This window comes from Schistocerca nitens, chromosome 5 (assembly GCF_023898315.1).
Source record: "Schistocerca nitens isolate TAMUIC-IGC-003100 chromosome 5, iqSchNite1.1, whole genome shotgun sequence".
In the NCBI taxonomy this organism is placed as follows: domain Eukaryota; kingdom Metazoa; phylum Arthropoda; class Insecta; order Orthoptera; family Acrididae; genus Schistocerca; species Schistocerca nitens.
The window spans coordinates 97,724,322-97,868,500 of NC_064618.1; the positions used below are offsets into that span (position 1 = coordinate 97,724,322).

General features: G+C 41.0%; 2 protein-coding genes across 2 annotated transcripts; one reads left to right on the plus strand and one right to left on the minus strand.

The window, feature by feature from the left end:
- The first annotated feature begins 19,845 nt into the window (after positions 1 to 19,845).
- On the plus strand, positions 19,846 to 67,596 carry LOC126259771 (probable 28S ribosomal protein S16, mitochondrial). Its single transcript, XM_049956774.1, has 3 exons — positions 19,846 to 20,038; positions 56,994 to 57,153; positions 67,391 to 67,596. Exons 1-3 carry the CDS (start codon positions 19,925 to 19,927, stop codon positions 67,498 to 67,500), a joined length of 384 nt encoding a protein of 127 aa, XP_049812731.1. The 5' UTR covers positions 19,846 to 19,924; the 3' UTR covers positions 67,501 to 67,596.
- LOC126259772 (39S ribosomal protein L54, mitochondrial) lies at positions 67,321 to 103,150 on the minus strand. The gene is made up of 4 exons (XM_049956775.1): positions 102,651 to 103,150; positions 79,448 to 79,648; positions 67,559 to 67,755; positions 67,321 to 67,459 (listed from the first exon to the last, which is right to left on the minus strand). The coding sequence occupies exons 1-3, from the start codon at positions 102,730 to 102,732 to the stop codon at positions 67,643 to 67,645; spliced, it is 396 nt and encodes a 131-aa protein (XP_049812732.1). The 5' UTR covers positions 102,733 to 103,150; the 3' UTR covers positions 67,321 to 67,459; positions 67,559 to 67,642.
- Between the last annotated feature and the right edge of the window lie 41,029 nt (positions 103,151 to 144,179).

Genomic DNA, 144,179 nt, shown 5'->3' on the forward strand with positions numbered 1-144,179 from the left:
CACATATTTGTTGCACTTGAAGCATACACTTGATGTTTTATTTCCCTTTGTTGTTTGCAGAAGACCTGAATTTGACAAGACCTTCTACTTCCATATTGACCAGTGTTTGCATCGAGTGCCTGAATGGGGAGACTGACTTCTCTCTGCGGTTTGTAAGAGGCAGCTAGCTAATCTGCGACTCTGAGTATAAGGTCCTTAAGTTGACATCGCCTTTTCGATATTGGCCAGCGTCGGTATCGGGTGCGTGCTAGGGGGGACTGGCTCCTGTCTGCAGTTTGTAGAGCAAGCTCATCTGCTATTCTGAGGATAAAGTCCCGACGCGAAATCTTCTTAGAGGTAAGTAACTTAAAAATTGTGTGAGCATTGATCATGGCAAGGTCAAGAATATTGTAAAAGACACGCACAGGCTAACGGTGGGTGCCAGCTCGGACACTGTAGTTTCTAGCCATTTGGTCAGCTATGTAGACTCCATCCTTAGTTCGTTTCTTCTCAGTAGTCTCATTCATATCACATGCAGCCAGATACTGATATTTTTATTCTTTTTCCCTTGGTACGCCGTGAGAAGATTGTCGCCTGACTAGCAAGTGTGTTGCAAACAATGTGTCGTCTCCACTTCGCGCTGCAAGAAGGACTTCCGTCAGTTATCTCCGAAGAGCGCCAACTAAACTTGTTCCTTTTTGTTTCAGCTCATCTGCCAGTTTCATGTAGGAGAAGAAGTTGTCAGTCGTGGAGTTCCGTAAGGGCGACGCGCCCGACATCAGTTGTCGTGTAAGAGAACCTTTAGCTGTGTCTCAGACAACAGTGTAGAAAGGGACGCGGGGATTCCCGCTTTATATAATACGTTATTCTGTAGCTTCCCAGTGTCACTCCGTAGGTCTGCATATCGCCACTCCCTACAAAACGGAAAGCTGCGCTGATATAAAGAATCATCCGACCTTCGAATACTTCGTATTTCACGTTCGTTTTGTCCTAAGATATCTTAATATACTTTTAACATCTCGTAACTAATGTCGACGCACGAACGGAAACTATGTAGAGTATGAAAACCGGTGTTACTGGTATCAAATTGCTTTAAAATGCGTGTGGGTCAAAAATGACTCACATGGCACTATTGGTATAGCAGGTAAATTTTTCATATTTCTAGGTGGGTTATGGGAATCAAATTTTAGTGAGTTGTACAACCCCATAAATGATGAAAAGTCACTGGAGCGTTTGGTCCTGCCATCGTTATGAAGGGGGCTACGGCCCTCGAAAAACCATCGTGGCTCAGAAATGACCCACATGGTACTTCTAGTGTTAATTTCACTACGTGTGTGTAATCTTTTGCCCCTAGAAAATTGATCTGTCTCTCTTATTTGGTTAGCAAAAGGCCCTATCTCCTATGAGCATTATGCATACAAGGATGTGATGATCCAAGAGGCCCGTTCAAGCGTAATTTCAGCTGTGGCTACATGATCTGAACAAGGTTGTGTTATGTGACTGTGTAATTTATGTTCGCTATCACAATTGCAGTCTTGGCATTTTGGGTCCCGATAATTGTTATGAGACGTTAGGGAAGGCCTTAAAGTCTCCCGCCACATATATATGGCTCTTGAGTAAGAAACTGAAACAAAAATGACCTTGTCGCTCGCTGATCAGAAGCCAGTCACGGCTAATAAAAGTTGTACAACTCTCAATAGAAAGTGCAAACAAGGTGTCATTTGTTTATTTAGCCACAACTATGAAATAAGTAATTGATGCCGAATTTGGTTCCACTGTATATTCAGTTCAGTTCTAGTTTAAAATTCTTCCTATTTAATTATTGTGGGATATTTAAAAAACTGAGGACAAAAAATAACAATCTGTGGAGATTTGTCGTCTTTAATCAGTTTTAAAGAAATTGAGGAGAAAGCGTGACAATTGAGAACTGTCCCCAGGAGAGGACTTCTGGTCACCTTAGTTTAGTGATTGAAAGCATATTAGGAGATTTTCATTGTTGTGCCATTGTATGTTGATGGTGGAGGAGAGAGGATTTTGGGGGGGGGGAGGTGTAGGGATATAGGGGAGTAATAAAGAAGAGGGGGGTGTCATTTGTCAGTTTTCGCCTAGGGTGCCAAAATACCTAGCATCGGTAGGTTGCTTGGCTGATTTAGGGGAGAGGACCAAACAGCGAGGTCATCGGTCCCATTGGATTAGGGAATGATAGGGAAGGAAGTCGGCCATGCCTTCTCAAAAGAACCATCCCGGAATTTGTCTGTAACGGCCCTGTGTGCATGCGTAGCTGGAGATACGTGTATTACAGTGCTTAATTTCTAAACTTTTAGGTGCTGGAACACGCCCCTTTCTACCACTACCGCCCCCGCCCCCCTCCCTCCCGACACAGAAAGAGACTTGTAATAAGACTTACAATGAGAAATCACTTTTTAGAAAATATTCAGGTTTTTAAACCATAATATCTCATAATCAAAAACATAACACTACAAGATTCCAATATAAGCAACAGCTGCCACCGCTTGCCACCGTACCAGTGTCACTTTGCTCCATAGTTCTGCTTCATACGTATTGGCACAAGTTGGTAGTCTTCGTGACTATGTCATCATGTTTTCAAATGCTGCCAGTCGCAACGTTCGAACAGTTGCTTTTTAGCTTCTCTATGAACGTGTGTTCGATATTAATCAACAAGGGGTATTTAGCGGCTTGATGATGAAGATATTCCTGTTCCACCTGTGTCTCGTACAATTCCGATTTCCCACGTCTTCACGAATAGTTAATTCTGTGTACATTTTGTACCATAGCAGCTGATCGTTGTGTCGCGCCTGAGTTGATAACAATGCAAGATAAAGATAAAACATTGCCCCCTCCTCCCTCCTCACCCTGAGGCTGCCGTGATCTTCCTCATCTCCTCTCCTCTCCTCCCCACATCATGTTACACTGCCATGGGGGAAGGCTGTATGTAAAGTTCTTCAGTTAGTTTTTGTGAAGAGGAAATCACAATTTTTATTTATACAGGTAATAAATAAATTCACTTCTAAATGTAAAATGTAACTAACAGAATAAAAAATATCTATGACTTACTTTTACACTCTTAAAATAATAAGTAGTTTCTATGTTACTAGCCAAAGAGAAAGGTCTTTACCATTTAATTAACATGAGACGCTACGTGTAAAAATTGAACTGAAAAACCACTATTGTTGTTTGTAATTTTTGGTGGCCTAGACACAACTCTACTCCATGGCGCCGATGACAGGGCCAAGCAGCGGGTCGCCGCATATGAACAATCGGCACATAACTTCAGCATAGTAGCAACAATGGCGGCAGCATCAAAGCTGGTCGCAGCAGCATTAAAACCGCTCACAGGAACAGCAGCACACATTGCCAGTGGTGGCATGCTGATCCATACCTTTTGAATGCTCGGGCGCACAGAGAACCTCTTCTCGGTGGCGTCGTGTGGAGAGGAGTTCCATCTCGTTCTTTCTGCATCTACTGATTATTTCTCTGTAATCAAACTAAAACATGAAGCGCACTTGAAAATGGGAGTGAAACTTGTTAAGCATTGTAATTTGGAAAGTAATTCTGAATCTATATCGAATGTAGGCCTAACTTCTGTTGTGACGCTGTGCGATGCCAAAACATTGTATCCAACTATTGTCAGCACTGTCTACAAAATCGCTCAATAAACATTACCTTTTGTTCTGCTCGCGCTATTGAATATACATTATTGTAAACACAGAACACTGGCTATTATGACCCCACAGAAATTAGTTTAAATAAAATTACTTCTATAACAAAACTGTAATGCAGTTAAGTTAGAATATGCCTGACCATAAAACACGCACCAACGGGTATTGTTCCTAAACGAAAACAATAGTTGTGGAAAGTGCCATGTAATTTAAATATTTCAATATCTTGCTTCCCGCAGTGAGCATAGCCAAAGAAATGCTTTCTCTGTCTATAGCACAGATTCACCCAAAAATAATTTACTCAAATATATACAGAAATTAATTGTTGGAAAACAATTATGAAAATTCAAGGATCATGGGATTTTGTTGTTAGCAACAGCAATTAAAAAGAGATCTGATAAAAAATTGACCAATTTTATTCAGAACTAACCATTAAACTGGGAAATTCTGTGATGCTTTACATTACGTTATAACAATCAGAAAATGGTAAACTCATCATGGAGATGACAGTTCTTTGCTATAAGCCCATACTGTCTTTTAAATGAGGAAAACATATTTCATGAGTAGCCACTGCAAACTGAATATTTATTTACTAAACCACAAACAATCAAAAGGGACCTGTTATCATAAATGTTAACACATTTGCTGCAATCTGGCCGAAAAACGTTTTACACGTAGAATACATCTTGTAGGAAACACAATCAACGGATTTGGCATTGGGAGAGAATTATTACAAAAATAAACATGCACTTAAATTAAAATCAGCTTCACAGCGAAGTAGACCATTTCAATCAAGGTCGCACTTATAACAATCATCCATCTTTGGCGAATATTTTACAAAAATATCAAAGCTTCTTGAGTTTCATTATAGCTCCATTAAAATTACTTTTTCATTTCCAATAACTACTGTGTATATAAAAAATTGGTTTGTACATTAAACCATTATTTAAACAATTTTACTTCAGTGGGTTGCATGAAGATGTTACACTGTTTCAAGCACCAGTTCAGAACTTTAAGTATCCTGCATCTCAGTAGATTTTTGGCTCGATTTGCCGTTCAACCATTAAAACTCTAATGACCAATAAACTGAATCTGTCGGATTGAGTATCGACCTGTTAACTCATTTATGATAAAATTACAAATGATTCAAAATCAAGAATATCACATTAATAATAAATCGTATTCACCTCTAATTTTGAGTTTACAATTTTGTAGTTTGAAATATAAATGTAATTTCCCTTCACTCATAAAATAAGAATTCCTATCAATATGCAGTTTATATCTTTGACCTAAGGGTATACAACTTTGTTTAAATACTTCCCTTTAAATTTTATTACACTTTCAACATAGCATATTAACTTAAGATGACAAACAACTATTATTCTGACAAAAGACAGCGACATATGACCAGTCAATTTATACAGAATATACGTTGTATATTTATTGTTAAAAAGTACCTTTTTAGGATGTATTGAATTTTAATTGAGCTCATAGTTTTAACTAAGTTCATACTCAGTGACTCAAACAAAGGAAGAAAAAGTAAGCATTGCGAAATTATTTCAAACACAATCAATCACAAACAGTTTGAGATGGATTAAGAAAAACATTTCCATAATACAATATTGTCTTCATTATACACTATAACACTTCGTGCTTTTGACTGTGTAGCAAGTGCAGAATGATATCCCTTCACAACCAGCCAAAGTGTCCGAGCAGTTCTAGGCGCTACAGTCTGGAACCGCGCGACCGCTGTGGTCGCAGGTTCGAATCCTGCCTCGGGCATGGGTGTGTGTGATGTCCTTAGGTTAGTTAGGTTTAAGTAGTTGTAAGTCCTAGGGGACTGATGACCTCATAAGTTAAGTCCCATAGTGCTTAGAGCCATTTGAACCATATCCCTTCGCCAGCCAAGACTTTACATGATGCTCAGGTTCATATCTAGCTACAGGTGGCCCCAGAAGTGTGATGCATAATAAACTACAAACAGTGCTGATGTAGAGTGAAGATCTCAGTGGCGTCATAATTAAGTTCATTGCAGAAAAGCCACATTCACACTCCGCACTTGACACTGCAATCCTGTTTATTACTCTTGAAGAATGGCAAGTAGCTTCTTCTGTTGTTCCTTAGTGAGATCTGCTGATAGTCGAGCTAGAATCTTGTCTTGTAGTGGTAGCGCTAGTTTCACCCACAGACTCAGTAGGGGAGGTTTCTATGACTCGCAGCTGTTCTACAATTAACAGCTCAGCGTTTGATACACACATGCGTCTTCGAAGGATCTGCGGTTCTTGGCGACAGTTAACTATCCACACTTCACCGAATCCGTTCTTAAACGAGACGACAGAGGCTGGGATGACCAAGCTATTCTTCAATGGTATGCTTCTCTTACATTCCACTACAAGATCCATGGGTTGATGCATGGCATGACACATGACAGTTACCTTTCTAGTGCTGGCTGCCGGAATGATCACTTCATCCAGCACACATAGTCTCTACACACTCGGATGTGCTTCTTCCTGTCCACAGTATCTCATCCCATCTAGCATAATCTTCGAGAGACCACAATCCATAATTGCCTGAGAAGCATTCAAAAAGTCCCATCCAGGAGTGACGTCATGACTACACTTTTGTAAGACAATGAATTCCAAGGAATGTGTATAGCCACTTATACCCACATGAATGGTACATCTTCAGTAGGTTTTACATATTTCCCATTAGGCACCTTCAGCAGAGATGTTTTGCTGTCGACAAATGCGGTTTTTCTGCAACTAGCGATGATACTTATCTGAAATGACCGAATATGATGCTCCAGAGTCCACAAGAGCTTGGACTGGTCGGCCATCCATGAGGATATCGACGTAGTTTCCTATCATTTTTGTAGTGATCGACGGCGGAGGATTTTTCTCTTCAGCGGTCTCGCCTCCAATGAAGGTCGCACCCTTTAGTTTTCCAGGTTGTGGCAGCTAGGTGATCGGCTGGAGCGCCAAAAAGGCAATGGAGAACTTGATCGGCGTGTTGGGGAGCGTCCTCTTCAGCGGCTAGCTTGCGGCGATGGTGACCTATGTCGTCCTGCGCCCACATCTTGTTGTTCATCTTCGTCGTCCCAGAGTTGGCGTCAGCTAAGATTGGTCTTCTGTCTTCTGACGCGGGCGTCATCAAATATCGGCCGCCTTTCTCGACAATAGCGCACCACATGTCCCGGTCGTTTTCAGTGGAAAAATAGTGGTTGGTTATACTGGGTCCTCCAGACATCGGTCTTCCTTGGTGCCCAAACAAGTTCCTTATGTGGCATTGTAGGAACGTAACCCCGCCTGGGTCTCGACTTTTTTACCCTTTTAAAGGGAAATGAAGGACGAGAGATTGGGTTCAATGTCTATTCCACTTCCTCCTTTATGGCATCTTGAAGCGTCTCGGTTTTTTGCTCACCGTGCAATCCAAGTGCCTTCTGAACTTCCTCTCTCACTATCTGACGTAGAACACTCGTGAAATCAGTTTCTTCCTCCATCACAGACATCGATACGACGTTTGGAAGCCGTTCAAACTTCTTGCGTTTGATTCTTTTTTGATGCATTGTCTCGTTATACTGGCACCATTTTATGTAGTCGTCTGCTGTCGAAACCTCCTTCAGAAGTACGGCTTCATACATGTCCTCAGCAACACCCTTCATGAGATGTGCAATCTTAGCTTCCTCCTTCAGTCGAGTTTCCACAATTTTACACAGCTCCAAGACGTCTTGATTGTAGGATGCTGTCGTTTCTCCTGGACGCTGTGTCCTGCACTTTAATTTATCTTCGGCCTTGCACTTCTGTCATTGTGTGTCACCGAAATACACTCCTGGAAATTGAAATAAGAACACCGTGAATTCATTGTCCCAGGAAGGGGAAACTTTATTGACACATTCCTGGGGTCAGATACATCACATGATCACACTGACAGAACCACAGGCACATAGACACAGGCAACAGAGCATGCACAATGTCGGCACTAGTACAGTGTATATCCACCTTTCGCAGCAATACAGGCTGCTATTCTCCCATGGAGACGATCGTAGAGATGCTGGATGTAGTCCTGTGGAACGGCTTGCCATGCCATTTCCACCTGGCGCCTCAGTTGGACCAGCGTTCGTGCTGGACGTGCAGACCGCGTGAGACGACGCTTCATCCAGTCCCAAACATGCTCAATGGGGGACAGATCCGGAGATCTTGCTGGCCAGGGTAGTTGACTTACACCTTCTAGAGCACGTTGGGTGGCACGGGATACATGCGGACGTGCATTGTCCTGTTGGAACAGCAAGTTCCCTTGCTGGTCTAGGAATGGTAGAACGATGGTTTCGATGACGGTTTGGATGTACCGTGCACTATTCAGTGTCCCCTCGACGATCAGCAGTGGTGTACGGCCAGTGTAGGAGATCGCTCCCCACACCATGATGCCGGGTGTTGGCCCTGTGTGCCTCGGTCGTATGCATTCCTGATTGTGGCGCTCACCTGCACGGCGTCAAACACGCATACGACCATCATTGGCACCAAGGCAGAAGCGACTCTCATCGCTGAAGACGACACGTCTCCATTCGTCCCTCCATTCACGCCTGTCGCGACACCACTGGAGGCGGGCTGCACGATGTTGGGGCGTGAGCGGAAGACGGCCTAACGGTGTGCGGGATCGTAGCCCAGCTTCATGGAGACGGTTGCGAATGGTCCTCGCCGATACCCCAGGAGCAACGGTGTCCCTAATTTGCTGGGAAGTGGCGGTGCGGTCCCCTACGGCACTGCGTAGGATCCTACGGTCTTGGCGTGCATCCGTGCGTCGCTGCGGTCCGGTCCCAGGTCGACGGGCACGTGCACCTTCCGCCGACCACTGGCGACAACATCGATGTACTGTGGAGACCTCACGCCCCACGTGTTGAGCAATTCGGCGGTACGTCCACCCGGCCTCCCGCATGCCCACTATACGCCCTCGCTCAAAGTCCGTCAACTGCACATACGGTTCACGTCCACGCTGTCGCGGTATGCTACCAGTGTTAAAGACTGCGATGGAGCTCCGTATGCCACGGCAAACTGGCTGACACTGACGGCGGCGGTGCACAAATGCTGCGCAGCTAGCGCCATTCGACGGCCAACACCGCGGTTCCTGGTGTGTCCGCTGTGCCGTGCGTGTGATCATTGCTTGTACAGCCCTCTCGCAGTGTCCGGAGCAAGTATGGTGGGTCTGACACACCGGTGTCAATGTGTTCTTTTTTCCATTTCCAGGAGTGTATTTGCGCAGTTCCGCCTGGAATACTTCTCAGCTTGTGAACTTCTCGGATGTCTCATGTGGTGGCACACAGTTGCTGTCATTGTGACGTCATCTTCTTCTTCTGTCTCCGATAGTTTGCGATCTGTTGAATATGGCTCGAACTTGGGTCTCTTGCCATGTAAACGGTGGCTCTGTCGTGGCCTGATGGGAGCCGCTGTGTCGTCGGTAATGTGCAGTATCACAAGTCCCAATAATCGGCGCCTACACCAGAATATAATGTCACGTAGATGAAGGTGTAAGTAACACTAACTTCACTTAATAAAGGTTTATTCAGTACTTGCACATACAAGAGCGCAGAGTGAACTGCCTCCAGCCAGAACACGTGCGGTATATATACAGCTACAGAAAATTCCAGTACAATGATTCTTGTCATTTGTGGATACTTCTAGAATATACTCGAACCGAATATAGAAATTAAAATTACACAGTCCAGGCGAGTTTTGAAATCACGATCCCTCAATGCAACAGTTTAGTATCATATCCACTATACCACAGTGCTACTCAGCTTCTTTTGTGACAATATATGATTTCTGTAGTGGAAGAAACAAAGCAAACAATTAAAAATTCCTATGAACACTAGAAATACCATGTGGGTTTTTGACCCATGAGGGTTTTTTGAGGGCCCTACCTACCTCCATAATCATTGAAGGACCAAACACTCCCTTGACTTTTCATCGTGTGTGGGGTTTTACAACTCACCAGAATTTCATCCCCCTAACCGACGTAGAAATATGAAACATTTACCTGTTATACCTATAGTACCATGAAGATCTTTATCGACCCACCCGCATTTTAACTCAGTTTGATATCAGTAACACCGATTTTCAGACAATAAATAGTTAGCCGCCGTGCCTCGGCGTTATTCACGATGCTGGAGAGTATTACGATACTTTGGGCCGAAAAGAACGTGCAATACAAAGTATTCGCAGGTGGAGCGATACTTTATATCAGCGCAACTTTCCATTTTCTACGGATTGGCGACATGCAGACCAATGGAGTGGCACTGGGAAGCCACAGAGAAACGTATTATACAGTGGCGAACCTCCCCTCACCCTCCCACAGCACTGTCTAGGGCGTTGCTAACAGTTCACTTACACGATAGCAGATGTCAGGCGCGACGCCTTTTGTCTGTGATCAAACCGAGTGGGTTGAGGTAGTTCTGACGCCAGCGACGTGAGCTTGTAGTTTAATTTGGCGAGGTTGCCTCATTGAAGCTGCGATGATAAGACAGCATGGCCTTACAGAGGCCGAGATTCTTTACGATCTGGAGAACATTTCACTGACGCAAACGAGTGATGAATCCGGTAGTGAGACGAATTTGGAGGAGGACAAAGATTTCGTTCCAATGGAAACTGCTGATTCAAGTGACTGAGGTGCATCAAATGAAATGAGCAAGGAGAATCTGATCCATCTGACGATGACCTACCTCTTGCAGCACTCAAACAAGAAGCATTGTCAGCCAGATCGTTGGTCGATCATCAGCGATCGCCTTTTATCTTTGGCAGGTCCACGGGCATGAGGATCTTTGCGTTTTCAAAAATGGTTCAAATGGCTCTGAGCACTATGCGACTTAACTTCTGAGGTCATCAGTCGCCTAGAACTTAGAACTAATTAAACCTAACTAACCTAAGGACATCACATACATCCATGCCCAAGGCAGGATTCGAACCTGCGACCGTAGCGGTCGCTCGGTTCCAGACTGTAGCGCCTAGAACCGAACGGCCACTCCAGCCGGCCCTTTGCGTTTTCGGCTGAGGCGCGCAGGACGGCGAGAGGCAGTTTGTTTGGGGTGGCCGGTGAGACTGGTGGAGTTGTGGCTTGGGCGTAAGCACATGTGTGATGTCTGTTACGCTGGGGCTGTTTGCTAGTCATGAAACTCCTGCAGCAGTTACTGGTTGCCTGTAAGGCATTTCATATAAACTGTGCCAAGCCTCGCAGTGAGAAGGGAGTCCGGAGTTGGTGTTGGCCTAGATGTTTGTACAAATTGAGGTGCCTGTGTGAAAAGCATGGCGTGGGCCTGTTGTTGCGTCGTCCTTCTGGCAGTCACCACAAGCGGATGTTCGGCCGGAGTGTCTACAGTTTGTGGTGAGCATAGTGTGAACAAGTTCTCATAGGATGTGCTCCCAGCCTGACTCGTAGCCTGTGTTATTTGTGGGTGCCGACCCCTTATCTGTTACTGCTTCCGGGTGTCCTGTAAGATTTTGCAGCAAAACTGTGTTTTTGTGGCATTCTGTGTTTCTGGCTCAGCCTCCACCTAGAAAGGGGAAGGATTTGTGCCTCAACTGAAAGGGGGGGGGGGGTTCGATTGGACACCTTTTGGAATTCCTTAATGCTGTAATTTAAACATATAAAAAAATTGTTATTTCAGTATAAGCGCCTGTTTCTTTGGGACACTGCAGTTCAAACAGGAGTGGCATCATGTTAATGAGTATTTAATGTCTTGCAGTTTTATGGGGCACGCAGCTGTGTTATTGAACTTATTTTGAAGTGTTCTGTCGGGTGAATGACTGCTCCCCACTTCAGTGTATTCTTTTCAGTAGTATTGTAAGGTTTTATGTATATTTGTCAGTGGGGCTGTATTGATTCAATTTTGTTTTTCTCTTTCTTTTGAATTATGGAGAATTGTTTAGTTTATCTGGTTATTGGCTTAACTCACACTTCATGCACTAAATCAGTTGATATTGAAAATGTTTTTTTAATTCCTGTTTAATGTCAGACATATTGAAATGTAACTACATTTATGTTATTTGAAATAAATGTATTGGATTGACCTTAATGAATTATGTGCAATCGAAGTAAGAGACCCAGTCCTTCATTAGTGCTTATCAGTGGCGTGTGGTTCAGGTTGTGCGCCCCGAACTGGACCAGTTCTGGTAGCAGGGTGTGGTTGCTCTGTGGTTACTGCTATTGCACATGGTTCGTGTTTCAATCAATGGATATTGCCTTTCAGTTGTAAATTTGTTGTTCTGCTGTGTTCTGTTTGTGTGCGTATTTTACAGAATTGTCATGTCGGCACGTGCGGTCATGGGGATTGGGTGCCTGAAGAGGGACCAATTGCAATACGAGTTACGGATTCGAGGGCAGCCTGACGACGGTGGCGTGAGTGAGCTGTCTGCGGTGCTGCGAGACACGGTGGCACTCCTGGTCCAGGTATCCGCGGAGCGTGTCGGTCAGGTGGGTGACGCCTTGTTGTCTTGTGCCGCCTCCCTGGATCAGATTCAGTCAAACTTAGATTTCTTAATGGGTAGTTCTCATTCCCGCTCGCAAGTATACCGTCTGCAGGTACAAATCACTCACTTCATTAACCGACTTTGTGATCTTGTTGAGGTGGCTGTCGGCCCGCGTTTCAATGATAAGGCAAACGAGTTGCGGGAGCAGGTTTTGAAATTGCAAGTTCAGTTTAGTGCTTTGGAATGGGAAAGCGCTGCGGTGGAGGGTGAACAGGGAGGTGACGCTTCGTTGAATTTGCCAATTTCCATATCCTGAGATCAGACTAGTGGGAATAATTATTTTGCTAAACTTCCAAACCCCTTGGTGTCCATATTTCAGGGAGTTGAGTCCTTGTCGATTAAATCCATGCAGCATTTAGTTCAACTTTTGTGGTTTTTAGTTAAGCTGGAGAGGATTGTTGATGTGTTAAGGGCGCCAGCAAGGGTGGTGTGTCAGTTGCTCTATTCTTTGTCTAGTGGTTCCTTGACTCAATTAGTAGCATCCATTCTTGAGAGTGATGGTAGCTTGATTGGGTTGTGAATAAAAATCGTGCAGGAAAGGTTAACTGCTTGGGGCAAAAGCCACCTAGTCAATAAATATGTATTCAGAGTACAGAGGGAGCAGAAGTCCCTGAGTGACTACATAACCGATGTACGAACAGTGGTGCTGGCCTTTCACTCTCGCCTCCCGGGGCATGAAGTCGTTTCAAGTATAGTGCGGGGGTTGAAACCGGAAGATCAGAGTCGTGTATTGTTCGGTGAAAGGCCGACATCTTATGCAGACTTGGAACGGCTAGTTCATGAAATTGAGGGGTTTCGCGAGCAGATGACATGCGAGAGTGCGAAGGAATTTCCGGTAGCAGTGGGTATAAGGAAAAGGGAAGGAATTACTAGCCTGCAAGTAGCCTTCCCGCTAAGGTCGTGTGCTACCGTTGTAACCAACCGGGACATTTCGCACGTGAGTGCAAGGTCAAGGGGGGAGCAATGTCGAACACCTGACGCCAGCTGGCACGCAGATGGGGTCGCCATGGTCCCATGCCTAGGACCTGCAATAGAGTCCGGGCGGTGTTGAACACTAGATTACCATTCGCTTGCGTAAGTTTGAACAGTGAGCCGGTGAGTGCTCTGATTGATTCTGGCAGTAATATATCTCTTCTCAACTATCGGTGGTATCAAAGATATAAGTCCATTTGTAAGTGCCCAGTGCTGCGGAGTGTTTCGGTAATCTGTTGGGGTGTGAATGGCCAGCGTTTGGATGTGGTTGGCGAAATGAAGGTAGGGTGTAGTTCGGGTTGTGAACCCCGAACTGGACCACATTGTACATAAGGTTTTGAACCAATGAGCGCACAGTCCACTGTGCGGTTTTCTTTCTTTTATATTTTAGGTGTCGGATTTATGGAGTCTACCTAAGGGCATGGACTTCACACCCAACGATGAGCCAAATGAGTGTGCAGCGCAAGACGTGGCCTTCGACAAGGGCGAGGATGGTGGGGTGGAGGAGGTATCGGTCATCTACCTGATGGAGTCAGTAAGTCACTGATTAATAAGTCATTATGCAAAACTCAAACATTGTATCTCTGATCATCTAATATAAATGCATAATTTAATTTGCTTCATGGCTGGTCTTTTGCCATCATTTCCTATCTGTCACCAGTTACAAAGAATTTTGCATACGATTCGATTTGCAGCTGACAATGGCGATGATCAGGTGTTGTGACGACACACAAGACGGCGATGGCTGGTGCAGTTGATGGCGAGGCGAGAGGTGGACTTGATCGTGGTACATTGGGTACCAGACATGGTGTAGCAGCTCTTTGTGGACGAGGAAGAGGAAGCGCCGTACGGCATACATTCCCTGGCGAAGAAGTGTAGAGTTCCAATGGCATAAAGTGGACAAAGATTGAGACAGCTGACACAGCATGTAGACGCAGTGCCCAGATTGTATTATGGAAGATACACAGGCCAACAGGATACACCAAAAGACATGTTGTAGACGACTCGCCACTCTCTACTTTGGACTGTAAATCAGCGACCCAATCCTGAAACTGATAAAAAACTACACTGAAGAAAAGGCTCACAACACAGTTGGTAATAATGAATGGTCCCTAAGCTTGGAAGAACTAGATGCTTTCATTGGATTACTCTACCCTCTTGGAGCATATGGCACTCAGGGTATTTCATACAATAAGTGGGGACCTCCTTTCTTACAAAGCACCATGTCAAGATACAGATTTGGAGGAATATGCAGTCATCTCACTTTTTATTCTATTTCATCAAGAAGATAACGTAAGGAAACTGATAAATATTGCCTTGCTTCAGAAATTTGGAATCTATTTGCTGATAACTGCATTGTCTACTATAAGCCAGCTGGAAACATGACTGATGATGAGCAACTGTATCCTCGCCACTACAGGTGCCCATTCATACAGTACTTGCCGAGTAAACGTGCTAAGTATAGGATAAAATACTGGCTTTTGTGTCATGCTGACAAGCGCTTTATCCTGAACGGATTCCCTTGCCATGGCAAACATGAAACTCGTGATACAAGCAAGGGTCTTGGTCACCACATCGTTATGAAGCTGACATAGCCATTCTTTAGATGTGGTCATGTAAACCACAACTGACAACTTCTTCATCTTCATGAAACTGACGGATGAGCTGAAACAAAAAGGAACAAGTTTAGTTGGCACTTTTCAGATGTCACTCAAAGAGGTTCCTCCTGCGGTGCAAAGTGGAGAGGACAAATGATATGCAACGAAATTTTATAAGTCAGTCAACAATCTTCTCACAGTATACAAAGGGAAAAGAGTCCTTATTCTGAGTAACATGCATGATGGATGTCAGGTCAATGAGAATACTGAGAAGAAACTTCCAGAAACTTTGCAGGATTATAAAGAAACTGTGGGTGCAGTCGATATGGCTGACCAAATGCCTAGAAACTACAGTATCTTAGCTGGCACCACTGATGGGCTGTGCATGTCCTTTACACTATTCTTGACATTGCCATTATCACTGCCCACACAGTATTTAATTTACTTACCTCTAAGAAGATTTCACACCCAGAGCTTGCTGCCCCCTACAAACTGTAGAGAGGAGCCAATATACCCTTGCAGGCACTCAATACCAGCACTGGTCAATACAGAAATAGAAGGCGTTGTCAAATTCAGGTTTCCTGCAAATATCGAAATGGGAATAAAACATCAAATATATGCTTCAAGACCAACAAGTAAGTGTGCAAAAGCTGTCAAACAAAAGCTCTTGTCAAATGTCAGAACTGTGAGCCCATCTCAGTTAAGACAATTCTGTCAACTCTTTGAAGTTGTTTGTTCTTATGTTTTAATTCCTTGATGGCAAAAAGCAACCAAACAAACAGAGAATTTCTAATCACCTATCATGTTTTAGAATCCTTCACAAATATTTGGTACTTACCTCATTTGCCTGTAAAAGTAGAAATACTATTAGTACTCACATAAAAAGTACGTTTTGACGCTGTTTCAGCATTTTTATAAGAATAAATAAAAGCACAAAATCCATTATTATTACTATAGGGAGTGTGTCGAGAATAGATCAACTTACAATGTTAGAAGATGGCACCACTCTCCCTCTCAACATCAACACTCTCTCCCTGAGAAAGCTTTACTTTTATGTCCTGTTCCTTTTTGTAATGTACAGTGTGAACTAACCGTAAGTACGTATTTCCCTACAGTACTGACCATCCAACTCGAGTTGTAATGCTATTTAGTAACATATAATCGTGGAACTGATTATTTTATTAGCTTTATACTAGGTGTGGTAATTCATACGCTTTATAAAAAGATATTATGTCACGAAATGTAACTTTTGCCGATAAAATGGCGAGTCTTACTATTATTTGTGATCAGAGATTGGAAATATAGATACTCTTCATCTGTGGTCGGAGATATACCATATTGGCCTGACAATAAGTTGCCACTGCATATAAACTGCACCCCAAAATTTCGAGGAAGTAATTTAAAAAAAAGTATATTTTGCATGAACATGAGCTGCACACTCAGAGGAGCAAAATTACCAGAAATTTGCTTGTACTTACATGTACGAACTCATATTCACTCTCATTACTGTCTGTACAGGTATTAACTTCATCACTCTAAGTCCCTTAATTTTCTTCATTCTCCTCTTACAGTATGTCATCCTCGCTGCCCCCCAGCACATTCGATATGCAGCATTTTTTGGACCTCTTGATGATGAACTCTGATGATATGGAAGACCATGAACCAAGAATCCACTCACACAGAAGGGTGACGGATAACTTCTAAATCTTACCATATGGCATAAAGACTTGGTATTCTTCCGGGAGCCAATTGGAAAACGTTTTTGAGAGATTATCGTTGAATGGCTTATTTATGGCTTCATCTAGCACCTGTAGTTTTGAAGTGATTCTTCCGAATATTAGGATAAAGTCTATCTCTTGTGGCGCAAGTTCATATTGTACTTCAGTAGTTAGATGTCCCTTAAAAGCGTCCAAAACAAGCATTGCTCTCTTAGCAAGCAGTGCACCAGGCCTGCGTTTCCAAACAGAAGACAGACAGTCAACAATCAGTTGCACTGTCACCCAGTCCTTTTCTTAGCAGCGAATCACTAAGCCCTTAAGAAAATTTTCTTTGGGCATAGTGTTTCTGTTCAGAATGACGTAAGGGAGTAACTTCCCCCCTTCCCTCCCTCCCCATGGGCTGCAACAGCTAACATCAACAGTTATTTTATGTTTTTGTTTCATTCCAGGCTTCTCTTAATGGGATATTTTTTGCCCTTTCACGTCTACTGTCATATTGCTAAGTATGTCAGAAAATACAGGCGTTTCGTCAGTATTGCCAGTTAGACGTAAAGGGTATGAATGACATTTTCGCAACTGGATGACGTACCACTGGAAGTTTACAAGTTTCTCCTCCTCGAAATCTGCTGGAATTCTCTGTGCTAATGTAGCACTTCGCCAGAGAGCAAGATTATTTCTCTACATAAACAGACGACACCAACCTATACTCTCAGGAAATTTTCCTTTTGGCGTATTTAAGACTCTTGTGACTTCCAGGGCCTTCAGTTGGATTATTTCTGATGAAATTGGCATTCTGTCTTTCCTCTTATCTTGCACATAGCTGAGAACCTCAGCTTCAAGTTCTGGATATTTTCAAATTTCGATTCCCTGGATAATTTTCTCGTTTTTCTTTCTAAGCAATGGAACATCGCACATTACATTTGTAAACTGCATACCTTCTTCTGGCCTCTCTGTTGGTTGTGGTTTTGGCATAATGCACAATTCTAAGTTTGAAGCATTACATCGTAACTGCGCCGAATTCCTTGGCCATTTATATTGGCATAAAGCAGGTTTCCTCACCAATATCCAACTGAAACTTAATTACAAGCTAGCAAAACAATATTTGTAGACCTGCTCAAATGCTCACATCAAAAAAACCCATGAAAAGTTTTCACTGTTGCGTAATAAAATGTTTGCCACCTGTATCAGTGAAAGGCACTATCTGTGCTGTGAAAATTAGTACAATTTTTCTTTTACAGCAGGTATGTATTAAGATAAGGTAGCAGATATAAGCCACATACTAACTTTTTGAAGATGGAATTTAGAATAATATTGCAGCTTATTTTCACACCAATATGATACTTAATTTTTATGTTTATTTTCTTTGTCACTTGCTAAATAACAATTTTGTAATAGTACCATACAGCCACTCATATTACATGTTTAATACATTGCAAATATTAATGACAAAATAATATATATTTTTTAATATTCCTTTCTTGAATGTTGAAATATCGCAGATTTAACCTTGCTGTAATTTGAGCTGAAATTTATACGTTGTCATTTATACATACATAGAGTGTTCATTTCAACTAAAGACATTGAAATATCTCGAAAACTACACATCATACAAAAAAATTATAATTCCAATTTGTTTGTCTTGGAGGGCAACATCCAATGATACTACACTCTACCCACCACTTCATTCCATGTGTGGGTGGTAGGGGAGCTACTTTGAAATCTTCAATGAGAATACTCCCCATTTTTATTGCAGATTACAATTCTATAGCAAGTCTACATACCTATTGTCTGAAGTATTTTCGTCGTTTCGCCATAGATGGCGCTGTAATTGGAAGCATAGAAATGTGTACATAATACTAATTTACAACATGCTGCTCAATGGCCCCTGATTGTCCAGTGGCACCCCCACCTCTTTGCTGCAAGTGTAGGACAGGCCAGTATTTCATAATGTCTAAGTGGAAATTCCATTCGCAATGTTACATTGCTGTATCGAAGAGGGGGCTACTTGTTACCGCACCTTCGCTGTGTAGCAATCTACGACGTATCATGAAAGGCAGTACACTGTGACCAGAGCTCACATACCATGCAGACATAGAACAGATAGCAGGTCTAAACACTACAATACTTGCACAGTGTTTGTTGCCTGCACATCTACCTATCATTTGGAAAACAGTTGTGTAGGTGGACGATGAATGTTGTAACTACAGAACAAAAAAAATGGAAATGAATCTATCTTACAGAGAACATAGAGAAATGTTGAGACTGTTGCTGCCTTGTATGCTTTCCAGACAAAGCTCACTCTCGTTTGTTCTTTTACAAGATTGTGAACGCCTTTATGCCTGATGGCAGCGTACGAACCAGCAAAAGGAAACGAAGCAAACGTGTTACAGGAGAAGCTAATGAAATAGCTGTACTAGCAGCAGTGCAGCACACTCACGAGATAAGTGCCTGGCAATTACACTGCTTTTCCAGTATGTCTGTACGTAGTACTATCACAATACTGCATCATCATAAGTATCATCCATACCATGCGCCACTGCATCAAGAACTTCATGACGCCAATTCGCATAACTAGCTAGTGCTTTGTGAATGGGAACATCAACAAAAGTAAACAACCACAACATACTTTACCGAGGTACTATTTTCCGACGAGTCTACATTCACAAATGGTAGGTCCTGAGTTCGAGTCCCAGTCCAGCACACAATTTTAATATTCCAGGAAGTTTAATATCATGCACACTCCGATGCAGAGTGAAGATCCCATTCTGGAAACTGTATTTTTCTCCCTCGTTGCAGATGACAGTTTTACTGTAGAAAAAGCTTTTTAAGTCAAAATTGCTTGGTCAATTTATGTTCATATTTACACACAGTGTAAGATTTTTCTTTGTCCTGCACTGCAAAACCTAAATCAGTTTTAGATTTTAGATAATGGTCTCTGTTGTGGAAAAACTATAGGTAACATATCGAAGTCCTCACGAAACTGTCTAAAAGTGTAACGAAACAAAAGAAACAATAAAAATACTGGTTAATAGTAGATTAACTTCCGATGTTAGAAGACGACGCCACTCTCCCTCTCATCATCAACACTTAGTTGCCAAGAAACATTGAACTCTGCTTTCCCCTGCTGTGCTGACCATCCAACTCGACATGTAATGCTATTTAACAACGTATATTGGTAAAACTGATTACTTTATTAACTTTATACCTCGTGTGGTAATTCATGCACTTAATATAAAAGATATTATGTCACAAAATGTAACTTTTGCTTGTAAACTGACGAATATTTGCCAGAGGCCAAATCTTCGTAGGGCCAAACAAAATAATAATAATAATAACTATGATCAGAGATTAGAAATATATATACTATTTATCTGTGGTCACAGATATACTTAGTAGAATGTTTACTACTTAAAAGAAACTTTTGTTGATCAACAAACCCGGTTATTGATTAGATATACAGAATGGTGTTTCCGGCTAGCGGTGGTGCTAAGTTTTTAGCTGACAGCGCTAAAGTAATAAGATTTGCCCGCCAAGGCTGTACAAACAGGCCTTTTTTCCATATTGTAGTGATGGAGGTAAGCATTAATTATGATTATAGGGAGATATCCTTCCAAAAACGTCTGTAATGTGCTTGTCATCAAGGAATTACTCTTCCCAGTTTCTCACTTTTTGCGCCCAGTCACTTTTGTCCGCTAGTGATTAACAACGAATGAAGAAACTAATTTTATAGACTTTTGCATAAACTAGTAACGCGTCCACGTAGAATTCCTGCATCTATTAGCCCTTCTTCGAGCAGAAGTATTCATATCCATCATCAGTTTCACGGAAGACGAAAACAAGTTACTGATGATATCTAACGAAATATTGTGTGTCTTGGGATCGTGGTGTGTCTTCTTTTACTATTATATTTACCTTGTCCCCATCTTGCAAAAGATATACATGTTATGTACTGTGAGAATTTGGTCTTGGTTGGTCTTTGTAGGCTGGCTTTACTTACTTCACGTTTTGTTTACGTCCTACTGCGTCACATGCATTTTTACCATGGCAAGATGCAAAAAGGTGCCATTCAGCCTCCAACCCAACGTCTACTTTGTGGCTGCACACATTTGAAAAATTATTTTTGTTCTTATACTGACTACCACTTCCATCTGAAAAGCATATCAGCTTCTAACCTTGGGAAAATTTCCTTATATGTAATTTATTACATACTTTTGAAACACATGTACAGCCAAAGTGTTGTGCTCCAAGTAGCCGCTTAGAATGCAAATTGAAGAACTGCAAACTTCATCTTTTTCATTTTTAAAGTAGACAATATATGGATGCACTGTTCCCTGGTCATTGACCCAGTAGTACCGTTGTATTGCACCCTGAATCACAAATGAAAAATTTTCAGCAAAATCAGCTAGCACTATGCATTCAGTTTCATGAAGTTGCGCTTTTCTATCCTTCAAAAACTTACTTTGGATTGTAGAAACATAGTGGTGACTTTTGAGTTTTTGTAAGTTATCAGTTAAAGATTCCAAGTACTCTTCCTCAGATCTAACCACTGTTATCACTTCTGCCCTGTCAGTTGTGACCCACTGTTTATAGGTAATACCGTCTGGCATTTCTGGCCCTTACCAGGGCATTTATAACACAAACTCATCATGCAGTCATAACTGTTAGTGTCACAGACCATTAAATCTAGTAACTATTTGTAGTTATGATCACTGGTTTTTGCACCAGCAATCATCAGTTTGACATTTTGATGATATAAGCAAACACATACGGAGTGTGTCCCCGAGGATCCAGCCAAAATACACCACTTAGGGGAGAGGTCACAAAATTTTTACATTCCAATTTTGCATTCAGGATGAGAATTTTTGAAAGCTACATAAAGTTCATTTAAATTTGACAGTACTAGTTGTTCCTGCTTTGTTACTTTAACTCCATTTATAACAACTCTTGTGCTATCTTTGCAACCTGGGCACATTCTACTGTCTTTATCATCTTCAAAAAACTGCTGGCTCTATTTAATTGTTTCTTTACTTATACCTACACCTTTCTTCTTTCTTAAAACTGTAAAAATGCCGTGCTCTTTCACTATTTTTTGGGTTAGTTTAACCAAACAATGAGAAATGTTGAATTCATGAACTATTTTTTCTCTTGACCGTGAGTAAGAGAGCAAACTTAAAATTTTAACTTTTTTCTCATTAGATGTCACTGAACATTTAATCTCTTTGTTAAGCTCAAATATTCAGTGTCAGATCATGCTGGTGGTAGGTTTTCTTCTTCTTTAGACATAATGTTGGTATCTGTATTATTGAAGCATGATTCCAAGTCTTTTTCTAATTTCGTCTGAAATTTGTTGTACCTTATTTTCAATAGCTGCTTTTCTTTTTCTGCTACTTAATTTTATTATTTTCGAAGCAGGAGATACATCTAACTAAGAATAAACAACAGATATGCTAACAGCTTCGTTATTAGGATTATAAATGTCATTAACAAGGTTTCATGATTCTGGCTCTGGATTCACAACAAATATTTTTGAGTAACAGTTTGGGCACAAGGAATTTTCAGGAATCACATTACGTTTCACTTGGGAAGCTGTTTCACTCTCACATGACAAGGACAAATGTTCAAGTTTTATTTCCCTCGAACATTTAGTAGGCCTAATAGGCTTTTTATGAACTTTAAGTGGATCACAGCACTATCTTCCAAAAATGTGGTTGTACTTCAGAACATATTTCTTCTCATGATACTCACACACTGATGTTACAGAAGAAATTACTCGAAATTTAAACAAAGTTTGTCTATCAAAGTCATTGCCATCTGTCCAACAGAACACTCTTTATCCATGTTATTGCATTCCAATTAATCTCTCAAAATTAATTACAAATTACACAGAGCACAAAGCACATAACACATTTTACACTCTCGATGAAGTATTTACATCCACTCTAATAGAGGTTTCAGAACAGACTGACTCCAACAGTGCCACACCCAGCAATAATGTACTTCTACAGTGCCACATCCAGTAATAATGTACTTCTTTATTGGCAGTAAACCGAAACGTAAATGGGCATTTTTATGACCATAGAACAAAAGCGAATGCTCCTATTGTTTAATATTGCATTATTAAAAATAAATAAACTAAATGAATATTGGTTGATAGTGTTAACTAAATATATGTCACAATTAAATTTTATTACAATGAAACAATAAATCATTTAAATAGCAACAGCCATAAGATCAGTTATAGAGTAATGTGAATTATTTCAGACTCATTTTCAAAAATTCATATTTTTATTCACAGTCAAATATCAATGTTGAAATTTTTGCAGTACGTTGCTGTCATATAGGTATACAAAGTGTGCAAAAATCATGTTTTTATATTCAGTCCCACCTGAGATAACTAACCCCAAACTTAACAAAAAATGAAAATTTTAAAATTTCAAAAATTCATAAAAAAATGTATGAGGCTAGTAGTGTATGATATCTAACTGTAGGAAAAAAATAGACCCTCATAAATCACTCCTTGTTTATTATTTTGGGCCTAAAAAGTAGGCCAGCCGCTGTGGCCCAGCAGTTCTAGGCACTTCAGTCCGGAACCGTGCTGCTGCTACAGTTGCAGGTTCGAATCCTGCCTCGGGCATGGATGTGTATGATGTCCTTAGGTTAGTTAGGTTTAAGTAGATCTAAGTCTAGGGTACTGATGACCTCAGCTGTTCAAGTTCCTTAGTGCTTAGAGCCATTTGAACCTAACAAGGGGATTTTTGAAAATTTGGGTACCAAACTTTGGAGGTCATTTTGACTAGTTATTTTTGGATTTAAGGTATTTTGTGTAATATACAATGTTGCAGAGGACACTTTTCTAAAAGCAATCATGTCAATTGCAATGTTGTAACTTAACCAAGTGCAGAGATATTCAAATTTTCGCTAATGTCTTCAGACTGAAAAATCGTCGTGCGTGTACAAATAAAAATGGTCGCCATCCAGTAAAGGTGCAAGATAAATTATTAAAAAAAACTGTTTTGAACTTCTCTAATATGGAGCAATCACATATAAAAAAAATTAAAATATTTAAAAATGGTCAAGCAACCGTCACTGGACCACTTCATATGGATTGACCCAAATCCTTGTTACTATGTGTATAATTTACATCTGCTGATCAGCAGTAAGAAGCACATGCACTGAAGTGCAAGGGAGGAAACATTCCTCTTTTCTTATTCCCACTCCCAGTAGAACATCGTAGCCATCAACTGACCTACCGTCTGCAAACTGTGTCTCTCTGAGATGTTTGAAGATTTTGTCTGGGTCAGCAATTTAAATGATGACATGCCTACATCAGCTTATTTAGTCATTTGTTGATAGCACATGTAATAGCTTCATCCTCAACAATACGTGAAACAGTTTTAAATGATGGAAAGAAAAATCACTTCATTCAGTATATAATTAAATGAACATTTTAACTTTGGTTTACCCCCAGAGATATGTCTTCACTTACCCATGGGGGAGGGGTACTCTTCGCCGGTATAATGTAGCATTACTTTAGTTTAACTGATGAAAGTACTGCAGGTTGTTTTCACTCTGAAGAATGAATGGATAGCTCAGTCAGATAAAACATTAAAGAGAGGTTTCAGTTGAAAGAAAAATTACAAACTGTTTTCACTTGAGAAGAAAAACCCTTAGACTGCTTATGTGAATGTAGGCTTTCCCAGAGTATACTGCTGATGAAATCTTCTTGGGCTTCCATATGGGTAGCTGTGTCAAAAATCCGCAACATTTCGATGAGTGTCATTCTCATCATCTACACCAGAAGATGATGAGAATGACACTCATTGAAATGTCGCAGATTTTTGACGCACCTACCCGGATGGAAGCCCGAGAAGATTTCATCACCACAGACTGCTTTCACTCAAAAAAAATTAATGAATATTAATCCAGCAACTGACTGTCCGGATTCGAATCTGAGATATCCTGCTTACTAGGCAGGTGGCAGGTGTGGTAACCACTGCACCATCTGGGACGCAGCATTATCGCAACTGCGTGGACTGTTTAGTAAGTTGGAGATCCCAAGTTCGAATCCCGGTCTGGTACACATTTTCGGTCGTCACTGCTGATTCTGCTTAATGTCGCACTGCAGCTGGCAGATTCCTCTTCTATTTACATACAGTGTTTCACAGCTGTGGGATCTGCATGGTATCTGTTCTTTCAAAGGAACAGACACCATGCAGTCATAAAATTGATAAGCCTGGCTGGGCTATGGATTCGCTTTCTTCAATGTGAATGCACCAAAAAGCCTGACCTCCTATGGGAATCTCTGAGTACCGAACAGGAGTAGGCTATAATAGACAGGGACAGTAGATGGGTGGTGCTCAGTGGGAGTACGGATTGGCTGTGAGGCATACTGAGATGGCCCACGCAGTTGCAATAATGCTGGATAAGGCAGTGATTACAGCATCTGCCTAGTAAGGAGGAGAACCCAGTCTGGTACACATTTTTGTTCGTTGCTGCTGATTCCGACTAATGACCCGCTGCAGCTGACAGCAGTGCCCTCCTTCCACTTACATACTGTTTTCATTCTGTTGCTGCCACAGACTGCTTTCACTTGGGGGTGGGGCGGAGAGAGGGAGGAAACAAACGAATAGCAATCCAACCGACATGTAAAACTTCAACCGACTGACTCAGTTGTTTTCATTCTGTTACTCATTCAAAAGAGTGAATGAGTAGTCCAATGAACTGAATCGATTGTTTTTATTCGGTCGCTTCCCCACACTATTTCCAGTCAAAAGAATGAATGAATAATTCAACCAATAAGTAACACAACAACTGAATAAGTTGATTGTTTTACAACAACCAAATGAATCAATCTTTTTCATTCAATTGTTCCTATCACTACATGTTGATGCTTATATGTCCGCATTGGAGTCATGCTGTATTGCATATATGCGTCATCAACATTCTCAAATGGAAACATTTTCATTGCCTCTTATATGACAATATAATTGGGGAATATAAGTACTAGGACAATGAGGTTGTCTCCGAAGTCTTCAGTTACACCAGGGGCAGAGTCTGGAAGTTGATATAAGATCCAATTACTAGTTCATTCTTGATATGAAACTTGTCCAAACAATGTTGCCTGCAGCTTTACTGTCGCGGTGGATTTGAATACCTTGTCTGCTGCTACAAACACCATCTTCATTTTCTATTAGCCTAGCCTTTTGCAATACATTTAGATTTATCTGAAAATTGCACTGCTATTGATCTTTGGGTTCCAGCGAGCTTTCTGTACCTAGTATTATGTGTGTGCGCTACTGTGTTTTGTGAACATTTCAAGCTGTGGCACTTTTGTTGCAAATCCTTCGGCATTTGATCAGAAAGATTTTAATGGTGTAACTTGTGTGAAGTATTTCTTTGGATCCTACACTAATATTTTGGGGTCCCCTAGATTGGATGGAGACTTGGCTAATCTGTAAAACCCAAGAGTGTACCCCACGGTAGTAGTCTAGTGCACATCTTTCCCATTTAGGGGGCTGTACTGTTCTGAAACCTATAGGACAAGTCTAGGTAGCTGCAGCCCACCTTGTCACTGTCTCTGGCTCAAGCCTCCCACTTGATTTAGAATGAGGAGGTGACAGTCAGTTCCGTGGATAATGCTGCAGATTGTGAATCTCGTTGAAATTCCAAGTGAGGCTGGTCTTCTCTAACTTCTCTCTGAGTCTGTGGAATGATTAAAGCATAACTTCAGAGCTTAGACTACAAGCATAGTATTCTACACTTGGCTATACACTTTTCCATCAGAAGCTGTTGGAAAAACCCCTTCAGCACATTGACTGAGGTCTCCAGGCATAAATGCCGCATACACAAGGTGATACTTTCCATCTCTCACTGCCATTTCCCAGAGGAGTACCTTTATTTTCCTCATATTTGAACTTCTGATGTCTAATGGGCTGCTACCCTTTTCTGTTTGGCTCCACCTGAAATGAGCAAAAGCTGTCTTCCCAACAGATGAGTTGTGCGTTGCTGACTGTTTCAATTTCAGTGGAAGAAAGCATCTTGAATTTGGACTTAGGAAGATGGATGTAATACCCTGAGTTCTCCCTGCTCTCCGTTTCCCTTGTTCAGTACCTCTAGACCTACCACTGACACACTATTCACAGGTAAGTGGACGACTAGTGATAGGTACTGTGCTTTCTGTAGAGGAGACAATATACACAAGAGAGGGTAGTAGTTGGAGTACCTTTGAAATCCCTGCCATAAGTCTTGTACACAGGAGAGGATAGTAACTGGAGTACCTTTTTATCTGTGGCACATCTCTTATACACAGCAGAGATTAGTACTTGAAGTACCTTTGGTATCTTTGGCCCATGCTCTTGGAAGCCCTCGTAACACACCCATTTGTAGCAGCTTCCAATCGCCTGCAAGTAGTCAAGACATTTTACAGCTACTTATGCACGGAACTTAAATCATTCTGTGCCCAAGAACAGCATTTGCAATGGAGCTGCACTGTGGCTGGTGCAGTGTTTTACAGAACAGCAAACAAATGGCTTTAAATTTGTTATATTACAACAATTACCAGTTCCCTTTGGGAACTGAAGTGATTATCATCCATCCAACTTGTTTCTGTTGTGACAAGAGAAGAATCTGGAATAAAATTTAATGAGTCCTTGAGACTATTTGAAACTTTAAATCTCATACTTTTTTCCTCTTTTACTCATTTGCTAATGGAGAAACCAGGCATTGCCCAGGTACTTATTTATAGCTGTGTGTCCATGCCTGTAACATATAGCATCTGGCCTTGTGCTTAATGTTTATGATGTCATACCTCCTGAACTACATATCATACAGTGATATAATTTTGTAGGTACATTCAGCAGCATATGTGGATACTGTCTACAAAATTTGTTGCAAATGGAGGTAGTAGCAATGAAGAAATAAATTTAAACGTCTTGCGTGATGCAGTAATTTTTTTAACACATCTAATTGTTTATAACATCATATCTCCTGAACTATATGTCTTACAGATATATAATTTTGTAATTACACTCAGTGGTATATGTGCATATTGTCTGTTAAATATGCCACGGATACATTTGGTAGTAAAGAAGTAATGAATTATAATGTCATGCCTCATGTGGTAGTTTTAGAGCATGAACAGCGAAAAAGTAGTAAGCAATAAACATTTTTCCTTTCTTCATTTCGTAGGGTTTGTCAGTGAGGGGAAAAATGTTAAAGCTTTGCAATTATGTGTAAAGTTCGTCGCAAGTCGCTAACTGCTCTCATTTGCAAATTCTGGGTGAATAAAGCCTGGGAATTCAGCATCACAGGCCACACTTCATTTTCATCCCCACCTGTTTGGTAGATAAGCGGTTCTTACCCCCACGGCGATTGTTGATTGATGTATACCAAGTTTGGTGGAAATATGTCCAGTAGCATAAGAGGAGCTGTGGAACAGATACATATGCAAACATATGGAAAATCCAGGATGGAATGTACCAATATTACGAGAAGGAAAGTTGCTACACACCATACAGCGGAGATGCTGAGTCGCAGATAGGGGGATGGGGAAACAACAACACCTCTCACAATTAAAGCTTTCGGCCATTAAGGCCTTCGTCAGCAGTAGACACACACATATGTGCGCGTACACGCACACACACAACTCACACGGACACAGTCGTGTGTGGGAGTTGCATGCGCATGTGTGTGTATGTGTGTCTGTTGTTGACGAAGGCCTTAATGGCAGAAATCTTTAATTGTGAGTGTCTTTTTGTTGTGCCTACAGTGACTCAGCATCTCCACTATTTGGTGAGTAGCAACTGCTCTTCTCATAATATTGTTAAGTGCAAACATATATTTTTATACTATGTATGGATATTTATTTATTGTTTTGTTTCACTCCCCTGGACTCTTTAGCTATAGAATTTTTGAACAAGCAGGGCAAGAGCTTATATTTAGTCAACAATTTTGCTATTTCAGAACAACAGTGGGTGGAAATCTTAAAATGAGCTGAAATTGGGCAGCTAAAGTCTTGCACGGAGTTTAGGTTACACACAACAACTGAATCCATGTTGGATCATGTGTTAAAAATTTGCGACCTCACTAATGTGAGTAAGATAGTTCTATTAAATGAACTGAATCCATGAAGTAAAACTTTTTGAGTTGTAGGCAGTTAGAACTAAATAGATGTTAGATAAATGGAGACTCTTGCTGTCATTTTTCTGGGTTCCCATTTCATTAGACAGCACATTTTTAGCTATAATACTTGATAATTTTTCATGGCTCGGATTTGGAATGAATGTATACAAAGAAAGGCAGCATAAGCGGTGCTAGGTTTTATTTGACAAGTGGGAGAAAGACAGAAATGTTAAATAAAACCTGAACTGGCAGAAACTTGTAGATAGTTAGCGAAGAGTTCTTGTAGATAGTTGCCACCTATCCCACATCAGCCCACTAGTTCCTATATTCCCCTCATTGATCTCTGTGTTGCCGTCTGTCAGGAGGTGGTGTCACTTTGACATTGCCATTGGTCCTCCTTTCATGGGAATAAGCTACGGATTATTAACCCGCACCCAGCGGCTTGGACGACCTCCTCTCGCCCCTCCCACCAGGAGGAGGTCATTTTAACTAGGCTGCATATTGAGCACTGCCTTCTACCCATCGACATTTGTTAAGTGGCACTCCCCCACCACTTTGTACACATTGTCCCCAAGTTTCAGCAGTCTACCACTTCCTGACGGAATACCCATTTTTTAACCGTTTATGTCCCCACTTGGGTTTGCTGTCTGGGATATCAGCCATTTTATCAAATGATGCGTGGGGCTGTCAACTGCGTTTTACTTTTTATCCGTTGTAGCAATAAGGCAAAGCAATTTAATTTTTAGTTCTGGACCTCCATTTCTGTATGGTGTCTTTTGTAGCCCTTTCTCCATGTCCCTGTTTTTAGCTGTCTTCTCTTACATCAATTGGGATTGATGTGTAATCGTTTTTTAATTCCTCTCTGTCTTCGTGTTCTATAGTTTTGACTTGGGCACATATGACTCTCATTGTTTTTGTGGCCTAAAAAAAACAAAACCTATCCCGCAAAAGCCTACTTAACAAAGTTTCATAAGTTGTCATGGATTTCACAGTAGTTTGAAGAATGTGGATATAAATGTAGATACATTGGAGGATGTTTGTTAATTTTGTGCGTAGTTGCTTGACATTTCATATTGTACCATGTCTGATCCTGTGGCTGTGTCATGGTCAGCAGGTGGCATAAATTGCAGCACTTGTGTAGTGAAAGGACAGCTATGTGCCTTTCAGTTATTACAGGAAAAGTCTAGACTGTTCTTCTCCATGAATTCGTGGTGGCGGTGGAATGTCTAATCCTGTCTCCTTCTACAGCTGTACTCTACAAACCACTGTGAAATGGATGGCAGAGGATACTTCCCATTGTACCAATTATTGTGGCTTTTCCCTGTTCCATTATTCATGTATTTTCCTTCCTGCTGTCTGTCCTATTGAAAGAGAAGGGGGATGTTGTAGGTGATCGTTTATCAGGACAGCAGTTATGAGACAAACTCCTGTTCCTTAAAATCCACTTAGCTGTTCTTTGCTTATGGTATAGAATACTTGACATTTGTTAGGAAATTTTCCTGGTCTATCACTACCTTAGGTTTGGCTTTATTCCTTTCTTCTGTTTAGTTCTTTTGGTTTTGTTTAAATCTTTTCAGTTCTGCCTTCCGTCTGATAGCAACACAAAATTATTTGCTCCACCAAAGGATAGACTTTCTTCTAGCAATGTTAGATGACTTTGACATTAGTACATCATCAATCAGAGTGGTACATCACATTTTTGGTGTAATTAGTTTGGTCCTTCTCACTGTTGTAATGTTGAAAAACAGTAACTTAACTGCAACTGCAGTTCATTCATTACTTATCTAAGCAGATTTCTTTTGGGTGTAGTTCTCTCTGCCAGACAGGAAAGATAATTGACAGATAGCTGGAGGGATGGCGAAATAGATAGATATACTTTTTGTTCCATAGAACCATGTGACGAGGTCCTCAAATATGTAAAGCATATTATAAAAGCAGAAATACAAAATGCAAATTTGATAATGGTGAATCCTAGGTGAATATAAACAATGGCAGAAATGAAGGCAACAGTTCACTGTATCTCGAGAATGTCATTGTGACTTAAGCTGACATTGGCTGCAATGTATTTATTTTTAAACTACAGGACTGATATCTGGCCTCATGCCCAGCTTCAGTGGGACAGTACAGAAGGTAGTTCAGAGTGTTAAAGTGTATATAGTTATGTACCTAAGTGAGCAGTTTTGTACAATATCTTGATATGGATATTTATATGACGAAAGGTTATATTTGTAGTCAGGGAGTCCAAGGAAGAATGGACAGTATTTGAAGCTATGACAGCAACAGTCATTAGAAGCAAAAAAGTGTAGCAAACATGTACTCTTAACATGCATATCTTAAGAGCTATGAGCCCTTGTTTATCTTCGATACTGTGTAACACCTCACGTCTCTTCTACTTAACTCGTAACTCCTAAGTGCCAAAACATTTTATATGCAGGGCATCAGCTGCTGCAGGTCATGATGAATGAAAATACTGCTCACAGCTGGTAAAACTTAGTTTTCATTGGCCACACTACTGGTTTTACGGCTTACAGCCACGTATTCAGGTTCACAGATTGAACACATTTACTGGCCATTCAATGCATGTGAAGTATCTATAAGAAAAGGAAATAGTGCTGAACACTAAAACCAATTTCGAAGATACGGCTAAAATATATTTAATGTTGGAAATAATCCAAGATGCTAGGTACAAATTAAAATGAACTTGGCAGGCCACTTTCTTACCATCACAAACTAGACACAGAAGGTGCAGCTTGCAAGAGTAGGCCCTACCAACCAGCCATGAGGAAGCACTGATTTCCCAGGTAAATACCACCATGTGGACACTGTGTTACAGTATAAATGTGACTAAGAGCACTGAGTTGTTCCCTTATGGTACAGTTAACAGTACAAGTTACAAAAGTTTGCCAAAATATTATGAGTCCAACTGAGTATTCAGTGTGTCCTGTATGTTACCTTTTTTGTATCTAAAAATTTCCACTTCCTCCAACACATTCAAAACCTGACCTTTTTTCTTTTCTTTGAAGGATTACAAGAGTTTCAGCAAGACTTGCTATGCTATGCCCCTCTTCCCGTAAGTGTGACATTAATGCAGATTTGGAATTTTTGAAATTAAGATATTTCTTGGAAACTTTTACTACAGGCTTTTTTGGAGGGGGGGTGGGGGGTGGAGGGGAGCCTATTCTTGAAAGCTGTGCCTTCCATGTCTGGTTTGTGACGCTAAGAAAGCAGCATACCTAGTTTATTCTAATTTGCAGTTACAGTTTTGCACTATTTCCAACTGTGTTTGAGCCATATCTTTGAAACTGGTTTTAGCATTCAGCACTGTTTCTTTTTCTTATAGGTACTTGCACATGCAATGAATGGCCAGTATATCAATTAGATTTACCTGGCAACGTTCGTCTGTTTAGTTTTTTTAAATACTTGCAGTATTTTCTGAATGGCAATACCTTGAATAAGAATGTTGTTTTCACCTTTGCTGGATTAATGGAATAATTTTTGTGAGTATAAGACTTTAAATAATCTGTACATAACAGCACAAATTTGGAATACGGTTTATAATTATATTTAAATTATTTAATGTTCAGGCTGCTCCTGAAGATGTGGCTGTAAGACAAAAAACTGATATTGCAGTCAATTAAAACCAAGTTTTACAAGCTGTCAGCAGTGTTTTCATTCATCATGACATAGTTATTAAGGTTTGCATTTTAGAGCCAGTGTTTATTAGACGTGTTTGTTTCAACTGATCATTCCTGTCATATCCATGAATATTGACCATTTCTTCTGGGACACACTGTATATACAGCACCCATTGGAACATTTTGGCATTATAGGCAGAATGCTTCAAGTCTTATATCTGATGCAAAATACACAATGTATGGCCACTGTTCACATGAAAGCAGACTTAGTATGTCTCCTTATAGATGCGTGTACACCTGCAGAAATCCCAGGCATGTTCTGAATGCACTGACAATTATCCAAAATGCACCCCCAGAGTTGACACTATCACCAGGGACAGAAAACACAGAAACTTTTAAGTATCTGAGGTCAACAAAAATAAAACAGATTGAGGGTGGTGGATGTGGGAGGCAATAGTATTGACGAGCCACAACCGGCACAGTTGTTGTCAAAGATTCATGCTACGTGTCCCCGACCAGAACACCCAAATGCACATCTGCGTCCTTTCACCATAATGAACATAATCCGAAATTTAGACTTAGGCATGAACAGCGTTGTAACATTGGCATGACTGAACCTGTGCATGCATTGCATCAGGGAAACCATAGGTTTCCAGACACATATTTACCAGGATTATTTGCTTGTTTCATTGTCCTCTACTGTCCCCTTTTGGCGCGCACACACACACACACACACACACACACACACACACACACACACACACACACACACACTGATGACATTGTGTGTACAATATACAGTGTAGGAGGAGGACATCATCTGAAAGTGTAGTACACTTTGCAGCCTTCATGTGGCTATCAGCTGCCCAGTGCCTCTACATTTACAAAAGAACAGGTGTACTGAGTTTGTAACATAAATCTCAAATGAAATGTTTCTCAAGAATAAATCTCAAATGAAATGTTTCTCAAGAATAAAGAATAAGTAACAAATCTAAAACATATTTTCATTTAAACATGAACACAAAATTGTCACAACCACATAATTGTTTGTACTCTGTAATGCATAAGATAATTCTTCGGCTATTGTAGCCACACCTTATTAAACAGGAAACAGTTTATAACACTTACTTGTACAGATCACATTATCACAGTAAAAATGCGCAGAAGTCAGATTTTATGTAACACAATTATTTGATATTATTAACACGAGGGGCATTCAGTAAATAATGCAGCACATATTTTTCCTTGTGTATTTCAGCTCAAAAATTGCAGAATTTGTGTGGGACATCATGGAATATTCCCACTTAAGCTCCTATAGTCTCGTGAAGTTCTGACAGATGGCAGCTCTATATGTACTCTACAAAATGGCATCTGTGACGAAGGTGTATTCCGAGCAGGGAGCTATCAATGAGTTTCTTTTGGTGGTGGTGGTGCGGGGGGGGGGGGGGGGGGGGGGACAGTGTGTCACAGATATTCATAGGTGCTTGCAGGATGTCTACAGGAACCTGGCAGTGAACAAAAGCATGGTGAATCATTGGGCAAGGTGTCTGTCATCATTGCAACAGGATTGTGCAAACCTATTTGATTTCCCATGTATCAGCCAGCCACAAACTGTGGTGAAGTTGAAGAAACAACTTCAGCATGTTCTTTACCACAAAAATGTGAGTGAACTTCCCCTTCTCCATGACAGTGAAAGGCCTCACACAAATCTGCACACCAGAGAGAAGCTCACAAGACTTCACTGGACTGTTCTTCCTCATCCACCATACAGTCCTGATCTCGCCCCTTCCGACTTCCATCTCTTTGATGCCAAAAGGATGCACTCCGTGGGAAGCAGTACGTAGATGACGGAGAGGGTATTGATGCAGCAACTTCTTGGCTCTGATGTCGACAATTCGAGTTGTACCATGCACTCCTACAGGCCCTCAAAGTAAGATGGTGTTATGCTGACACAGTGAATGGAGATTATGTTGAAAAATAGGGTTTTGTAGCCAAAAGTGTGGGTAATAATATGGTCTATTGGAATCCTGAATAAAACCAACCTCCTTTGAGAAGGAAAAGAAAGTGCTGCATGAGTTAGTGAATGCCCCTCGTATATACACCAATCAGTTCTACAGAGAAATTCATCAGTGGAATAGGAATTGGTCACCAATAAATCCTTTAGGCTCTGCATATGTTGTGCTTTATTAATAGCTAAACTTTTACGATTGCTGACAAACTATTGTAAATGTGTTCATGAACAAACTTTCCTGGACTAATATAACACACTTTCAACATTTATGTACATTATTCATATATCTAGTATTGATTCCAGGAATTGAATTGCTGTTTTCTAAAACATATGTCATTTATGAACAATTTCATTAAAAAATAAATAAGGTAGAAAGCAGTAGTCAGTATCTCTAGTTCCCTGAACAGGTCTCTGCTGGAAATTCTACAATTCACACCACAAAAATGCCATATTACTCCTTATTGCACTTGGAAAACTTTATCTTGGCTTAATGAGTTTGCCCATAATATGTTGCCATCTGACATTGTGGGATGACAATAATATGCCCACTATTGTATTTTTATATTATCTTTGTCTGATAATATCCCCATTGCAAATAAAAATGTAATTGTTACTTATCATAATGATGACACGTTAAGTTGCAGGCAGGCACAATGAAAAGATGCTTTTGTCCAAAGCCATCTTCAGCAGAAAATGGGGGAAAAACACACACACACACACACACACACACACACACACACACACACACACACACACACACACACACACACACACACCCCTCATGCACACAACCAGCATCTCAGGCAGCTCAGACCGGAATTCAACTGTCACGTACAATGAAAGCAGCAATCAGGCGGAGGCAGGATAGCAGGGTATGAGTGGCGGGAGAGGACAGAGCTGTCTGGCAGAGCTTGTAGGGACTAGATTGCCAACAGGCACAGTGTCGGGAGGTGGTGTGGCAGGGAGATGGGGAATTGGGGAGAGGGGACTGGAAGTGAAAAAGGAGAGGAGAATGGAAGGGGGAAATGGGTGGGTTCGTTGGCAGAGGATGGCACCCAAGAAGGGTGTCGGACAAGAATAGGGGGGAGTGAATGGGACAGAGAGTGTGGAAACTGTTCGGTAGAGGGTGTGGGGACTGTAGGTTACCATAGGTTAAGGCTGGGATAGTTCCAGGAACGAAGAATGTGTTGTAAGGATAACTGCCATCTGTGAAGTTCAGAAAAGCTGTTCGTGGAAGGGAGGCTTGGGTAGTGAAGCAGCCATTGAAATCAAGCATATTATGTTCAGCTATCTGTTGTGCCACAGAGTGGTCTACTTTGCTCTTGGCCACAGTTTGGAAGTGGCTGTTCAGCCTGGTGAACAGCTGATTAGCTGTCTTCCAAATATAAAAATCTGTGTAATGACTGCAACAGAGCTGGTATACTTCGTGGCTACTTTCATAGGTGGGCTGGCCTCTGATGGGGTAGGTACAGGCTGTGCCAGGACTGGAAAAGGAAGTGCTGGCAGGGTGAATTGGACAGGTCTTGCACGTGGGTCTTCCACAGGTAGAGAAAGATCTTGAGTAAGATGTCCCTCATTTCAGTGTATGATGATAGGCAATCAAATCCCTGTCAAAGGATGTGGTTCAGTTGATCCAGTCTGGGGTGTTACTGGGTGATGAAGGGAGCACTCCTTTGTAGCTGGTTCTTTAGGATGGTGAGAGGATTTGGGGTTGTGAAGAAATGGCACTGGAGGGTCTGTTGGTGGACTAAGTCTGAGGGATAGTGCCTGTCTGTGAAAACCTGGGTGAGACCCTTAGAATACTCATTGCAGGTGTATCGTCTCCTGGTGGCCATGCTGTATGGGAGGGATTTCTTGGTGTGGAAGGGATGACATCTGTTGAAATTCAGGTATTGTTGGTGGATTTAATGTGAACAGAAATGTGGATGGAGCCATCAGAGAGGAGGTCATCAGTGTCCAGGAATGTGGCACACTGGATCTGAGGACTAGGTGAAGTGAGTGGGAGAGAATCTGTTGAGGCTGTGAAGGACTGAAGATAGGGTGTCTTGACCTTGATACCAGATCATGAAGATATTGCCTAGATGAACCTAAATCAGACTAGGAGTTTGGCATTTTGGGAGGGTAGAAAGGTCTCCTCTAAGAGGTCTGTAAAAAGGTTGACACAGGAGTGTGCTATGCGAGTGCCCATAGCTATGTCGCAAATTAGTTTGTATACCTTCCCTTCAGAGATGAAATAGATAAGGCGTATGAGAAATGAGGTAGTGGATTTGGAATCTGAAAGAATTGGGGAAGGGAGTGTTCTTTAGTGATAAGACTGTGGGCATGAGTGATGGTGTGCAGGTAGATGTCGTCATCAGTGGCTAGTAGGGATCCAGGAGGTAAAGGGGTGGGGATGGTGGAAAGTCGGTGAAGGAAGGAGTTGGTATCTTTGGCTAGATTAAAGGCAATTGGTTGGAGATGTTGATCAGTGAGGGCCAAAATTATTTTAGTAGGGGCACAATAACCCATCCTCAGAATACCATTTCGGCAGAAGGAAGGACAGCCATATACAACCTCAAAACAAACCCTGACCTAATCAGCCTACCTGCAGACAAAGGTTCCACTACTGTTGTTATGAATCATACTGACTACTGCCAGAGGGCCTCTGCAAGTCATCAGCGAAGCAACTCAAATCGCTTGATACGGGCAAGTCTTCAGGTCCAGATTGTATACCGATTAGGTTCCTTTCAGATTACGCTGATACAATAGCTCCCTACTTAGCAATCATATACAACTGCTCGCTCACCGATAGATCTGTACCTACAGATTAGAAAATTGCGCACGTCGCACCAGTGTTTAAGAAGGGTAGTAGGAGTAATCCATCGAACTACAGAGCTATATCATTGACGTCGGTTTGCAGTAGGGTCTTGGAGCATATACTGTATTCAAACATTATAAATCACCTCGAAGGGAATGATCTATTGATACCTAATCAGCATGGTTTCAGAAAACATCGTTCTTGTGCAACGCAGCTAGCTCTTTATTCGCATGAAGTAATGGCCGCTATCGACAGGGGATCTTAAGTTGATTCCGTATTTTTAGAGTTCCGGAAAGCTTTTGACACCGTTCCTCACAAGCGACTTCTAATCAAGCTGCGGGCCTATGGAGTATCGTCTCAGTGATTTCCTGTCAGGAAGGTCGCAGTTCGTAGTAATAGACGGCAAATCATTGAGTAAAACTGAAGTGATATCAGGTGTTCCCCAGGGAAGCGTCCTGGGACCTCTGCTGTTCCTGATCTATATAAATGACCTGGGTGACAATCTGAGCAGTTCTCTTAGGTTGTTCGCAGATGATGCTGTAATTTACCATCTAGTAAGGTGATCCGAAGACCAGTATCAGTTGCAAAGTGATTTAGAAAAGATTGCTGTATGGTGTGGCAGGTGGCAGTTGATGCTAGATAACGAAAAGTGTGAGGTGATCCACATGAGTTCCAAAAGGAATCCGTTGGAATTTGATTACTCGATAAATAGTACAATTCTCAAGGCTGTCAATTCAGCTAAGTACCTGGGTGTTAAAATTATGCACAACTTCAGTTGGAAAGACCACATAGATAATATTGTGGGGAAGGCGAGCCAAAGGTTGCGTTACATTGGCAGGGCACTTAGAAGATGCAACAAGTCCACTAAAGAGACAGCTTACACTACACTCTCCTCTGTTAGAATATTGCTGCGCGGTGTGGGATCCTTACCAGGTGGGATTGATGGAGGACATCGAAAGGGTGCAAAAAAGGGCAGCTCGTTTTGTATTATCACGTAATAGGGGAGAGAGTGTGGCAGATATGATACGTGAGTTGGGATGGAAGTCATAAAAGCAAAGACTTTTTCGTCATGGCGAGATCTACACTCCTGGAAATGGAAAAAAGAACACATTGACACCGGTGTGTCAGACCCACCATACTTGCTCCGGACACTGCGAGAGGGCTGTACAAGCAATGATCACACGCACGGCACAGCGGACACACCAGGAACCGCGGTGTTGGCCGTCGAATGGCGCTAGCTGCGCAGCATTTGTGCACCGCCGCCGTCAGTGTCAGCCAGTTTGCCGTGGCATACGGAGCTCCATCGCAGTCTTTAACACTGGTAGCATGCCGCGACAGCGTGGACGTGAACCGTATGTGCAGTTGACGGACTTTGAGCGAGGGCGTATAGTGGGCATGCGGGAGGCCGGGTGGACGTACCGCCGAATTGCTCAACACGTGGGGCGTGAGGTCTCCACAGTACATCGATGTTGTCGCGAGTGGTCGGCGGAAGGTGTACGTGCCCGTCGACCTGGGACCGGACCGCAGCGACGCACGGATGCACGCCAAGACCGTAGGATCCTACGCAGTGCCGTAGGGGACCGCACCGCCACTTCCCAGCAAATTAGGGACACTGTTGCTCCTGGGGTATCGGCGAGGACCATTCGCAACCGTCTCCATGAAGCTGGGCTACGGTCCCGCACACCGTTAGGCCGTCTTCCGCTCACGCCCCAACATCGTGCAGCCCGCCTCCAGTGGTGTCGCGACAGGCGTGAATGGAGGGACGAATGGAGACGTGTCGTCTTCAGCGATGAGAGTCGCTTCTGCCTTGGTGCCAATGATGGTCGTATGTGTGTTTGGCGCCGTGCAGGTGAGCGCCACAATCAGGACTGCATACGACCGAGGTACACAGGGCCAACACCCGGCATCATGGTGTGGGGACCGATCTCCTACACTGGCCGTACACCACTGGTGATCGTCGAGGGGACACTGAATAGTGCACGGTACATCCAAACCGTCATCGAACCCATCGTTCTACCATTCCTAGACCGGCAAGGGAACTTGCTGTTCCAACAGGACAATGCACGTCCGCATGTATCCCGTGCCACCCAACGTGCTCTAGAAGGTGTAAGTCAACTACCCTGGCCAGCAAGATCTCCGGATCTGTCCCCCATTGAGCATGTTTGGGACTGGATGAAGCGTCGTCTCACGCGGTCTGCACGTCCAGCACGAACGCTGGTCCAACTGAGGCGCCAGGTGGAAATGGCATGGCAAGCCGTTCCACAGGACTACATCCAGCATCTCTACGATCGTCTCCATGGGAGAATAGCAGCCTGCATTGCTGCGAAAGGTGGATATACACTGTACTAGTGCCGACATTGTGCATGCTCTGTTGCCTGTGTCTATGTGCCTGTGGTTCTGTCAGTGTGATCATGTGATGTATCTGACCCCAGGAATGTGTCAATAAAGTTTCCCCTTCCTGGGACAATGAATTCACGGTGTTCTTATTTCAGTTTCCAGGAGTGTATTTACGAAATTTCAGTCACCAACTTTCTCTTCCGAATGCAAAAATATTTTGTTGAGCCCAACCTACATAGGTAGGAATGATCATCAAAATAAAATAAGAGAAATCGGAGCTTGAACAGAAAGGTTTAAGTGTTCGTTTTTCCCGCGCGCTGTTTGGGAGTGGAATGGTAGAGAGATAGTATGATTGTGGTTCGATGAACTCTCTGCCAAGCACTTAAATGTGAATTGCAGAGTAATCATGTAGATGTAGATGAGTATCTTCTGACTATGAACTGTGCAGTCTGGTCCCATCCCGGAAGTCCAACATAACATACAATCCCTGCTTAAAGCCTTAGGCCCTTCCAGAACCTCCCCCCTAAGTCCATTTCCCTCCTCACTCTTATGATACCGTGCACACCCACAATCTACATGCTCCCCAAAATCCAAAAACCCAACAATCCTGGATGCCCAATTGTAGATTGTTATCGTGCCTCAAGTGAAAGAATTTTGGCCCATATCGACCAATACCTCCAACCAGCAGCCCATAATCTAGCCTCTCGCATCCAGGATACCAACCACTTCCTTCACTGACTCTCCGCCATCCCCCCCCATTACCTCCTGGATCCCTGCAGGGCACTCTTGATGCCACCTCCCCATATAGCAACATTTCTCATGCCTATGATCTTCCTGCTACTGAACACTATATTTGCCAAATCCTTCAGATACCAAATCCACTACCTCATTCATCATACATCTGCCCAACTTTATCCTAACTCACAGCTGCATCCCCTTTGAGGGGAAGATATACAAACAAATGGGCATCCGCATGGCGCCCTCCTATGCCAAACCATTTATGGCCCATCGAGAGGAGACCTTCCTAGCCTCTCGAAACACTGAACCACAAGTCTGATTCAAGTTCATTGATGATATCTTCATCATCTGGTCTCGGGGTTAAGACACTCTATCTTTACTCCTTCACAACCTCAACACCTTCTCACCCATCCACTTCACATGTTCCTTCTCAACCCAGTGTGCGACCTTACTGTACATTGACCTCCTCTTCTCTGATGGCTCCATCCTCACTTCTGTCTACATCAAATCCACCAATCACCAACAATACCTGAATTTCAACAGTTGTCATCCTTTTCACACCAAAAAAATCCCTTCCATTCAGCCTGATTGCCTGGAAAAGGTGTTTCTGCAGTGACAAGAACTCCCTTGCTCAGTATGCTAAGGGTCTCGCTAAGGCTTTCACAGACAGGCACTATTCCCAAGATCCAGTCCACAAAAAGATCCCCTCACACCCACAATCCTCTCACCACCCCCAAGAACCATTCATAGTACCACCGTGGACTGGGTCAACTTAACCATATTCTTTGTCAGAGCTTTGATTGCCTATCATCATGCACTGAAATGAGGGACATCCTACCCAAAATATTTCCCACCCCTCCTAAAGAGGTGTTCTGTCACCTGACCAACCTCCCTCACATCCTAGTCCACCCCTATGCCCCCTCCCAATCCTAATCCCTTCCCACAGGGAAGACCCAGGTACAAGACGTGCCCAATCCACCCAGTCAGCACTTCCTTTTCCTGTCCTGTCACAGGCTTTTCCTATCCATCAGAGGCCAACCCACCTGTGAAAACAGCCAAGTCATATAGTAGCTCTTTTGCAATCAGTGCACAGCTTTTTATATTAATATGACTACCAACCAGCTGTCTACCAGGCTGAAGAGCAACGTAGACCACCCTGTGGTACAACATGCAGCTTAACATAACATGCTTTGCTCTAGAGCACTTGCCTGCAAAAGGCAAAGGCCCTGAGTTGGAGTAACGGTCCGGCACACAGTTTTAATTTGCCAGGAAGTTTCATAATAGTGCACACTCTGCTGCAGAGAGAAAATTTCACTGTCATATATTATTAAACTAAAAAACTATTGGTTAACTTTGCTGATATTTTACCACATTTGTTGTTTTTTTTTTTTAATTTCAAAGATTTTGTGGTGAACGTTAGTACTTATGACGTAGTGAGCAGTTCATATTTATGTTACTATTGTTATTTATGATTGCCAGTTTCAGATATTACTTGGCAAAATTTACTGAGCCCCAATAACCACCATCTTTTCTGTAACGGATATAAAATTCATGAAAATAGGGTTTCCAGCTGTGTGGCAATGTTAAGTTCCACAGTGTTTTGAACAGCACCATACTCATAATCTTCTGGTGAATTGGTGAGTTATTATGGATATCACGATATCTGTACTAGCAGTACACCTCCCAACCTGGCTGTGAGTGGCAGGGTACTGTCCAGGCAGTGGGTGGGGAAGGTGTGAGGCTGTGATGGTGAGTGTAATGAGAGGGCTGGAGGCAGCACTCGAGTCTCAGTCTGGGCATTTTGGATGTGTCTTGCATGCAGGATGATACTGGCATTAGCATGGGATTCCACTCTGAATTGAGTTGCTATCCTGCATCCTTATTGACCAGGTTCTCGCAAATCCTTATTAAGGGTTCCTTTATAATACTGTTACAAAAGCCAGTTGCTCAGCATAGCACCTTGGTGTTCTAAAAGTAAAAAAATGTGGTCTTCCTTTGTGCTATGCTTTGCTACTGTTGATGTCCCTGTGTGTCTTAGTTATATATACCTGATGTGCTCCTCACAGCATTTTGAGATACAGTGCTGCATTTGGCCAATGTGTTGGTGGCCACATTCATGATAGGTACTGTGTATTCCACGTATATTCAGTTTTAGTTGGTATTTTGCAGAGCCAAGGTATCCTTCCATCTTAGGTGGTGCTTGGAAGATGGTTTTTATCTTGGATTTATGAAGCACTCCCTCAATTTTGGCTGAGAGCAGTCTCAAGTAAGGAAGGAAAGCAATTCGCCTGTGTTCTTACTCCACTTTTTGGATTGCTGCTCCTTTTCTCTTTGCAAATGCCTTACTATCCTATGTTTTAGTGTACCCATTTTTGCCAAACACTTCCCTCGGGCTGGGAGGCTTTCATTATTGCAGATGGTGTGCACACTATACACTAGGATGGTTAGTGCTGTCTGCTGTTGCACTGGATGGTGGCAGCTTGTTGCATCCAGGTACAGGTCTGTATGGGTCTTCTTCGTATATACTGTATGGCTGAATGTATCATCAGCATATTCATTTATTGGAACATCCAAGGAAGGAAGACACCCGTTGCACTCTATTTCCATAATGTATGCAGTGCTTTGATTGATGTTGTTTAGATGGACCAGTAACTCATTCAACAGCTGTCTGTCATGCTCTCTCACCATGAAAGTATTGTCAGAAGAAGTTGCTGGGATTTTAGTGAGTGGTTTGAAGGTCCACTTGCTCATAGCATCCCGTGTAGAAATTTGTGATCCCAGGAGCTATTGGGAGTCCCATGGCCACTTCATAAAGCTCTCCGTTGCACCTAAAGTAGGTGGTCATCAGTGCATGTTCAAAAGGTTTAACTATTTGCAGCTTGAAATGTTGAGTAAGGAGCACCAAAGAATCTTGAAGAGATACTTTTGTGAACAACAGTATAACATCAAAACTCATGAGCAGGTTACCCCTTTGTAATTGCATGTCCTTAAGTACTTTCACGAAATTGGCTGAGTTCTTTACATGGTGACTACAGTGTTCCAAAAGGGGTTTTAGAAGTGTTGCCAGCTATTTGGCTAGTCCATAATTGTGTGAGTTAGTGGTGTTAAGTATTGGACGCAGAGTGGGGGGGAAACCAGGAAGCTCTGACTGCCCATCTTGCTTTCCATGTGTGCATCACATTGGCCCTCTCAGGAAGGCTCTAGACATTGCTATTACACTTATGTAAGCAGAACACCATGTCAACCCAGGCAGTCAGTGCTTTCAACACCTGATTACGATTGGTGGAGTCAGCTGTCGAACGCTAGAGTGTCTTATTTGAAGTTTCACAGCTTGCAAACCGAGATGATGTTATTGTTACTATTTTTTACTCATAATCAATTTGCTTTTTTTTATGGATTACTTTCTTCAGTATTTTGCAGTGTGCTTTGTAATGTGCTAAAACATCAAAATGTGCTGTTTGTGACTGACAGATTGTCTTACAACATACCTTTATTCCTTGAGTAATCCAGAGCCTTTTGTAGACTTGAGTCTAATATGAAATACTTTTGAGAAAAAATAGTTTTCAAATAAGGTGTGAATTTTAATAAATATGTTGACAGTAAATTAGTTGTGTTATTTGTCTTGTCAATGAGCACTGGACACATCCCTCCAGTTCAAGTGATCACTGGAATTGAAGTTGTTGGCTATTTTCTTCTGTATGGTATATGAGAGTGCAGGAGCACAATTACCACTCAGTGATACCGAAATGCATAATTTTCCGGGTGTTTAGCATAAACAGGCAGCATCTTGCAGTACGTGCCTGCCAAACATTCAGCCCTGGATGCAGATATTGTAAGATAACCCTCGTAGCACATTGTGTGCATTTGCGTCTTTAAATAATGTGAACGGTTGGGGGAGTTCCCAAAGCTCAATAAAAGCTGCACTGTCAAGATGCCATTGAGGTGGTGTATGCACACCAGAGTGTAGTGTTAATTGAAATGTCACACAATCCATTACTCAATAAATTAGTTGTGCAGCTACTTGAAGACAAGTGATAAGTTTCGATGACAAACACAGCAGCTCCATCAGTTGCCCACTTACCAGTGGGATTTTGCTGTTTGTAAGTTGTACCTGCATTTCAGCATGGCAGTGTTTGAAAAGTTTATCAGTTCTTGCTGATAAAATCAATCTTGTTTCTGCATAGGAAAAGCTATTCCTTCCCTAGCTCACTTATTAAACTTGCAGATTGTCACTAGAATTGTTTGGAATAAAATCAGTTACCAACAGAAATTTGTACTCTATAGGTCATAATCAGTGAACTGAGTTGGAAATGAATGAAGGTAACAATGACATATCAAATCACAATGTGTGCCTCTGTAATTTTATTCTCTTGTAGTTCTTACTGCAGCTGGGACTGATACAACAAAATACCTTTCTTTATACTGAAGTTAAGTTGTAGCAACCTGAAATTCGGTAACTGACATGGTTAATCATGTACATCTTAAATTTTTTACATTTCTTGTGCTTAGGGTACTGCATGGTCCTCCCGCTTTTCTTTTGCCAGTCATATAGATACATACATGTTCAAAAGAATTTATTGCTAGAAATACTTGTATTACAAACCTGCATGCATGTACAACTTTATATACATATCTTTATTTTTTGTTGACATTTTCTCTGTCGATTTACATTGTTTTGGATTCTTTAATACAAAGGAGAATAATTGCCAATTTTGGGGATATAACACTCAATAAATTAAAAAATTTTGGATAGAGTCATAATGGTTATTACGACGTCAAAGGGCCTGACGGTTTACCCTCGTTACAGCTGATAGTCACACAAACAGGATTTCTGCCTTCTTTCTTGATAAATATTTCATGACTATAAATTTTAGGCTGCCTTAGTGTTAATCCTTCAGAGGGACTGAAGAGGACTTTTATGTTTATGCAGTATGTACAGCAATAAAATGCCAGTAAAATGCAAAAACCTTTAATAAGTGAAGAATGAAGTAGCAACAATGTAAATTGTTGAATAATGTTGAACATGGTTTTGGATATTGAATGAGATAAAATGTTGAGCACATTTAAAACTTGCTGTAAGTGCTGTATAGTTCAGTAATCACAAATGACACACTGGCATTCCAGTTAGTGTATTACAAAAATGAGTCAACAGGAGCAAAATGAAAAGACAGAATTCGTTATATAAATTACACAAAAGTGTACACCATCTCCTACATTTTTCTTTAAAATGTTCTACAAATTTGATATACTGCAGCTAACACATTGAAAATTCTAACACACATAACATCAATAATGAATACACTATTATTCTTCTTCTATACTTTAAAAAAATAACACATATTGGAAGTTAATTTTCTAGCTTTCTATGACCAGAGCGCAGACAGTGTTGTTAAGTTTTTTAACCAGTTGCCTTAACTTTGAAATGCAGTAGAGTAATGCATACTACAGTAGGCTTTCCTACTTAAGGTAATCAGTTTGCTTTCAGCATTTAAGATGTGCGTACGCATTTTGTATTTGACAGTGTATTCATTTTGATGCCTAATTTGAAACCAAAAATGACCATGGACTTTATAGGTGATATATCTCTCTAAAAATGGAATAAAAATACTTCATCTTATAAGTCACAATAAGTGATGTTGTACTAAGCTATCTTTTAGATATAGTGTTTACATAGGATTTAGATGGGACTGTTAGTTTTTGCTGTTATAGCCAATACATCATTAAAATCAATGGCTCTATAAACAGTATCGACTGTATTTTCATCCACTAATTTCTTATGGGATGATATTCTGGGGTAGCTCCTTACTTAGGCAAAGAGTAGTCACTGCACAAAAGAAAGTAATTGCTGTTAGATGTGGACTTCATCCAGGAGTACTTCTTGCAGGTATTTCTTTAAACACTTGGGAATGTTAAACCACAGCCTCACAGTACATTTATTCACTTATGAAATTTATCAATCCATCTGAGTCTGAGAGCAACAGTAGAATGAAAAATGACCTGCTTTTCTTTTTAATGAGTCTACATTTGGAAAAAAAAGGACCTGTTGATGGAGTCCACATTGTAATGGTTGTTGTAAGTACGATCAGTGAAAGAAGTAACAAATTGACTAACCAGTTATAGCATGATGTCCCACCTTACATGGAGATCACATCTCAGTTTGCAAACCATTTATTTTATTTATTTATAGCGGAAGTATTTCTTTATATTGACTTTTCATCATCATTCCTTCTGCAGTTTTCCAGTATAAAGTTCTTCAAGTAATATGAGACTCGGCATTATTATGGAGCTTGAGCATTCAGACTATTGTACATTTTCATGTTGACATGCTTCTGGTGTTTAAAAGTGCACTGATTACCAGTAAAATTAAGAACATGAAAGGAATTTTCTGGATGCCTTACCAGTATTTTAGATTGTTGAAGGAGCCTAACTATACAAGATAGTGTCCCATAAGATGTAACACATGAGAATACTAGCTATCTGTGACGTAGCACTGAGTCATAGGAGGCTGCTGATATGGAGACGTACCAATGCCTTCCCAGACCATTATATTACAAGTGACCCTACTGTCTCTCTCCCAGCCACTGGTGGAATGTGTCCTCTCTCCTCACCACCATAACAATCATACACAATAATTGTTTGAGTTAGTGCAAAAGTGACATTCATAACTTGTGGTGTCACCGCTAGACACCACACTTGCTAGGTGGTAACTTAAATCGGCCGCGGTCCTGTAGTACATGTCGGACCCGCGTGTCGCCACTGTGTATTCGCAAACGTAGCGCCACCACAGGGCAGGTCACAAGACACGGACTAGACCTCGCCCCAGTTGTACGGACGACATAGCTTGCGACAAGACGTATCACGTCTTCCTCTCATTTGCCGAGAGACAGATTAAATAGCCTTCAGCTAGTCCATCGCTACTACCTAGCAAGGCGCCATGTGTATCATTGCTAATGGCTTACTACTATGCAAGAGATGTATTTCAACAAGAAGAACATCATTAAAAGTTAAGTAGATGACAATCTCTCTTCTTTTCTTTATAGTTTTCATCCAGTCTCCTGTTTCAGAAATTACGCCCGTCTGCGTTAGTTTCGCGTGCACCTAGCCACTCATTGTGTCGAGACCTTAGGGAATCGACACAACAATATTTTGGCGACGAGGATGGGATGCCGCGCCCACGTTGCAGTCTTTGTGTTATACTTGCTCTAATTTGCTTGTGTCATGGCTTCGCCGCAATCTCCAGATGTACTGTCCGAATTTTTTCGCTTGCAGAATCAGCAGACGCAGGCGTTATTGGAAGCCCTTGGACAGCTCGTCCAGGGTCAACGTGCGCTGCAAACCGATGCGGCGGCAGCCGCTTCTTCGCTACCGCAGCCACACAACGCTGTCGCACCGCCATTTAGGCCCTTTGAGGCCACAACCGAGAGCTGGACTGAGTGGGCCGATCAGTTCCGGTTCCACCTTACAGCTTATGGAATTCAAGGTAAAGAGCGGCAGCCGTTTTTGCTTTCTTGTGTCGGTGTGGCTACCTACCGTGTGATAGTGAAATTGTTTCCCCGACGCGACGTAGCAACTCTGACCTACGAGGAAATTTTGTCGGCTTTAGATGCCTATTTCAAAGAAACAGTTAATGTTGTTGCAAAACGGTATACGTTTTTTCGTACAAAACGTACGGCCGGTCAGACTAATAGGGAGTGGGTTGCAACTTTGCAAGGCCTTACTAGAGACTGCGCGTTTGCCTGTGAATGTGGCCTCCCATATTCAGATACTATGGTGCGTGATGCAATTGCACAGAACGTTTCTGATGTTCGCATACGGGAACAGATTTTGAAACTCGTTAATCCCTCCCTGCAACAAGTGATAGACATATTGGACAGGCAAGACACACTTGACTTTGCTCAGGAATCATTTGAAACTTCGCCAGCAGTGTGTCACATTAATCGGCCCGCCCGGCCCGCTGCACGGGACGCTAAGCGGCCCTCGCGCCCGACTTCGCTGCGGCCGCCTAGCTTGCAACCACGTGCGCCGCGTAAGCAAGCACATGCAGTGAAATCTTGCCCGCGGTGTGCGACTAGACATTCGCGTGACAATTGCCCGTCACGCCAAGCTATTTGCTTTTACTGTCACAAGAAAGGACATGTACAAAGTGTTTGCCAGAAAAAGCTTCGATCAGACAATCACGCAAATTCCAGGCCTTTTGCTTCGCGCCGGAATCGAACCCAGGACAATCAGGCTCGTGGACCTTCGCCCATGGACATTCATTTAGTTCATTCCCACCCGTCCAGTGACACTTTAGCTACCAGTGACTGTGTTCGTCCCACCCAAAGTGTGCGTCGACGTCGCCGGAAATCCCGTAAAGTCGCAAGTGCTTCTGTACCTGTCTCTGTTCAAATTGCACGAGACAGTCGCTCTTGTCGTCAACAAGACAATAAACTTTTTGTGGACTTAGACTTTGCAGGAAAAGTGATCCCATTCCAGCTCGATACCGGAGCTGCTGTTTCATTGCTCAATCACGACACGTACAAACAACTGGGCGCCCCGCCATTGCGTGCCGCAAATGTTACGTTAACTAGTTACTCAGGACAGCATATACCTGTGTTGGGACAGTGCAGCCTTCTTGCCACATACAAGGGACAGACTAAACTTGTGTCATTTTATGTTCTTCGTTCCTCTAGTGCAGTGAACTTGTTTGGTTTAGATTTGTTTCAATTGTTTAATATGTCTATTGTAAATCAGGTCCTATCAGTGAATCAGACTGTGCCTTCCGCCAGTGTTTCTAGTCTTTGTGAAGAATTTGCAGACATTTTTGCACCGGGCCTTGGTTGCGCTAAGAACTATGAAGCGCATTTGGAACTGAAAGACAACGCGCACCCGAAATTTTTCAGAGCGCGCAATGTTCCCCACGCATTGCGTGATGAGGTCGCACGAACATTGCACGATTTAGAATCTCACGGTGTCATTGAACGTGTGCAGGCTTCTCTCTGGGCCTCACCCTTAGTAATTTTGCCAAAACCTTCCGGAAAACTGAGACTTTGCGTGGACTTCAAGGCCACTGTGAATCCACAACTTGTGACTGCTACTTTTCCTTTGCCCCGCCCGGAAGATCTTTTTGACAAACTGTGCCCGGGAAAATATTTTTCAAAATTGGACCTAGCAGATGCGTACTTGCAACTACCTGTGGACGAGGAATCCCAGCGCGTCTTAGTGGTTAACACGCATCTTGGCTTGTATCGCTTCAAAAGACTGCCATTCGGGTGTGCATCCGCCCCTGCTTTATTTCAGCAATATTTACAAACTATTTGTGCGTCGGTCCCTACGGCTGCGAACTATCTGGACGATATTGTAATCTCAGGAAAGACAGAAGCAGAACATTTGCAAAATCTCCGAACATTATTTCAGGTATTGCGACAAAATGGTCTTCGCTTGAGGAAGGACAAATGTGTGTTCTTTGCTCGGGACTTACCGTACCTGGGCCATGTCCTTAACGCCCAAGGTATACATCCGAGTCCAGAGCACCTTCGTGCCATTCAGGACTTGCCGTCACCGCAGAACTTAAAACAGCTACAGAGTGTGCTGGGTAAGGTAAATTATTATCATAGGTTTGTGCGCAATGCTTCTTCCATTTCAGCTCCGCTTCATCGCTTACGCCGTAAAGGTGTTCCGTTCGTCTGGACGACGGAATGCGAACGCGCCTTTCGCCAGTTGAAATCGGCGTTACTTTCAAATACTTGCCTTACGCCCTTCGATCCCCGAAAACCCCTTTTGTTGATGGTAGATGCCTCGGATTTCGGGATCGGTGCTGTGCTTGCGCACAAGGATGGCTCGCATGATCGCCCTATTGCCTTTGCGTCCAAATTGCTCTCATCTGCGCAAAGAAATTATTCCCAAATAGAGAAGGAAGCTTTGGCTCTTGTGTTTGGTGTAACAAAGTTTCACGATTTCTTGTATGGTCGTCACTTTACAATCATCACGGACCACAAACCTTTGACATCACTTTTTCATCCAAACAAGCCTGTACCTCCACGTACAGCGCAGAAATTCATTCGCTGGTCTCTTTTTCTCTCGCAGTACCGCTACGATATCTTGTATCGGTCCACTGCTAAGCACGGAAACGCTGATGCGTTGTCCCGTTTGCCTGTTGCTGAGGATAAAGCATTCGATTCTTCCGAACTTGCTTGCATGTTCATTGATTCGGAAGCCGATGACGTGGTCGCATCGTTTCCGATTGATTTTCGTCGTGTAGCTACGGCCACAGCTGCTGACCCTGTCCTTGCTACTGTTTTGCGTTTTGTTGCTACGCACTGGCCCTTGTCAAAGTCACGGATCGAGGATCCTTTGGTTCGCAGATTTTTTGCTCACAAGGAGAGACTTTTTGTCCGACGTGGTGTTTTGTTGTTGCGTTCCGATAATGATCAATCCCGAGTCGTAGTCCCACGTTCGTTACAGTCCTCTGTCTTACGGCTTCTTCACCAAGGACATTGGGGTATAGTGCGAACGAAACAACTTGCTCGACAGCACTGTACTTGGTTCGGAATCGATGCTGCGATTGCGAATATGTGCTCCTCTTGCGTGGCGTGTGCCGAACAACAATCCGCACCGCCGCGGAAATTCTTTGCATGGCCGAAAGCCACTTCCCCTTGGCAACGCTTGCACATCGATTTTGCTGGTCCATTCTGGAATGCTCGATGGTTGGTTGTGGTCGATGCTTTCAGTAATTTTCCTTTTGTTGTCCGGATGTCTTCCACGACGTCTTCTGCCACAATCCAAGCCTTGTCTGCTATCTTTTGCCTTGAAGGTCTTCCGCAGACTATTGTTTCCGACAATGGCCCACAATTCATGTCCGCAGAATTTCAGTCGTTCTGCAAGGCCAATGGTATTCAACATCTGACATCCGCGCCGTTTTCGCCTCAGTCAAACGGTGCCGCTGAACGATTGGTCCGGACTTTCAAGTCGCAGATGTTGAAGTTGAAAGAGTCGCATTCTCGGGAGGACGCTTTGTTGCTCTTTTTGTCCTCATATCGCTCTCAGCCCCGCGATGGTCGCTCGCCGGCTGAGTTGCTCCATGGTCGTCCTCATCGAACTCTGATGTCTTTGCTGCATCCGCCACATCAGGTTCCTGTGCAGCGGCAGTCTCCTGCTTTTGCTCCTGGCGACGTTGTCTATTATCGCAACTATCGCGGTTCACAGCGTTGGCTCGCAGGGCGCATTCTTCGCTGCCTCGGCCGCGCGATGTATTTGGTTTTGGGGGCCTCTGGTGAGGTGCGTCGGCATCTCAATCAGCTGCGCCTCTGTCGTCGCCTGGGTTCTGCCGCTCCCCGTCTGCTTTCAGCGACGGAGCCGTCCGGTCAGCGCCTTGGGGACCCATCTACTGGCTCGCCTCATCCCCAGGTGTTACCGACGATGCCTTCCATTTTGCCTCATGGCGTCGCGCCGCCGCAGCCGCCGCCGGCGCCGCCCGCAGCGGACGCTTCGCTGCAGCCGCCTCGCGCCTCCCTGGGTCACGCGCCGCCGCTTGCTTCCCGTGACCAGCCGTCCTCCGCCATGGACCTCTTGCCCGCTCCGGACCAGCTGTCGTCTTCGCCCGTCGGGTGCTCCGACCACATGGAGGTCGACCCCGCGGCTCCTCTTATATCATTACGTGCGCCTGCACCTCATGTTGACGTGCACCCTGGACTAGGTTTGCAGGCGTTTCCTAGCTCCCCTCGGACCGAATGGCCGGGTGCGGGTGGCACAGCCTCGCCTGTTGTTAGGCTCCCCACCTCATCGCATACGTCAACATGGGGTCCTCCCCACGGCGGGCGGAAGCCTTATCTCACGACCGTTCGCCGATTTGCGGGGGAGGAATGTGGTGTCACCGCTAGACACCACACTTGCTAGGTGGTAACTTAAATCGGCCGCGGTCCTGTAGTACATGTCGGACCCGCGTGTCGCCACTGTGTATTCGCAAACGTAGCGCCACCACAGGGCAGGTCACAAGACACGGACTAGACCTCGCCCCAGTTGTACGGACGACATAGCTTGCGACAAGACGTATCACGTCTTCCTCTCATTTGCCGAGAGACAGATTAAATAGCCTTCAGCTAGTCCATCGCTACTACCTAGCAAGGCGCCATGTGTATCATTGCTAATGGCTTACTACTATGCAAGAGATGTATTTCAACAAGAAGAACATCATTAAAAGTTAAGTAGATGACAATCTCTCTTCTTTTCTTTATAGTTTTCATCCAGTCTCCTGTTTCAGAAATTACGCCCGTCTGCGTTAGTTTCGCGTGCACCTAGCCACTCATTGTGTCGAGACCTTAGGGAATCGACACAACATAACTGATGATGATGAAACTTCACTCATCAGCAGGCCATTTGTCTCCTGGGTACATCACCACTCCAGTCAGTCACCTGTGTTGTGCTGTCAGTGGCACAAGGTAATCTGATCACTGGTGCAGTATGCATAGGGTGGTGTTGTAGTAAGCCCATTAGTTGCCCACAGAAGATGGGCAGATGCAAAGGAGTGAATATATGCTTGGCACACAATACAACTATCTATCATCTGTGCAGTAAGGCTTCACCAAATGGAATCTTGAAACTCCATTTCACATTCTAACTCCTATATGACTGGATACTGCATGCTTTTGTTGATAACCACAACTTGGCAATCACACCAACCTCCTCAAATCCCAGGAGTTCTTAACAGAAAGCAGCTGTCAATAGATCTTGCTTCTGATTCACTGTAATCATTTACATAAGTATTCTCTTTGTTCTGGAGTTTACTTTCATTTTTCATATGCTTTAATCCAGTCCATTTCTCTTTTACTCCTTTTTATTTTTAATTTTTTTTCTGTTTTTCAATCAATATTTGATCATATCATCTCATTACTGACGATTTTCTTTCAGTTTGCAATTTCTTGCTCCAAATACAAATTTACTTTTAATAATGTTGCTTGAGCTGTGGGTTTACTTCTATGAATTATTTTTATCGTTCTTGTAACTACAACACTCTCTCTAACTTAAACATAAAGATATTTACAGAAATTTTAATACATAAAAATTCTTCATGAAATGCCAGGTACTGAAACTATGTAATAGCTCACCTCTGTAACAAGAAAGCATTGTGCATGTTTTGAGTCAACTCACAAGGGAAAAAACTGTGCAGATACTAGTAAAAGTAAATTAATGTGTACACTGTTATAACAAGAAATGTATATTAAATGCTCTTTGATGGCAGTATCACCATGTATGATGGAATATTTTGCTTATTTCAGCTACTTTAACACAACTGAACTTATAGCTGTTGCACACAAAAGTAAGTGAAATGTTTTGAAAATTCTGTAATGAAAAGCCAATGGATAAGTCAGAAATATTGTATGGTGGACTTTTGAGGAAGGCAATCAAGTAATTGCCCAGTGGGCAAATGAATGGTTGTTGTTGGGGAAGAGTAGGTTATATCAGATGAAAGCTGGAATGCTGTTGCAGAAAATTTTTACTATTTTACAAAGTTATTCAGCTTTAATAGATAGAATCACCTAATTGTACTGTTGTGTATGCAGGAGACATTGCAGGGACAGAAAGATTTATGTTGTGAAAGAAACCAGTAGTAATGAGGTAGTTGCAGCCTTTCATAATTTAATGCATTTTTGTGTGTTTATGATACTGTAAAGTCCTGGGTGGAGTAAAAATAAGGCAAGGAATGAAGTTAACCATTTGTTGTATAGTTAATGAAACAATGGAAACTCCAGGTAGGAATATCAACAATATAGAAGAAGGCAGACTGCTACTTAGTGCTCCACCTTCTTGGGCCGCAATGTAACATCACATGGGATACAAGCAGCAATCTGGAGGGGAAGGAATAGGGGTAGCAGAGTTGGGTGTGGGGAGAGATGAACATTGTCTGGTGAAGTGTGCAGGGCTGACAAGTGGGGAAAGATTTTATGTGTGGGTGCATTGGCAGAGGGCTGCAAATAAGCAGGGTGGGAGATGAGAATGGGGAGAAGGTGGTAGGACAAAGAGGGTGGAAACTTGGGTGGAGGATGTGGAGACAGTATGTTAGCGTAGGTCGAGACCACGATAATTAAGGTAGTGGAGAATGTGTTGTAAGGATAACTCCCATCTGGACAGTTCAGAAAAGCTGGTGGTGGAGGGGAGGTTCCAGATGTGTCGAGTAGTGAAGTACAATTGAAATCAATTGTGGACTAGGATTTGTGGAGGTTAGATGAGTGACAGGTGACGGAAAATCACTTTAGGAGGGGCGGGAAGTATCTCTGGTAGGATGTCACTTATTTCAGGGCACAAAGATAGATAACCAAAGCCCTGGTGAAGGATGTGGTTCAGTTATTCCAGTCCAGGATGCTATTGGGTGACAAAGGGAACACTGCTTTGTGGCTGGTTCCTGGGGGTGGTGGGGGGATTGGAGGTGTGAGGGGAATGGCACTGGAGCTCTGTTACGGACTAGGTTCTGGGAGATAGTGCCTGTTTGTGAAGGCCTTGGTGAGACCCTCACCATACTGAGCAAGGAAGATGTGCCATCCTGGAGAAGCCAGGTTCTATGGGAGGGATTTTTTGGTGTGAAAATGCAGGTACTGTTGGTGATTGGTGGATTTAATGTGGACAGAGGTGTGTATGAAGCCCTCAGACAGGAGGAGGACAACATTAAGGAAGGTGGCACACTGGGTTGAGTAGGACCACATGAAGCGGACAGGAAAGAAGGTGTTGAGGTTGTGAAGGAAATGAAGATAGAGTGTCTTGGACCTGGGTCCAGATCATGGTTGGTTGGTTGATTTGGGGTAGGGGACCAAACAGTGAGGTCATTGGTCCCATCGGATTAGGGAAGGAAATTGGCCGTGCCCTTTCAGAGGAACCATCCTGGCATTTGTCTGAAGTGATATTGGGAAATCATGGAAAGCGTAAATCAGGATGGCCGTACATGGTTCAGAACCACCGTCCTCCAGATCATGAAGATATCATCAATGAACTTGAACCAGACTAGGGATTTAGTGTTTTGAGAGACAAGGAAGGTCTCCTCTAGATGACCTATAAAAAGATTGGCATATGAGGGAGCCATGCGGGTGCCCATGGCTGTGACATGGATTTGTTTATATACCATTTCAAATGAGAAGTAGTTGTGGGTTAGGATAAAGCCAGTAAGATGTACAAGGAAGGTATATGCCAATATTTTTATGGGGCATCTAGAGGAGACCTTTCTAGCCTGGCAAAACACCAAACTCCGAGTCTGGTTCAGGTTCAGTGATGATATCGTCATGATCTGGACCCAGGGTCAAGACACCCTATCTTTATTCCTTCACAACCTCAACACCTACTCCCCAATCCACTTCACATGGTCCTCCTCAGCCTGGTGTACCATCTTCCTGGGACCACCTCCTCTCTGATGGCTCCATCCACACTTCTGTCCACATTAAATCCACCAACCACCAACAATACCTGAAGTTCAACAGCTTCATCCATTCCACACCAAAAACTCCCTCCCATACAGCCTGGTCACATGGGAAAGGCTTTTCTGCAGTGACAAGAACTCCCTTGTCCAGTTTGCTAAGGGTCTCACCAAGGTCTTCACAGACAGTCACTATTCTCAAGATCTAATCCACAAAAAGATCTCCTGTGCCATTTCCCCTCACACCTGCAATCTTCTCACCACCCCCAAGAAATTCAAAGTACCATCATGGACTGGATCAACTGAACCATATCCTTTGTCAGGGCTTTGATTGCCTATCACCGTGCACTGAAATGAGTGACATCCTACCCAAGGTACTTCCCACCTCCACAACATCCTAGTCCATCCCAATCCCAACCACTTGCCTCAAGGATCGTATCCCTGTGGATGACCCAGGTGCAAAAGCTGCCCAATCCACCCACCCAGCACTTCCTATTCCTGTCTTGTCGCAGGGTGTCCTACCCCTCAGGGGCTGGGCCAATTGTGAAAGCAGCCATGTCATTTACCAGCTCTGCTGCAATCAATGCACAGCTTTTTATATTGGTATGACTACCAGCCAGCTGTCTATCACAATGAACAGCCACATCAAACAGTGGCCAAGAGCAGAGTAGGCCACCCTGTAGCATAACATGCAGCTGAATATTACACACTTGGTTTCGATGGCTGCTTTACTACCCGAGCCGTATGGATCCTTCCCACTACTACCAGCTTTTCTGAACTGCACATATGGGAGTTATCCCTACAACACATTCTCCACTCCCATAATTATTCCGGCCTCAACCTATGATAACATACTGTCCCCACACCCTTCGCCGAACAGTTTCAATGCCCTCTATCCTATCATATACTCTCCATTCTCATCTCCCACCCTGTTTATTTACAGCCCTCTGCCAACGCAGCCACCCATCTTCCCCTGTACCTCCTTTTTTGTTCCATTTTTCCCCACTTCCTTGCTCCACAACCTCCTGACACTGCACCTATTGGCTGTCTAGTCCCTGCACACTCCCAGACAGTGTTTGTCTCTCTCCCCACCACTACTATCCCTTCCCCACCCCCTCCAGATTGCTGCTTGCATGTAGCCGAGCCTCAAGACAATGCCCCCCTTTTCGAGCTAACTGATATTGGGTAAGGATTTTAGCCACAGAAGCCCTGTATTTACTTGGTACTGTGCACTAAACTTCAGTGATGTTTTAGTGTTATATACATTAATAAAATTCCTATTCCTTTGTAGAGTGCTCCTGAAGTTACAATATCCTCAGATGATGATGGACCTGGCAGTGACTCAACTGTTCATCTCAGTCATTTTGTATACTGCTGTATATTAGTTTATCTGAAAGCACCTTGAAGATTCTTCTCTTTCTGATATGTTTCTCTTTTATCTCTTTCTTTCGTGATTTATCAATAACTACTGCAATTTTTATTCCTGTAAAGCACTAAATTTATATTCTTTTTCCAGAGGCACAGGGAGCAGTATGATCCAGTCATTGAACAAGTGGGGAGTTACGATCCTATGCCAAATCAATTAAATGAGAAACTTGTGTCCTTAAATTTTGAGAGAATCAAGTATTGGATTGGGAATGGAGCAGATGTCTCAACACCTGTGGCAGAGCTTCTAGGTACGTTGTGTAAATCCTTTTTAATTGAGTTTATTTAAGGAATCAAAATGCCTGATGATTATTCAGCATATTATCTTTCTGATTTCTATCAAGTTAGTTTATAAGCTTTAAAGTTATCTTGATATCAACATGTGTTAATACAGTTCAAACAATGGAAACTCCAGGTTGTAAGATCAACAATATAAGGAAAAGGTAGAGTGCTACTCACCGTAAAGATGACACATTGAGCTGCAGACTGACACAACAAAAAGACACTTACACATTAGCTTTCAGCCAAAACCTTCTCCAGAAAAGGACACACACACACACACACACACACACACACACACACACACACACACAAAGCAAGCACGCCTCACGCTCACATTACTGCCATCTCCAGCCCGAGCTTCAGGAGATGGCGGTCATGTGTGTGTGATGTGTTGTTGCTTGTGTTATGTATTTGTTTTATTTATTATAGTTATCCATGGTGAATAAATGTTTCTGTCCTGATAGTGCAAAACATTTAAGATAATGCCTTTCAGTTTTGCACAAAAAAGAAAGCAAATGCGGTCACTCATATATAGCTGACTGATGTGTGGTGCATCAGAAAAGGAGACCAGGAGGAAAGAGAGAGAGAGAGAGAGAGAGAGAGAGAGAGAGGGGGGGGGGGGAGGTAGGCAGTACACAATCTGGATGGGGAAGAACTGATGTGGACAGAGGAAAGAAGGGAAAAGGAAAAAGAAAGGTTAGGCAACAGGAAATAGTTTAGCAGAAGATTAGCCCTAGGTTATAGTGAGAGCACAGGGTGTGTTGTGGAGACAATTTCCACTTGCTGTGTAGTTAAGACAAACTAATGCTGGAAGGGAGTATCGAAATGGGTCATGTAGTGTAGCAACTATGGAAGTCATTTGTGTTGTGGTGTGCAGTATATTCACAACTGGATGGTCACATTTGCAGTTTGCCAATGGCCATTCATCCGTGTACACAGTTTACTACTTGTCATGACCAACTAAAATTCTGTGCAGTAATTGCAGCATAGTTGATATATAAACATGGCCACTTCTATACGTGGCCCTGCCTTTTATAGAGAAGTAAATGTCTGTGACTGGGCTGCAGTCTGTGTTGGCCATAAGTGTCAGTTAGACCGTCAGCGAGAGCGCATCGCTAGCTCCTGCTACTACTAAGGCGAGTACACCGTTTGCTTCTTACATATTTTACAAACAGCAGCGACTTATTTTCAGTTATCTGTGTAATTACTAGTTTATTTTTGTAATTTCTTGCGTGTTCGAGTGCTTACTAGGTAGAACCTTTTATTTCAATAACAGTGTTTTTGTACTTATTTGCTGCGCTTAGCTTTTAAATAGTTTTTCTGGGAAAACCTAGCGTAGTTTTCGCGTCTCGTATTTCAGTGAGTGTTTCTTGATTATCAGAGTAGCTCATCAGAAGATTATCTTGGGAATTTGTCACCGTATAGAGTAGGGTAAACATAGTCATGTGTAGGGACTGTGGTTGTTGTGAGCGGACGCAAGGAGAATTGGCCACTCTTCGGGGACAGGTGGAGGCTTTGTCTGTTAGGCTCATCGAGCTCGAGGCGCAGGCGTCGGCTCGTAGTGGCGTTGGGGCAACTGTGGTGAGACCTATGCCTACTTCGGTGGCCTTGGAATCACATGGAACCCCTGATGTCGCTGCGTCTTCCGGCAGTGAGCATCTTACCGGTCAGCCATCACTCCAGGGTGAATGGCGGACAGTGGTGGGCTCGCGCGTGCCTGGCCGAAAGGCGAAGGTGGGATCTGGCCGCGTGGCGGCTGCCTTACCCCTTTCCAACAGGTACGGGGTGCTTCCTAGTGGTGATGACATCGTTTCCGAGCCACCACAGGATGCCTCGCCTGTTGGGCCAGTGGCCGATTCTCCGGCAAGGTCCCGACAGTCACAGAGGGCGGGCCTATTAGTTATAGGGAGCTCCAACGTTAGGCGGGTTATGGAGCCCCTCAGGAAAATAGCGGGTAGGTCGGGGAAGAATGCCAGTGTGCACTCGGTGTGCTTGCCGGGGGGTCTCGTCCGTAATGTGGAGGAGGCCCTTCCGGCAGCTATTGAACGCACTGGGTGTGACCGGCTGCAGATAGTAGCACATGTCGGAACGAATGACGCCTGCCGCTTGGGTTCTGAGGCCATCCTTGGTTCCTTCCGGCGGCTGGCTGATTTGGTGAAGACAACCAGCATCGCACGCGGAGTGCAAGCTGAGCTTAATATCTGCAGCATAGTGCCCAGAGTCGATCGCGGTCCTCTGGTTTGGAGCCGTGTGGAGGGTCTAAACCAGAGGCTCAGACGACTCTGCGACTATAATGGTTGCAAATTCATCGACCTCCGTTATTGGGTGGAGAACTGTAGGGCCCCCCTAGACAGGTCAGGCGTGCACTACACACCGGAAGCAGCTACTAGGGTAGCAGAGTACGTGTGGCGTGCACACGGGGGTTTTTTAGGTTAGAGGGACCCCCCCTTGGGCGAAACGATAAAATACCTGACGGCTTACCAGAGAGAACATTATCATCGTTGATAAAGAACGTCCGTCCTCAGAGACCAAAAACAGGAAAAGTTAACGTAATATTGGTAAACTGCAGGAGTATCCAGGGCAAGGTTCCTGAATTAGTATCTCTTATTGAAGGAAATAGTGCGCATATAGTATTAGGAACGGAAAGTTGGTTAAAACCGGAAGTGAACAGTAACGAAATCCTAGACACAGAATGGAATATATACCGCAAGGATAGGATAAACGCCAATGGTGGAGGAGTATTTATAGCAGTAAAGAATTCAATAATATCCAGTGAAGTTATTAGCGAATGCGAATGTGAAATAATCTGGGTTAAGTTAAGTATCAAAGGTGGGTCAGATATGATAGTCGGATGCTTCTATAGGCCACCTGCATCAGCAACCGTAGTAGTTGAGCGCCTCAGAGAGAACCTGCAGAACGTCGTGAAGAAGTTTCGTGATCATACTATTGTAATAGGGGGAGACTTCAATCTACCAGGTATAGAATGGGATAGTCACACAATCAGAACTGGAGCCAGGGACAGACACTCTTGTGACATTATCCTGACTGCCTTGTCCGAGAATTACTTCGAGCAGATAGTTAGAGAACCAACTCGTGAAGCTAACGTTTTAGACCTCATAGCAACAAATAGACCGGAACTTTTCGACTCCGTGAATGTAGAAGAGGGTATCAGTGATCATAAGTCAGTGGTTGCATCAATGACTACAAGTGTAATAAGAAATGCCAAGAAAGGAAGGAAAATCTATTTGCTTAACAAGAGTGATAGGGCACAAATCGCAGAATATCTGAGTGACCACCATCAAACGTTCATTTCTGAGGAAGAGGATGTGGAACAAAAATGGAAAAAAATTCAGAAACATCGTCCAGTACGCCTTAGATAAGTTCGTACCGACTAAGGTCCAAAGCGAGGGGAAAGATCCACCGTGGTATAACAATCATGTACGAAAGGTACTACGGAAACAAAGAAAGCTTCACCATAGGTTTAAGAGTAGTCGAATCATAGCTGATAAGGAAAAGCTGAACGAAGCGAAAAAGAGCGTAAAGAGAGCAATGAGAGAAGCATTCAACGAATTCGAACATAAAACATTGGCAAACAATCTAAACAAGAACCCTAAAAAGTTTTGGTCATATGTAAAATCGGTAAGCGGATCTAAATCCCCTATTCAGTCACTCGTTGACCACGATGGCACCGAAACAGAGGACGACCGAAGAAAGGCAGAAATACTGAATTCAGTGTTCCGAAACTGTTTCACTGCGGAAAATCGTAACACGGTCCCTGACTTCAGCCGTCGCACGGACGCCAAAATGGAAAATATTGAAATAAATGATATCGGAATTGAAAAACAACTGCTATCACTTAGTAGCGGAAAAGCATCCGGACCAGACGAGATACCCTTAAGATTCTACAGTGATTATGCTAAAGAACTTGCCCCCTTTCTATCAGCAATTTATCGTAGATCTCTGGAAGAACGTAAAGTACCTAGCGACTGGAAGAAAGCACAGGTCGTTCCCATTTTCAAGAAGGGTCATAAATCAGATGCGAATAATTATAGGCCTATTTCACTTACGTCAATCTGTTGTAGAATAATGGAACATGTTTTGTGTTCTCGTATTATGACGTTCTTAGATAATACAAATCTCCTTCATCATAACCAACATGGATTCCGCAAACAGAGATCATGTGAAACCCAGCTCGCCCTATTTGCCCAAGAAATTCACAGTGCCGTAGACACTGGCGAGCAGATTGATGCCGTATTCCTGGACTTCAGGAAGGCATTTGATACGGTTCCGCACTTACGTTTAGTGAAAAAAATACGTGCTTACGGAATATCGGACCAGGTTTGTGATTGGATTCAGGATTTCCTAGAAGAAAGAACACAACATGTCATTCTTAACGGTTCAAAATCTGCAGATGTAGAGGTAATTTCGGGAGTACCGCAAGGAAGCGTGATAGGACCTTTATTGTTTACAATATACATAAATGACTTAGTTGACAACATCGGTAGCTCCGTGAGGCTATTTGCAGATGACACGGTTGTCTACAAGAAAGTAGCAACATCAGAAGACTCGTACGTACTCCAGGAAGACCTGCAGAGGATTAATGAATGGTGCGACAGCTGGCAGCTTTCCCTAAATGTAGATAAATGTAATATAATGCGCATACATAGGGGCAGAAATCCATTCCAGTACGATTATGCCATAGGTGGTAAATCATTGGAAGCGGTAACGACCGTAAAATACTTAGGAGTTACTATCCGGAGCGATCTGAAGTGGAATGATCACATAAAACAAATAGTGGGAAAAGCAGGCGCCAGGTTGAGATTCATAGGAAGAATTCTAAGAAAATGTGACTCATCGACGAAAGAAGTAGCTTACAAAACGCTTGTTCGTCCGATTCTTGAGTATTGCTCATCAGTATGGGACCCTTACCAGGTTGGATTAATAGAAGAGATAGACATGATCCAGCGAAAAGCAGCGCGATTCGTCATGGGGACATTTAGTCAGCGCGAGAGCGTTACGGAGATGCTGAACAAGCTCCAGTGGCAGACACTTCAAGAAAGGCGTTACGCAATACGGAGAGGTTTATTATCGAAATTACGAGAGAGCACATTCCGGGAAGAGATGGGCAACATATTACTACCGCCCACATATATCTCGCGTAATGATCACAACGAAAAGATCCGAGAAATTAGAGCAAATACGGAGACTTACAAGCAGTCGTTCTTCCCACGCACAATTCATGAATGGAACAGGGAAGGGGGGATCAGATAGTGGTACAATAAGTACCCTCCGCCACACACCGTAAGGTGGCTCGCGGAGTATAGATGTAGATGTAGATGACCTGAGGAGTGCAGGTTGGCAGCAGGATTGGAATAGTGATGGACAAGGACATTCTGTAGCTTGGGTGGACAGCTGAACACTACTTTGAGTGGTGAGGTTAGGATTTTGGGTAGGATAGCCCTCATCTCAGGGCACAATGAGAGGTAGTCAAAGCCCTGGTGAAACTTTTCAAGGTGAGGATGTGTTGGTTGGTGGGTGGTTAACAGGTATCAAAGGAGGAGATGACATGGGACATCTGTTTATAGATAAGCTGACTCGGACCTTGTCTGTCAGGAAAAGCCCTGGTAAGGTTACTGCTACATTTCAACTCTTGCTTTCCAATGGTGATGCAATGCCCACGGTTGTTTGGTACTTGATATGAACAGACGTATTTATGGAGCCACTTGCGAGGTAGAGATAAACATATAGGAAGATAACTTATTGTTCGGAAGGCACCAGATGAAGTGTATTTGGGAGCAGGTGTTGAGGTTATGGAAGAAAGAGCAAAGGTTGTCCCTGTCCATATCATGACACTGTCATCAATGAATCTGAACCAGACAATAATGTTTTAGGTATTGATTGGATAGGAAGGATTCCTACAGATGGCCCACAAACGTGTTGGCAAAAAATGGCAATACCACAGATTTGTTTGTAGCAGGTATGCACAAACTGCGGGACACATGCAGCCTGCAGTTGGCCACATGATGGCCTGCCCTTTATTATTTGTTCTTGTGAATTTATTTATTTCTTTTTTACTAATCTTTCGTTCCCTCCCTAAAAATGCACTAGAAGCAGTGCAGCTAGAACTAATCAACGTGCTAAACAATTCAATGAAACAAATCTATTGTATTTCTGTTGTTGGGTCACTAGAAACAATTGTATGTTATTGGTAGGTAGTGCAATAAAATTTGTTAACATTTTTGGTCATCTTATATCTATTCAGCAATAAACATTAACAAAATAGGAACCACTCAAGGACTGACAATTTAGAGTGAAGCAATCATGGAAGCAATGGAGCATCATTTTTCTAATTTTTTAATTAAGTTGTGGCCCTTATGTAGTCACAGTGAGGGGTTTGCGGCCTGCAGTACTAGCACGTCTGTACATTTCTAGTTTATAGATTTGGGCTTCAAGAGTGAAATAACTGTGGAACTAGATGAGTCATTTTACATGTCATATACCAGCTGTTTTGTAAACAGTGTTCGGCATTTTACATCGGCATGACTACCACCCTGTTATCAGTCAGGATGAATGGCCATAGGCAGAGGATGTATACCACCAACACACAATATCCGGTTGTAGAGTATGCTCTACAACGTGACAATCATGAGCTCGGTGCCTGTTTCACCACATGTGCCATCTGAATTCTTGCCCTTGTCACCAGTTTTCAGAATTCCGCAGCTGGGCACTAGCACTAAAACATGTTTTTGGCCGTAATTTACATGAATACCTTTTGTTTACGCACTTATTCACAGTAGTTACTCCTGTCTTCACACCATTTTAGTTTATCTAAAAACAAAGATGATGTGACTTACCGAACGAAAGTGCTGGCAGGTCGATAGACACACAAACGAAATTCAAGCTTTCGCAACAAACGGTTGCTTCATCAGGAAAGAGGGAAGGAGAGGGAAAGACGACGTGGAATGTTTCCCTCTATTATATTCACACCATTTTAGTTTCCTACATTTGTCAATTCCTGACTTGTGTATATTTCACCGTCACCCCTCCCATCTCTGTTAAATACATTGCACTTCGCTTTTACTCTTATTAACTTGTGCACGATTGCATACTACGCTGCCTTGCACCATTAAGCTCTTAGGTTTTCAAATCTCATCTGGTGCTATCGTCAACAATCAGTCTTTCCTTCTCACCCTGCCTGGTAAGTCTCCCCTGACCCTGGATTTGGAGTGACTTTTCTGAACTGTACCCCTTTTTCTAAACCTCTGCAGTCCTTTTCCTTCACTCCTCTCCATTCCCTTCTGCCAGAAGAAGAAGAAGAAGAAGAAGAAGAAGAAGAAGAAGAAGCAGCCATTGGCTCCAAAAGCTTGTAAAAGTTAAACCTTTTTGTGTGCGTGTTCTCTTGCCGCCACTTGGTGAGTATATTTTTTTATCAATCCATTTACATTATAGAAAGTGATCTGTGTGACCTGCAAAGTTTCCGTCTTTGAAGAGCACTGTCTCCCTGCAAATTTCCCCTACATGCAGCTGCGAGCATTCTATTCACACATCTCGTTACTGTCTGTGGAAATAGGTACAGTGACCAAACATAACCGATACTACCAAATTTTGAAAGGGCTAAGTGGTGAGAAAGAATGCAGAGATTCGTTGGTTTAACAAGCGTTTAATGGCATTGGGACTGGGAGTTCCAAAAATGGATGTATTATGCGGAAAAATGCAGTAATGAGGGATGAAATTCCACTGTAATTTGTTTCTATTACGTGTGGAGTTCTGAACTAGTTATTCTATGTAGTTTTCGGAGAAGGTGCTTAGTAGTTTTTGACAGGATGTTTTGTCATGCTCAGCATACACAAAACTGAATTATTTCATTCAGCTATTAGATGACTGTAGTAGCTAAAGTGACAACACTACAATCGGGGAATACATGTACTAAGAGTTCTGAAGTTTTTTGTAAAGTTTTCATTTACATGGCGTGAACTTCAGAATTGGACATTGGAATACAACTTAATTGGTCCCTTTAATTTTAGGATGTAAATTAGGGCTTTCCATCTAACCAAATCACGGAAGGGTGTAAGAAGGAAGTTGTCAATAGCCATCTCATTGGGAACAGTACTATTGGAAATAATTCAAAACTGGATATATCAACAGCATCAGGGAGAAAATACTGAAGCCGACACAAGTCATGTGTCTCCAGTGAAGACTGCATAACATTACAGAAGTGCTAATAACTGCCTAATGAAACTTAAGATACTGTACAGACTGCTATCAGGAAGTGTCAGAACTGTTAGCTTGTATGTGAATGTTTTTAATTTAATATTATATATAAAAAACGAAGGTGCTGTGACTTACCAAACAAGAAAGCGGTGGTAGATAGACACAATAAAAAAAAAAACACACACACACACACACAAATTTCAAGCTTTCGCAACCCAGGTTGCCCCACCAGGAAAGAGGGAAGGAGAGGGAAAAACAAAAGGATGTGGGTTTTAAGGGAGAGGGTAAGGAGTTATTCCGATCCCGGGAGCGGAAAGCCCCACCTTAGGGGGGAAAAAAGGACAGGTATACATGCACACGCACACACACACACACACACACACACACACACACACACACACACACACAGAGGCAGACATATGTCTGCCGGTGTCTGTTGTACGTGTGTGTGTGTGTGTGTGTGTGTGTGTGTGTGTGTGTGCCGCCGCCCCCCCTCCCCCCCGATGAAGCAACCCGAGCCGCAAAAGCCTGAAACCCATGCGTGTATTTGCGTTTTTCACTGCGTCCATCAACTTACCATCGCTTTCTCGTTTCGTAAGTTAGCAGCATCTTTGCTTTTTATATATATTTTCCCACGTGGAATAGAAATAAACATTCCACATGGGAAAAATATAATAAAAACAAACATTCCATGACTTACCAAACGGGAAAGCGCTAGTAGATAGACACAATAAAAACACACACACACACACACACACACACACACACACACACACACAGAGAGAGAGAGAGAATTTCAAGCTTTCGCAACCAACGGTTGCTTCGTCAGGAAAGACGAAAGGATGTGGGTTTTAAGGGAGAGGGTAAGGAGTCATTCCAATCCCGGGAGCGGAAAGACTTACCTTAGGGGGGAAAAAAAAGGACAGAGTTTGGGTTTGAGAAAAACCCAAACTCTTTGCCTTTACAAATGTCTGCTTGTGTCTGTGTATTGCGGATGGATGTGTGCGAGCGTATACCTGTCCTTTTTTCCCCCTAAGGTAAGTCTTTCCGCTCCCAGGATTGGAATGACTCCTTACCCTCTCCCTTAAAACCAACATCCTTTCGTCTTTCCCTCTCCTTCCCTCTTTCCTGATGAAGCAACTGTAAGTTACATCATCTTTGTTTTTAGATATATTTTTCCCACGTGGAATGTTTCCCTCTATTATATTCATATATATTTCCATACGAGACTACACTTCAGACAAACACCTTCAGAAATAAAACTTCCTAAAACTTAAACCAGAATTAGTTAACAAATTCATCTTTTTTCCAGCAACAGTATTCTTTCTATAGCTAGTCAGCATTTTATATCCTTTCTGTGTTGGCATCGTCAGTTATTTTGCTACGCACATATAAAAACTCATCTGCTACTTTTAATGTCTCATTTGTTAGTCTTCAGAATTTTTCTTTCTTTCTGAGAATGGCCTTGATTGCATAAGTGGGATGATAAACTTTAGAAGCAAACATTGACAGTATAAGTTCCTGCAACCAGTTACAATTTATTTTGGAGGGTTAAAATTCTCTCAAGTGCATTATGTCATTTACTAAGACATGTATGTGCAACTTCTGGGTGACCTGTGGCACTATCTGGTAGCAGAAGACAAAACACTACTTTGAGTCTTGTACCGAAGTTTAGTGTGTGCCTTTTATTGCAAAAGATGAGTTATAAAACTTTTGGCCTTCTATTACATTAATGTTTTGTCGTCTGCTACCAGACAGTGCCACAGGTTATCCAAAATTCATAGTCTTACATATGTGCCTTTGTGGAACCCTCCAAATGCATAGTGCAAATAAATTGTGAGAAATTACAGTAACTAATGGTACCGGTCTCATTTTGATTTAGTTTAACATTTTTTTATTCAAAAGAAAAATTAAAATTTTGGCACTTGAAATTCTGTTTTTAAACTGGACAGTATGACATCACACTTAAGTGTTATTATCCCTACTGTTACACAGGATTAGCAGGTTTCTATCCAATCCATCCAAGGACATACATGACAGCCTGGAGGAACCGCCGCAGTGCTGCTGAAAATAAAGAAGAAGTTAAACTAGAAAATAGTAGTTAGTATGAACACAGTGATGTAAATTTTACTGCATATATTTTGAAAAATGTATAATACAAACAGTTATAGTTTATTAAATAAAACAGCTCTTTATCTACACTTTCGGTGTATTGCTTATTTCACCATGTACAGTACACAGATGCACCTAAAACTTCTTTATCTTTTGCAACTGATTATTTCTTCTCAATGCCATTTTCCTCAGTCTTCTCCAATACTCTTTTGTGTTAGGGTCCAATTCCTCTAAAGCAGGTGGCTTGCCTAGACAGAGAGATTAACTAACATTAATCCAGATTTTCCACACATTATTGACTTATCCAATCAAGAAACAATTTTTTATAATGTAAGATGACTATTTTAAAATAATTTCTATCAGAATGAAAAGTGAGTGTTGAAATTCTGGATAACAATAATACAGTTAAGGCCACCTTTTTACACTTTTCAGTGGATTGACTCAAAAGGAGTGTAAAATGCAGCAAAGCAAAGCAAAGAAAACACAAGTGAAAATGGATAAATTTCTCTGTCATATTGCTCAAAATATGAAATTGATTTAATTTAAATTTTGCCTATTTGAAAAAATATTTTATTGTTTTTGTCTCCTGACAGCAAATTAGCTCTACTTGTTCATGCAACAACATTAAAAAGATATTCGTGTTTTTATTTATGTACCATCAAGTTCTGTACGACCAAACTGAGGAGCAAATCTCTGGTCATGGAATGTGTCAGTACATGAAATTACAACATAAAAGTTATAACAGATAAAAATAAATCTTTATGAACCCAAAAAAAGTCACTTCGTAAGTTTAAGTAAACGCAATCAACAAAATATAATGAGAATCAGCTTAATTTTTCAAGGAACTCCTTGAGAGAATAGAAGGAGTGATCCATGAGGAAACTCTTCACTTTCGATTTGAAAGCGCGTGGATTTCAGCTAAGATTTTTGAATTCGAGTGGTAGCTTATTGAAAATGGATGCAGCAGTATACTGCACACCTTTTTGCACAAGAGTTAAGGAAGTCTGATTCAAATGCAGGTTTGATTTCTGCCAAGTATTAACCGAGTGAAAGCTGCTTATTCTTGGGAATAAACTAATATTGTTAACCAGAAATAACAGTAAGGAATATACATATTGAGAGGTTCCTGAACTTACACCACTTATTGCCCAAACCGCCCATTTCTGAGCCAAAAATATCCTTTTAGAATGGGAAGAGTTACCCCAAAATATAATACCATATGACATAAGCAAAGTAGACTAAATTTTCGTGTCGAATGATCACTCACTTCTGATACCGTTCGAATAATAAAAATGGCAGTATTAAGTCTTTGAACAAGTTCCTGAACATGGGCTTTCCACGGCAGCTTACTATCTATCTGAACACCTAGGAATTTGAACTGTTCAGTTTCACTAATCATATACCCGTTCTGTGAAATTAAAACATCAGGTTTTGTTGAATTGTGTGTTAGAAACTGTAGAAACTGAGTGTTACTGTGATTTAGCATTAGTTCATTTTCTACAAGCCATGAATTATGCCATGTACTGCAGTATTTGAAATTGAGTCAATGTTGCACACAACATCCTTTACTACCAAGCTAGTGTCATCAGCAAACTGAAATATTTTAAAGTCACCTGTAATACTAGAGGGCATATGATTTATATAAATAAGGAACAGGAGTGGCCCACTCAGATCCCACATCACATCCGTTATCGGAGATGCTGTGTCCTATCACTTGTGCGCTGACTATAACACCACGTTCAAACTCACTTAAATCTTGATAACCTGGCATTGTAGCAGCAGTACCTGATCTAACAACTGTGGCATACACTTGTTGTCTTATATAGGCGCTGCCAACCACAGAACCATACTGTCTGTTTACATATTTCTGTATTCAAATATGCATGTCTATACCAGTTTCTTTGGTGATTCAGTGTATAATGAAGTACTATGTGAAAAAAGCTACATAAATATTCAGTGAGAGTTTCATATGATTTCAATGTGGTGCAGAGATTGGCTACTTGCTTTAAATGTTCAGAAATGTAAGATTTTGCACTTCACAAAATGAAAAAAAAATGTGGTATTTTATGGCTATAATATCAAAGAGTCAGAGCTGAAATCGGCCAATTCATACAAATACCTGGGTGTAACACTTTGTAGGGATATGAAATGGAATGATCACATAGTTTCAGTCATGGTGGCAGATTTCATTTTACAGGCAGAATATGGGGGAAGTGAAAGCACTCTACAAAGGAGATTGCTTACAAATCATTCGTGACCAGTTCTAGAATATTGCCCAAGTATGGGACCCAAACCATGTAGGACTAACATGGGATACTGAACCTGTACAGATAAGGACAGCATGAATGGTCACAGTTTGCTTAATCTGTGGGGGAGAGTCACAGAGATACTGAAGCAACTGAACTGGAAGACTCCTTGAGATAGAGGTAAACTATCTCAAGAAAGTTTATTAACAAAGTTTCAAGAACCGGCTTTAAATGATTGCTCTCGGGCGTATGCTACAACCCAGTACATATCACTCGCATACGGATTGTGAGGAGAAGATTAGAATACGAGGGCTATCCACAAAGTACATTACATTTTCATTTGTGTCCGTTAGGGGTGGGGCAAGCGCGGCCATCTTGGTGTCATGGCATTCTGCCGCTCAGTCGGCATCCTGCCGTGCTAGTGAGAGGTTCGTGCTGTACTCCGTTGAGTTACTGTGACAGTTTGAAATGTCAGCGTTAATTGAAAATGCCGCGAAGTGTGAAGTGCGTGCTGTAATAAGGTTTCTGACTGCAAAAAACTATACACCGATAGAAATTTATCGGCAGCTTTGTGAAGTGTATGGGGACAACATAATCACTGAAGGTGGAGTGCGTCAATGGGTCATAAAATTTAAAAATGGCCGAACTAACGTTCACGATGAAGAGCGAAGTGGAAGACCCAGCATAGTGACTGCCGAACTTGTCGAAAAAGTCGATGCCGCGGTCCGTGAAAACCGTAATTTCACAATAACGGAACTCTCTATGAATTTTCCACAAATTGTTGCACGAAATCATTACCGGAAAGCTTGGTTACCACAAGTTTTGTGCAAGATGGATACCAAAAATCTTGACAGAGATTCACAAAAATCAGCGAATGGCTGCAGCGTTAACGTTTTTGGACCCTTACGAGAAAGATGGCGACTCATTACTCGATCGCATCGTTACTTGTGACGAAACATGGGTTAAGCATGTGAACTGCGAGACAAAATTGCAGTCAAAGCAGTGGGGGCACACAAATTCCCCCCAAAAACCCAAGAAATGCATGCAGACAATGTCGGCAAGGAAGGTGATGGCGACTGTCTTTTGGGACAGAAAAGGTGTGATTTTTGTGGATTTCCTGGAAAGAGGCACTACAATAAACTCTCAAAGGTATTGCCAAACTCTGCACAACCTCAGAAGAGCAATACAAAACAAGCACAGGGGAAAGCTGGGCTCAAAGATCTTGCTGATTCACGACAACACCCGGGCCCACACGGCAAATGCCACTCGTGAAGTTCTCGAATCTTTTAAGTGGGAGTTGTTTCCTCATCCGCCGTACAGTCCCGACCTGGCACCGAGCGACTTCCACTTATTCCCAGCAATGAAGAAGTGGTCGGCTGTGCAGCGTTTTGATGACGATGCACAGCTTCAAGAAGAGGTAACCACGTGGTTGAAGGCGCAGGCGGCCGAATTTTACGACGAAGGAATTTCCAAGCTCGTCCATCGCTACGATAAGTGCCTTAATTTAAATGGCAACTATGTAGAAAAGTAGTATTTAAGTGTGGCTTTCATCTGTATATAATAAAAAAATTCCAATACTTTATTTATTTTTAATTCCAAAACGTAATGTACTTTGTGGATAGCCCTCGTAATTATTGCATGCACAGAGGGATTCAAACAATCATACTTCCCGCACTCCATACATGAATGGAACAGGAAGAAACCCTAATAACTGAAGCAATGGGATGTACCTTCTGCTATGTGCCTCACAGTGGTTTGCAGAGTATACATGTAGGTAACCATTATAACATTACGGTAAATAAAACTTGTGACACAATACTTGTTAAAACACTAAAGTTGGCAGTCTTCATAAACAGAGAACGGTACTGTATTGACAGTACGATATTGACAGAACAGGACTTCTGTTAGGATTAACAAAAATGAATGTAAAAAGTGGTAAAAGGTAACATGTGGGAAGTAAAAACAGGGTTTTCTGTAGTTCCTATCCTCCCATGTAAGTAATAAAACTGCCTATATTTATCACTTTTAAAAATCACCATGGCATTCCCCATAACTCAGTATTTTAAAGGAAGTTATGAGCAAAGGTTAAAGAGTTTCAGTTCCTCTGCACATCTAACTTCCAAATGAGCCCTTTGTATTTATATGATTTTGTAAATTTCAAACAAGATTAAACCAAAAAGTCAATGGATGTCATGCCATGAAGCACAAAATAGGCATGTTGTTGTGACTGGCTGTAATACTGTACAGTCTGGATCTTATGTATGCTTTTAACATTTATAGAAAACCAAGAGCAACAGACACAATGATACAGGGTGTAAATAAAGTCCAGGAACACTTTCAATTATTAATTTCACAAGAACGAAACATTGTACAGATATCACACGTCATTTTGACGAGAAACCCTGAAAGGTTTTTTTTTTTTTTCATGTACACCGCCACAGCATAGTTTGGTAACTTGCCGATAGTCAGCACTAGTCACAAACATGGCGAGTTCAGTTGCGGAGCGAGCTTTCTGTGTGTTGGAGTTCAACAAAAACAAGTAGGCTACAGCTGTTCAATGGATGTTTAGAACCAAGTTCGATAATAAGATACCAACAAAGAAGGCCATTTACTACTGACACAACAAATTCGTTACAATGGGTTGCTTGTGCCCAGCAAAGAGAAGCTGATGTCCCAGTGTGAGTGAAGTGAATGTGGAGTGTGTACAAGAGACGTTTATAAGGAGTCCAAAGAAATCAGTGTGTCATGCACATCAAATATCTGTACAATGTTAGTTCTTGTGCAATAAATAATTGAGAGTGTTCCCGGACTTTATGTACACCCTGTACAGTCTCCTCCAGTCACCCCCAAAGACAGTAATTAAGAATAAGAAATGAAAACTGTTTTATCGTGGAGAAGCAGTGTAGCAGGTAGTATTGAAATAAACACTTTGCAATAGCATCTGTTTGTTTATTAACATGAACTGAACTAAGTACAGTCCCCGAGGATGAATGTCCATGAACGTCGAAGTGGTGTGGAGCAGAGAGGATAAGCAACGACACGGTGGCACGAGGCACAGGGGCATCCACTGACGAGGAGCAATGTGCAGTAATGACACAGTCCCATGAGGCAGTGTGCAGTCACATGCAGATCCTCTGAAGTAGTGCCTTACATGGATCATGGCGACAGCAAGACAACACCTTGGCAGGCAGCAGCAATGGCAGGCATTGGATCCGTAATGGAGACACTTGGCGGCTGACGATCGCTCAGAGCGTAACTGGCTCTCAAGGAGCACAACTTATGTATGGAACTGTAGAAGACTATGTGCGTGGGGTCATGTGGATGCATGACCACGTGGACACAGCTAATGTGTCTGTGACTGCAGCACTATGTACTGTGACCTGCATGCCACATACTTGAGCAGCTGGCCTCGCCAGATGCTGCAGCAGCTACAGGATGCTTGGTGATAAACATCTCAGTGACTCTTCTATTGACAGACAACCTCCAAAATTAGGCAGGGGCTCTACCTGACCAACGAAGCATACCTGTAAGTGTGGTGGACGAATATGCTGGGCACAGCCCTGCATACAACACACCCCTCACCCCTCAAAAGATATGGCTCAACCATCTTAGAGAAGCACGGCTCCCATAGCATGAGACACAATACAGCCACCAATGCAGACTTTCGCAACAAATGGACTGAAAGAATAGTACAATCAGCCAACATGCAAACATGTGCCAGAGAAGTTATCAACTAGCTGCCAAGTACTGTAACACAACCTTGCATTCCACAAGCAATGAACACACGCAAAACACCATGCATAAAAAGAACCCATGAAGTTACATCAGCTTCACAATAAGGATGCAAGATACAACTAACAAGATGGCTGATTATGTTTTGCACAACCATTGACATCTGATTCACAAAACTAGAAAAATCAAGTAACCCTTACGGAATAACTTCCTAAAGCACAGTTCAATGTCCTTGAATATACTGTATGAGACCACTGCACAACACAAGAAATTGATTTCAATAAGACAAATACTGATGATGGTCGAAGTAGAGAGGATATAAAATGTAGACTGGCAATGGCAAGGAAAGCGTTTCTGAAGAAGAGAAATTTGTTAACATCGAGTATAGATTTAAGTGTCAGGAAGTCATTTCTGAAAGTAATTGTATGGAGTGTAGCCATGTATGGAAGTGAAACATGGACGATAACCAGTTTGGACAAGAAGAGAATAGAAGCTTTCGAAATGTGGTGCTACAGAAGAATGCTGAAGATTAGATGGGTAGATCACATAACTAATGAGGAGGTACTGAATAGGATTGGGGAGAAGAGGAGTTTGTGGCACAACTTGACCAGAAGAAGGGATCGGTTGGTAGGACATGTTCTGAGGCATCAAGGGATCACCAATTTTGTATTGGAGGGCAGCGTGGAGGGTAAAAATCGTAGGGGGAGACCAAGAGATGAATACACTAAGCAGATTCAGAAGGATGTAGGTTGCAGTAGGTACTGGGAGATGAAGAAGCTTGCACAGGATAGAGTAGCATGGAGAGCTGCATCAAACCAGTCTCAGGACTGAAGACCACAACAACAACAACAACAACAAGACAAATACATCCCGTCTGTGAAAGGAAACAGTTACTGACTGCCGGAAGTGAGTCTGGGAAAAGATGACAATGTAAACTAAAGACTTCAGTAACCACACTTGCAACAAAGTGAGCAAGACACCGTGTACCTTGTATGCCATAGGCTATAAACTGCATCTCCAACTGTTGACAGTATATGGCCCAGTCCTCTTTCTAGCCATCACATATCTGAAAATTCAGCACCAATGCGGAAGCAGCTTGCTGACACATGGCCACTGTAGGCAAAATCTGAGTGAGCTGAGTTATGAGTCAAAGACAGCTCCAACAATTGGACAGACATTACAAATCAAAATGACACTCGAACCTTATGCGAAAATACCCTGCCAGAGAACTGGAACCAAAACTATTCAGAACAGAAAACAACAAAGCCCTCCTACATCAATGTAGAGAATTCCTAATGCACCAGTGCATAAAAGGACTGCCCAATCTATGCAGAAAATAGAACAACCACCATGACACAGGTTCACGAAAATGCAGCTACTGAGAAACTTGGTCACCATTTACAAAATGAACACATACCAAAATCTAAACAACCAAATCAACACACACAGTATCTCAAACCAAGAGAATTTGTGGATTGTATCTAATATCACAGACTGTCATTACACGCTCCTGTTCCTTATTTATATAAATGATATGCCCTCTAGTATTAAGGGTAACTCTAAAATATTTCTGTTCGCTGATGACACTAGCTTGGTAGTAAAGGATGTTGTGTGCAACATTGACTCGGTTTCAAGTAGTGCAGTACATGACCTCAGTTCATGGCTTGTAGAAAATAAACTAACATTAAGTCACAGTAAGACTCAGTTTTTACAGTTTCTAACACACAATTCAACAAAACCTGAAGTTTTAATCTCACAGAATGGGCATATGATTAGTGAAACTGAACAGTTCAAATTCCTAGGTGTTCAGATAGATAGTAAGCTGTCGTGGAAAGCCCATGTTCAGGATCTTGTTCAAAGACTTAATACTGCCATTTTCACTATTCGAACGGTATCAAAAGTGAGTGATACTTTGACACGTAAATTAGTCTACTTTGCTTATTTTCATTCACTTATGTCATATGGTATTACGTTTTGGGGTAATTCTTCCCATTCTAGAAGGATATTTTTGGCTCAGAAACGGGCGGTTCAGGCAATAAGTGGTGTGAGTTCACGAACCTCTTGTCGACCTCTGTTCACGAGTCTGGGTATTTCGACATTGGCCTCTCAGTATGTATATTCCTTATTGTCGTTTCTTGTTACCAATATTAGTTTATTTCCAACAATAAGCAGCTTTCACTCGGTTAATACTCGGCAGAAATCAAACCTCCATTTGGATCGGACTTCCTTAACTCTTGTGAAAAAAGGTGTGCAGTAAACTGCTGCATCCATTTTCAATAAGCTGCCACTCAAATTCAAAAATCTTACAAGTAATCCACGCGCTTACAAACAAAAACTGAAGAGTTTCCTCATGGGTCACCCCTTCTATTCTGTTGAAGAGTTCCTTGAAAAATTAAGCTGATTCTCATTGTATTGCTGATAGCGTTTGCTTAAACTTATGGACTGATTTTCTTTCAGGTTCATGAACATTTATTTTTATCTGTTTTTACTTTTATGTTGTAAGTTCATGTACTGACACGTTCCATGACCTTGGAGATTTGCTCCTCAATCTGGTCCTACAGAACTTGACATGTTAATAAACAAAATAAATAAATAAGCATGAATATGATGCCCCATCAAGATAAACTAACACACAAGCAAAAATTCATTAAATTATGACTAACTGAAACCATCAGCTGCCGACAGGTGTTGCTGATATACCTCGATGTGGACAGCTGAAAATGTGTGCCCCGACCGAGACTCGAACCCGGGATCTCCTGCTTACATGGCAGACGCTCTATCCATCTGAGCCACCGAGGACACAAATGAATAGCGCGACTGCAGGGACTTATCCCTTGCACGCTTCCCGTGAGACTCACATTCCCAACTGTCCACAATTCTACATATGTAATGTACCTTATAGACATTTGCCCATTCACTCATTACTCGCGCATGCTTTGGTGATTCCCGTGAGAGTTTGGGCAACCTGTGCGCATTCGCACAGACGAAGGTCAATGGCTGGGTGGCCTTTAACTATATATATGAAGACAGTAACTGTTCTCAAAAGAACAATACTGTTGATGACCGTGCAGCTTTTCCCTGGAATAAATGATGACTAACTGAAACCCTCAGCTGCTGACAGGTGTTGTTGGTATACCTCGTAGTGGACAGCTGAAATTGTGTGCCCCGACCGGGACTTGAACCCGGAATCTCCTGCTTACATGGCAGACGCTCTATCCAACTGAGCCACTGAGGACACAGTTAGAGGGTTTCAGTTAGTCATCATTTATTCCAGGGAAAAGCTGCACAGTCATCAACAGTATTCTGTTCTTTCGAGAACAGTTACTGTCTTCATATATATAGTTAAAGGCCACCCAGCCATTGACCTTCGTCTGTGCGAATGCGCACAGGTTGCCCACACTCTCACGGGAATCGCCAAAGTGTGCGCAAGTAATGAGTGAATGGGCAAATGTCTATAACGTACATTACATATGTAGAATTGTGGACAGATGGGAATGTGAGTCCCACGGGAAGCGCTATTCATGTGTCCTCGGTGGCTCAGATGGATAGTGTGTCTGCCATGTAAGCAGGAGATCCCGAGTTCAAGTCCCGGTCGGGCACACATTTTCAGCTGTCCACATCGAGGTATATCAACAACACGTGTCGGCAGCTGAGGGTTTCAGTTAGTCATAATTTATTCCAGGGAAAAGTTGCACGATCATCAACAGTATTCTGTTCTTTCGAGAACAGTTACTGTCTTCATATATAAAAATTCATTAGTCTTAAAGTCACATGAACAACCTGCAAAAAAACCACTAATACACATCAAGAACCACTGAGAGACACTCTCGTCACCTAAGTACAGCTTCTGAGGACAAATGTCCCTGAATATCGAAGTGGCAAAAAGGATGAAGGATAAGCAAAGACATGGTCCCATGGAGCTAGGGACAGTCATGGATGCTGTAACGATACAGTCCCACAGTGGAGAGTGCTCATGGTGGTCACATGCAGATTCTGCGAAGCGTTGCCATTGGTGGCGGCGGATGGAAGTCCAGTGTCCTATGGGGCTCACAGTGAAGACGAAATGACACCTGGGCGGGCAGCAGCTGCGGTAGATGTTAGTCCATAATGGCGACTCATGGCAACTGATGGTCAGAGCTGGTGTGTAACTGGCTCTCCAGGGGTGGAGCAGCAACTTAAGTATGCATACATGGAAGACTACATGCACAATGTTACGTGAACACGTGACTGCATGGACAGGAATAGGTGCCTGTGACTGGAGTGCTGTGTTCCTGCGCACCACGTACCAGCACCACTAGCACTACCAAATGCTGTGGCAGCCGCAGGAGGCTTGGCAGTAAACGGTGACTCTTCTGTTGACAAACAACCTCTGAAGTGAGGTATAGCCAACCTGGCCCACGAAGCATATCCACAAATGTGGAAGCCAAATACGCAATCTGCAGTGCTGCACACCCCACAAAAATCATTAGGGCAAACAACTGCAGCAAATGCCTTATAACAATACAGGAACAGTATCATATCCAGAAAGCCGTAGCAGAGAACAAATGTGTTACAAACCAGACACATATTAATACAAATTCTCTATTAAACTTAATGAAAAATTGAAAAAAAAAAACATTTTATACACACAAACACATTAAAACAACACAGGCGCACACACACGCACGCACACACACACACACACACACACACACACACACACACACACACACACACACAGGGATAGGTGACTGATATCACACAGGCACATTCTACAGTTGGTAATAACATTCAACAGTTGGCAACACCATTCAAAATATTACGTCAAATAAACTAATGTTCATTTCCTAGTGCTGTGACAATGAAATTTTGTGTGGCAGAAAGCAGAAGAATAACAGCTGTAAAACAGGAAAAAGAACACAGTTAGACCAACATCTATGAAGTTTGTACACAGAAATTTATACATCACTCCAACATAGGTACGCAGAAAGTGCTGTAACTGTTTATAACTTCTATATATAATGTCCAAAATGTAAAGCAAAATAGTGTAAACATACAAATATATATTTACTCCAAGCCACTGAAGATGTCTTGCAAGTAATAAAGCTGAACATGTTTTGCAAGAAAAATATGTTCTACTCAGTTCAGCTTCAACAGTTCTAAAGCAATAATTTTCAACATAATGATTCATTATTTTGGTGATAATTTCTTGAGTGGGTACCTTTCTTTTAAGTTTTTTCATCAATATACATGACAGATGACCAAGGGTGCCAAAAGAGGGGCCTCGACCTGGGGGTATGCCGCATTTTTAATATTTCGGAAGACTAATGTCAACTTGTAAGCAGTAAACACTGTTAAAAACTTGTGTAATACTGACTTTTAAATAATTTTCTTGAAAGAAACGAAACTGACATACTTAATATTATGTTCTGCACTTTGTTACTTAGAAATTAAAACTGTTGCAAGTCTTAGGCTTTAGCCAGAAGGCAAGCCAGGACGATAACACATTTGGACTCTTTAAACTATACTACAACACACCATAATAAAAATCTGTGGTTAACAAAATTGGAACAAAATATTGCTAACTACCTTGGAACTGCATGCAGAATTTGGGCAGCAAATTCATCAAAAGATGGTCACTTGGTTGCAATAAATTGTAAAATTATTTGCACCTTTCAGTTTAACTGTAATGTAATTTGAGTAAAAAATATAAAAAAAAAATCGCCTTTTTATGATACGATGGCCGTCTTCAGATGCTATGGGCGACATCTGATGAACAAGTGTCCATGCGTCTGGTTTCTTGGGAAGACATGTTTACTAGCGCATAGAAGTGGTCTACTTTGATGCAGTGTTAATGAAACATAAAAAGTGGTCCACATCAAAAATCTGTACATGTAATTTTAAAGGGTAAAATGCATTTTAAGGGAAAGCAGTAAGGCAATAGAGACTAAGAGTTGCTAAGCTTTGTTGTTGGTGTACACACCTGTTCGTATGTTCCAAAGCCAGTCTGGATACTCAGAATCTTCCTTCAGTTTGATATCTTCACCTTCTTTGTATATGTTACTACCACAAACATAAGACACTAACCTAGCTGGATCTGTTTCTACAGGAAGAACCTTTTTCTCCATTACAGGACCTAATTTGCCAAGTTTCTTCCGCTTTCCAAGCCCAGCTATTGTGGCACCTATATAAAAGTCACGTTAATGTATTAGTTCCCTAAAATGGTTGGTAATAATGTCATTCATTTAAACAAAAAGCAGCCACAAAGAAAATGAAAGCTTAAATTAGTGAGGTTTCACTATAATTCAGATTAACTGGGTATCCCAGTCCACTTTACAGAAACTTTTTCTAAATTCTGAAGCTATAATTAGCAAAACAACACAGAGTGTATATAGTGTCTAAATAAAAAGTACATGATCTGTAGTGTTATTTGATATTCTGTACAGTGTAATTTAAAAGCAATTAATGTAATTTTATCATAGTAATGAACAACAGGATTAAACAAATTAAAGTTATAGTAGAAATTAAAATTCTACACTAAATAAGCTCGACACACTGACTGGCACAAAAAATGTTGCATGTAATGAATGATGAGTAATTATCTATTTATCCTATATTTTTAGATGGGGATGTTAGTGACATTGCCTCACAAGCAAATAATGAAACTTCAACTGTTTACTGCAATAGACTTAATTGTTTTTCCCTGCACATCCTGAAAGACATCACTGGATGTGAGATGACAGTGTCTTTATTGTTGTACCTTGCATTGCTCCCATTTCAATTACACGTTTGTTGGATCTTTCTCTGATTATAATAATTGGCTTTCTATAATACACATGCTGTTAAACCCTGAAAATGCTGCAAAAACTGTAGCTTTGGTAGGAGATGGTTGCAGCAGGCATTATGTTACAAATGTGTTGAGAACTACAACTTCAACAATTTCCAAAACTATAAGAAGACAGAGGAAAGATGGACACTATGCAATGAAACCAGGATCACACGTGAGAAGAGTAACATTGGCAAGAGAACACCATTTCTTACAACTTCAAGTGCCCCACCACTGCCACTGAAATACAAAATCAACTCCACCTAGTTTGAGAGGTCAGTGTTTAGTGAGAGAACCATCCGGAGGAGACTGTAAGAAGCCAATTTTCAATGCACGAGACCTGCTGCAGGCCAAGAACTCACCACAGTGCATCACACAGTTCAAATATGTTTTGCAAGAGAATATTGTGGGTGGAGAGTACAACAATTGAGCAAATGATGTTCACTGATGAGTTGGTAGGGCCTGTGTACACCAGTCTGTAAAGAGAGGGTCTGGAGAATGCCTTGCACATTCTCACCCAGGAAGCATTCTCAGGGTGGTTCTCTGGTGGTGTTAGCAGGAATCTACTCCACTATAAAGACAGATTTGGTCTTTATAGAGCATGGGAGCCTTGGAACACATAGATGTAAGGAGGAAATTTTTTTGGAGCGTGTTATGCCTTTTGCTCCATTTACTGGCCATGGTTTTATATGAATGCATGACAATGCACAATCAGATGTTGCAAGAATTGTGCACCGAGTTCTTGGATTGAATGGAGATTCATGCTACTGCATGGCGCATTTGAATCATATTGAGAATGCCTTTCGCGGGCAAGTGCTCTACTGATTGAGTTACTCAAGCATGGCTCACGCTCCATCCTCGAATCTTTAATTTCGCCAGTACCCCGTCTCCTACATTCCAAACTTCACAGAAGCTCTCCTGTGAAACTTGGAGAACTAGCATTCCTGGAAGAAAGGATATTGCAGAGACATGGCTTAGCCACAGCCTGGGGATGTTTCCAGGATGAAATTTTCACTCTGTAGTGGTGTGCACTGGTATGAAACTGAGAAATTGAGCGCAATAAGAAACCATTCCAAATTATCACAAATTATGTACTGGAGGGATATACCTAAAATGCAGTTTAAGTTTACATCCCAGCAGAGGAGGTTATGAATTATTAGCAGCTTATGTACAAGGGTGGTTTGAAAAGTTCTTGGAATCACCACGAGAGGTCAGCAATAGCGCAATGAGTTGTTCACGTGATATTTGTTGGACTGTTGCCTGTAAATAGATGACACGCCAGTGGTCTTGGAAGAGGGCTGTGGTGGTGGCATGGCTCTGTTGTTGTTTCCGCATAGGGATTTGCGAAGATGGAAAAAAAAAAATCGAGATTCTAGCAGTGATTAAATATTTCGTAAATGGAAGTATGAAAGCAAAGGACATTCATGCCGATTTCCAGAATGCACTGGGGGACTCTGCTCCTTCATACTCAACTGATGCCAAGTGAACAAATGAATTTAAATTTGGTCAGGAGAGCGTAGCGCAGTGGTCGGCTGGGGTGTGTCACTACTCCAGAAATCATTGCAAAAGTACACAAAGTGGTCATGGTGGATCGCCGATTGAAAGTGCGTGAAATTGCTCATGCTTGCCAGATGTCATCTGAAAGGGTGTATCACATTTTAACTGAAGAATTGCAAATGAAAAATTTATCGGCAAGATGGGTTACCGACTCTTGATGCACGTCTGCACAAATGTGCCATCGCCATGGCAAAATTACATGAACTAAGGTATGAATTGTTGCTACACCCGCCACATTCACCTGATATGGCTCTGTCAGACTTCCACCTCTTCCTGAAACTGAAAATTTTACTTGGTGGATGAAGATTCACTTCAAACTAAGAATTGATAGCCGGAGTTGACATTTATTTTACAGACCTGGAGGAAAATCATTTTTGAGATAGGATCAGGGGAATGGAACATCGTTGGACCAAAGTGCATTAATCTACAAGGAGACAACATTTAAAAATAAAAATAAAAAGGTTCACTGATGAAAGTACTTTTTCTCTGTTCTGTTCTGAGAACTTTTCAAACAAACCTTGTATCTTAAAGTACCTATTGGCAAACAACAACTATAATAATGAAGTATACTAGATAACCTTATGAAAGATCAATTGAGTTACTATACAGGTCGTTTCAGAAGGAATAGTAAATTTTTAGGACGTGGTGGTACTGACTAGCTTAAATAAAACATTCCACACATCACATGTCCAATATTTATTGCTTTCAGAGATACATTCATTAGAAAGTAATAAGTTGATTTTCATAAAATCTACATCCGACTTCAACGTGCTTCAGAATTCTCTTGAAAACACCACATGCAGCTCTCCTGATGTCATCCTGGCAGCACTATCCATACTCTGAATGATCTATATGTCCCTTATGTTTACTATTTCTTTGTACACTTGGCTTTTCAATGATTCCCCACAGGTAAAAATCTAAAGAGGTAAGGTCTGGGGGACCTGTGTGGCCAAGAAATGTGGCCACTTCTGTTGATCCATCTTCCAGGGAATGTTAGGTTTAGATGCCACGTCACCTGATGACTGGAATACGTAGGGGAGCTATACTGGAAGAACATACCTATCTTTGTATCCAAAGGAACTTCTTCCAATAATGCTAGTAGCTCATTAACAAATAAGTACACAAAATGGGGCACTGTAATATGATGCAATAATGCAACAGGGCTAATAAACTGTTTGTCTATCACACCACACCACATATTTATAGAGAAGCATTCTAGAAAATGGTTCTCCTCAACGGCATGCAGATTTTAATCAGATCAACAATGTGAGTTATCACTGTTGCTCACACCATCATGAGTGAAAATGGCTTTGTCAGCAAACAGTATTAATGGGCTTACTCAGCAATTTGTGATTAGCTAATGACAACATTCCAGCTGTCTACCTTCATCTCCTTCTCCGTGGTGTTGAATACACTGTAAATGATATGAAGAAAGGGCACACACACATAATGTCAAGTCATTTGTGGAACACCAGTACGTGTAGAAATTGTGTGTGTGCTTGTTGAAGAACTATGTTCTATCAACTGAATTATGTCTTCTATTTCACCCATACTTCGCTCATTTACACATTCAGATGACATATGGCTGCTGGGTACAGCACCAGTTTCATGCAGTTTGGTAAACACACTTTAATCTGGAACACTTGCTGTGAGGAAATCATCTATCATGTTCTCTACAAACCTGTGTTTCCATTAAAAAACCTGTGGACAAATTAACACTTAGCACTTGTAAATATGTGTGGCATGCTTAAACAACACACACTACTTAGCACTGCCAAACAAAGCACTCATACAGTCAAAAAATTAAATTTGTAAACTGATGCACAACTTAACTTCACAACTTGGCCTTCAACTCCAAACTGACAATCAATATATAAACCCATAGCAACTGGAGTAGCAACACACAAAATGAAAACTTATATCTGTGGCCGATAAAAATTGGAACATATTATACAGAATGTTTATTCGAATTAGTCTATGCTACTACCTCCTAAAAAGGTGCTATTACTCCTGAAACACTCTGAATTTAATTTGAAAAGGCTGTAAATAATCAGACTGTACACTAAAAAATGACACTTTTTCTGTTAAATCATTCACTGCTGTTTACGTCTGTTTGTACATCTCAACTATAACTATATGCTCATCAAGAAACCTAATTACTGTAATTCAGAAGGAGGTCTCTTGGCCGAAAGTGTAAATGTAAGCAGTCGTTTTCATTGTATCTTTCTGTGACTCAAAGTCTCTTCTATATTGCGAGTAATATTCTCATAATTACTGTAATTACGGCAATTTATGTACAGAGAACATAACTAGTGACCTGGCCGGGCTTCACACAGATAGCATTAAGTATCTAAAGCCAGATGACTTGTGTAGCATAGTACATTTCATTTTGCGGGTCACTATGTAGAGTTACGAATAAATTTCAGAGAACAATGTTAAGTAACTGAATATCATCGCCTTCGCATTACTTATGCAATGTAAGCATTCACAGCAGTAAAGTTGTTTGGAGGCACGAATGTTATATGTTCCATGCTGAATTGGCATTTGGAGTGACATATCATGGCAATGATGCAAGCACGTTATGATGTAAGTAAACATGTTTACAACCAATGTAAATATTGTATGTTTGTTTAATGATTCAGTATGTATCAGAGGCTGGCTGAGATGGCACAAATAAAAGGAAAAAATAAGAAGAACACACTTGGTATGGAAATGCTGTGTGGCTAGGGCCTCCTGTCGGGTAAACTGTTTACCTGGTGCAAGTCTTTCGAGTTGACGCCACTTCGGCAACTTGCGTGTCGATGGGGATGAAATGACGATGATAAGGACAACACAACGGCCAGTTCCTGAGTCGAGAAAATCTCAGACTCAGCCAGGAATCGAACCCAGGCTATTAGGTATGACATTCCGTCGCTCTGACCACTCAGCTACCAGGGGCGGACAACACACATGATGTATATGTGTAACTCATGTTACAGCAATCCTCTTGTGAAGCTTAGTACACACTGTGATGCACAGTTGAGACTCATTGCTACAATTCTTTGTCATGGACATCTTATGGCATTCATCATGCCACAAAAATTCATGTAGGTTTGATTCAAGGAAGACAGAAAGCTGAAAGTTGAGCCATCTGTTGCACTGAAGAAACAATGCAAATGAAGCTAACAAAGTTGCTGAAGCAGTTTTTTTTCCCCTTTTTCTTTCTTTTTTTTGAAAACATTTTACTTGTAGAATAAGAAGTACAACAGCCCATATTTATGATTCGCTTGTTTTTTCACTGTGGAGTTGTTCTTAAACGATTGCAGTGAAGCTAGGGCTCAAAAATATTTGATTATTTCAAATTCTAAACCTCATATCACAGCTTGATGATGAGATAGTTATCTTTTCATTGTTGGTCATATATTTTATTAGAAATACAGTAAGCAGATACAGAAAGATGTAGGTTGCAGTAGTTATTCGGGGATAAAGAGGCTTGCATAGGATAGGGTAGCATGGAGAGCTGCATCAAACCAGCCCTTGGACTGAAGGCTGCAACAACATTTCATTACAATACTTCAAAATTGAGTAACTCACTGCCTGTTGTTCAAAGAATTTTCTGTGAATTAAGGATGTGAATTGTCACTACTAATCTGAGGGAAGCAGAAACTGGCAGTCACAAAAAACTACTTAACAACCTGATACTGTATTCAGTGTATTGTTTCATCTACACTGAGTACTTTGTCTCGCATCTTTCCTTGTCTAAGTTTCTCAATAACTTAGTCCCTCCTTTATTATATTTTTAAGTGACCATTATTAACTTATTATATAAAGTTTAATGTCTCAATTATGGTGATTTCCTCCACAAGAACAAATAATCAGCTAATGATAAATAGGATTGATAGCTATGAAACAGCATGTTCAATGTATTAAGTTTCAACATTGTGGGGCAACTTGATACAAATGCATCTCTCAGAGCTTAGATGTCACCAGAATTAGTGATGTCAAATAAAAAGAAGGCAAAGACTTATCTGGTGAGGTATAGATAATGTGTTAACTAGGGCAACAAATGTTGTTGCAAGTTTTGTGATTATTACAAACAAAAAGATGGGTAACAAAATTGATTACTTCAACCCATGCTGACACACAATTAATTTTCTTGTAAATACAAAACTTTCAATATGAAAATCTTTGTATGCTTAAGAAAGTGATGATTACAAAACAGAAAAATGCAAAAATTGAGGTACTGATCAATTATGTGACGATAATGGAATGTAGTAGAGTTAAATCGGGTGATTCTGCGGGAATTAGATTAGGAAATGAGACGCTTAAAATAGTGAATGAGTTTTGCTATTTGGGGAGCAAAATACATGATGATCCAAAATAGAGAGGATATAAAATGTAGACTGGAAATGGCAAGGAAAGCGTTTCTGAAGAAGAGACATTTGTTAACATCGAGTATAGATTTAAGTGTCTGGAAGTCATTTCTGAAAGTATTTGTATGGAGTGAAACGTGGACGATAAATAGTTTAGATAAGAAGAGAATAAAAGCTTTCGAAATGTGGTGCTACAGTAGAATGCTGAAGATTAGATGGGTAGATCACATAACTGATGAGGAGATACTGAACAGAATTGGAGAGAAGAGAAATTTGTCGCACAACTTGACTAGAAGAAGGGATCAGTTCATACGGCATATTCTTAAGCATCAAGGGATCACCAATTCAGTAGTGGAGGGAAGCGTGGAGGGTAAAAATCATAGAGGGAGACCAAGAGATGAATACATTAAGCAGATTCAGAAGGATGTAGGTTGCAGTAAGTACTGGGAGATGAAGAAGCTTGCACAGGATAGAGTAGCATGGAGAGCTGCATCAAACCAGTCTCTGGACTGAAGACGACGACGACAACAACAACAACAACAACAACATCTAACTTTGCGACACAGTATTAGCTGAAGGGAAAGGTGGAATTATTGGAACATATCGGTCGAGGGAAAGAAAACAAATATTTTTGTAACTGTTTCAACTGCCTTACACAAAAATGAGGAGGAGAAACAGTAAGTCTGAGGACTCAACAGACATCATTACCTGGCACAACATGAGGTCTGAAATGTAAAGAGTAACCAAGACATACACAGAATTCGTGGGAGGAGGGAATTACACGACAAAAGACATGAGGAAACTCACTCAAGTAATGATTGTTGAACCAAGCAAACACCAGAGACATAGAAAAAGATGGGTATAATATCATATGTAGGGGTGGAGATGTTATTGTGGCCAACGCAGAGGCAGGAATAAGCTATGTGAGACTCCAGTTTACTGATGATGGAAGCACCATACTACAAAGAAACAGATCAGCCAATACATAAACGCATACCCAGAACAGATGAGAGAGAGACATGGAACTGCCTTGTATCCTTGTTTGACAACAAGGAGGAGATGGAGCACATAGACTCAATCCTCTCAGTATCAATGTCAAGGGCACCACCAGCAGCTGCTAAGGTGGGTGACACCTCTGGCAGAAACTCCAAAATTAGAGAGGCAGCACTGCCTAGCAACACCCAGGTTGTATTTAGGTTTGACTGTCACTCATCGTCTAGTTTGCCACATGCATCAACCTCAACTTATTGGACCATTGGACTGTTCTGTGAAATAAATCCCATCCCTGTTGCCACTTAAGTATCTGCACACACTCAAAAGTCCATATCCACATGCAAAGATCAAATGCCATATATCACAACCTTCCCACTGAGTGATCCAAAAAGAAACTGTGGTATAATAAGCTGAGGCCGGTGTGTGTGTGTGTGTGTGTGTGTGTGTGTGTGTGTGTGTGTGTGTGTGTGTGTGTGTGTAGTAGACTAGAGGATGAGTGGCAGTCAAAAGTAAACACAGCACTGATCTGGCTCTATTATTTCAGAGTTTCTGTCAGAAGACCCTTTCTCAGAGGATGCAGTCTAGGTGTGTGAGATTAGGTTATGGCACTCCTTGATGATGCTGGAAGGCAAACATCAACATCAACTATATAATCTGCTGATCTCACAAGAAATAGTAAAAAGGATAGATATTTTTTAAAATTCTAAAGAACAGTCCAACAAAGTTGAAATAGCCTTTTGCTACCATATAGCAAGGTCAGGAAAACGCCAAAGAGACCAAGGAACATAAAGATTGGCATACATTAAATCGACAGGCAAAGTTCCCCAATTACTCTGCTGGAGATAGAAAAGGGTGGCCTAGGAAAAAGACAATAGAAAAGCAGTCAGCCTGGACAATATCTGCATCAGATAGAAGCACTTCAGGTCAACTACAAAACTTTGGCTAACCCAAAATTTTACCTACTATCTTCTGTTGCTGAAAACAAGGCCATATGAACCCAAAAAGCTATTGTCCTATCTCTCTTCTGTCACCTGTATAAACTTTTGGAAAGAAATGTTCTACATAGATCAGCAACAATCATAGACCCTAACCAGAAACCACAGTAAGCCATATTTCAATTAGGCAAACAATGCACAAACAAAGTAGTCAACCTAGTTCTAACAGGAGTTGTTTTTATAGATCTAACTGCAGCATACAACACAGTCAACCATCAGAAGCTCTTATCAAAGGTACTCAATATGATACATGACCACCACATAAAGAAGTTTATTGGTACGTTGCTTCAAGACACTTCTTTGTGAAATTTCACAAAATTTGAGAAGGTGGAGATTAACTAGCCCACTGGGCCTGTAACTTAGCTCTTATGTAGAAGACAATCTAGTGTCTGCTTAATGCCTCTTCTACTTAGCCTAATACATTCACAGATCACCAGCAACTGTTTAAATTATGTGGCTGACCTAACACTTGCTGCCCAAGCAACAAGTTTTAAAGAGGTCAAAAATAAACTCCACACTGTTCTTGACAAACTGGGTACGTATTACTTTTCAAACCAATTATGACGAAATCTTCCCTTCTCCAACACCAATGAAACATTGAGAGGTGGTGGCTTGCAACCTCACTTACAGGGTGTTTCAAAAATGACCGGTATATTTGAAACGGCAATACAAACTAAACGAGCAGCGATAGAAACACACCGTTTGTTGCAATATGCTTGGGACAACAGTACATTTTCAGGCAGACAAACTTTCGAAATTACAGTAGTTACAATTTTCAACAACAGATGGCGCTGCGGTCTGGGAAACTCTATAGTACGATATTTTCCACATATCCACCATGCGTAGCAATAATATGGCGTAGTCTCTGAATGAAATTACCCGAAACCTTTGACAACGTGTCTGGCGGAATGGCTTCACATGCAGATGAGATGTACTGCTTCAGCTGTTCAATTGTTTCTGGATTCTGGCGGTACACCTGGTCTTTCAAGTGTTCCCACAGAAAGAAGTCACAGGGGTTCATGTCTGGCGAATAGGGAGGCCAATCCACGCCGCCTCCTGTATGTTTCGGATAGCCCAAAGCAATCACACGATCATCGAAATATTCATTCAGGAAATTAAAGACGTCGGCCGTGCGATGTGGCCGGGCACCATCTCGCATAAACCACGAGGTGTTCGCAGTGTCGTCTAAGGCAGTTTGTACCGCCACAAATTCACGAAGAATGTCCAGATAGCGTGATGCAGTAATCGTTTCGGATCTGAAAAATGGGCCAATGATTCCTTTGGAAGAAATGGCGGCCCAGACCAGTACTTTTTGAGGATGCAGGGACGATGGGACTGCAACATGGGGCTTTTCGGTTCCCCATATGCGCCAGTTCTGTTTATTGACGAAGCTGTCCAGGTAAAAATAAGCTTCGTCAGTAAACCAAATGCTGCCCACATGCATATCGCCATAATCACTCCTGTGCACTATATCGTTAGCGAATGTTTCTCGTGCAGCAATGGTAGCGGTGCTGAGGGGTTGCCGCGTTTGAATTTTGTATGGATAGAGGTGTAAACTCTGGCGCATGAGACGATACGTGGACATTGGCGTCATTTGGACCGCAGCTGCAACATGGCGAACGGAAACCCGAGGCCGCTGTTGGATCACCTGCTGCACTAGCTGCGCGTTGCCCTCTGTGGTTGCCGTACGCGGTCGCCCTACCTTTCCACCACGTTCATCCACCACGTTCTCATTCCGTTGAAATTTTTCAAACAGATCCTTTATTGTATCGCTTTTCGGTCCTTTGGTTACATTAAACCTCCGTTGAAAACTTCGTCTTGTTGCAACAACACTGTGTTCTAGGCGGTGGAATTCCAACACCAGAAAAATCCTCTGTTCTAAGGAATAAACCATGTTGTCTACAGCACACTTGCACGTTGTGAACAGCACACGCTTACAGCAGAAAGACGACGTACAGAATGGCGCACCCACAGACTGCGTTGTCTTCTATATCTTTCACATCACTTGCAGCGCCATCTGTTGTTGAAAATTGTAACTACTGTAATTTCGAAAGTTTGTCCGCCTGAAAATGATCTGTTGTCCCAAGCATATTGCAACAAACGGTGTATTTCTATCGCTGCTCGTTTAGTTTTTATTGCCGTTTCAAATATACCGGTCATTTTTGAAACACCCTGTATATAGAAGCTGCATAGCAATTTCAAACAAAATCACAACCGGGGAGTATCTGTGGAGAAGCCAGACTAACACATGGTTCCTGAGGAGGGGCAGCACGCTTTTGAGTAGTTGCAGGGGCAACAGTCTGGATAAATGACTGATCTGACCTCTTAACATTACCCGTAAATGGCCTTGCTGTGCCGATACTGAGAGTGGCTGAAAGCAAGAGGAAGCTATATCTGTTATTTTATTGTGAGGACATGCATCTGTACTGTATGGCTTAATGATAATTAGTCCTCTTGGGTAAAATATTCAGGAAGTAAAATAGTCCCCCATTCTGATCTCCGGAAAGGTCCTACTCCAGACAATGTAGTCATCGTAAAAAGCAAAACTGGCATTCTATGGGCATTAGTGTGGAATTTTAAATGTCTTAGTCTGATAGATAGCTCAGAGAATGTAAAGAGGGAACTGGATTGGTTGACATTAGACATAGTGGGATTTAGTGCAGTGTGGTGGTAGGAAGGACAGAACTTCTGGTCAGTACAATACAGGGTTGGGGATGAGCTGCTATGAAAAGCATACTGAATGAATAATTATAATTAAGATAACTATGAAGACAACACCCATCACAGTAATACAAGTCTGCATGCCAACTAGTTCTGTAAATGACAAAGCAATTGAAAGAATGTATGATGAGATGAAGGAAATTATTGAGATAGTTATGGGAAATGAAACTTTAATTGTGATGGGTGACTGATAGAAAGCAAAGAGAAGGAAAAATAGTGGGACATCAAATGGGGGAAAGGAATGAAAGAGGCGCTGTCCTTTAGAATTTTCCACAGAGCATAATTTAATCATTGCTAAAACTTAGTTTAAGAATTGTGAAAGGAGCTTGTACATGTGGAAGGGAACTGGGGATGATGGAAAGTTTCAAGCTACATAATGATAAAACAGAGATTTTGAAACCAAATTTTTAACTGTAAGGCATTTCCAGGGGTAGATGTGGACTACAAAAATAATTTATTGGTTATGAACTGCAGATTAAAACTGAAGAAATTGCAAAACCGTAGGCATTCAAGGAGAGGGGTCCTCGATAAATTGAAAGAATCTGAGGTAGTTCAGGGTTTCAGAAAGAGCTTTAGGTAGCAATGTACCAGACAGGGGAAGGAAAACAACAGAAGGTGAATGGATACGTTTGACAGATGAAATGTTGACGGCAGCAGAGGATCACACAGGTAAAATTGTGAGTCCTAGTAGAAATCCTTAGGTAACACAAGATGAATTGGGTATAACTGATGAAAGGAGAAAATATAAAAATGGAACAAATGAAGCAGGAAAAAAGCCCCTGGGTTACATTCCTTCTGAATTATTGCGACTCTTGGGAGAGCCAGTCATGACAAAACTATTCCACTGCTGAACCATCAGTTCAATAAGCCATAACTCCAGAATATTGACATGAATTATTCACAGAAGAATAGTAAAACTGGTAGAAGCTGACATCAGAAAATCACTTTGGGTTCTGGAAAAATGTAAGAACAACTGAGTCAATACTGACCCTATTTTAGAAGATAGGTTGATGAAAGTCAAAACTGTATTTATTGATTTAGAGAAAGCTTCTGACAAAGTCGAGTGGACTACACATTTTCAAATTTTGTATGTAACAGGGATAAAATACAGTGAAGAAAGATTGTTTACAGTTGTACGGAAACCAGATTACAGTTATGAGTTGAAGAATATGAAAGGGAAGTAGTCGTTGAGAAGTGAGTGAGACAGCATCGTAGCGTATCCCTGATTTCATTCAATCTGCGCATTAGACATGTGGTAAAATAAACCAATAAGAAAAATGTAAGGGGAATTTAAGTTAAGGGAGGAGTTGAGGTATTTCAATGACATTGTCATTCTGTCAGAGACAGCAAAAGATTTTGAACAGCAGTTGAACGAAATGGATAGTATCCAGAAAACAGACTATAAGGTGGATAGCAAATAAGTAAAAAAGGGTTATTTAATGTAGCCGAATTAAATGAGAGAATACCGAGGAGAATAGGTTATGAAATGAGCAGATGAGTTTTGCTATTTGGGCAGTAAAATAACTGGTGATGGTTGAAGTAGAGAGGATAGGAAATTCAGACTGGCAACAGCATGAAAAGAGTTTCTGAAGAAGAGAAATTTGTTAACATTTAGCATAAATTTAAATGTCAGGAAGTCTTTTCTGAAATTATTCGTCTGGAGTGTGGACAACTAGTATGGAAGTGTAACATGAACACTAAATGGTTCACACATGAAGATAATAGAGGCTATATTAATGTCATGCTAAAGTAAGAATGCTGAAAATTAGATCGCAAGTCCAGCCTCGAACCACTCAGCACATGCCTAACAAGTAGAAACAGCATTCGATTCCACCTGACACATGGTGTCAGGCTGCCTGCAGTCCCCTCCATAAACAGCTTACTGTCCTGTCCGATCTGAAATTCAGTATCAGTTACAGGAACAGGATTATCAACAAGAATTAACACTTCATGCTGCAATATTGTTTACGGAGAACACATGAAAGAGCAGATGGACCTGAACTGTCTGCCTCAGCAGAAATTAGAAAAACTAATGCAATCATCAATCTGAAGATTGGTTTGAAAACCACATTGCTTTACTATGCATGGTACTATTGGAAGTAGTATCCCATAGCTTTTCTCCAACTTTTGAACTGACTTACCCACCCAGTTACAGGGACACCTACAATTTAAATGTGGATTCAAAACATGATGTAGCTCAGCATTTTTCGTATCAACAAACACTGCCAGAGGAAAATGGGGTGATAAATGACAGGGATATTCCATGTAAAGTAAGAAACATTTATGATTCTTAAAAGTTTAAAATTTGGTACTTCTTATGTAATGTCTGAAAAGGTTTGACCTTTTACTGTATGGCAATAACGATTGTTGCTCATTATTGCTTCCCCTCCATAATTTGTAGCCATTTTTATATGTCCATGCGTTTTTCATGTGATGGCATGTGATTGACAGGTAAGAATTAGTATGTCATTATTTATATTACTGTTACATACCCTAATGTATTGCATATACAGTATAAAATTGAAGTACGTAAATTACAAAAATTGAAGTACGTAAATTACAGGTTAGGATGAATAACATAATACAACAACATGAACTTTCTTGTAATATGAGTCACTTTTATGTAATTAAGTTTTTATATTAAGGGGAATTTTAGAGCTAACTTCATCTTGTTCCGTAATTTACTTCTTTGTGTGAATGTGTAACTAATATCACTATTAAAAATTTCCCAATTTGAACCAATATTGTAAAAACAGAAAATTAAATGTGTAACATGAGTCACGTAATTTGAGTCACCGTTATATTTTTTTAATGTTAAAAGAACAGGACGCCCTTAACAGCAGCAGAAAGACAGAAAAGGAGGTAGGAAAAGTTAAAACAGGAAAGAAAAATATGAAGAATTTAAGTAGAAGCATCTGGAAGAAGCTAGAAAAAGTCAACATAAGCATTAAAAAAGTTCCTGCATTTGAGTCCACATAAACAATGACTTATTAGAAGAAAGAAGCTCTAAAACCAGGGGGAGAGTTAGAAAACATAGCGTAATGTAAGGTAAAAATCAGCAACATAGTACAACTGGGTTTTAACTGTATAAGTCACATAGTGCCCTAGGTAAAGCCATGGCTCAAGCTGATCATTTCTTGCCATTGTCAACATGACATAAAGTCATAGTTGTTCTTGAGCTGTTCAGTGACTTGTGTGGAAATTCATCGGATGGAAAGTCTGAAAGACCCAGTGATGGCAGTAGTCCACAAAACAGAAACCTTAGTTCTGAAACTAGAGACTTGATAACTGGTTTCTACTGTCATGACATCAGTTGCCAGTCACCAAACAGGAAGCACACAATACTAATTACAAAAAAATAATGAGAAAAAGTTCACTTTCATCACTTAGTAATGTCCATCATGGAAACACATGGTTTATTCAAACAGGAACAATCTGAAGTTCAAATTGGGAAATAGAAGTATGGCCACCACATGTTCAGTTAAGCAGCAAACTACCTCATAATGTATGTTCGTGTAAATATCACGAAAATTTCATAAATGCCATCAGCAGCCTTCACAGGAAACATGATAACATTTCAGCTTAGATCAACAAATTTGTATTAGCCAAAATTTGCCAACCACCCAGTGAGCTTTGTTGGTAGAATGAATGTAAATTGTCAAAATGGTAGAGGTCTCAAACTAGCCCGTAAAATTGATGAGCTGGAAACTGCAAACTTATCATGGTATATTTGGAAGATGGAAGAAAACAATTCTAACATTATTAAGTCAAAGAAAACGGCTCTACAGCTGATATAGTGAAATAAAAAATTTCCATAGCCCCTCAGTTTCTTGTTCATTACTATACAAAGAGAGCTCAGTCTACATCATATCATCAGAAAAAGGAAATAGTTCTGAGCCAATATTCTATGAAGTTTGCATCACTGCTTATTGATTTTGCTTAAAATTATATTTCTGTTTATGAAGATAAGGTGCAAGGTGCATATTGAGCACAAGCATAAGTTAGTATTTTCACTGTGGCCTTAAGGTTCTCATCACACAATTGTTGTTGTTTCAAATGTACCTTAACCCATTCCAGGGATACTGTGATTGCATACATTAGTGAGGTACTGTCAACTATACCTGAAAATTTGAAGGTAGTTTCAATCTGCTCAGATGGATCTGCCTCACAATTAAAAACAAATATATCACTGTCACTGCATTTCAACATCAATCGTTACTCAATGTTGAAATCTAATGGAACTTTTTTGCTACATCCCATGGTAAAGGATCCACAGATGGAATTGGTGCTCCTATGAAGAGGTAAATGTGGAATGCAGTAAAAAAGTGAAAATTCATACTAGATGGTGCATTAACTTTTGCTTAGGCAGCTGCAAGTACCACAACTACGCAGGTTTTTCATATATCCACTGATGAAATTTAAGGAATCAAGGTGAAACTTAATTTGGCTCAAATATTTCCTTCAGCATCATCAGTACAAATAGAAAGCATTCACTGCTTTCACTACAAGGAAGGAGTACTACAAACATGTCTGCTGTATCCAAAGACTTTCCCTGCAGAAGATCGTGATACTGAAGAAACTACAAAAAGTGTGAAAATTGGAGACTGGTACAAAGTGGAATATGATGGAAAATTCCATGCTGGAGATGTACATGCAATTTTTGGAAATTCTTAATTTGTGGAATGCAACATACTGGTCACTATTGGAAACGGATTGCAAAATGTGATGACATTCTGTTTACACAGGACATAATTATACAGAAAATTAATCCACCTGATGTTGTCCATGCAAGGCAATATTTTCAGTCATCGGACTTCTCATTGAGTTTACAGTTTATTTTCCCAGATGACATGCTCTTATAATTTTTCACAATGTTTAAAAAGTGAAATGTTAATGTTAAGTTTATCTTGTGGGTCATTCCATGTCAAGTCATCCAGGCCATGACACTCATTATCTAGTTGTAAACTGAGATTTTGTGTACTGCTTTTGTATCTAATATCATGAACTTTTGTCAATTCTTATTGCTTTATATACATTCTTTTGGTAGCAACTGCTGAAAGTTTGATGCAATGCATTACTTCAAAGCAAACTGTAAAAATTGGCTGCAGTTTTTAAACAAAAACTGGTATGCTGATAGTTTTTTCCACTGAATATCCTTTCGGACATGTAGTTTAAATTGTCCAATTAAATTTTTGTAAATTATTTTTTTTAATTTTATTGTTAATTAGAAAAAAATACTTTTGATAATTGCTCCCCCCCCCCCCTCTGGAAAACACTGAAAAAATTAGAAACTGATAAACAAATAATAAAGTTTCATAACAGAAAAAAAGTCAGCTTTGAGAAATGAATGCCACTGGGGAAACCAATTTTTAGATCACAAACATCATTATCAGGCCAATAGAAGGACGGAGATGGTCCATGAGGATGCATGAACCTTACTGTAACATCTCCTGATTCACAATTCACCATCTCAACAATTCCCAAATACCAAGAAGAGTCATATGCACATGCAACATAGCAGATGGGCTGGACAGTGCATTCTGGCACTAGTGGTGGAAGTGCATCTGAGAAATCATGCATGACACTAAAATCTGCATCACAGCTCAGCCTTTTTGTTCCAGTCTTGGTTGGTGATATTGGTACAATGTGATGCATAGATCATGTTCCAGAAATTGTTTTCGCACTTGGGAAATGCTGAGAAAGATAACGTCTGACTTGTACCATTTCATCTTTTGAAACAGAGAGAACTGAAAAGCGTTGCAGGTTCTCATGACAGAATTCAAATACTTGTGAAGCTGCAAGTATTTGAGCTTCATAAACTCTTTGCGAACTTGTTTTTGTGCCAAGTCTTTTAACAGTGCCACCAATACCATCACAGGGAGATTTGCCACGGCTGGCAGCAAACAAGAATCAGCTGCACTTTATGTTGAAGAAGTGTTCATGGTAGCAGATATTTATGAAATTCTTACAATTTTTATATTGTGCAGCACAGTGAAATATTCAACACATGCAAGATAAATTTCTGGAAACTCACACTTAAAAAATTCAACACAGTCTGCTGAGTCTGGTACACCAAGGCAACATCATGTTCTAGATCATCAGAAACAATGCAAATACTTATTGCATGCAACTGTTTGTCCTTTTTGTAATATATATGGACAGTGTGAAGAGTGCTGCTGCCATTGTTCCAATGGTACCCCTGTACTTCATCTTGAACAACAAAATTGAGATTTTCACTGAAATTAATACTGATCCTTCATCATGTGTTTCTTTCTTCATTTTCAGACAAGCAGATTGTGACTGAGAAATAAAAGAGTGTGTAGTAAGTTTTTCAATTTTTTAAATTAGTGTGTCACAGAATTCTGACAGAGAAGTTATTTGAACACTTAAAATCATTCATCAGTTGATACCCATTGACTGTACTGAACCATCTCATCAGGATCATAGTCTTCTATTTCATTTTCTAAGTGGGTTTGAAGCAATGAACTGGTGGAGCATTTTTCACACAGACGAAGCATACAGACGCAGTTATGTTATTATTTTAATTATATCTTGGTATGTTTCTTTAATAGAAATGGAATTTAGAAGCAATTTAATGTTTTGGTGGTAAATGCTCACACATACGGTATGCATTCCTGATGATCCTGCAAGTACACACTGTTTGGGTCGAAGAGAAGCAAATTTTGAGAATCCTACTTTGTCTTCAGAGTACTTTTTTTATAGAGAGAATACAGTTTAGTTAAATTACTTAAAACAAGATGCTTTTGTTCACAGATATTTTTGCTGGTGCTCACTTTGTCTTTTTTCTTTTTGCACTGTATCATGTGGCAATGTCTTTCCTCTTTTCTGCTCTGCCATTGATAAAATACCCTTCTCTTTAAAAGAGCTCTTGCTTGTTGTACCAAACATTCAGAAACCTGAAATTTGGAAGTGACTTTCTGTCGAGACCGAGTTGGCGGCACAAGATTAAGTAAGTGAATCTTTCCCGATTATTTGCATATTCAATTTTCTGTTTGATTTTGTCCATGAGTTCATCATGATGTTTTACCTTTTCTTCCACTTCTGTTAAATCAGCAGCCTGCTCAACTTGATATGTATGTGAAATTTTAGTTTTCAGAGCCCCAGCTGCTGATTCCAATTTTCATTTGGCTGCTGCATACTGACTATGCCGAGCAACTGAATGCAGCTTTGCAGGAGATACTCCTAATCTAGTTAAGCTAGTATTGAGCACAGATTTTTCAGGAGTCTGCACCTTCACATTACTGTCATTTATATAGTCTGGTGATGAGTCGACACTTGATTGTTTTTCATTAATAAGTTTGATACTGGTTGGGCACATTTTGTCACCAGGAGTAATGCTAAAGCCTCTCATTTTGAAATTCTTTGCCTTTTCTAAACTAATTTCATGCTATCCAGATGAAACAGATCGTTTATGGCGCTTGAAGGGATTACAGCAAATTTTCTTATGTAGAGAGAATTTGCGCAGGTACCTGTCTTTGTGCTTAACACACACACATGAAACACTTAAATCACAGTATGAATGACTGTTTCTTCGCCATAATAAAAGACCTTGTTCTTCACTGGTCAGTTAATTCACACAAGTCACAGCATTATCGCGTATTATCTTGCAAATACCGTCCAAGAAAACACTGCCTACTTGTACTTTCTATATTGCTTCAGTCATAAAATCAATATTTGTCATAAATAATTCAAAAAAATTCAGCGAACATATGACTCAAAACAATGGAACTGGATGATGCAGAACATGTAGTGGCAATAAAACAGTGTTCTCAGATATGATTGGTTCCTAGGGAAATCCAGTGGAGCCAACTTCAGCATGGTAGTCATGAATTAGCAACTTCAATATTTCTTTTAGAGTAACATTGTTTTTCACATTTCCCATTATTTCTTCAAACTGATTCTTTCTTTGTGACATAATGGAATATTTATAATAATATTGTAAATTTTTCAAAAGTACCTATAAGGGGGCAATACCTCAAAAACTTCTCATATTCATGCATGAATTTTGTCTAAAATAAATTATTTACAATTTTTTCTGAAATGTTCAAGAAATTCAAGCTTCCACTGCAAAAACTGTAGGTCTATGAAAGCCTGAATTCCTGAATCTATACAACTTTTTTTATAATAAGTGAAAAAGTAATTGACCTGCAACATTTGTTGTTGTTGTTGTTGTTGTGGTCTTCAGTCCTGAGACTGGTTTGATGCAGCTCTCCATGCTACTCTATCCTGTGCAAGCTTCTTCATCTCCCAGTACCTACTGCAACCTACATCCTTCTGAATCTGTTTAGTGTATTGATCTCTTGGTCTCCCTCTACAATTTTTAACCTCCACACTGCCCTCCAATGCTAAATTTGTGATCCCTTGATGCCTCAAAACATGTCCTACCAACCGATCCCTTCTTCTAGTCAAGTTGTGCCACAAACTTCTCTTCTCCCCAATCCTATTCAATACCTCCTCATTAGTTACGTGATCTACCCACCTTATCTTCAGCATTCTTCTGTAGCACCACATTTAGAAAGCTTCTATTCTCTTCTTGTCCAAACTGGTTATCGTCCATGTTTCACTTCCATACATGGCTACACTCCATACAAATACTTTCAGAAACGACTTCCTGACACTTAAATCTATACTCGATGTTAACAAATTTCTCTTCTTCAGAAACGATTTCCTTGCCATTGCCAGTCTACATTTTATATCCTCTCTACTTCGACCATCATCAGTTATTTTGCTCCCTAAATAGCAAAACTCCTTTACTACTTTAAGTGTCTCATTTCCTAATCTAATACCCTCAGCATCACCCGCAACATTTACATTTTGGAAATGTGAATATATCTAGGTAAACTTCCACCACGCAAAATTTCAAGGATTTGTGTGACAATGGGGGTAATTTCCTATAATTTCTGGATGATTTGACGTGGAATGACCCTTATTTGGTAAATAACATCATATTTTCGTTTATCTGTTCACAAGAAAAAGTTTTTCCAATGATAAGTAGCAAGTAACATCGAGTCACGTAACATTGAGTCACACGCTTTTTTTTATAAATGGTAAATAATTACCAGAATCAACCACTGACCCACATATCACCAGCCAGCAACTGCTACCCTGTGGTGGATAATGTACAGTACTGGCTAGAATAGCACTGCAAAATATCAACAAAGAAGTCAAAGCATACAGGCAACATACAAATGCATGGTGCAGGTCAAACAAGTTTCTCTGTGGGGAAACTACCATGATAAATCATAGGGATGGATCCAGAAAGAAAAACTGCCACAGGTGCACAGAATGAAGGTTGTAAATTTATCAACCAAACCACTGGGGAGAACCAAGGCCAACTTAATACAATGGTGGTTCCGTCTAACTGATAGAAGCAATGTGTGTGATTGTGGTGAACCCCATATAGCAGCGAATCCTCCCCAATGTCTTTTAGACCCATGTTCAACTAGGAGCCAACAGTGGGAAATGCAACTACACATAACACAGCCCGATATCAGCCTGATAATATCTAACTTTCTGTGCACAGCTGTATGTTCCCAACAGAAAATAAATAAATATATTATTATCAAAGAAGCAATGGGCAGACAGAAATTAACAGATGCCACATATTGATGATCATGCAAGTTTCTTTTAATTCAGACATTCATATTGTGTTACCAATCACATGATTATACCATCGGATGTCCAAAGAGTTGTTCTGACTATTGACATACGAAGGCAATAACCTAATTTCAGGTAACGCCCCACTGCCAATTGAAGGCTTGTGGGATATCAGTATTGTGGCCTGAGTGAAAGAATATTGGGTAAGCATACTAAGGGAACTAGAGCAATGAATTCAGGGCCCAGTGCATGTTCAACTACTTCCACACCTGAACATTTTTACATGAAGTTTAGACCTTAGAAATCCAACTGCTTCTGCTACTATTAATTTAGTATAACACTAAATTGCAGAACTACGAATTGATGATAAGTTATGGATCTGGAAGGGGATAACTGGGACATAGTTAAGGAAACAGAAAATTGAGGGAAAAAAAGGAAAAAAAACAATATCCAAACATTGGGTCAAATGAAGCTACCAGTAGTCTAGGGCCTAATGAAGATATTTCATGTATGTGGAAACAGGATGAGAATAAAATGCTGATAATATTTCTTTTGCATCTATGTTCACTTTATGAATCTAAGTTGCTGTGACAGACTGATATGCAGCACAGCCTGAGGTCTAAGTTAAGTTGTTTGGTTGGCTTAGGGTATAAAGGGACCAAACTACAGTATCATCAGCCCCCTCCAATTTAGGTTGTAAGGTGACTGGCTGCAAGTGGCAGTGTGGTACCTATGGAATGCTTCAGTTAATACTAAATGTTTTCCCACAGTGGAAATTAGCATACGGGAAATTCAGGTGTATGCTTTAGTGTAGACAGTAACTCAATAACAATACTACACACACTGAAGGAATCTTGGACGGAATAGCAAGTCATATCCATGACACCATTCAAGAAGCAAGATTCTGTTGTGTGAACATTCTGACAAAGCAGAAGAACTGTCCTGGTGTGACAGTGCCTTCCCCTCAAATCCTTTTTGTGGTGACAGAATGCTCAGTAGTGTAGCCTAAGGTCTAGGTTAGGTCAGAAAGTGTAACTTTTGTTGCATTTGTATTTTACCCAAAGATCTACATTCACTCTATTCTTAATGTGCCTACTTTTAACTATGAATAACAAAAGTGGCATGATAAATCCACAAAATCTGCATTATAGAACTGATAAAACTTCTTAGGGGAAATCCTTGGGAGATTGATAATAGAAAAAAACTGAGGTTACATGTAAATTGATAGAATATGCATGGAGGAAAAACACATTCGTCATTCACACATTCTGTGAGAAGAAATTATGTAAAAAATGTAACTGGCAAAGGTACAATAAAACAGAAAATGAAATTAACTATATCTTACCAAACAATAAAGAAATTAAGCAGAATGTGATAGTCTTAAAACCGCTTTAGAATTTCATTCGTCATAGAACAGTAAGGTCCAGAGTAAAAATATAGACAAAGCTAAAAATAAAAAATGCAAGAGGTAGCATATATAAAAAAAATGTTGATTAGAATAATTTTCTCAGAAAACTGAGATAAACCAGATCAAATTTAGCAGCACGTTTAAATCTTTATCCAATCAAATTTGTTCCTACATTGGATAACTGGGGAATTATTTCACAAATAAATAAATTTATAAAAACATAAAATGACTTATCGTAATAAGAAAATGACAAGTACTGAAGAGAAGGCGTGAGTTACGACTAAACGAAAGTCAGAACATGACGGAATTGGTCGCACTGAGCGAAACAATTCGGAAAAAAGTGTCTCCGCGAGATTGTGAGTAGGCAGACTATCATCCGCGAGATTGTGAGTAGGCAGACTATCACATACATTTTCTGTAAGAAACGATTCAAAGGCATAAGCAGATGGGAAAATCATGAGGTTATGTTGCAAGAGCATAACGTTAAGACGTGACATTAAAATACTCAAAGTTCGATGCATTTCTCATTTAGAACCGTTATCTACTGTATTGAATCATTTTTCGCCTAAGTCAGAAAAAAAATTAATGGATTGCAAGAAGAGTATCAGTGCAGAATTAACGGAGCATTTGAGTGACTAGCGTTAGAATTATTACTATGGTTACTCAATATTGCATAGTTTTTATACAGTACCCAGCTTTTACTGAAACAGACTCACCAGCCTCTGCTTTTTTGGAATACATCAAATTGTTGATTAAAAAACATGATCTCCTCTGCAGTATATTTCTACAAATGTTCATATTTTGTGTCTTTCACGCCCCCAAATACAACTTTTCTCATACATGCAAAACTTCTGACACAGTAGTTCTACTGCCGGCCCGTTTCATAACATTCAGAACTATAATATTAACTTTGACTAGTTTGTAAACAAATGGTAATTGGTCTCCATAAGCATGTAAAACTTGCACATGCATGTCCCTCAATAAGATCTTTGGTTACCACATGTAAACAAACAATAAATTCGCGAGCTCCTGATGTTTAACAAAAACAAATACTTAAAAATTAGATTTTCTGGCACTCAGACGTGTTTTGCGAAACAACGTCTTCGCGGTTGTTTTTAGAGACGAACAAACCGATACACTGCTCTCTGTTAAGGTCGATCAAACTTGAACGGAACAGAAGGGAACACCAAAACAATTCATAATACATTTTAAATCACAGTCTAACATAAAAGTCGCGGCACACCATCTCTTTCTGGTATACCCACTGCGACAACAGCGCACCAAGCGAGCAGGAAGTTATATTAGTGAATTCGGTTACATCTTGTGAAGGCAAAACCGAATCGTAATTGTTTATATTGGTCTGTAGAACGGTTTTTACAAACGGCAGGGTCCGTAGCGTAATACAATGAGGCAACAATAAGAAGGAGACACCACATTTATCTATTTTTAGGTTTCCTAAAGATCCTAGGAGGTGTGAGCCACTACATTACAGAACGGTTTATTTCAATGTAACTGCCAAAGTAGTCACAACTGTTGATAAAAAAAGTAATCACCTAGATGTAATTAATGAAGAACCTAAATGTAAAGACTTTCTCTCAAAAATTTACTTTTATATTGTACAAGGTCTTGGAAGTAAAATATGTGACCTAGAAGTGTTATTAATTTATGTAAGTGAAAATACAGATGCAAAAATTCTATGTAAGACTGACACTTAATGGAAGCACAAGAAATCGAAAGTTTAGTGCTCTTACAATTCACACTAATAGAAAATTTTTCAAGAAAAATTTACAAAGGTGGAGAGAGTTGCCTATTTGCAAGGGAATGAATTGCAGCCTATCCACTCCAAATATGGTGTTCTTACAGTGTTGAGAAGGATATAGAATTATCTGGAATTCAACTTACTGACCTGACTTTACTCTTAATAAAACTTTACATCCCTTCTTGAAACTCTAACAAAGAGATGCATTCCAAATATCTTAATCTGTAGCGATTTTAATACTGATTTCTTGGATGATGGCAGCACCCAGACAGTCTTCATAAAATTGATGAATACTTTCAACCTGCATTTGAAAGTAAAATCTGCAACTAGAATTACATCTCATAATAGTAGCTGTATTGCCGAAGTAGGCACTAACATGTGTTGCAAACTCTGTACACCTAGGGTTCTCAGTCCACAATGCTATAATTATATATTTAAAGTTACCACTTAGGGATGCCTTAGACAAAACTGTAGCAAGAGAAAGCAGAAACATTTCAGAAAACAATATTCTAAATTTTCTATCCCACATGAGTAAAGAAAACTGGCAGACAGTCTTCCAATCACAAACAGTAGATGATAAGTATGAAGCTTTCCCAAACATTTTCCCCTATTACTTCAATTACGATTTTCCTTCAAAATTAAAAAAAAGTTGTTCCTGGTTTTTTCACAAAGTGGATTTCTTTAGGCATTATAACTTCCTCCAAAAGAAAGAGGGAGCTCTTCTCCCTGAGCAAACAAACTTTGGCAGGAGGGTTCAGTTTAAAAAATAGATCAGTGCTTGTAAAAAGATATTCAGAAATGTTGTCAAGGCAGCCAAAAAACTTCATTATGGCATAGTTCTCAAAAAGTCAACTAACAAAAGTAAATGTATGTGGCAGATATTTATCACTAATATGGGTAGGACTAAAAATGTTACAAATAGCAGTAACCTAGAAATAAATGGAAGAGTGATTACTAACAAAAAAGAAATGGCACTTAAAGTTAGCTCCTTCTTCACAAATTCTGTTGAAACCCTTACTGCTCGCTTAAAGAATAACTCTGTGCTGACCTCTCTTTCTAGCAACTCTACAGCTTCATTATTCTTATCACCTACCTCAGAAGCAGAAATCGAAAATACAATTGGTCAAAAAATAAAAAAGATTCGTTCTGCTGGACAAGATAAGATCCCTTGTTTACTTGTTCACAGATGTTCAGGTATACTAAGTAAGCCTCTATCACATATAATTAATTCTTCATTTTTGGAAGACATATTCCCTAAATTACTTAAAATAGCAAAAATTGTACCGATACACAAAAAAGACTCTAAACCACATCCCAATAATTATCGACCAATAGCAGTCCTCTCTGTATTTAGAAATATATTTGAGTATGTAGTGGGTGACAGACTAAAATCATTTCTGAATAAGTATAGTATCCTTTCTCCATCTCAAAAGACTACAGAATACTATTACAAAAACTATATAACTATGATATATGGGGCACTGCCTACAATTGGTTTGCAGGCTGCGTAATAAACAGAAAACAGTATGTGCAGTTCATCAGGAAAATCCGCTGTTTCATGTTCTTATATGCAAACTATAAAACATGGTGTCCCTCAAGGATTAGTTTTAAGCCCGATCCTGTTTCTCCTGTTCATTGATGATCATACTCTTCACCTACCAACTTGCTGTGATGTCACCACCAGACACAACACTTGCTAGGTGGTAGCCTTTAAATCGGCCGCGGTCCGTTAGTATATGTCGGACCCGCGTGTCGCCACTATCAGTGATTGCAGACCGAGTGCCGCCACACAGCAGGTCTAGAGAGCCTTCCTAGCACTCGCCCCAGTTGTACAACCGACTTTGCTAGCGATGGTTCACTGACAAAATACGCTCTCATTTGCCGAGACGATAGTTTAGCATAGTCTTCAGCTACGTCATTTGATACGACCCAGCAAGGCGCCATTATCAGTTACTATTGATATTGAATCATGTACCATCAAGACCGACGTTCTTCATTAATGGATTAAAGTTAAGTATTCCACCAGCTACATCCTTTTTTCTAAATTCTAATTTCCTTGTCCTGTTCCAGACCTCACGCCAGTCTGCGTGAGCTAAAACGCGTGCCTTTCGGCTTCCTCTAGTAACACGGTGTTGGCTCTCCTGCCAACCAAAGCACTTGCAATACCTTCCTTTTTGCCAATGGCACCAGTATTCTGATATATGACTCAGAAGATCACACTGAAGCTGCAGTCAACCAATGTACAGCTCTGCTGAGTACATGGCTTACAGCTAATAGCACTCCATCTTCAGGCCACAAGTGGTCCATCGGGACCATCCGACCACCGTGTCACCCTCAGATGAGGATGCGGATAGGAGGGGCGTGTGGTCAGCACACCGCTCTCCTGGTCGTTATGATGGTTTTCTTTGAACGGAGCCGCTACTATTAGGTCGAGTAGCTCTTCAATTGGCATCACGAGGCTGAGTGCACCCCGAAAAATGTCAACAGCACATGGCGGCTGGATGGTCACCCATACAAGTGCCAGCCACCCCCGACAGCTCTTAACATCGGTGATCTCACGGGAACCGGTGTATCCACTGCGGCAAGGCAGTTGCCTTACAGCTAATAGGCTACTTCTTAATCCAAAAAAGACTGTAGGCCTAACATCTCATATGGTCCAGAACATAAGCCCCACTGTCCCAGCTATACAAATAGGTGGAAACAGTACTGAACTGGAAAATGTAACTAAATTCCTTGGAATATCTATCTCTGACACTAAGTTGGTAAAGGCATACTGACAGCTTAGCTACCAAACAAAGTAAAGTATGTTTTATGCTTCTGTCAGTTAGGGAAGTGATGAGTATAAAAATCCTAACATCAGTGTACCATGCTCTTTTTCACTCAATCCTAATGTATGGCCTCACATCCTGGGGCCACAGTTCTGAGTCCAATAAAATACTTAAGCCCCAAAAGAAAGCTGTGAGGATAATGTTATTTAAAAACCAGAGAGACTCATGTAAACAACTATTCTGAAAACTAGGTGTTCTTCCACTTCCATACCAGTACATATTGGAGATACTAAGTTTTAACAAGCTAAATATTGGCAGCCTGAAGCAGAATCTGGACTATGACCAGCAGACACTAGAGGGAAATACTTGCTGACACAGCTCCGCCATTCCACTAAATTATATGCTATTAGTGTAAAATGCATGGGAATTAAACTTTATAATCATCTACCACCAAACATAAAGAAACAACAATCCATCATATTTTAAAATAAGACATAAGTTGACATTATTCAAATACTCTTTTTATAACTTGCATAAATATTTTGAATGTGATTTTTCTACGTAATATATTTGCTCGCTTATCTTTCTGTACCATAATTTATCTTCAAAATTTTAATTTAAATAAGGCCTAACTGACTGTTAAAAATTGATCTACTTGTATGTGCTCATTATATTTATCTAGTAAATCTTAACTATTCTATAAATTATGTAATGCTTATCTGTACGTAATCTGATTTTAAATGTATCCTCAAGTTTTAATTTTACTTAGGCCTAGTTGACCTTTATCTTGAACAACCTGTGCATATACTAATGCCATATCTTGTAATCTATAATTATCATACAATTGTGTAAGTCTAGTGGTATTTAATTTGGTGTTACGTATTTTTAAATGTTTGACTACTATAATGACTCGTCCCATATCATGTAGTACTCTCTGTACACAAAATGATGAGTGAATGAACAGTTTATTTACGATTTTCTTGTAACCTACATATATTTACTGGAGAGTATGGTGTTCTTTAAGAGCAAAAACCGCTAGTTAACAGCAGAAGACCCTATATTTTCTAAAAAGGTGTCGTATTTCTACTGTAACACGTGAAGTTTCATTCACAACACTTTCAGTGGAATCAGTGAATGTGGAACACTGGGAACATGTATGGAATGCAATAATTACATTATTTGACATAGCAGCTAAGCTAGCACAACTGTAGCTGAAGGAAAAATGACACAGATATCATTTCAAGAGAACAAGTTCAATAAAACTGCTTCCCAACGTGGAACAAACCAAGTCCACAATCGTTGCTGCATGAGCCACAAATAGCAAGAAAATTCTACACATTCACTTTTGAAGCAAACGTAATTACATTTATAAAAATATATACATGTTAGAAAGCTGTGTAGGGCATAAACAGTGCCTTCTAGGGATGGCGTAAATGTAGTGTTTGCTCCTCTCAGAAAGAGCTGCCCCATTTAAATTCTGATGGAGAGCAAGAGGGATGCTACTGAGTCACATGCAGCCAGTGGTCCTTGAGTAAAGCACTGGCATTCCTGTCACAGATAGTCGGGTTTTTTGGGTGGTCCCTTCCTTGACAGAATTAGGAATAAAGACAAACACTTGAAGTGATAAACTAGGGCGCCACACCCTATGGTAAGAAGTATAACAAACAGTAACAACGTGAGAATAGGATGGAAATTTATTGATTGCATGCCGGACACTGCAACATTAGAAGTTTTTATCCTGTATGATAAGTGGGAGGCATGATTAAGCAGATATCGATCATTCATTGGGTGGTATTACAAATTGGGCCAACAAAGGCAACATGACTAACAATTTAGTAATAAAATTATTAACAGCCAACCAGTTGCAATGGATAAAGACACTCTTTACCTAGGTTTTGACAAATAAAAATTTGTCTTCTTCAGAAGGTAACCTAAGAGCAATGAACATCATAGCTTACATTAGAAAAGTATGAAACTTATAAGCCAAAAATAAATTTTAAAACAAATTAGAGAAGTTTTGCATTACAGAATATGATAACGACGACTGTTACTTACAATTTTACATTAGTAAGGACTAATGTACCATTGCCATTTTTACAAATGTCGGTATAGATCCATGTGTCAAAAATAAAATATAGCCCTAGAATTAGGGTTTGTCACGTTAATATAAAATAGCTCATGGATCTTGCAGAGCTCAGAACCGACTGAGTGTAATCGGCGAGCATAGTTACTCTGAAAACAGGGCAGGTGGCGCTCGTGCCGAGAAACTTGTGCCAATTGGCGTACAAAGGCAATGTGTAAATTATCAGTATTAATAAGTCCTTAGGTTGAGTAACAATAAAAAAGGAAGGAAATTAACACTCCCGTTATAAGAGTATGGGAGCATTGGTAAAAATAATGTAGTTACACATAAAAAAGGTAGGTGGTGCTTATGCCGAGAAACTTACACTGAGTGGCATATAAAGCTAAAATACAAAAAATTACATTACTATATTAGTGAAGCCCACAAATGGTATACGTGTCAGAACTTTAAAATTGACGATAATGGCTCTTGTCAAGAAAGAATTACGAACACTGGTACACGATCCTGTTAATACACATTCACAAGAAAAACAAAATTTTTAGAGCTAGGCAAAATCACATAAGGGCCGATGTAGTAGCACCATACATTGTGACAAAACCACCATTACATAAGGGGTAGTGAGCTACAAGCAGTGAAGATGCTTCGTAGCTTCCTGAGGAAATAAACCACAAAGTCACAGAGCATCGAAGATGAAAAACTACTGACAGTCAACTTGCATCTACACAAACAAACGAGGTGTAATCGGTGCAATCGATTCAGTTGAAATAAGCAGTTCTCATAATATGCAAAGATCAGCGCATTCCTCAAACTGGGGAACTATCAAGAATGGTGTTCCACAAGGGTCGGTCTTGGGTCCTTTGTTGTTCTTAATATATATTAATGACTTGCCATTCTATATTCATGGAGAGGAAAAGTTAGTTCTCTTTGCTGATGATACAAGTATAGTAATCACACCTGACAAACAAGCATTAACTGATGAAATTGTCAATAATGTCTTTCAGAAAATTACTAAGTGGTTCCTTGTAAAAGGACTCTCATTGAATTTTGATAAGACACAGTACATACAGTTCCGTACAGTAAATGGTATAACGCCATTAATAAATATAGACCTTAATCAGAAGCATGTAGCTAAGGTAGAATGTTCAAAATTTTTAGGTGTGTCCATTGATGAGAGATTAAATTGGAAGAAACACATTGATGATATGCTGAAACGTTTGAGTTCTGCAATAAGGGTCATTGCAAAATTTGGTGATAAACATCTTAGTAAATTAGCTTACGACGCCTATTTTCACTCATTGTTTGCATATGGCATCATATTTTGGGATAATTCATCACTGAGGAATAAAGTATTTATTGCACAAAAGCGTGTAATCAGAATAATAGCTGGAGTCCACCCAAGATCATCCTGCAGACATTTATTTAAGGATCTAGGGATATCCACAGTAGCTTCTCAGTATATATACTCTCTTATGAAATTTGTTATTAACAACCAAACCCAATTCAAAAGTAATAGCAGTGTGCATAACTACAGTACTAGGAGAGAGGATGATCTTCACTATTCAAGATTAAATCTAACTTTGGCACAGAAAGGGGTGAATTATACTGCCACTAAAGTCTTTGGTCACTTACTAAATAGTATCAAAAGTCTGACAGATAACCAACAAGTATTTAAGAAGAAATTAAAAGAATTTCTGAATGACAACTCCTTCTACTTCATAGAGGAATTTTTAGATATAAATTAAGGGGAAAAAATTAAAATTAAAAAAAAAACCAAAAAATTAAAAAGGTGTTATATTAACTTAATTATGTTGTTAAATTAACTTAATTATGTCATGTATTGGAAAATTTCACTCGTTCCACATCATTATGAAATATCGTATTCATGATCCATGGAACTAGTATTAATCTAATCAATCTAATTGCACTGAGCTCTTATTTGCTGCACATGCCTTCATGCAAAACTGACTGTCAAGTGATGAGATGGGAACTTCATCATCTCTCCCCCCTCTGTACTTGTCTAATTTCTGAGTCACGTATTTTCCCAGTCAGATTGGCCCTGATATTCATATTTGTGTTTCTGATATAATAATAAATGTAAATGTTTCTATGTTTTGATACTTTACTCATTTGTTTTCTCTATGGCCAAATTTGCATATGGATTTTCATTTTATTACATTTTAGCTCCCAATGTGGGGAGACATACGTTATTTTCAGTTCACTACAGTTTGGATGACATTTTTCCTGTTGTTACACTTTCAGTATATTATGACACAAACTTTATGAGGAACACCCATTACTAAGTTTGCTTTGACCGTTCATAATCTTTATTACTGCTACCTCATAAAACCTGACACTATATTCTACTTTTTTATCACTTATGTTTTCTCATAAGCTCATAAGATTATCTGCTACTTTCAACATTTGGCACTAGGCTAAGTGAGGTGATATCTTGTTGACACCCTTTCTAGTGTGAACACACAACTAATTGATGGTGCTGTGCCTGCATTTCCATTCAATTTATTTGACATCTAGTGTGAATAGATCTTAAGCACACAGTGTAATGGGGAACTGAGTGGCTCAAGAAATCGAGAAATCTCAGCTTGAGATTCCATAGCAGTGCAGTGTAGTTAAAGGCAGCAATCAATATCCACACCTGTGCAAAATGTAGCCAATCATTGATTCCACATTGTATGGTGCATGCAATAGTGCTAGGAAGAAACCTGTTACAGAATCATTAAAAAAAACAGAAAAATATATGTATATAGCAAAATGTTGTACTACTGATCTCACAGCAGTTGGTAAATTGTTTTTCTGTGTATTTCTGATTAATGGGTTGCACCACAGATATTTCACCAGCAGGAAATTAACTGATATGAAACGGAGTTTAATGACAGAGAAATGTGAGAGATAGACTTGTACTTGAGCAATCATTGAAACAATTCAATTTAATTCAATTTTTGCCATAAACTTTAGATCTGTTATGCAGAAACTCTTAACAGGTCATACATATTCAGTACCCATGGTGGCATACAATGGTCCATATTATAGACATAGTTATAAATTATGTTAACAGCAACCATTTTTAATATTAATGTAGAAATCAAACGGAATATTGAAAATCTAATAAATTAGAAACAACGTAAAAAAAGGAATTAACCCAAGTTCTATGTGAATACCTTTTACTTACATTGCTAGATATGTTACTGGACATCCTGGAATAACTTGAGATTTTCTGACAAATTACAACCATACCTATTCCAAGACCTATTGCTGCTACACTATATTGCCCACACTGGTATGTGAATGCCTCAGCAGTTCTTGATTATATACACTGGTATCCAAAATTTAAGCAAGAAAAGGAAATTTTGCAAGGCTGCATTTATTTTTCCGCAAAACAGTATAAACAGGTGGCAGTAACGCAGAAACAGTGTATTGAATACAGAATGCAAACAACTGCAACATGTATAATGGTAGACAAAAATGTTCTTCTTTTTTACCAATTTAACAGATTTGCACACACTTTCCAATAACTGGTTAATGTGCTCAGCAATATAAACAATACAGGCCTGACAATGATGGGGCATGCTGTTAATGATGTCATCAGTCTCATGTTGAGACAGTAACGCCTACTCTTCCTGCAGAGCTGCTCGCAATCTTGGAGAATGGTCGGTGGATGCCGACGTGATGTAAGCTATCTCCCTAGTGCATCCCAGACATTCTCTATGGGATTCAAATCAGGAGAGTGAGCAGGCCACGCCATGTGTGCAATATCTTCCATTTACAAGAAAACATCAACCATCCATGCTGCATGAGGCTGAGCATTATCGTCCATCACTACAACGTCTGGGCCCACAGCACCTTGCAACAGTTGCACATGAGGTCCCAAGATCTCGTGATGATACCTGACAGTAATTAAACGTTGCCAATTCACCCATAAAATTTCATGAAGAGGGGTTCTTATGGAAAATATAATCCCTGCCTACACCATTAGGGATCCTCCTTGATCTTGGTCTCTTTCCACAATCTTTGGAGCCCAAAATCGTGTACCACGTTCCTCCAGATACGAATCCATTGAGAATTACTCTCCAGACTAAATCGAGACTCATCTGTGAAAACAACACTGGACCACTGTGCGACCAGGTGGCATGTTGATGACTCCAGTCTAGATGTTCTCTTCTGTGAAGATGCCTCAGAGGTAGATTTCCTGCATGTGTCTGACAATAAATGTCACTCTGCCGTAGCCTTCTGCACGCTGTTTGCCTCGATACAACACGTCCAGTGGATGCTGTGAGCTCATACGTCAGTTGCTGTGCAGTACTAAGGCGATAACGTCTTGCCCTTGCAGCCAAATAACGGTCCTCTCTTCTCAAGTCATACATGGTTGGCCCTGACTGATCTTCAGGAAACAGTTTTGGTCTCTATAAACTGTCGCCACATCCAACAAACAACAGAACAATTCACAGTAAGCCATCGGACCAAATCAGTTTGCAACTGTCTTGCTCCTTTCTTTCCATGGCCCTCCATCCCAAAGGGCATGGTAGGCATCTTCTCTGTGCTATACTGCACTGTCCATGACTGTGTACACTGCGATTGTGAAACTGGAGCAGTGCTTTTTAGATATTTGTTGTGCAATCATATCAACTGTAGTCTATAAGTTTTGGTCACTTACAATTGTTGCAGAGTGCAGTCTAATTCTCTGCAGTCTCTCTACCTTTACTGAAAATGACAGTATCAGTGGAAATATCTCTCCACATTCACGAATTGGTTAGTTACTACACTCCACCTGATTGGAATGGGCCTGTAACATGTTAATATGGGCAACGTATCTTGAATAGGGGCAATGTCGCGCAATTTGAGCCTGTTCCTAATACTTGGGGTATGCTGTTGACCCACCTAACAGTGATTCTAGTGCCCCAGTCAGATTATGACTCATCTAACGTCCAGGCTTATAAATGACTTTCATCAGTTATTGAAATCCTATTTTGCAGTTCTTACAGCCATCAGTATTACCACAGTCACCAGACTCATGCTGAAATAGTGGATGAACTGTAGATGATGTCAAAGATGCCTGCTGCTGCTTTAGGTGTGGTGTTGATATCATAATGAGCATCACTGTCTTCATCACACTCTTTGGCAGTGGCTCCACCTAGATGCAGCATCAAATAGGCCATCTGACAACGCCGGGAAGCGTCCCATTGCAGCTGCTACTGCACAAGGAACATCTATCAGCACTCCTTGCTGCTTGAAGAGTGGATCCCCATATGGTCTCTCCTCGAACAAAGTTCACAGACTTCACCTTATGTGATTTTGCACATGATGAGAAAGTGCCTTTTTGTCTTCTGGACAGGTCATTATGAACTATACTATCAGTGTCTAAGATTCCAGAATTTTCAGTTTCACACAAAATTTCTGTAGGTCAGATTGGAAAAAAAAGAAAAAAACCAGAAGAAACTCTAAATTTGCATACCTACGTAGTTATTTCACAAACGGGGTACTGTTTTACAGCAAGGTGATGTTCACAATGTAAAGCTACTAGGGGAATAGGCAAACTACAGTGTAACTACAAAAGGAAGACAGTATTTAATTTGCAGTCGACATCGAGGTCGTTCGAGACAGCGAACAAGTTCGGAATGTATCAAGAATGGGGAAGTATATTGGCCATACCCTTTCAGTGGAATCATATCATCATTTGCCTGGATCGATTTACAGAAATCACGGAAGACCTAAGTTTAGGTGGCTGGATGTGGGTTTGAACCATCATCCTCCATCATATACAGCATTATATCAGAATACAGCTATTCTTATCAGTCAGGTTCTTCGGATAACAAGGTATTTTATTCATGCACATCGAAAAACAATACCAAGAATAAAAAGACAACGCTGTCTGTCACTGAAAATGGGTGGCCAAATTACGTCCAAATTTAAATGAATGGTGCCAAGTCACCAGAAGGAACAGGTATGCATTCTGTTGCCCATTAACAAATGTTAGGGACAGGTATGCTATACCTAATGAAGCGTCGGTTTGTATTCTGGAAATTTGAGCAATTTACGATGTTGCTACCTGTAGATTCAGGAACGATTTTAAAGAAGTTTTAACCTTAACAGATCATAAAAGTAGTCAAGAACTTTTCAACTATTGCTACCACTAGTTTGTGTGTTTATTTATATTGTTACTAGCGAATCCGCCAATGCCTCACATTCCCAAATAGGTACAGAAGCTGAATATACATCCTAATCTCCTTCCACCCCCTCTCTTTGTGCATCACTTACTATGCTGTCACTCCATCTCTTACTGCACCCACCTCCCTCCATCTCCTTCTCTCACCTGTCTTTCTCCAACCCACCCTTTCCCCTCTCTATATACATTTCCTCTCCTCCTCTCTATCCCCTCTTCCATCTTCCCTCTGACCTAGAGTCTTGTTTATTGTCATTAGAAATAAATGTTCTGTAACACAATTCTAATCATAATCCCAAAGTTCACATAAGCAACTTTTCTGTTTTCTGTGAAAATCGAATGTGAGGAAGCTAACAAAATTAGACATTGTTGTGATATATATATATATATATATATATATATATATATATATATATATAATGGTCAGAAAAATTGTTTTTCCCATGCTATATTTTTCTGATACTATATATATATATTATTAGAAAAATATAGTATGGTAGAAACAATTTTTCTGATATATTATCAGAAAAATCTAGTACCCTTTTCTTATTATATATGATTAATGTGATTGGAAGAGAAGTAATATATATATATATATATATATATATATATATATATACACTCCTGGAAATGGAAAAAAGAACACATTGACACCGGTGTGTCAGACCCACCATACTTGCTCCGGACACTGCGAGAGGGCTGTACAAGCAATGATCACACGCACGGCACAGCGGACACACCAGGAACCGTGGTGTTGGCCATCGAATGGCGCTAGCTGCGCAGCATTTGTGCACCGCCGCCGTCAGTGTCAGCCAGTTTGCCGTGGCATACGGAGCTCCATCGCAGGCTTTAACACTGGTAGCATGCCGCGACAGCGTGGATGTGAACCGTATGTGCAGTTGATGGACTTTGAGCGAGGGCGTATAGTGGGCATGCGGGAGGCCGGGTGGACGTACCGCCTAATTGCTCAACACGTGGCGCGTGAGGTCTCCACAGTACATCGATGTTGTCGCCAGTGGTCGGCGGAAGGTGCACGTGCCCGTCGACCTGGGACCGGACCGCAGCGACGCACGGATGCACGCCAAGACCGTAGGATCCTACGCAGTGCCGTAGGGGACCGCACCGCCACTTCCCAGCAAATTAGGGACACTGTTGCTCCTGGGGTATCGGCGAGGACCATTCGCAACCGTCTCCATGAAGCTGGGCTACGGTCCCGCACACCGTTAGGCCGTCTTCCGCTCACGCCCCAACATCGTGCAGCCCGCCTCCAGTGGTGTCGCGACAGGCGTGAAAGGAGGGACGAATGGAGACGTGTCGTCTTCAGCGATGAGAGTCGCTTCTGCCTTGGTGCCAATGATGGTCGTATGCGTGTTTGGCGCCGTGCAGGTGAGCGCCACAATCAGGACTGCATACGACCGAGGCACACAGGGCCAACACCCGGCATCATGGTGTGGGGAGCGATCCCCTACACTGGCCGTACACCACTGGTGATCGTCGAGGGGACACTGAATAGTGCACGGTACATCCAAACCGTCATCGAACCCATCGTTCTACCATTCCTAGACCGGCAAGGGAACTTGCTGTTCCAACAGGACAATGCACGTCCGCATGTATCCCGTGCCACCCAACGTGCTCTAGAAGGTGTAAGTCAACTACCCTGGCCAGCAAGATCTCCGGATCTGTCCCCCATTGAGCATGTTTGGGACTGGATGAAGCGTCGTCTCACGCAGTCTGCACGTCCAGCACGAACGCTGGTCCAACTGAGGCGCCAGGTGGAAATGGCATGGCAAGCCGTTCCACAGGACTACATCCAGCATCTCTACAATCGTCTCCATGGGAGAATAGCAGCCTGCATTGCTGCGAAAGGTGGATATACACTGTAATAGTGCCGACATTGTGCATGCTCTGTTGCCTGTGTCTATGTGCCTGTGGTTCTGTCAGTGTGATCATGTGATGTATCTGACCCCAGGAATGTGTCAATAAAGTTTCCCCTTCCTGGGACAATGAATTCACGGTGTTCTTATTTCAATTTATATATATATATATATATATATATATATATATATATATATATATATATATATATATATATATGGGGTGTTACAAAAAGGTATGGCCAAACTTTCGGAAAAATTCCTCACACACAAATAAAGAAAAGATGTTATGTGGACATGTGTCCAAAAACGCTTAATTTCCATGTTAGAGCTCATTTTAGTTTCGTCAGTATGTACTGTACTCGATTCTCCGCCAGTTGGCCCAATTGACGGAAGGTAATGTTGACTTCGGTGCTTGTGTTGACATGTGACTCATCAAGCACATCAGTACGTAGCATCAACAGGTTAGTGCTCATCACGAACGTGGTTTTGCAGTCAGTGCAATGTTTACAAATGCGGAGTTGGCAGATGCCCATTTGATGTATGGATTAGCACGGGGCAATAGCCGTGGCGCGGTACGTTTGTATCGAGACAGATTTTCAGAACGAAGGTGCCCGACAGGAAGACATTCGAAGCAATTGATCGGCGTCTTAGGGAGCATGGAACATTCCAGCCTATGACTCGCGACTGGGGAAGACCTAGAATGACGAGGACACCTGCAATGGACAAGGCAATTCTTCGTGCAGTTGACGATAAACCTAATGTCAGCGTCAGAGAAGTTGCTGCTGTACAAGGTAACGTTGACCGCGTCTAAGTATGGAGAATGCTATGGGAGAACCAGTTGTTTCTGTACCATGTACAGCATGTGCAGGCACTATCAGCAGCTGATTGGCCTCCACGGGCACACTTCTGCGAATGGTTCATCCAACAATGTGTCATTCCTCGTTTCAGTGCAAGTGCTTCATTCCAACATGATCAAATTGTAAATTTTCACAATCAGCATGTGTGGGCTGACGAGAATCCGCACGCAATTGTGCAATCACGTCATCAACACAGATTTTCTGTGAACGTTTGTGCAGGCATTGTTGGTGATGTCTTGATTGGGGCCCATGTTCTTCCACCTACACTCAATGGAGCACATTATCGTGATTTCATACGGAATACTCTACCTGTGCTGCTAGAACATGTGCCTTTACAAGTACAACACAACATGCACGATGGAGCTCCTGCACATTTCAGTCGAAGTGTTCGTAAGCTTCTCAACAACAGATTCGGTGACCGATGGATTGGTAGTAGCGGACCAATTCCATGGCCTCCACGCTCTCCTGACCTCAACCCTCTTGACTTTCATTTATGGGGGCATTTGAAAGCTCTTGTCTACCCAACCCCGGTACCAAATGTAGAGACTCTTGGTGCTCGTATTGTGGACGGGTGTGATACAATACGCCATTCTCCAGGGCTGCATCAGCGCATCACGGATTCCATGCGATGGAGGGTGGATGCATGTATCCTCGCTAAGGGAGGACATTTTGAACATTTCCTGTAACAAAGTGTTTGAAGTCATGCTGGTACGTTCTGTTGCTGTGTGTTTCCATTCCATGATTAATGTGATTGGAAAAGAAGTAATAAAATGAGCTCTAACATGGAAAGTAAGCGTTTCTGGACACATGTCCACAGAACATATTTTCTTTCTTTGTGTGTGAGGAATGTTTCCTGAAAGTTTGGCTGTACCTTTTTGTAACAATATATATATATATATATATATATATATATATATATATATATATATATATATATATATATATATATATATATATAAAATCAGAAAATATAGTATGGGAGAAACAATTTTTCTGACCATGAGAAAGAAAACAAAAATGTACATTTTCACAGCAGAGAACAGCACAGGATTTTCTTTCTCAGAGGCATTTAAAAGAAAGCCTGTACACTGTTGTTTAAAAAATATGTCACCTTTGACTGTCTGAATGTCTATTAGAGTACCGTGTAAAAACGTGAAGGGAATTTATCAAGAACATTTTGAGAATTTTGGTATCAATGTTTCTCATTTATGCATTATGTATGTACTTCTAAATTAAAAGTAAATAGCCTACTTACATCTGAATTTTCACTAGCACATTGGGTAAAAATTTAAAAGGAATTGGTCAAGAACTTCCCCATATGTTACATATACATTTATAAATTAAAAAATATAGCCTATGTCTGAATGTTCATTAGAGTATTGTGTAAAAATTTGAAGTAAATCATTCAAGAACATTTCGATATTTTTGGTAACAACATTTTCCCTTTGCGTATTAAATATATAGTTATATATTGTATACATTAAAACATGTAGCATTTTTACATCTGGATTTTCATTATAGCCTGTCTGACTGAATATTCATTAGATTATCATCTATAAATTGGAAGTAAATTGGCTATGAAATTTGCTAAATTTTTTGTAATGTTTCCCTTTATACATTACATTAAAATATATATAGCCTATGGTCCACCTGGAAGTTTAATAAATTATCACATACAAGTCTGAAGTAAATCAGTCAAGAATTTTTCAAAATTGTTGATAACAATGTTTCCTCTTTATATATTAGATGCATATCTATATATTAAAAAGTAAATAGCCTTTTTCCATCTGAGCATTCATCAGAATATCGTGCAATAGTTTGAAGTAACTCAATAAAGAATTTTCGAGATTTTTGTCAACAATATTGCCTATTTATATAATATATGTACACTTACATACCATACATATTAAAACTACGTAGCATATGTCTGTCTCAGTGTTTACTGGAGTATCACATAAAAATTATATATACATACATATATAGTTACAAAAACCTTGAAAACTTCTTTACCGGTTTACTTTAAATTACTATATGTATATACCTTGAAAAGTTCTTCACCAATTTGCTTCAAATTTTTAAATGATACCCTAGTAAACATTCAGGCAGATATACTCTCTCTCTCTCTCTCTCTCTCTCTCTCTCTCTCTCTCTCTCTCTCTCTATATATATATATATATATATATATATATATATATATATATATATATATATATATATATATGAAATAAATCAGTCTAGAGCTTTTCGAGATTTTTGGTAACAACCTTAAAAACTACAACTTGTCTTCATTTATACACTGAGATATTATATATATATATATATATATATATATATAGTTATGTACTGTATACGTTAAAAAACTGTAGCCTGCACCTGTCCAAATGTTTACTGGAATATCGTGTAAAAATTTGGAGTAAACTGGTCAAGAACTTTCCAAGATTTTTGCTGAAAACCTCTTCTGTTTATATTACATATCAATGAAAGAGGGCTTTTTAGCAACAAATCTATGTATGTATAGAATACAAACAGAAGATATATATAATATGAATAGAAGTGGTTTTTAGCAAAAATCCTTGTATATATAATATAAACATATATATATATATATATATATATATATATATATATATATATATATATATATATATATATATATACACAGGGTGAGTCACCTAACATTACCGCTGGATATATTTCGTAAACCACATCAAATACTGACGAATCGATTCCACAGACCGAACGTGAGGAGAGGGGCTAGTGTAATTGGTTAATACAAACTATAAAAAAATGCACGGAAGTATGTTTTTTAACACAAACCTACGTTTTTTTAAATGGAACCCCGTTAGTTTTGTTAGCACATCTGAACATATAAACAAATACGTAATCAGTCCCGTTTGTTGCATTGTAAAATGTTAATTACATCCGGAGATATTGTAACCTAAAGTTGACGCTTGAGTACCACTCCTCTGCTGTTCGATCGTGTGTATCGGAGAGCACCGAATTACGTAGGGATCCAAACGGAACGGTGGTGGACCTTAGGTACAGAAGATACTGGAACAGCACATTACGTCCACATGCTAACACCTTTTTATTGGTCTTTTCCACTGACGCACATGTACATTACCATGAGGGGTGAGGAACACGTACACACGTGGTTACCGTTTTCAATTACGGAGTGGAATAGAGTGTGTCCCGACATGTCAGGCCAATAGATGTTCACTGTGGTGGCCATCATTTGTTGCACACAATTGCAATCTCTGGCGTAATGAATGTCGTACACGCCGCAGTACATCTGGTGTAATGTCGCCGCAGGCTGCCACAATACGTTGTTTCATATCCTCTGGGGTTGTAGGCACATCACGGTTCACATTCTCCTTTAACGTACCCCACAGATAGAAGTCCAGAGGTGTAAGATCAGGAGAACGGGCTGGCCAATTTATGCGTCCTCCACGTCCTATGAAACGCCCGTCGAATATCCTGTCAAGGGTCAGCCTAGTGTTAATTGCGGAATGTGCAGGTGAACCATCATGCTGATACCACATACGTCGACGCGTTTCCAGTGGGACATTTTCGAGCAACGTTGGCAGATCATTCTGTAGAAAAGCGATGTATGTTGCAGCTGTTTGGGCCGCTGCAATGAAGTGAGGACCAATGAGGTGGTCGCCAATGATTCCGCACCATACATTTACAGTCCACGATCGCTGTCGCTCTACCTGTCTGAGCCAGCGAGGATTGTCCACGGACCAGTAATGCCTGTTCCGTAGATTCACTGCCCCATGGTTTGTGAAACCCGCTTCATCGTAAACAGGTTGAACTGCAAAGCATTCTCTGTTAATGCCCATTGACAGAATTGCACTCGATGATTAAAGTCATCACCATGTAATTGCTGATATAGCGACACATGAAATGGGTGAAAGCGGTGACGATGCAGTATGCGCATGACACTACTTTGACTCAGTCCACCGGCTCTCGCAATGTCCCGTGTACTCATGTGTGGGTTCATGCCAACAGCAGCTAACACACCAACTGCACCCGCTTCTCCTGTGACGGGCCTGTTACGGACCCGTTTGCGTGCTACGACCATACCTGTTGCATACAGTTGGCGGTAGATGTTTTGCAATGTGCGGCACGTTGGATGCTCTCTGTCCGGGTACCGTTCTGCATACACCCTGCAGGCTTCAGCTGCATTTCGTCGACACTCGCCATAGATGAGTATCATCTCCGCCTTTTCAGAGTTCGAATACACCATGGTCACACTTCCTACAATACTACACTATCACAGACGTCTGGTAACACGGTGTACTACAGTTTGTCTGTGTGCGGAGACGAATGCAGAATAACAATAGCAGCAAGAGCTACATGCTGACACTGCGACAGCTAGACCAAACCACAACAGTGCACTACAGCCACACTTGTAAACACGGTCGTTATCGTAAACATGTCCCTGCAGATGCTGCTCGCAGACCGTGGTCCGTGTTTGTTACAACACGCAACTGAACGTCGGAGGTTTCAAGCGTCAACTTTAGGTTACAATATATCCGGATGTAATTAACATTTTACAATGCAACAAACGGCACTGATTACGTATTTGTTTATATGTTCAGATGTACTAACAAAACTAACGTGGTTCCATTTAAAAAAACGTAGGTTTGTGTTAAAAAACATTCTTCCGTGCATTTTTGTATGGTTTGTATTAAACAATTGCACTAGCCCCTCTCCTCACGTTCGGTCTGTGGAATCGGTTCGTCAGTATTTGATGTGGTTTACGAAATATATCCAGCGGTAATGTTAGGTGGCTCACCATATATATATATATATATATATATATATATATATATATATATATATATCTATATATATATATATTGTGTAGCCAATTTGTGCGAGAATATTTATTAGAGCATTGTGTAGAAATTCGTAGTAAATTCAAGTCAAGAACTTTTCAACATTTTTAATAATACCATTAAGCTATGGCTTGCCTTTGTATAGGATGCTCGAAACTTCTAATTACAAACTTCTAGGACTTGTGGTGGAGAGTGAGATCATAATATTTTGAATAGGAACCCATGTACTGTTGCTGTTCTATGACAGTATCAATTCGAATGTTTAACTCATCCACTTCCACTTGAGGAATTGAATTAGGCGTGATCCAGTACAATAATCAGGTAACTGAACACCCATTTATAATTTAAGAAAAATTCTATGTATTAATATTTCAGTATTACATGTTTGCATTATTCCAAAATAAACAAGAACCCAGCATACTGTACATACGGAGCAGTAATGATGCATTACAGCAGCACTTTGATGTGGCGACCATGAACGTTGTTACAGACATTGTCCCTTTGAAGCTTTTTTTGGGTCACACTCTTCATCCCACCTGATGTCTCTTTAGTATCTTGTACAACAGCTAGAACTCGTGTCAGCAGATCTTTCTCTACATCTATGGGTGTCTCGTAAATTACAGTTTGCATACAAGCCCACAAAAGTAATGTATGTGATCTTGTCTACCCTATTGCATATGAGGAAAAGCAAATTCTGTGACATTTCTCTTTCCCTCAGCAGACGTGGATGCGCTACACATCTCAACTGAAAGCGTCATAGAGCAGAAATTGTCAAGTACCATGTATAATAATATAGATTGAAGATTATAGTTAACTATAACTTAAGTACTGTGTTAACTTTACTTCATTGCCAATGAAGAGAGGGTAGGATATGGGGTGTACATATGCTCTGACTCATCACCTGCTGTGCTACACATATCCAACAGCAATGAAGATAAACATTTGGAATATATATTCATGTAGATCAAATCCCTTAATTGAAGTGCCTGTACATGACCTCTATAAATCTTCTGAAGTAGGCAGGTTTGTTTGCTTGAGAACTGTTTTCAAGTCTAAATTCGAGACATGAGCAAAAAATTACAATTGGTGACACTGACATAAATTTTCTATGTAATAGTTGTTCCAATGTGAAATTTACGAAGCTACTTCCTCCTTCGAATGTGTCGCTACTTCAGCTTGTTTCTACCCATCATATAAAAGGTAGTCACACCATCGTAGGTACATTTCAGTGAAATCGCGAAACAGTGATTCGTACCTCTCAACTGTCTGCACCTGGCATGTCTGCCCAAGACATAGTTATCATGATGTACTCGCTAGAACGTCACAGAAAGAAACCACAAGCGAATACATTCTGAGATTCCAGATGCTATAATTTAACTGAAGTGCAAGAAATAGTTCGGGGGACGTCCTCTATTCTCTTCACAGATATAAACGAAAAATATTCATGGATCTACCAACAGACTTACTCAGTTATATGAATGGATGACTGGAAGAATGTGGTATGTCGAATTTCGTGATTTTACAGGAAGTGTGTTTGTTCTATGTTTACATGGCGTGGGGAGTGTTCCAGTGGCTACGTTATTCAACTGCACTTTAGTGGATGTTGCCATTTGTAGGAAGGGATGAAGAATCATACCATAACACAGTACCATTTCAAAATCACGTATGTATTTTCTTCTGTCTTTGGCAGCTGTATCCCCATTCTTAATTTTCTATTGGAGATCCTTCACTTGCCGTTGGCTTATAACAAAAATATTACAAAGAGTCTTTACACAAACTCGTTTGTCGTTTTTGTTTTTTCGGCTTTTTCTGAACCCCTTCTCACATGCTCGGTCTGCACCAATGTGTTTCAAAAGAACTAATGACTGTTCGTCATATGATAGCTGGTAAAATTTGTTATACCAATCAGTACCAAAATCCATGTTATGTAGTTGCAGTATTTTCTGCATGATGACTTACAGGCTGTAGCCTGGAACAGAGGAACAACGAAAGCTGCTCAGATTATAAAGCTCTGTTGAGATATGTGCAATTCAGAAATATTAAGATTTAAATCTATGAAGATTTTCAAAGTCTTCTCCTGTATATAAATATTTTAGCGTCGAAATACAAAAGTAATGTCATGCAGGAGTACTTCTCTTAGATTTTTACGCTTCTTACCTTTTCACTCTAATATATTTACAGCCCTTTTCCGCCCGATCACTGGCAGTAACATTCAAGCGATTAGCTGCACGCCACAATGCCAAAGACCTGTGCACTGACTCTGAATCAAACCTGTCTCAGCTACATACCACATTTTTCCATTGGACAGTCGCTACTTCTGCATGCCTCACAGCCATCTAACGGTGTCTCCTAAAACTAGCACAAATTGACAGTACGCCTTGAAAATGCGATATCGGGAAAATTTAACATACCACCTTCTTCCAGCCATCCATTCAAATGATAAAATAATATGCTTCCCTAAGGAGCGGAAAATTAAGAAGGAAACTTGCACCTTGGCTGATTGAAGAACTAAAACAACTCACGAATCTCAGAGACAATGCATATCGGGCATACAGACCGCCCTAAGCCGGAAAACCATTTTGCTTAGAAGCAGAATCGGAATAGAGGCAGTAAAACTGTGACAAGTGCAAAGCGCAGGCAGGCCCATACATGAATCGACAACAGAAGCAGACCAACTGTCCTGTGGAAAAACCTGCTTGGTGTTGGTATACTACTCTGCAGTACGTACAATCACAACTGACCCACAAACAAAACAGAGACTCATTGATTACTTCGTGGGGGTAAATGACTGTAGCTACGAAAACTATCTAAGGCATGTTACTTGCAATAACGTCCAAAAGGCCATCATGCAGTATCAGATCAGCATGTGTTCGACACAATGGCATCACTGTCCAAATGATGAAGCTTATTATTGACTCACTACTGCAAACTATAACAAAAATCTTCAACCAGTCCTTAACCACAAGTCCCTGAGGCCACAAAACAGGGAATAGTTAAGCCACTACCTGAAAAGGACGTTGTGACGTTACCCTCTGATTACCGACCTATTTGCATTCATCCTGCACTGTCCAAGCCTAAGAATACATAGTCCACGACCAGCTAACAACCAATTATTACACTGGGAAAGTTTATGGAGTAACATAGCCAAAAATGACCAAGACAAATACCAATCAGGTTTCTGTAAGCATCGCAGCACCACTTCCACCTTAATAAATGTAACAGGTGAGTTGAAACTTCCTGTGGATGCACAAGAGGCAACTATCATGTGCTTCTTAGAGTTCAGCAAAGTCTTTGATACTGTTAACTTCGACGAGTTTCTTGCCAACCTCATGGACCTACATTTCTATCCATGTGAAGTGCAATGGTTTCGCACATACCTTATGTTTCGCCAGCAGTGCGTTATGTCTGGCGCCATAAAGTAGCAATGGATGCAGATAGTATCAGACATCCCTCAGGGTTCAGTATTAGGTCATATACTCTTTTCACTGCATTGCAATGAGGTGTGATAAGTTTTCTCCTAGTGCAAATACCATGTGTGCTGGTGACCTCCAGTTGTATTTATGTGCGAAGCCAATAACTGCTTGGAGGTAATGGTGACTATGAGATGTGTGTTTTCATTCACATGCCATTTTGGGGAGTACTCAGTCCCTCCCAGACCACTGCCTACATTGTCCCCTCAAGTGGACTGCAATGTCAGATGCCATGTAGTCATGCTGAACCTGGCCCAGTACACTAGGCTGAAGTTTAGGGCAGCTTCTACCCTGGACTGCAGTAATGTCAGTAGACCCTCGAACTAGCCATCATGCACTGGCTGGTGTGCTGTCATCAGTACTGGATGCCGGACTCCATCAGTTATGACTTTGGGTCGCTGACCGTCTTATAGAACAGCAAGTGCAAGACCAACACTAGAACAGTCTCATACACAGTATGTTGCCACACCATATCCAGAGAATAGAGTGCAAACAACATGAACACCATCAAAATCCTCCCAGTCGAGTGCCAAAAGCTAGTAGGGTGTGTAGTGTTTGTGTCGCCGGGGACAGATTCTGCTCTACGATGTCATTCGTAATGATCAAACTGATTCTGCTCTTCCTGAGCCATCAGTGATATTCAGTTCCACTACATTTGCTTAGCGCATTTCTTACAGGGTCTTTACTGTTTAGTCAAACTCCTGAAAGACATCGTTGTGTCTTACTTACAAGGAGAGGCCCGACGTTGGGATCACACATGTACTTAAAATTTTGTACACCTCTAGTAGGCCATTAAAACGACATAATGTGTAAGTACTAAGGTGCACTACTCTGGCAATTCCTAGACAATCTCAAGAGAAGTTTTACACGTTTATTATGTGCTTTATGTACCTATGCGTAGGTGCAGTGCGTTAGAGGTCGTGCTGGTCAAGTGGTTAGCGTCCTAGTTTCATGAGACGAGCCGGCCGGTGTGGCCATGCAGTTCTAGGCGCTTCAGTCTGGAACCGCGTAACCGCTACGGTCGCAGGTTCGAATCCTGCCTCGGGCAGGGATGTGTGTGATGTCCTTAGGTTAGATAGGTTTAAGTAGTTCTAAGTTCTAGGGGACTGATGACCACAGATGTTAAGTCCCATAGTGTTGAATAGTAAAAGCTCTTACGGAATTGATGGCATTTCCAGCAAGGTACTAAAAGCTTGTTCCCCACAGATAAGTAGGATTCTCAGCCACGTATGTAATAGCTCTTTGGAGCAGGGTGTTTTCCCCGATAGACTGAAATATGCCATTGTAAAACCATTGCATAAAAAGGGGGATACGTCGGATGTCAACAACTACAGCCCTATCTCTCTTCTGACTGTTCTATCAAAAATTTTTGAGAAAGTAATGTATTCAAGAGTAGCCTCCCATATTTCTAAAAAAGTACTAACAAAATATCAGTTTGGCTTTTCAACAGAAAATGCTATACGCTTTCACTGATCAAATATTATATGCTCTGAATAACCGGACATCACCCATTGGTGATCTCTCAAAGGCCTTTGATTGTGTAAATCATGGAATTCTTTTAAATAAGCTAAATCATTATGGTTTGAGGGGGACAGTGCACAAATGGTTTAATTCATACTTAAATGGTTCAAATGGCTCTGAGCACTATGGGACTTAACATCTACGGTCATCAGTCCCCTAGAACTTAGAACTACTTAAACCTAACTAACCTAAGGACAGCACACAACACCCAGCCATCACGAGGCAGAGAAAATCCCCGACCCCGCCGGGAATCGAACCCGAGAACCCGGGCGTGGGAAGCGAGAACGCTACCGCACGACCACGAGATGCGGGCAATTCATACTTAACTGGAAGAATGCAGAAAGTTGAAATAAGTGGTTCATGTAATGTTTAAACAACAGCTGATTCCTCAAACTGGGGGGGGCTATCAAGTATGGGGTCCCACAGGGTTCGGTCTTAGGTCCTTTACTGTTCTTGATATACATTAATGACTTACCATTCCACACTGATGAAGATGCAAAGTTAGTTCTTTTTGCTGATGATGCAAGTATAGTAATAACATCCAAAAACCAAGAACTAAGTGATGTAATTGTAAATGATGTTTTTCACAAAATTATTAAGTGGTTCTCAGCAAATGGACTCTCTTTAAATTTTGATAAAACACAGTATATACAGTTCCGTACAGTAAATGGCAAAACTCCAGTAATAAATATAGACTTAGAACGGAAGTCTGTAGCTAAGGTAGAATTTTCAAAATTTTTAGGTGTGTCCATTGATGAGAGGTTAAACTGGAAGCAACACATTGATGGTCTGCTGAAACATGAGTTTAGCTACGTATGCTATTAAGGTTATTGCAAATTTTGGTGATACGAATCTCAATAAATTAGCTTACTATGCCTACTTTCATTCACTGCCTTCGTATGGCATCATATTCTGGGGTAATTCATCGTTGAGTAGAAAAGTATTCATTGCTCAAAAACGTGTAATCAGAATAATTGCTGGAGCCCACCCACAGTCATCCTGCAGACATCTATTTAAGGATCTAGGGATCCTCACAGTAACCTCACAGTATATATATATTTACTTATGAAATTTGTTGTTAATAATCCAACCCAGTTCAAAAGTAATAGCAGTGTGCATAGCTATAACACCAGGAGAAAGGATGATCTTCACTATGCAGGGTTAAATCTGACTTTGGCACAGAAAGGGGTAAATTATGCTGCCAGAAAAGTCTTTGGTCACCTACCAAACAGCATCAAAAGCCTGACAGATAGCCAACTAACATTTAAAAATAAATTAAAAGAATTTCTAGAGGACAACTCCTTCTACTCATTGGCTGAATTTTTAGATATAAATTAAGGGGGAAAAACAACAACTTAAACATTAGTGTCAAGCAATATTTTGTGTAGTGTAATATCTTGTACAGACACCTTTTATTAACCTGACACGTTCCACATCATTACGAAGTGTCGTATTCATGATCTATGGAACAAGTATTAATCTAATCTAATCTAATCTGAACAGGTGTGAGTATTACCGAACTGTCAGTTCATTAAGTCATGGTTGCAAAATACAAACACACATTATTTGCAGAAGGATGGAAAAAGTGATAGAAACCAAACTCAGGGAAGATCAGTTTGGATTCCAGGGAAAAGTAGGAACGCACGAGGCAATACTGACCCTATGATTCTGTTAGAAGATGGTTTAAGTAAAGGCAGACCAACGTTTATAGTCATTGTACATTTAGAGAAGCTTTTGACAGTATTGACTGAAATAGTCTCCTTGATATTCTGAAGATAGTAGGTGTAAAATACAGGGAGTGATAGACTGTTTACAACTTGTATAGAAACCAGACAGCAGTTATAGGAGTCGAGAGGCATGAAAGAGAAGCAGCGCCTGAAAAGATAGTGAGACAGGGTTGTAGCCCATCCCCTATGTGACTCGACCTGTACACTGAGCAATGAAACCAAAGGAAAATTTGGAGTAGGAATTAATGTTCGGGAGAAGGTATAAAGACTTTAAGCTTTGCCAGTGTTATAATTCTGTCATAGACAACAAAGGACTTGCAAAAGCAGCTGAACAGAATGGACAGTGTCTTGAAAGGAGGATAATGGAATGCAGTCGAATTAAATCACGTAATGCTGACTATGAAAAGAGACGGTGAAAGTAGTAGATGAGTTTTGTTATTTGGGAAGCAAAATAACTGAGGATGACCGAAGTAGACAAGACATAAAATGTAAATTGGCAATGGCAAGAAAAGAGTTTCTGAAGAAGAGAAATTTGTTAACATCAGATATAGATTTAAAGGCTAGGAAAGGTATTTTTCTGGGATGTAGCCATGTATAGAAGTGACGATAACGATAAACAGTTTAGACAATAAGAGAGTAGAAGCTTTTGAAATGTGGTTCTACAGAAGAATGCTGAGGATTAGATGGGTAGATTACGTACCTAATGAAGAGGTGTTGAACAGAACTATGGAGACAACAAAATGTGTGAGGAAACTTGACTAAAAGAAGGGATCAGATAATAGAACACATTCTGAGACATCAAGGGATCACCAATTTAGTACTGGAGGGAAATATGGGGTTAAAAATCGTTGAGAGAGCCCAAGAGATGACTACAGCGAACAGATTCAGAAGCTTGTAGGTTGCGGTTCCGAGGTGAAGGAGCTTGCACAAGATAGAGTAGCATGGAGAGCTGCATCAAACCAGTCTTCCTACTGAAGATCACAACAATTAAAAATATCAATATGAGTCTTTTTCTTTGGCTGATGGTGACAATTTTTGCTGCATTTTGCTAGACGTTTGATCAACATGCTTATAAATGAGCGTTAGCTGTTTTTAACTGTGTATTTTGGTGACAATTCTTGATAACTTCGTAAACTGCTTTGGCTTCTTGGCAAGTTCCACTAATTTACCTACCTTTCAGGTGAGTGTGTCTACCTCTTCCTATATCTCACCCAAGGAATTTACGTTTTCTATTGTTTTTGTTACTTTGGATAGTTTCTTAGATTTCTGTTCCATTGCATCTACCTTTTAATGATATTTCCTTTGAAATCAAATCATTCCGTTCACAGATATCGCAAATCGTTTTAATGCTGTTAACATCTCGTTCGTTTTCTTAACAGATCACGCCTCTATTAGTGTTTCTGGCATTTTTATTCAATAATAAGTAAGTTTTTAATATTATCCCTAAAAATAACTTTTATCTTGCAAAACTAAGTTTCCCATGAAAAGGCGCAAACACAAGTAAATATTTTTTCGTCACAGTATAATGGTACTCTTCTCAATGCCTGATTATGTCAACAATGCACGAGCTTCTGCCATGCACCACCGCTGGAATTGTCTACACACTACTTTTTGCAGAAAAAAATCTACTGCTCTGCTTCTTTGATCTAAAATTTCGTTACAATTTTTCTTCTAGTCACCAACTGAAATAAGTACTAATAGAATTATATTTGCTTTATGAGTTCAACATTGGCTGCATACACAGTAATTTGGTTCCGTATTTTATTTAGTTCCATAATTCTGTTCAGCTATAAAATCTATCCTCTCCTTAACTTGTTTTCATTCAATTGTGTACATGAAATCAAACATCAGCCTCAAGATTAGCAAAGAAAAAAAGGGCTACTCAATGATATACATTTTTATCCTGTTATGCAACATTTATAATTCATGACTCCTAATCCGAAAATTATTGATACGGTACATACCACTGTCACAGTTGCAATTGTATTGCATCATCCTATGTCACTTTCTTTAAAAAGGCATGCTATGACGGCTTATGTGAAACTGCTAATGCTCACTGTTTTATTAAAACTATATTTCAATAAATAATTAGTTTATTTAGAATGCAGAACTCACTAATTTTATTGATTTTTATCTCAATATTCGCCAAATATATGTTAATGTAAATTCTTGGAACAGTCTGCATAAATAAGAAATCAAAATGGAGCATTCTTCTATATTGCATCTGTGTAGCTCCGCTCAAACAGTAGGCATGTTCTAGTTCGTTTTATCAAACAAAAAATCAATTAAGTTAATGTTTGTATTTCTGGCAGTAAAAAGCATGCAAGTAACAATTTTATGGAAATAACTAATCCAAATCTCATGGACTATCTTACAGTGAATTATTTTAGGTGTTCTGTGTCCCTATGGGGATGAAGGGATATCACAGGTTTAGGATAGGAAACCTCTTTATGAAGCTTTTCCTGACCATTGTATCACTATTTTGAGAAAAATGTGCTCTCAAATTCTTCAAAGATCTAACATGTATAAGCGACTTCAGTTGATCATAATGCAGTAGCCAATTGAGCTTTTCCTCAAATAAATCTGATTTTCTGGTTCTCAGACCATTTTTTAAGTTTATTATTATGATTATAATTTAATAAACACCTCTGGCTGAACGTCGTGCCTTTCAGGCAAAAAATTGAAAAACTGACGATGTCATAGCATACTGTCCTTCAGTATGTATGTTGTCAAATTGCTTTCACCGCCACACGACTCGTAGTTCTTGCTAAATTTAACTATGCCATGCTGAGAAGCTACTGTCGCTAATGGTAGCCACTTGCCAGGAGTAAATGGCATGGATCGTAGAGAGTTCTTTAATTTAATGAAAACTGAATCATATTCATCAGATCATATGAACTTCAAATTTTTCCGGCAAAGCTGATTTAGTAGGTACGCGATTTTGGCTGCCCAAGGAATGAATTTGCCATAATAATTATCCTTTCATAGGAATAGATGTAATTCTTTTAGGTTTCTAGGGGGCTGGCAGTATATTTATAGAATTCACGGCCTCTGCTGTAGGTTTAAGCCACTTCTTGCTGAAGATATGACCCAAATAATTTATACTTGGCTGAAACACTCACATTTGTCAAAGTGGTATCACAAACCATCTGCGAACAATGTTTGCAGATTGGCTAAGGTTTGTTCACTTGTCGGACTGGACACTACAATATCAAGACAGTTTGCATAATTTGGCACACATTGCATTAGCTATCTATAGGGCACTGAAAAACTGTCATGGTGCTTGCAACTTCGAATGGAAATCGATTACATCGGTACGTACCGAAATGCGTTTTAAGAACAAGAATGTTTTTAGATGGGAGATGCATATAGGCATCGGCAACATCAATCTTTGGAAGCTCCTTGCTAAATAAGCCTGTAATCCTCAGGACACGGAATAGGATATAGCTCTACATTTGATCCACATTGACATTTCTTCTTGATACCATAGGAGTGGCCCATTGATTGGCTAATGCCGCTTCTATGACCCTATTTCCTGCAGCCTATCAAATTCGAATTTAATCGCATCTTGCGTAGTGAATGGTATCAGATGTGCTCGCAGAAGTGCTATCAGGCAGATTGATTTAAGGATGGATGCTTCAAAATTTTACGAGCAACCCAGACCGAGTTCGAAGAGCTGCTTATATTCAGTACAAATTTGTCTTAATCATGAAATGGAATTCTAGTAGAGATGATTCATGAATTTTGAATCCGAATGACTCAATTTCATTTAGGCCAAACGTAAGTGCCTGCCGGGGTGGCCGAGCGGTTCTAGGCGTTACAGTCTGGAACCGCGCGACCGCTACGGTCGCAGGTTCGGATTCTGCCTCGGGCATGGATGTGTGTGATGTCTTTAGGTTGGTTAGGTTTAAGTAGTTCTAAGTTCTAGGCGACTGATGACCTCAGAAGTTAAGTCCCATAGTGCTCAGAGCCATTTGAACCAAACGTAAGTGGGAGTCAAATGAAAACGGAAAGATGGAAAAAAATTGGTTAGGTGCGAGTAGGACTGGTGCTCTGAGGGTCCCGTACAAACCTAGCTGTGAATACAGACGGTTCATGGATCCTAGGAATCGAGAATCTCAACTTTTTTTCTGTCGAATAGCAAATGAAAATGTTGATAGCTTAGGATTTCTCACATTTTCTTGTACAGTGAAGCTTTTCTTCCTGTCAAATGTCACGATTTGTTTTGTTCAGTGATCTTTTGATTGCACTGACTTACACAGTCCAGTCACATTAATGTGGCCATCTGTCAAAAGCCTGAATAACCACCTTTTGCAGTTCCGACTGCTGTGAAACTGCAGGAAGAGAGTCAGTGAAGTTCTGGAAGGTACCGACAGGGATGTGGAGCCATGCTGACTCCAGTGCCGTGGCCAGGTGCACTAGGTTTCTCGGTTGGCGCGACCAGCCCGGTCGAGGTGGTCCAACAGATTCTCGATTAGGTTTAAATCTGAGGAGTTTGGTGGCCACGGGATTACGGTAAACCCATCCTGGTGCTCTTCGAACCACGCAGGTACACTGCGAGCGGTGTGACACGTTGCATTGTCCTGCTGGTAGACTCAACAAGTTGTCCCCCGCAGAAATATTGAGCTATGCTATCTTTTTTTTTTTTTTTTAAGTCATCAGTCTCCTGACTGGTTTGATGCGGCCCGCTACGAATTCCTTTCCTGTGACAACCTCTTCACCTCGGAGTAGCACTTGCAACCTACGTCCTCAATTATTTGCTGGGTGTATTCCAATCTCTGTCCTCCTCTACAGGTTTTGCCCTCTACAGCTCCCTCTAGTACCATGGAAGTCATTTCCTGAAGTCTTAACAGATGTTCTATCACCCAGGCCTTTCTCTTTGTCAGTGTTTTTCACATATTCCTTTCCTCGCGGATTATGTGCAGAACCTCCTCATTCCTTTCCTAATCAGTCCACCTAATTTTCAGCACTTGTCTGTAGCACCTCATCTCAAACGACTCGATTCTCTTCTATTCTGGTTTTCCTACAGTCCTTGTTTCACTTCCACGCAATACTGTGCTCCAAACGTACATTCTAAGAATTTTTTTCCTCAAATTAAGACCTATGTTTGATACTAATAGACTTCTCTTGGCGACGAATGCCCTTTTTCCCGGTGCTAGTCTGCGTTTGATGTCCTCCTTGCTCCATCCGTCACTGGTTATTTTGATGCCTAGGTAATACAAATTCTTAACCTCACCTACTTCGTAACAATCAACCCTCATGTTACAGGGTGACAATTACTGAACTATATGAAATAAAACCGTCGTAACGTCTGAGCGGTTTGCGTTAGAACGCTCAAACTGCACGGTTGGCCGTGGGGCATGACGGGAGTTAGTATGCGCCAAATGGTGTGATTTAGCGATAAGACAACTTTCATTTGGATGGGTTCGTAAATAAGCAAAATTGGTGCACCTGGGGGACAGAGAATCCGCATTTCGCAATCGACAAATATCCTCACCCTAAACGGGTGTCCGTTTGGTGTGCAGTGTCCAGACACGGAATAATCACTGCGATATTCCTTGATGGCAAGGTGACTACTGAACAGTAGGTGAAAGTTTTGGAAGATGATTTCATCCCCATTATTCAAAGTGGCCCTGATTTCGACAAGATGTGATTGATGCAAGACGGAGCTCAACCCTATCGAAGGAGAAGAGTGTCTGATGTCCTGCAGGACCACTCTGGAGACGGCATTTTGGGTCCTGGATACCCAGAGACCACTGGTATGGGCCTCGATTGGCCGCCATATTCTTCAGATCGGAACACAAGCGACTCCTTTTTGTGGGGCTATATTAAAGACAAGCTGTACAGCAATAACCCAAACACCAGTGCTGAGCTGGAAACAGCCATTCTGGAGGTCATCGACAGTATCGGTGTTCCGACACTTCAGCGGTTCATGCAGAATTTCGCTAGTCGTCTGCGCCAATGATGGCGTAACCTAAACCCGAATGTTTGTAGTGACGTTTACATGTTGAATAAAGTGGGTACGCGCCGTAGCTTGCCACTAATTTACCTTTTTTTCATATCGCTCAATAATTGTTACCCTGTAAGTTTCTCGCTGTTCTCATTTCTGCTACTTCTCATGATTTTCCTCTTTCTTCGATTTACTATCAGTTCCTATTCTGTTCTCAATATGCTGTTCTTTACATTCAGCAGATCATATAATTTCACTCATAATGGCAATGTCATCGGCGAATCCTATCGATATCTTTTCACCTTGAATTTTAACCCCTCTCCTGAACCATTCTTTTATTTCTATCAGCCCGCATCCCGTGGTCGTGCGGTAGCGTTCTCGCTTCCCACGCCCGGGTTCCCGGGTTCGATTCCCGGCGGGGTCAGTGATTTTCTCTGCCTCGTGATGGCTGGGTGTTGTGTGCTGTCCTTAGGTTAGTTAGGTTTTAGTAGTTCTAAGTTCTAGGGGACTGATGACCATAGATGTTAAGTCCCATAGTGCTCAGAGCCATTTGAACCATTTTTATTTCTATCATTGCTTCTTCGATGTAAAGATTAAACAATAGGGGCGAAAGACTACAACCCTCTCTTACACCCTTTTTAATCCGAACACTTCGTTCTTCCTCATCCACTCTTATTATTGCCTCTTGGTTCTTGTACAAATTGCATATTATCCGTCTCTCCCTATAGCTTACCCCTATTTTTCTCAGAATTTTGAACATTTTGCATCATTTTACATTGTCGAACGCTCTTTTCAGGTCGACAAATCCCATGAACGTGTGTTGATTTTTCTTTAGTCTTGCTGTCATTACCAACTACATCGTGAGATTACCTTTCCGGTGTCTTTACCTTTCCTGAAGCCAAACTGATCATCATCTAACACATTCTCAATTTTCTTTTCCATTTTTCTGTATATTATTCTTGTCAGCCACTTGGATGCATGAGCTGTTAAGCTGATTGTGCGATAATTCTCGCACTTGTCAGCTCTTGCAATTTTCAGAATTGTGTGGATGATATTTTTCCGAAAGTCAGAATGTATGAGGCGCACCTGCAGGCGAGCAATTAACCCTAAAGCACTTTCATTACTGTGGTATCGATAGCTACGATGCTACGACGTAGGTGCAAGCTCGTAGGTTGGTACTACGACACTGACACCGACGACAGCGCCCTCTAGCCGGCGCTGTGGAGCTCTACGAGCGTCGCTCCGGATTCAGCCTATCTGATGAAGAGGAGACGGCCGGGATACTTCGCTTCATATAGAGACTTTGCTCTACTTACGACGGGTCTAAGGCTTCGCACCTACGTACAATGTTATGTATGTCTCTGTATATATTCATGCACCAGTAAACCACTTTTCCTTACTTGCAGTACCGACGTGTTTTACCTCACCTGCTCCTACTCGCTTCCTTCATTAGGCCAATCTTTCAGTTTTCAGGAGCAGACCCACACGCCGCCTTCCAGGCGGGATACAAAAATTACAATATTTACATAAATATTCAAAAACAGTTCGAGGTATAGAATATTTGAATGAGGTGCGTGGGCTCAGAAGATTTCGATGTTGGTATTGTGCTGCCGTGCATGCGCAGTCGCGTGTACTTCAGTGTGGCAATAGCCTTTAGTTGAACTCGCGACACGATGATCACAGTTTATAAAGTTCGAATGTGCATGTCAGCAAGACATTACTGTGACAGGACATTCCATGAGGTTTTTACAATAAATATGTACTAACATCTAAAACAGTCAAGTTCGGAGACTTGGCCGCTAAGTCTTGTGTTAATCTCGTCTACTCACCCGCACAAAGAGTCATTACAAGTTTTTTAGTGCTCTTAATTCAGCGTTAATCTCGTCACGTCACGTCTTTAAAGCTGTCATGTGTTCGTCAATGTCTTTTTTGTTTTGAGTCATCTGTTTTTTGTTTTCATTCATTAGATTTTGTATTGATGTCATGTGATTTTTATTTTCATTCATTTGCTTGATAATAGCATCAAACACGCTGGCAGTATTTGTCAACTGAAAATGCTCTGCCCCGCCACGTCATTTGACATGATGTCGCGGGCAAGAATGTCCTCTGAGCTGGGAACTAGTGGTCGGTCTACTTAAGAAATTTCCTTCACTAGGCATGTTAACTGCTGATTGATCGTTACATCTGGAGTCATTGTCAGTGTTTTGTCCAATGTCTAAGTTGGATTCGGTTTTCGTCTGTTGTCTGTCGTGTTTCATTTTTGCTAGTTGTTTACGTGTTACCACCATTCTACACGTAAAGTATATTGCAAGAAAAATCTTTAAACACATTTGAGAATGAATTCATGAAATAAATTTCGTACGGTAACAATGTTCACTTAGCTGAGCAAGAATTGCAATTAATGGTGCAGTAATTAAAATTAATGACTGCTGCCATTTTGCGTTGCACATGACACAATTCGGCCATTTTGTGGAATGGTATGACTGTATTGCTGTAATTAACTGTATGATAAAAATAATTTGGAATACGCGATCTTGCGCAAAAGTGACTGCTACGGTTACGGAAAATTATCACAATGCTAGGAAGCAAGCTACAATTACTGAAAGAGCTTGGACCAGCATGCTAATGTAAAAATGCGATGTCTTAGGTTACATCCAAGTGCGCAGTGCATATTCTAGGTTTCATCAACAGTTCCAGTGGCTCGACATATAGTCTGGTCTTGACAAATATGCAGTGGCAATGGCTCGTCAGATATGATTCCATTATCCATGCAACAAAGAAAAACAATGTAGCAAAGACAATAAATGGTCCAGACACGAAGTCACCAATTTGATTTTATCGTGGCTTTTCCAGTCTAGTATGAGAATATCAGAGAACAGACAATACTGATAGTAGTATGTGATCAGAGTATACAAACTTTGGTCGCTTGACAATGGCTTATTGCGTAAGATCCGTTCATTGTAAGTTTGACCGTGAGTGATTTTTCTGAAAATATTTCGTTATCGGACTTCGTAGACTGAATAATTCCAAAGCGTTGGTTTGTACTGGACCTTTGCCAAGACGCCGTTTAATTGGAACAATAGCTTGCAACAGAAATGAAAAACAAGATTAAATAATATCACTGTATTCACAAAGTATTATACTAAATTAAATTACATAGAAACATTAATTCTGTTGCTGGTGCAACTGTGCGTACGTCTAGTGAGACTGCGTTCCAATAAAATGGCGGTTTGCCAAAAAATTATCTGCAGCGATGGCAGATATGCGTCCTATCTGGACAGCAACCAGAACAAAAAAGGTGGCTTCTTCTCGGAAGACAACTGAACTGCGCAATTATTCTAATGTTTCAGCAGTTGCACGCCACATTCGATACTACCGCTTATACTAATTAATATATTAAGTAACACTTTATTTATATTCTGAACTTACATCTACGTTCTTGCAATATATCAACGCCCATCTTGCAAATGTGCCCTTAAAAGCCTTAGAGAACTTCAAACGTGTCTCTTCATTCCTTAGTATTTCCATATCGCTCTTCTCTGAGTATTGATTCTTCCTGACTAATGTCTTAAACTTCAGCCTACTCTTCATCACTACTACATTGTGATCTGAGTCTATATCTGCTGCTGGGTACGAATTGCAGCGCAGTATCTGATTTCGGAATCTCTGTCTGACCATGATGTAATCTAACTGAAAACTTCCCGTATCACCCGGCCTTTTGCAAGCACGCCTCCTCCTCTTGTGATTCTTGAACAGAGTATTCGCTATTACTAGCTGAAATTTATCACACCGCTCGATTAGTCTTTCTCCTCTCTCATTTCTTGTTTCAAGCCTATATTCTCCTGTAGCCGTTTCTTCTACTCCTTCCCCTACAACTGTATTCCAGTCCACTAAGACTATTAGATTTTTATATGCCTTTACATACTGTAAAACCCATCAGTATGCTCATATACGTTCTCTATCTCTTGATCTTCTGCACGCGACGTCGCCATGTATACCTGAATTATTGTTATCGGTGTTGGTTTGCTGTAGATTCTGATAATAACAACCACACCACTGAACTGATCACAGTAACACACTCTCTGTCCCACCTTCCTAGTTATAGAGAATCCTACTCCTGTTGCACCATTTTCTGCTGCTGTTGATATTACCCTATAGTCATCTAACCAGAAATCCTTGTCTTCTTTCCACTTCACTTCACTGACCCCTTCTATATCTAGATTTGGCATTTGCATTTCCCTTCCCTCTATAGCTAAGGTGTTGCCGGTGCATAATTTTGTACACGGACTGGCCTCTAGATTATGTTCCACAAATATTCAATTGGATTCCGGTCGGGTGATCTGGATGGCCACATCATTCGCTAGAATTGTCCACAATGTTCTTCAAAGCAACTGCGAACAAATGTGGCACAGTGACATCGATGTTTAGGAATATGAAGTCCATGGATGCAAATGGTCTCCAAATAGCCGAACATAACCATTTACAATCAATAATCGGTTCAGCTGGACCAGAAAAGTCCATTTCATGCAAACACAGCCCACACCATTATGGTGCCACCACCAGCTTGCGCAGTGCCTTGTTGACAACTTTGGAGCATGGCACTGTGTGGTCTGCGGCACATTCGAACCTTACGATCGGCTCTTACCTACCGAAATCAGGACACATCTGACCAGGTCGTGGTACTCCTGTCATCTAGAGTCCACCTAATATAGTCACGATCCCATGAGAGGCGCTGCAGGCCGATGTCGTGCTTTTAGCAAAGGTACTTGCGTTGGTCGTCTGTGCCACAGCCCATTTGCGCCAAATTTCGGCGGACTGTCCTAACGGATACGTTCGTCGTACGTCGCACATTAATGTCTGCCGTTATTTCAGATAGTGTTGCTTGTCTGTTAGCACTGACAACTCCAAGCAAACGCCGCTCCTCTCGGTCGTTAAGTGAAGACCGTCGACCACTACGATGTCTGTGGTGGGAGGCAATTCCTGAAATGTGGTGTTCTCGTCACACACTTGAAACTGTGGAACTTGGATTACTGAATTCCCTAATGATTTCCGAAATGGAATGGCCCATGCAACTATCATTCCGCGTTCAGAGTCTGTTAATTCCCGTCCTGTGGCCATTGTCAGGTACAAATGACAGCTCCGCCAACGCACTGCCCTTTTATACCTTATGTACGCGATGTTGCCGCCATATGTGCACAACACTATCCCATGACTTTGTCACCTCAATACACATGTTAGGTGTCACAGAAGAGCTAACTACTATAAATGTTAATCTGCGTCACACTTTGTTGTAACTTATTTAACTCTGATGTGGTTCAGTAGCGGGATAAATTAGCCATTTGCCTTTGAGATTGTTGGAGACATGGGGCGTCAGTGAGTTCGTTGATGACACCGCTGCTCTTGTGTCCGCTCCGCATCGGATCGCTTGCCCACTAATTCCAAGTTCGATCATCATTTTGGTTCATGACCCATTCATCGGCATATCAGGCTTTATGACAAAGTTGTCTGTTGCGCCATGGATCTTGTCGGCCTGACTTGCTATAAGTGCAATACTCGGCGTCACAACGTGGGCATTGTTTACACCTTTGACTGACATACTTGTTGAAAGGTGATTTATAAAATCTGTAAGTACAGGGACGAGAAGGGGCGGCTGCGATGTGCCGCATTCGCTGATCCCAACGGTGATCCACAGTCTCTTGTATCGAAGCGTCTGCCAACGTAACAGTAGATGAGTTAGGAGTTAACTTAGATGCTACTATGCGACGTATTTGTGGAGCAGATGTGGATGCAGTTAAGGATGACGATTCTTGTTTGCCATCGGATGAGTAACGACGTCGATTACGTGGAATGTCATAAAAATCGAGATTGCTTTCGGAAATTTGTTGCACAGGTATACGCTATGTGATCAAAAGTATCCGGAAACCTGGCTGAAAATGACTTACAAGTTCGTGGCGTCCTCCATCAGTAATAATGGAATTCAATATGGGGTTGGCCCACCCTTAACCTTGATGACAGCTTCCACTCTAGCAGGCATACGTTCAATCAGATGCTGGGTTTCTTGGGGAATGGCAGCCCATTCTTCACGGAGTGCTGCACTGTGGAGAGGTATCGATGTCGGTCGGTGACGCCTGACACGAAGTCGGCGTTCCAAACATCTCAAAGGTGTTCTATAGGATTCAGGTCAGGACTCTGTGTAGGACAGTCCTTTACAGGGATGTTATTGTCGTGTAACCACTCCGCCACAGGTTCAAAATGGTTCAAATGGCTCTGAGCACTATGGGACTCAACTGCTGTGGTCATAAGTCCCCTAGAACTTAGAACTACTTAAACCTAACTAACCTAAGGACAGCACACAACACCCAGCCATCACCAGGCAGAGAAAATCCCTGACCCCGCCGGGAATCGAACCCGGGAACCCGGGCGTGGGAAGCGAGAACGCTACCGCACGACCACGAGATGCGGGCTGCGCCACAGGTGCTCGATCGTGTTGAAAGATACAATCGCCATTCCCGAATCGCTCAACTGTGTAAAGCAAGAAGATGCTTAAAACATCAATGTAGGCCTGTGCTGCGATAACGTCACGCAAAACAACAAGGGGTGCAAGCGCCCTCCACGAGAAACACGACCACACCATAACACCACCCCGAATTTTACTGTTGCCACTACACACGCTGACAGATGACGTTCACCAGGCATTCGCCATACCCACACCCTGCCATCGGATCACCACATTGTGTACCGTGATTCTTCACTCCACACAACGTTATTCCACTGTTCGATCGTCCAATGTTTACGCTCCTTACACCAAGTGAGGCGTCGTTTGGCATTTACCGGCGTGATGTGTGGTCTAGGAGTAGCCAGTATCGACACTCAACAATACCCATTCTAAATTCAAAGAATAATCCGCCAGTCATTCTAATAGCCGCCCAAATTTTAGTGTAAATTAAATCGAATGACAGTCGGGGAGGAGTAATTAGTTCTCGGGACCGGAAATTATCTAAAGATAAGGCAATAACGAAAGAGGAAATTATGTGAAAGATTGCAAAAATCGATGTGCTAAGCAACTTTGGGCTCCTAAGTAATTTTCCTGAACGAAACAACACGGAACTATTGAAACGTGCTAGAATACTGCAGCTCCATTACAAAGGCGCCTTGGAAGAATTTTTGAGTGATGGGGTTATTCATGTTGAAGCATACGTGAAGAGCAACGTAATAAAAACCTTCCCCCTAAGTACTTTGTGAAGAGCCTTGCGTGAAACCACTCCGCTTGGAGTATTTTTGTCAACCGCTGCAACTCTTTCTCACTCCTCAAAAGGCACGAGAGTTATTTGCGGTCATCTACGTCGCAGGATCTAGTCAACAGTCTTACCGACCGCTCCATGTATTCTGAAATAACATAGCAACTACACTGTGAAGATGTGATCGACGGATCTGATGCAAAGAGACTATGCCATAAACAGCTTGCCTGGCTTGAGTGTGTGAGTGAGTCTAATATGCATGTATTATCATTACAAATATTGTGATTATTAATTTTAGCAGCAGCAGTCGTAGTAGTTGCCTACAATATACGTTGTATTGTATGTTAACTGGGGGGCTGGAAACGATGGAGAGGCTCCGTCCCCGCCGCAGCCGCTGTGGTCCACAGCCCCACGACGACTACCGCAGGCCGCTTCACCCCTCCGCCACCCCACACCGAAACACTCTTTCAGGGTTATTGTGCTGTTCGGCCTCCTGTGCCCCCCCCCCCCCCCCAAAGCAGCAATCGGTGACATAGTGTAGCTGAGGCGGAATAGAGGGAACCAGCCCGCATTCGCCGAGGCAGATGGCAAACCGCCTAAAATCCATCAACAGACTGGCCTCACCGGACCTCGACACAAGTCCGCCGGGCGGATTCGTGCCGATGACTGAGCGGTCCTTCCCACTCATGAAAGCCGTGCGTTAGACCGCACGGCTAACTGGGCGGGCTACAATATACGTTACTTGGTAGCAGATTTATGTTGAAATGAGAGGTGGAAGCATTTTTCTCTATTTAGGGGCGGCGAATAGCTAAATTCGCCCCTGCATCGATAGGCCAATTTGCACAAGAAACATAGGGTGCGCATCCAAAGTTACATTGTCCAGCGGCAACTTGCAATTTTTTGCATCAAGTTGCATATGATCAACCCGAATGTTTTGTGTATTGTTTAAAGTTGTATCTAGACGCAATAGCGTGATGAAAAACATTTTTATTTGTATATAAACGGTGATCTGAAACAATCTGAAAAGCTTGTAAGGTGTTGCAGGTTAGGTTGTAGTGAGACATAACTGTTAAGGAAAAAATTCGACACATTGTGCCGTTTCCGAGTAATTTAGCATTGAAGTTAGCCAGTCAGGTCGTTGGACGCGCAAAGTCAAGCACTTGCACTCGCTAAAATGCGGAAATGCACCATTTGTTGAAATGCTCATTACCGGTTAAAATATACGTTTTTTGAAAGCGATAAATTTAAGCTAGATGAGCAAAAACTATCCGGTTTGTGGAAATCAAACGAAGAAACGTTTGGTGACACGACCTCTGTCAGGCCGCTTGAATTTGCACTCGACGACCTGACTGAGTAACTTCAATGCTAAATAATTCGGAAATGATGCAACGTATCGAATGTTTTATTAACAGTTATTTCTCAGCACAATCTTACAAGCTTTTCAGACTTTTATGACCACGCTCTAAGTTTGCAAGACACCTGTAACACAAACCAACAACGTGAGTTTATTCCCCGCATCTCGTGGTCGTGCGGTAGCGTTCTAGCTTCCCACGCCCGGGTTCCCGGGTTCGATTCCCGGCGGGGTCAGGGATTTTCTCTGCCTCGTGATGGCTGGGTGTTGTGTGCTGTCCTTAGGTTAGTTAGGTTTAAGTAGTTCTAAGTTCTAGGGGACTTATGACCACAGCAGTTGAGTCCCATAGTGCTCAGAGCCATTTCGTGAGTTTATTGCCCATAGTGTGAATTTTCGAAATGTGTTTCTAGCTGCCGAGTTTTCTTTTCCATAATTGATGTTTGCTCCTACGTAAGCGCTGAACCGTTCGCGAAACGTGGATGGTTTTAAAATTTCCGTTAATGCGGGCGAAGCGATTTTATGTGCTGTGAAACAAAGGAGCTTTCCATTGGGCAGGAAGATGCTCAATTACTTTACTTACTTAAGCACACAGTGTACTTATTACATGCATAGAGGCAGATAAGTG

Bases quoted from the DNA above. Each gene is read 5' to 3' on its own strand.
- LOC126259771 (XM_049956774.1), top strand. From the start codon at position 19,925: ATGGTGTTTCCGGCTAGCGGTGGTGCTAAGTTTTTAGCTGACAGCGCT. The intron at 20,039-56,993 runs GTAAGCATTAAT...TTCTTTTTCCAG, and splicing joins TCCATATTGTAGTGATGGAG to AGGCACAGGGAGCAGTATGA. The intron at 57,154-67,390 runs GTACGTTGTGTA...ACTGTTACACAG, and splicing joins ACCTGTGGCAGAGCTTCTAG to GATTAGCAGGTTTCTATCCA.
- LOC126259772 (XM_049956775.1), bottom strand. From the start codon at position 102,732: ATGAACATTTGTAGAAATATACTGCAGAGGAGATCATGTTTTTTAATC. The intron at 79,649-102,650 runs GTGAGTCTGTTT...ACTTTTATATAG, and splicing joins TTCCAAAAAAGCAGAGGCTG to GTGCCACAATAGCTGGGCTT. The intron at 67,756-79,447 runs GTGTGTACACCA...CTCTCTGTCTAG, and splicing joins GCTTTGGAACATACGAACAG to GCAAGCCACCTGCTTTAGAG.